Source organism: Brienomyrus brachyistius, chromosome 10, assembly GCF_023856365.1.
Source record: "Brienomyrus brachyistius isolate T26 chromosome 10, BBRACH_0.4, whole genome shotgun sequence".
NCBI lineage: Eukaryota > Metazoa > Chordata > Actinopteri > Osteoglossiformes > Mormyridae > Brienomyrus > Brienomyrus brachyistius.
Window position 1 is genome coordinate 11913902 of NC_064542.1, and position 144179 is coordinate 12058080.

General features: G+C 45.0%; 2 protein-coding genes and 1 long non-coding RNA gene across 4 annotated transcripts; 1 reads left to right on the forward strand and 2 right to left on the reverse strand.

The window, feature by feature from the left end:
* Window positions 1-11488: 11488 nt before the first annotated feature.
* On the reverse strand, window positions 11489-56047 carry cplx2 (complexin 2). Of its 2 annotated transcripts, none has more exons than XM_049029171.1 (4): window positions 55912-56047; window positions 36603-36744; window positions 23414-23589; window positions 11489-19555 (listed from the first exon to the last, which is right to left on the reverse strand). In XM_049029171.1, exons 2-4 carry the CDS (start codon window positions 36631-36633, stop codon window positions 19358-19360), a joined length of 405 nt encoding a protein of 134 aa, XP_048885128.1. In that variant the 5' UTR covers window positions 36634-36744; window positions 55912-56047; the 3' UTR covers window positions 11489-19357. The 2 variants fall into 2 exon arrangements, with proteins under 2 accessions (XP_048885128.1, XP_048885127.1); XM_049029170.1 differs by lacking the exon at window positions 55912-56047 and adding an exon at window positions 39978-40093.
* Window positions 56048-82800: 26753 nt separating this feature from the next.
* Window positions 82801-91744, reverse strand: slc25a48 (solute carrier family 25 member 48). The gene is given in 8 exon segments (XM_049029273.1): window positions 82801-84422; window positions 84425-84437; window positions 87252-87385; window positions 88614-88883; window positions 89374-89626; window positions 90000-90071; window positions 90296-90339; window positions 91421-91744. Coding segments are annotated over 8 exon segments (921 nt in total). The 5' UTR covers window positions 91467-91744; the 3' UTR covers window positions 82801-84333.
* Window positions 91745-95267: 3523 nt separating this feature from the next.
* Window positions 95268-106618, forward strand: LOC125751069 (uncharacterized). Its single transcript, XR_007400513.1, has 2 exons — window positions 95268-95397; window positions 105440-106618. It is a non-coding gene; the product is annotated as an uncharacterized LOC125751069 (long non-coding RNA).
* Window positions 106619-144179: the final 37561 nt, after the last annotated feature.

A 144179-nucleotide genomic window follows, 5' to 3' on the forward strand; every position in this document is an offset into this window, starting at 1 on the left:
TAAACAAAATCTCTGCAGTACAGCAGGCTTTACAGCGATTGGTGGGATGTCGACCATTCCTTACGCAAATCGCCCTCCCCAGGTTCTCACCCCACCTGTCTAGCTCCCTGATTTACAGATGACGGAACCAGAATGAGCTATTTTATTGGCCTTATTTTAATTTTATTAAGAACAAAATAAAATGTTCTTTTGGGTCCTTTGATCCATTCTTTGTCTCATGCCTCCGCAATTACAAGCCCCCTATTAAGTAATGAATTGACCTACCGTGGATTCTAAGTGGATTATTATAATTGTGGTGTAGCTGTGCATGATGAAAAGTTTAATTTATCAGTTAGGCCCTGACTCGTGGGGGACTTCAGCCCTTGGAAAGGGTGGAGACATCATTGGGGGCTTGACGTCCACGTTGCCTGGATGCCATTGTCTGGGGACGTGGCTCATATTTATATACCACTTCATCTTGTGATTTTGTGGTACCTTATCGTTATAAGGTACCAACTATAACCTCATAGTTGGCATTTTCTGCAAAAAGCTTAACAGAGACATTAAACAATAGAGAGAATTAGCAAGCATTCACACCAATGTGAAGCAGTAGCAATTCCAGAATTTTTTAATGGTGGGGGGCATAAATGGGTCATAATTCATACAAAGGGGCCAACCTAATCATTAGCCAATGATATGTTTAGGATCAATGAGTCACAGCGGACGGGGCACCATGGGGGCCAATCAGCTTTCAGGCAGGCAGGCAGGCAGGCAGGCAGGCAGAAAGGTGTCTTTTGTTTAATTAATAAAGAACTTTTCCTTCTGGACAGACCGAGCACCAGCATGATTCTAAGGAGCATTGACTCTTACAGGAACCTGCTCAGTTTCTCTCCCACTGTGGCATCAGCTTCAATCCTAAGCGGACAAAAATAGCCACCCAAAGTCCACCATAGCAGCCCATCAGGCTTGAATAATAGCAGAACGCCATGGCAACGCATTTGGAGATGTTCTCTTTGTACGGATCCATTAACCCTGGGGCTAGAGTGTAACACCAGAGGATCTGGCAGCTGTCCACCTTCTACTGCACACCTTATGGAAACATCTGGCATCATGAGCACCCAAAGACCATTGGGGGAAGGATGGTGGGACAATAGGAGTCCTGTAAGTTCTTATGAAAGTCCTGTACACTGAGGGATCGGTCATGAGGCAGAGGACAAAGTCATACAAGCAAATTTAAGTTTTAATCTCCACACCCCCTACAATATCAAGTCAGTATTTTGAGAAGTTAATTTACTGTTATGTGGCACCATAGAGTGCAAAAGATTAGTTTGGTAGAACTTCCAAGTCTTTGGAATTTCTTTTGAGATATGTGACTCACTGACATCTTCCGGATCTTTGCTCAGTGGTTGAATCTCATATTATTGACAGCAGCATACCCCCAATCAGGGATCAGCCATCGCTGTATTTGGCAGGAATCAGCCAATAATCCGAATATAATTAGATTCAATCACACTCTGTCCCTCCCTAATCTGTAAAGTGATGGCTGTAATCTCTTTAGGAAGTGTCTTCTCTGACTGATTAAATGGTAATGGCCTGCCATTGAGCCTTACTGAAATACTGCTTCTTGGACTGGCATCCCATCCAGTGATTACCCCAACCTTGTGCCCTGTACCGCCTGGGACTGGCTTCTAGCTCTTGTGTGACCCTGTACTGGGCAAGAAGTCCGAAGATGGATAGATCTGTGGATGGATGGATGTATTAAATTCAGTCAATGCATTTCTCAGTAAAATCTATTTTGAAGGGATCAGGCCAGGTTACAGCAAAGGACTCATAATTTCTTTTACCCTGGATGCCAAACAGAAACATAATTTTTACTAAAGAGACTTCACTTCATTCATTTTTTTTTTTGCATTTTTGTATTTATTTAGAACAATTCAGATTTCAATATGTCTCCCAAAAATCTATATTAATAACACTGGACATTTTTCAACATACTGTATATTTTTAGACAAGCCTCAAAGTACAGATGAGTAAATGTCTACACCCCCATTACCACCTCCTCACTGGGGAATTCTGGTCGCTTTCCATTGTTCTCAGATAAATACGCCCCCAGGGAAGTATCTACTAAACACACTTCAGTTTTGTCTTGTTTGATGTATTCAAAAAGATGAATACTAATTAGCTTCTTTCCCTACCGGGAACCTTGCAATAATTACAGTTACTAAAGGAAATCCTAGTTTTGTCTTTTTGGAGAAAATGCCGCAGAAGTACCCACCCTTCCCGCAGCTTGTCAGTTTCCTGTCAATTTCATACATTTCTTCTCAAAGCGTACTAAAGAGCCAAATTAAACTGGAACGCTTTCTTACACTCTCTGAATACAAAGGTTTTTAACTGAAATAGTTTTAAGAAAAGTTGTCTGTGTAAATGGGTAAAATGTCCATCCATCTATCCATTTTCAGAAACCGCTTAATCCCAACTGGGGTCGCAGGGGGGCCTGGAGCCTATCCTGGGAAGAATGGGCCAGGTGGGAACGTGGGTAAAATGTTTCACAAACCAATATTTTTGGTTATGTTGGTTTTTGGTTATGTTGGTGTCTTATGTGATATATATCAATAACACCCCTATTCTTCCTCGCACAAAACTCTTCCCTATTTGATGATATCTGTGTCTGTTTCCTTTGGTCTACTTCAACACGATGACGTTCCATTTCTTTGACATTCAACTTCAGGATAATAATTTTCTATCTAATTATTTCAAGTCAAACAATGATATAGTTCTCCCCTGTAAGAACGATCTTGCTGAGGATTCCTGATTACAAAAATCTCTTTCCCTGTCTCACTTTGGTTCCGTTCTCTAGAACCGGCCTTTTTTTGTTATAATACAGCCTTCTCTGTAGACCTGCTATTAAGCCAAAAGGACATTATGTTCCTATTGAAATGCACCAGTTGCTGAAAAGAAAAAATGTGCTTCTCCATTATTTCCAGTTACACCCACAAGTCAAGACAATGAAAGTGTAGCTTTTCAAATGCGCTCTCAAATCCCCCCTTGGGTTGGCCCTCAAAAGTTTCCAAATTAATTTATTCTCTGCTCCACATATCGTCTGGATTTATATTTTTGATAAAGAAGCTTTTACGGCATCTCAGGCTTTGAGGGCTGGAAGGTGTGTGCGCGTGTATCGACAGATGCGTGTCGGGAACAGTGTGTGTGTTTCTTTGTGTGAGCTGCAGAGCACTGAGTCCACACAAAGTCCATTAACACGCAAACATTTCTTTTATTGATAATAGAAACATTTGAAAATGAGTAAAATCTGTTTATGTCTCTCTTGGGTTGATAATACTTTTCATGCTTCAAAGTGTCAGTAAGCTTATCATTTGTTGTGGGGTCCTGTATATTATTTTGGGGTGTATATTACTTTGGGGTGTATATTATTTTGGGGTGTATATTACTTTGGGGTGTATATTATTTTGGGGTGTATATTATTTTGGGGTGTATATTACTTTGCCTGCAGGTCCTGTGCTTTCCTGATTATTTCCGTTACACAGATTCTGGTGCCCATGTGTGAAATGGTGAACGCAGCCTGCTTTGAAGACATACATAGGAGTCCGTAAGCAGATATGACCTCAATAAGAGGGGCTGACCTCCACTGGCTTACCGGTCCATAAATCATATAAATATTTAACTCACTCCTCTGCACCATCTACTGTCTGAAACTGAAGGATTTAGTTGATCTTAAAACAAATCTCAGGGACCCGACAGAATTCTTCCAGCAGCCTTAAAGAAGATGAGAGCTCTTATTTATGATCTGCTGGCTGTCCTACTCAGGAATGATGGGAGATGGGGCTGGGATTCGCAGATGAAGCTGAACAAGAGTTACTACGAAGTAATTCACTCAGGAAGCGTAACTGTGATGCAGAGGACTCAAGAAGCCTGGATTAAATGCTTAGAATTTAATCCCAAGGAAATGTAGAAGTTGGGTAACGTTAGCTAATGTGGCCCATTTGTCCATTTCTCAAAGGCATCATAGCACTATGATGATCTTAAGTTCTCCTGCAGCTGGGATGCTACTTTGAGAAGATGCCGACTAGGCTGATAATTTCAGAAGTATGACAGACAGCATCCCAGCAAGGGAAGGACTGTTTTCCAAGCTGTCTATCACGGTTCCGCTGCTTTGTAGTGGGGTTTTTTAAGGATGAAAATAGCCCTGAGTGACTTTGCTTTCAGTCAAATGAGGGTGTCCATCATCCCAGAGTTTCTTCCTAAGAAATAAGGTGATCTGCTGTGCTGTGAGCTCCTGCAAATGCAAATTCATGATTATTAAGTGAAGACTTTGAGAACTGGAAGAGCAGGCAGTTACTGCTCTCAAAGCCACCTCACAGGTGCAGTGAAGAGAGAAAGGAAGAGGAGGGAATTGAGAAGCCAACGAAAAACCTTCTCATTACACTACAAGATCAGACAATGATAACCAGAATTCCCTGCCCCAAAGGGACATGTTGCCAGTCAGAATCTGACTAGTGTTGGTCGTCATGGGTTTGTTTCGAGTTCCGTGCTCCAAACCGAATTGAACTCCTTCTCTCTAACGAAAGACCTTGGGCCATGGGCTACTGGGATGGTGTCTGTTAGATCGATACTAAAGGCTAACTTGGGTAGCATTGGACGTGTGGTCCGGCAGAGTTGAAACTCCATGGGGGGCTCAATGATGCCAAGTGGCCAAAGGCTTCAACAAATGGGCTGTTGAAGAATGTCTCTGTTCAGGAGGAAGTGAGTGGCTTTGATGTGATACAGCTGGGGGTTGGCAGGGGGGGGGGTCCCCTGTCACAGCTGCCAGTTCAAAGGTGGACGTGTGACAGACAGCCATACTGAAGTGACGGTCGTGAGCTGATGGAAGCCTCCCACCCTGAAGGTTGACCTCTGCTTCCGAAGTAACAGTTTGGTCTGAAACAGTCAGGCTCCAGAAAGCAGCACCACAACACGGTCAAAACTGGAGTTTTTTCGAGCCCTTCAACTAAAGAACAGATTCAGATCAGCTAACCTCTCCTCATAAGACATTCCTCTAATACCTGTGGCCTGTACTACGAAGCGGGGTTACTGGCTTATCGGGGTAATTCTTCGTATTTAAGGTACCACAGTTTAAATGGACTTCATATTCGTTCACTTACATTTTTCCCAGAGTACCTTAAATCCAACAAGTTACCCCAATAAGCCAGTAACCCCGCTTTGTAGTACAAGCCCCAGGAATCATTCTTGTAGCCCTACGTTGAACCCTTTCCAAGGCAGCAATGTCCTTTTTAAGGTAAGGCGATCAAACCTGCACACAATATGCACACAAAAGCGGGGTCTTACCAAAGAACTGTATAATCTTAGCATCACCTCACTTGACTTAAACTCCACATACCCAGAGAATCCAACATCCTATTGGCCTTTTTAATTGCTTCCCCACACTGGTGAGAGTAGAATATGGAACCATCAACATACACCGAGCTCTTTGTCATAGTCAGCTACTTTTATTTCAGTGGAAGCCATAAAATATCTGTACTTTATATTTCTGCTCCCTGCATGGATTACCTTACATTTGTCTACATTAAATTTCATCTGCCAGGTGTCAGCCAAGTTGCTAATTAAATCAAGATCCTGCTGTAGCCTCTGTGCTGCTAGTTCAGTATCTGCTACACCACCCACCTTGGTGTCGTCTGCAAAGTTAACCAGTTTACTGTATAAATTGGTGTCAATATTGTTAATGTAAATTAGGAACAATAGTGGTCCTAAAATTGAACCCTGCAGTACCCCACTAAGAAAGCAGGCCCACTGTGACATTGTGCCTCTGATAACTACCAACTGCTTCCTGTCTGGTAACCAGACAGATTCCTTAAACCTAAAATCCTTGCTGCTTTGATCTTAAACAGGAGCTGTTTGTGGGAGCTGTTAAGGCCTTCTCTAAATCTAAGTAGATCACATCATAGGCCTTTTTGAGAATAATTTCTCTTGTAGCTTCCACAAAGAACTCAAGTAGTTAAACAGGATCTGTCTCTACCAAATCCATGTTGGCTATCCCTCAGAATGTTATTTGAATCCAGGTAATCTACCACTTTTGCAGTTATGCAAGTCAAACTAATTAGCCTATAGTTTGCTGGATTACTTCGATCCCCTTTTTTGAATATGGGCGTTATATTAGCATGCTTCCAATCAGAAGGTACCACACCAGCAGATAAGGATTTCTGAAATGGTTCAGTCAGGTCAGTAAATAATCCCTCATCTCTTTTAAAACTATAGGTAAGATGCCATTGGGCTCTGCGATTTATTTATTTTGAGCCTAACCTCATAAGTGTAACACTGGTTTCCAACCCAGATTATTTCACTTTGCACTAATCACCAATCAGCAAAAATCTGTTGCCATAACAAATACTTGCCATTCAACAATAAAACATCCATCCATCTCTCCATCCATATTTTCCCTTTTTAGGGGAAAAACAGAATAAGGAGGTGAGTAACATAAACAAAATCTCCAGAAACTGGACTGATGGAAGTCGGGGCAGACATCTCTGGGTCAAACTGGGGGACAACTGGTAGAGATTATTGGTTTAGGGATTGCAATTGACAAAGTCGGCCTGAGGCGCATGCGAACTAAACATCTGCTGAGGGCCTTGGGGGAGAGGAACAATCAATCCGGCAGCACCCCAGTGAACCCCCCACCCACCAAACAAATTCAATCCACCACATTTCAGATTTTTCCTAGGGAACTGGAAAGGTTTGCTGCAGGCCTGGGTGTCAACCTGAGGGTTCTGGGTTACTGGAGTGAATGTGGCGTTGGAGTAGCCTATCAATGCCAATTAACCTTGTTATCCAACAAGAAGTAGCCCCCCCCCCATCTTGCTTTTCTTTAAATCATGCTATACAGTGGTCTCCCGTTATATGGAGGTTCTGAACAATCATAAAAAGGTTTTAATGTCAGAAAAAGCTATAACCTTTCTAACCCTAACCCTGGCTATAGCTGCCTAACCCTAATTTGGGTGACACAACAGACTGTTGGAAAGTATGGAAAATGCTGTTAAAGATGTTTAGTTTTTCCTGGACAGTAAAAGACTTGTGTCAGGCTTTATTTTCAAGGCACAGTTTGCTACATTTGCCTCTCGACTCAGCTGAGGCTCATTTTCAGGTTTCCTAAGGACCCTTTCGAACGACCTTCCCTTAGTCTGCTTGTTTGTCCCAGTGTGATTATCTGTTGCGATGAAAGATGACTCTGAACAATATGGAATACTTGCTGTTTTTTCTGCGGGGGGGATGAATGTGTATAATGTATAATTACAGTCTAGGAGCCTCAGCTAACACAAAAATTCTCATAGATCCCTGTGAAAGAACATAATGATTCCAATTATGAGCAGCAAAGGCAGATAAGCATCTCGCTCCAAAGGCAGGAGAGCAGCGTTTCCTTTGTGTCTCACAACTGGTGTTAGAAATGCAATTATAGAGCACAGGGGTGACAAGGACTGAAGAAGGTGTCAGGACTGGCGTTCACACCTGCTCTCTGATGTTTTTTGTTTCCTTTTCCTTGTAAGAGTAACGTGGGGGGGTCGGTGTTGAATTATTGGACTTCGGAATAAAGTCCTCAATGTTTTTCTCATCGTGTATACTCATTGTGAAACCCCCCCCCCCAAAAAATAAAAATAAATAAATCCAGTTGTTCCACTTTGAGAATTCACATTGTAACCTTAAAGTAATTCATCAGAAAAATTATATTCCAGCTATTCTCAGTGTGGTTTCCATTTACGGAGAGACGCTTCATGTGTTTTTTTCTTCCTTAAAACAATTTAGGAACCGTTTCATATGTTAATTGGCTAATCTTTAGAGACAAAGTTCTAGTTGATGAGAGGGCGTTCCATATCCTCTTCAGACATTCTAGGGTACAATTTTAGAGTTTGAACTAAAAAATGGTAATTACTGCAAACAGCTCTAAAGGAACAAGTGATTATTAAATATCATTCTGCACAGACTCGCTATACAAGTTGGATTTTTCCCGGCTTGTTTTCTTGTAGCAGTTTTAGTTGTTTATCAGCAGCGAGTCAATGGAGGCTTCATCTCCACCTGTACAACGGGTATTCTGTGGTGGCAATCATCAGTGTCAATCATTCAACAGCCGCTAATTTAATTTAATTTGGTTTTCCCCTCGATCTCGCCCTTCCCAGCACAGCTGCTGTGTTTAATAGAGCTGCAGCAGCACTGGCTTCATAGATGGACACACCTGCTATTTAAAGTCATTCGAAGGAGGAAAAGAACCGAGTCACAAGGCAATTATATATCCACCTGGCTTCTCGGCTCGCAACGGGCATGCTAACACGTACTAACACATGCTAACACATGCTAACACGTGCTAACACAAATGCTAACACACGCTAGCAAACCAGAAACTAGGGTGTATGTGTCATTGGAACTAAAGTTAGAGCTGTCGTGGTGGTTGTGTTCTGGCCTCTGTTAGGACAGTAAGCGATGATCTGCCTGCGCTGTCACAGAAAGTCTGTTCTTAGGCGAGGTGTCAAACGTTGAAACTCGAGCAATGTTTAGAGACACCTAGGTATAGATGAAATCATCGTACTGATACTAAATATGACGTGTACAGAGAAAGGGCAGTGTGGTGGCTTGGTAATTAGGACAGCCCCAGGTTTGTGGGTTCGATGCCTGTCCAAGGCTCTGTGTATGGGAATCGCATACATCCTCCTCCTATCACTCCTCACTCAGTCCAAAAACATAAAGTTGAATGACTCTCCACCTCAGACTTGCCCTTATTGTCCAGCTGCATGTGAGTACGTATTCTCCTCTGGACTGGTATCCCGTCCAGCTTTTGAATGCACTGTGTTTTCTGTGGTAGGCCCCCGCCATACCGAAAGTGAGGTAGATAACTTACTGATCGTTAGTGTAGACTGAGGGACAGTTTTTATGTTTGTGGAGTATGAAGAAGTCATGTTTGGTGAATGACATTTTAAGGTGAAAGCCCAAACAAAATTACACATAAAATCACTCCCTCTCTTTGCACACTGGTGTTTTCCGTGTTTTTGTGCCTGACATAGAGGTTTATTTGTGCATTTTTGAGACTTTCCGAGCTTTTTTAAATTTACAATCGGTGAGTGCAATGTACCTCTGGCATGTCTGTTGTTGAAAACAAGTACATCTTGACACCTGGAGCATGTCTGTTTTCATGACACATTGACAAAAAATCAGCAAAAGTAATTGTTGTGTTGAGTGACACAGAGAGTGTAAATCCCACCCCTTTCCAGCAGCCCTGGCAGCCACGCCCACCCAGACTACACCCCACCTAAGACTAAACACACCTATAGTACATCCCCTACTATAGTAAGGCAGTGTTTCTCAAGCCAGTCCTTGGGGACCCCCAGATGGTCCACGTTTTTTCTCCCTTCCAGCTCCCGGCCAGACAGCCCACATTTTTGCTCCTCTTAACTCCCAGTAGGGAGCAAAAACTTGACTGTCTGGGGGTCCCCAAGGATCGGGTTGAGAAACACCATAGTAATGATATAAAGGACCTCCCCCACTACTAAGCACATTCACTGCTGAATTGTTGAGTAGCAGAGCTCATAACTCACCTCTTCTCGTTTCTGAAGTTTCAGCCGTGCTTTGGGGCCTGCTGGCTGAATGCGATTTGGACTTTGTATACATAATACCAAGGATTGGTTTCTGGACTTGGCTTTGATTGTCGACACGATTCTTGGATTTCATTTCGGTCATATCACGTGAATTATCAAAATGTAACACAATTATGGGGCTGGAAATATTATCTTGTTAACACATAGCATTAATTTTAAAGTCATATTATGCATGTAGCATTTTCATGACGTTATACAGAATCCCAGAATTCATAGCTAATATCGATGTCTTGCGTGAAACTGATGTTACCAGGGGCCTGTATCACAAAGCCTGATTTCTTGCTTAGCTGGATAACGTGTGAGATTTAAGGTACCGCAGTTTAAATGGACTTCTTCTTCATCCATTTACAGTTAGCCCAGACTACCTTAAATCTGACAAGCACTATTGCCAACCCAAAAATCCAGCTTTGCTATACAGAGTTTATTTTGTTTTAAAACATTGGTGACATATACAGGATTTAAAAAAAAATGTAATTTGCTAAATTTCTTTTATTAAAGGCTTATGCCTTCAAATTTTAAGATCTTTCATGTTATTAAATGCATTTTCAGTCGTTGTCAGGTTTCTGATTTTAATGCTATTTGCCAAATAGCTTTTGGATCGATCATGCAGTTCGATTAAAAAGTGTGTTGATCTGCCTGTTGAGTACCTGCAACTATACATACATAATGTATATTAATCGCCAAAGTCTGCTATTGAAAAATAATTTAACATCCCTACTTACAATACAATACCCTGGCATGTTATTGCCATCTGTGCATCTAGCCTTTTTGAAAGCTTTAAAGTTTAGTTGGCTCTCGCTTGCAAGTATTATTTTTCTTGGAAATTAATAATCTGTACATCACAAGTTACGTTACACCAATGTGAAAATATGGGTCATTCTCACATTATCGTTTTTTTCAGAAAAAAATATTACAGTTAAATACACTGTTTTTCTTTTTTTTTGAGTGGAGCAATTGACATTACCTAAACTTTTTAGAGATATAAAAATGATGTCATTTGTTGTTTTTGTTTTTGGAGGGGGTGTGACCAAAAATTAAGGAACACAAAACTATAGGTAAAATGTTTTTAAAACTTTAAACTTTATTACATGTAACCCACGCAATTCCATCTCTGTAACACTTGCCCTGGATTTGAGGAAATACTTTTGCTTATTCAGAAACAACTGGTAATAAAACAAAACTGAGTACCTACCGAAGAAGCAAAATGGACAGTTTGAGTCTGTCTTCAATCAAATTTTAACAATGAGAGAAAACTGACGGTACTTACGGTAATGAGTTTGCGAGAATGACCCATATACTACCATATACTCTCAACTGTACATTAATTTAAGGACTGAATGTGTAAAAATTTACGATTGTAAGTTTTAGTGTTCCGTGTAATTAATAGCGATTAATCACAGAAAATAATGCAATTAATTAGTTGATATAAAAAAATTATAATTGCATAATTAGTTTCTAACATTATAACGTGAAATGTTCCATGGATGATAATCACTATAGGTTCCCAAACAGGTAGTGCGCAGTGAGGACAACCGCTGAAATGCAGCTTGACAACTTCGATATGCTGCACCGTGTCGACATGCAATATATACAGCCAAGCAAAATACATTTTATTAAGTACAGATTTTATCATAGGATGTTTTATTACCATGTAACGTCATCTATCCAGTTTGTGTGCCTTGGTGAGAGAATGACAGCTGAAATAAACAAGATTCATTTTGAAATCCTGTATAGTGTTAAATATTTATAGTCAAGATATATTCTGCGGATTTCTCCCAGATATACCATTATATGCATTACAGGTACCGTAAATTATATATTCATGACAAGTCAGCTTTACATTTATCAATGATAACCCAGAATATGTTTGTATGAAACCACTTTATTCATTTAATTATGCTTTTAATATCGAAAAAGTACAGTTAAGCTCCATAGATGAGACGATTCTACAGTGATTTGGTTCCACATACAATATATGACATGCAGTAAATGAAAAAAAAAAGAATTTTCATTTTATATTTTCCTCTCCCACTCACAAAATAAAACAAAAGTAATTACAAAAAAGCATCCCTCAGGCTGATTTAGGAAAAGCATTACATATTCACTTTATTTTCTTTTTATATTATGACCTCAAACCATCCTTTCAACTTTATCAGAGTCACAGTTAAAATGTCACAAACTCACTAATGCAAAAGAGTGCTTGCAAGAAAATCAAAGGGACCTTTGAGACATCAGAACCGATCGTTTTCTTCATTTTGGTCAAGAAAAGATCAAAGAGTTTAGTGCAAACCGAAAGATACTGGAATGTAGCACAGATCCCTGTTTATTGTCACCTTCTCGTGTGGGAACAGTTAGTCTTCTGCAGGTCAGTGTTGTTCTGTCACTATCTAGATAAGCCACAGAAGATATCACGAAGAAAATGTTTATTATTATTATTTTTTTTAATCAAATATTTGCTCCTTCTATGCGGGGAAGGAAGCACAGTGTTTGCATCAGACAGCAAGGTCAATTTGGCAGGACAGAAGCGTGGCTAGTCTGACGCTATGTTCCCGAAAATCTCGTTACGCAACGACAGAAAAGTAGTCTGTAAACTTGTACTTCAGCTTGTCGCGCGCAAAAAAAGCAACGGTTTTATAATAAATCTCAGACGCGGGCAGTTTTAGAGAACGATGATTTTGTGATGGAGTTTGAAGCTTCTAAAAATCTAAAGTCTATTAAGTCGAAAGTTTAGCGATATGCATGGTTTGGAATAGATCGATGGTATTTTCTGCGATGCGTCGATTGCATAAATACGGCGAATTAACGAAGCATGCACACCCGCCCGTTCATTCCGTAACGTAAAAGAAAAACGAAAGGAGCGACGTCGAGTATGACAATCCACCAGCATGCTCAGCAGAAGATGCACTGTAGAATTCCAACCCTTAATGCAGAAAGCCTAGTCCCGATGGATTTAAACTACAAGCGATTCGCAACGACCATTTCGTTTCCGACAGATGATAAAGTTGAAAGGTTTCGGATATTGGCAGGTGTTTTGGAATGTTCCTTCTTTCCCCGTTGACACGGCCTCGTTTCCTCACCCTCTATCAGAGCATGAAGAACGTTCTTCACGCTACGTATACAGCATTCCTGCATGCTGTTCCTACTCCTGCTTAGTTTGATAGTAACTTTAAAGTGCCTTTTTGCATGCTGTGTGTTAGGATAAAAAACATTTAAGTCCACGTTAGGAATTTACTGTTGGTAACAGGTGCGGATTTGAGCGTTATCTGAATGGTTAGATAACTTTCGAAGGAAAAATAGACAGTGAATAGGCCAGATTTTGCTTTTCAAACGCACAAAACCGTTATCTTACTGACCTTCTGATTACTTAAAATCGTTCAGGAATACTATTACCATTTTAGGCAAATATCAGAAAATGATTATAAAGTAATTATTAATCTCATTATTAATCATATTTTTAAAAATATTTTTAAGCAATATTAGCTTGAAATTGTTTTTTTTTTGCCTTTGCTGTATATGAGACTTTTAAAAACCTATTCAAATAATCATTCATGACTGCTTTATAAAAGCAAACATGAAATGTATCCTTTTAATCATGTCACATTAAGAATGGAAGTTTGATATTTGCCTTAATAGGTACAACAAAATTTCTTCACATAAAAACCTCTCAAAAATCCTGTTTAAATCTTTCTTGTCGTTTTGTATCTGAGCAGTTTTAAATCTGAAAAATGTCGGAGATGCTGAAAAGCATCTGCTCGGAGGAAATGAAGGTGCAATGTGAAGCACACCTTCCAAATGACAGCCCCTTCAAACTAATTACTGCGATGCGGCAGTACGGCAGGTGGTTTTACATTTGATTTGTACGTCGTCGAAGATGAACCTCTCTATATCACAGGAGTAATGAGTTTAAAACCGTGAATAAAATGGTTTCCTTTGAGAAGAGAAGATGCACATCTGTGTGGCACTCGGGAGGTAAGAAATGTGTGTCTTCATCACATTCTGACCCAGCGACCACAGACATGAAACAGAGGACGGTTACACTGACATGCTCGCCTACCCAGCACAGCCTGGGTGAACCGTGACCCAACCATCCATTGTGGCTGCGGTCACATGCTAGAACTTTCCGGCCTTCTGCACTGTCGCCCTGTGCTTTCTGGCTCATTTCCTTCACTCCCTGAGCAGAAACAGCACCTAATCTCGACATAACACAGTGTGACCACCTTTCCCATCTATATGGATGAGGTCTAGTTTGAGATGGACCACAACCTGCTTTGTAAAGATTTAAAAACATTGCCTTGCACATCTTGGAGGAAAAAAAACACATTGAAATGACCCCTAACCCCACCATTCCCATGTACATGGATGAGGATCAGTCTGAGATGTCCATGACCTGTCTTGGCGAGCTAAAACATGATTCATGTCAATGACAATGACAGTGACGGCGTTTGGAAAACATGACGGAAATAGCCCTTCTCAATTATATTCCGCTTAGTTTTATTCTGGACGTAGCGGGCAGAAGCACTGTGAGCCCACGGCTCAGCATCCTGTCAGAGGAAGCTTCACGGCAGCTAGGCCTGAAGGAGGAGCGAAGCTGTTTGGCTACCCATGGTTATCTGTGTAGGCCTTATTTAGGAGATCATTGTGTGTTAACTTAATCTGCATGTCCTATTATTACATTGCATTATTGTATTGATGTACTATCATTTTACTGTTTTCAACACTAATAATATTTTTATTTATTTTGATATTTTATAAAATATCATTTTTATATTCTATTTTATGGGCAAAGTTATTATTTTTCTTTTTTTTTTAAATGCATTGTTCATCCATCTCTTCTTCACGAGATCAGAGAAAAACTGGATATTGAAAAGAATCTAAATGAAAATCATCCAATATCTTGTCTTCCTCTGAGGCATGGTGATACTCCCCCCATTAGGTTGCCAAGATATATCCCTGTGGTTGACTTTTATTGTCTTGGCTCCCCAACATGGGCCTGGATTGTTGTCCTTCCCTTATAACGCAGAGAGAAACAAGCCCTTTTTGCCCGGAAGGACAACAGTTTCAGTTTGGGGAGATCAGTGAAGCAACTGGGATTAACAGCCATCTGTAGAAATATAAAATCGATTGTCGCGTCTGTTTGACGCACTGAATTTGGGGATGTTCCCCTACCCAAACAATCATGACTCACAGCAATAGCTCAAGGCAGTGGCAAGCGATCTGCTTAGCTACATGTTAGCGCCAGTATCCTTGAGACGACATGGACGTGGTGTTGACGTCGAAGAGGATCTGAGGGGAAAAACTCAAAGCTCAACAGTAGCCTGGTTTTTACCCGACCAAATCAGCCCTATTCCCCCAGGAGTGTACTACTGTGTTTTCATTTTTTAATGCGTTAATGATTTAGTGGTACCATGACTCGCACGGAGACATCTCCATTGCATACGCGTTCAATTATTATTCACACTCATGTTTTATTGATTAAAAAATGAGCGTAGTACACTCTGCATGGTTCAGAGAGATGAAGAAGGGTGAATATTTGTACTTGGTATGAAAAAAAGAACAACGATAGATGTATTGTTATGCTAATATCCAGCATGAGCGTGTAAACAGAAAACATGAGAGTGAAATGAACTTTAGTTAAATAGATGTATAGCAGGTGGTATCTGAAATAGTGCTGCTTGTCACTTTTGAAACACAACATTGCGATTTCCTACTGCACCTAATAGCTTATTTGTCAGACGAGGCCCAAACTAGCCTGCCTTTTTTTTCACTTGCCATTTTACCCAGTAATTAAAACATAAATCACTCGAATACAGCCACACTCTGAGCAATCAATTTCCTAACTGGCGCTTGATTGCCGACACCTGCTAGAGAATTTCATTTGAACAACCCTCAGCGGTTTCCGTATTAATTAATCACATTAATTATAAATGAGAAAACAACAACAGCTAAGCATGCAGAGGCTGGACCACTGCTTTACCTCACTCCTTTACATCATCGGTCGCTGAGAGTGTTAATCCTCCACCTTGGAGCAAGTGTGAGCAAGAGTGTCCATGAGCAGGCTAAGTCTAATCACCTCCATTAACTGAAACTGCATACTTACAATGGCTTGGGGGCCATTCATTATTAAGCACTGTCAAACAACCACTGGATCCTACTAATGCATTCATACTCTATTATTATTAGTAATAATAACAATAATAATAGCAGAACTCTTATGACTCTGGTTCCTAGAACCTAGACACTGAGCGCAGGCCGTGATTCATCACCTAAAAGTTCGCCCCTTGCATGTGACAGTGGTCGAGCACGTCAGGCAGATAAACGCATCACAGACACAACGGGGACGCAAACCGAACACACACCACGGACGGACACGCGGACACACACATGTACGGACGCCACACAACAGTACCGCTGTTCTTGTTAGAAACTATTTTTTTTTTTTTTTACAATTAATGTATTCGCACTGCATTTATGTTTATATACATACATAATAATATATAATAAAAGAGATTTAGATGGACAGGTAGATAGTAATAGAGGTTTTCCTTTTACAGAAAACAAGACCAAAAAACCCTCAACACTAATTTACCCTTTTTACCGTTTTAATAAATTATTGCAGTCTAAACGATATGGCTTTAGCTAGTGAGAAGTTCGACAAAGCAAAATGAAATTCAAAGTAACACATGTTTTACCTGGGTAATATGTCGTCATTCTTATCCAGCTGCTCTTCCAGACAGAAAGTGCCAGTTTAGCACTGGTTAGCGTGGGTCTAGACCTCTGCCACGTCTTCCCTCGCTCCAGCTCTTGCCATTTTTGCTCCAACACATCCGTGACTGACAATGTTTTGCCTAACTGTACAATTTAAGAAAAACCAGATACGTAAACAAATGGAACCAATGTTGCGACGCAAGCAAGAGAGTGGAACTGGTTTTACCATTAATAGGACTCTTATAGACCCTCTGGGGGCCGTCAACTTCTTAACAGACTGACACTGTCATAGCTAACAAACACATAATGACACAACGTTATATAATAATCTTCAGGCCTGGGCAACGGGGCCACGATTTTCATGTTTCGGTCATCGCATTCAGCATGGACCAATGCGAAAGCAGTGATTGCATTATGAGAAGAAGATGTTCGGGGGCCGTTTCTTTTGTTACCAATGTCTAACGGAAAGCTGTGTACCAATTGAACCCGCTCAGGCGAACCAGGACCTGAGATTTCGTAAACGTGAACGTCGTGTCTCAGCAAAAACCAAACCCGAGGTTGACCCTGTGATGGATGGAGAGGACCTCGAGGTCTCTTTCTCTTTGGTCTGGATGTTTGTGAATTCAAACCTCAAAGCATTTTCAGCAGGTGTTACAGACTATGACAGAAGCACACCCCCATTAGATGACGCAGCTGACCACGAGCTGTGAATAATTAGTCTATATTAAATTTTTAAATGTTCAAATGCCTGTTTCTGCAGTTAATCTGAAAAAAGCTCAATGTATGATGATTTTTAAGTCACTGGGTAAAGGCATTGTTTGATATTTAATAAAAGTTACAATAATACATAACATATAAAGAAAAATGAATTTATTTCATAAACAAAAATGAAACTAATACTTATAAATATTTTAAACCCATGACAACAGCACATGGCAGAAAAGATGGAACTATCGGCTGTGATGTTTTGTAAACGTGTTTATGCATGTTCGTTTTGTCTTAGGTAATCATGTAATGTCACGTATGGTTTCATTGTGTAGAAAAGGTAAATGATCGTGTGTAAACATTCAGGTAGGGTGTCTGCGGCGGCGTGAGTGTTTCCGTGGTAACCGCGCTGACATCACTCCTTCCCGGGCACATCTTGGCCTTGGTCTACCGAACACTAAAGAATTGGTCCCCATTAAAGTCCATCGAATGTGGCGTTTGCCATCTGCAGGAACGTTTCTCATCATCATCTCACCATTTTGACAGTCCTCACATTTCAAAGAGCTCAACTAAATTCGCCACAGGCTTCAAAACAATCAAGTGAGAGAATAAAAACGGATAACAATCGTTATGACAACATCGCTCTAAGGCAAAAAGTAGCCAATAAACATATAGCTAGCAAAGTCTTGTTTACCTATTGTTTTAAAAATATTGGTCCACCAAACTTAGTACTTATTTTTTTCTTGGTCAGTGGTTCACTCCAGCATGCAATTTTCCCTGGATATGTCTACAACAACCTACCAATTAAAACGTTATTAATATTAGGGATACAGACACAGAAGCGACAAGGTGAATGAGACATGGTATTGGCACCAGCTCCTTCCTAAGACGGGCTGGTGCTGTTTGATTGTCTTCCTGACTATGCTAATGACATACAGACAGATCACTTACAGAGGGCACAGGAGATACCGTTTGTGTCAATGCCAATCCCATCATGCATCAGTTACTGAACATATTCATATTGTACTTCTACTAATATGCAAATATTGCAGTTATTCTTTTTTCCTCTACAAAACTATGAAACGGCATTTTTTGGGCATTTTTATAAGTGAAAGTGATGCTCTGGGAAAACTCTTGACTTGGCATTCGTCATCACCTGTTTTCTTTTGGGCTGTTGTTATATGAAGGCAAATGAGAAAAGTCACGGTGTAGAGCTCATCTGTTGATGTTTCTACTCCAAAGCCAGCATGCTATAGACTGTACTTTTCGAAGGATGGCTAAATGATGACGATATGTGGCAGACAAAAGTTCAGGCAACAAAAATAAGTGGTTAGTAATACGGAATAATTTGAAACAACAGGTTTAGCCGAAAGGTAAAAAAAAAAAAAAACAAAAAAAAACAAAACTGCTAGCTAATATTTTCTTAAAATCGCCGTGGCTGAGTGTAAATGCTGTCCTTGACCTCTTTGTTCACAGCAGTGCCCCCTTGCTGTCAGATTAAACAGCCCAGCTGAACTTTGGTGGCTTCCCAGCCGTCTCTGAGGCGAGAGATCACAGAACCAGTGAGGCTCCCAGACAAAAGTCCTGCTCAGATTCCTTCTAGAAAAAAAGGAATCTCTTCGTCTTCTACACGCAACTTCTGTCCTATGACTCCATTGCACACGGGCAAATAGAAACAACAAAAGCAGTTTGTCTAACCTGGTGCTTTTACGTGTGAAAAAACAGTCCCTCCGTGGGGGAAAATACAAGAAGGCACGGATCGGGCGAAAGCAAATTTCATGTCGTAGCGATCCGTTGAACTGAACAACAGGATGTGAACTCGGTCTTAAAGTGGTTTGGCGGTAAAGATTTGGTGCCTTTCAGTAGAATGGTGGCTGGAGGTGCAAGCGCTCACCCTCCCCCCTGACCTGGATGCCTTCACTACGGTTCAGGTGAGCACTGCCTTCCCCAAGTGTCCGGACCTCCATGCGAATGTGTTGCTTTTTCCGATTCACTGGTACGTCTCGGCAGTGGGAATCCTGGATGCCCCTCCCAGTGGTGTCGATTTTTGAAAAATTGGATGATTTAAAAAAAAATAAAAATTAATTAAGAAGAAGCATAATCTGAACTGGCTACCAAGCAAGAAAATATGGTGTAGTTTGAGATTATGTACTGTCATATCTTTTTCTTTTCCTGGCAGTATAAAATAATGACAAAGAGCCCGTTCAGGCTGTGGATGGCCATATTCGGCGGTAGCCTATCCCAGTCCCACTCCTCCCCTTAAGCCCCACCCCCCAGTCCCAGGCTCCACCTCCAGTTGCCCCGCCCACACTCCAAACCCATTACTTCTTGAACATGTCTTGCAGTGGCCCCGGGAGGAACTTGAGAACGGTGTCCAGGATGCTCTCATCTTCCTCCTCATCCTCATCTCCGCAGCCGGCCGGGATTGCCTTCTTGGGGCGGGTCAGGGAACCCTCACAAGCCTGCTCCATGGCAGCCTTCTCCTCAGCCTCCCTCTCTTCCTTCTTCTTCAGTCCGTACTGCAGAGAGAGACAGCAGGCCAAGGACGTTAGATGCACCATTTCCCTGTGAAGGGCCCTGGATTCAGGCTTACTTAACAGGGAGCAAAAGGCTGGAGAACTCAGTGCTGTGGGGGACTCAGCAACAGACCAAACGCTGAGGGGTGATCAAAGACCCCACAGAACTAGAAAGCGCCTGAAATATTTGCGTGACTTGTTTATGTAATTGGTAGAAATTTGACGCAGTGCAGCATTTCAGTCACTAAAGTACAGGCGTGGCTAAGAAATGTCTCCTGATTAGGTGTTTCTCAGGGAGAGGTTCTCCTGGTCAGACCCTGCGGTTGCTGGGGAAACCACCGCTGTAACTGGTGGTTGAGGCCTTGAGTCTATTTTGACAAAACTTTGGCGAGTGGGCTGATGAGGGTTAACGGTGCTCAAGGCGTCTTCCATACTTCAGAGGGAGAGACATACTTCAAAGATCCATTCTATTCCTACAGCACTTAATACACACCCCTCAGTCCCGCGGAATAATACACACACAAACACGTACGGCATGCAGTCTGGCACGGCCATGCCTACCCATACCATACTTAGAACACACACACGTATAATGAGGAAAAATGTAAAAAAAAAAAATGCAAACTAGTACATCAGAGACGATGGAAACCCGATGTCCTCAGAGGCAAATTTAGGGAGACTTTGAAATGAATGTTGTTTTATAACGAAACATCAAAACCGAAAATATTTTTATAATTTTATTAAATAATTTGATTATCTTAAAATGACCATAATCGTATACATTTCCTTAGGTTTTCAATCTTTGCGCTTAAAAGTTAGCAAAATGCTTCCTCACACACACACACACACACACACACACACACACACACACAAACAGGTTTGCAATTATATCTTTGTAGGTACTCTCCATTCATTTCTATGGGGGAAGACTCTAATGCCAACGTGATGACCTTAACCCCTACCCAGCCCTAACCTTAACCAAACAAAATACAAGACGTTTGGCATTTTTAGTTTTTGATTGCAGTAACAAACTCTTATAAAACTTAGTTTCCCCCTGTGGGGACCAAAAAGCTGCTCCCCACAAAGTCAAAATAACAAGTTTTTAATCACATCGTGGGCACATTTGGTCCCCACGATGTAATACATACATAACCCCCCCCCACACACACACACACACAGAGCTTATGGTATTGTTTCCTGGTAAAGCTCACGCATTGTGTCTGAGAAGCTGAGGTCTCACTGACATTTGTCACATTTTGCCTGACTGACCTTTGCAACATTAAATGATGAAGCTGATGTCAGTGACAGGATTATCGCGTCACCGTGGACACCCAGACTGGGCAGACACTTGTCTAGATACAAATCAAGTGAAGAACAAGGGCTTTCTGGTGATTTCTTACAGCTTAGTATATATTCACTTGCGATGGATGCCATACAACTTTGCAACAGCTGTGAATTTTCCAGGCAAGTCACTCAGTGCTTAATGATCAACTTATGATGGTCTTGTTCCGTGGGCCTCCTTCAGTGTACTGTCACTCAGGAGATAACTTCCTGATCAAACATTATTAAGCAATTACGTATGACATTTCCAAGAAGGGTGACAGGCTAAAGAAACATAATAAGCATATAAGCATAAAGTATATATTCAATAAGGGAAAGTGTGAAGTATGGCCTGCATGTTTGGCTGTGGGCCCAATGTGATTAATCTGCAGCCCTTCCTCTATTCTGCAGACATTTTATCCCTAATTAATAGACAGCAGAAGGTACAGGGCGAGGGTGAATTAATGTCTCAATGGAGTGCTGCATGCACACAAAGGACAGCGACGCTAGAGTGGATGCATGGCCTCCCATCCTCCGCATTTGCAGCCCCTCATTCAGCTGTCAATCTTAAAGGGAACCTCCCGCTGTATTATCTGCTTGGTGATTCACTCGAAATCCTCACTCAGAAAATGGCAACCAGATCATCTTCCTAACTACCAAAACATTTCAAAAATGTTCAAATGAAACTGTCTTACACACAGTTTGAACTTCTTGTCGCATTTTCCGGGCTACGATCTGCACTCGAAGTGTACAAACAGTTGAACTTTTCGGAAGATTGTCCAGTCATGAGTTTCCCATGAATCGTTGGTGCTTTGAGAAAGCAAACATCCGTCAAGGTCAGTGTTTACCAACCCAGTCCTTGGGGATCCCCAGACATATTTTTGCTCCCTCCCAGCTTCCAGCCAATCAAGAACAACGAATACCTGGTATGGGCGTGTCGGGAGCTGGGAGGGAGCAAAAATGTGGGGGTCCCCAAGGACTGAGTTGGTAAACTGTGGTCTGGATGACAAGCAAACAACAAAGTAATCTGACAAAGTAATTTGGCCTTTTAATTGTATTTCAGGGCCTTCACAGCCTTTACAACCTACCATCATGTGCAGCATGATAATCCCATTCCCACCTAAAAAAACTAAAGTTTTTGCAGAGGTGGCTGTTTCTCAAATTATTAATTTCAAATAATCGTCTTGCCTGACACATCTGCTCCTAATAATTGACAGTGTGGGGTTGTTTAGATGTTTAGCGCTTTTTAAATGCATTTCTGCAATTCTGAATCAATTCTGAGATATATGTGGAAACGATCTTTAATATGTTTTGTATGCAGGTGGCGGGTGACCATGATATTCATAACGGTGGGGAATTCTGCATTACTTTTGAAACACGGTGTAACGAAAGCTTCTCTTCAAGCTGTATTCCATCAATCGGCGACATAGTCTCACATTTGAGAGTACAGTGCTGTCTGTGTCGGAAGTAAAGCGAGACAGCCAATCTTGGCAATGACACCACGATACAATGATGTGATAATTTGCAATTAAGACCACACCATGATTCACAAAACGGGGCTGGATCCAGTCCAAGGCAAGTGTATGATTAGTCCTTCCCTCTTTTATGACTTCAGAATAACTGACAACTGCAGGAATCTCCCCAGTTCATGAAAACAATATCATTACAAGCATGTCCTATAAAAAAACACCATCATCCACAAACTAATGCAATTCCCATCCAATCGGCGATCAAAAACCTTCTGCTCTCCTCCCTCCCTATCCCCTCTGCTCCCCCCCCCCCCCCAACAACCCTGAGGGTCACAGATAACAACAACAGCAATAATAATAACAATAAAATTCAACTACGCACAAAAAGTCATTTTCTATATCCTCCTATTCCAAATCCAAAATAAGAAATGTCTATATTACTCCTAGATCACATGCTACGTGCATACAGCATGTTATTGTTCATTGTTTAATAAAGTGTGCACAAAAATTAGCTTTTGCAAAATTCCCCCCTCCAACCATCACCTTTGTCCAAGCCTGCCTTCCCTGGAGAAGCCTCCCACATGACCATGGAGTCGTGTGTGCAAGGGAAGGGTCACTAATTCACTGTGGCAGCCCCACCCTCCCCAGGCATAAGGGTAACCACACACCTTCTTAGCTGAGGGTTCGAATCCCATCTCCTTTGCGTGTGTGGACTTTGCATGTCCTCCCCATGTCACGTGTACTCCTCCTGTAGTCCAAAGACTTCCGGATCAGCTACTTCACATCTCTAAACTGTCCATAATGCGTGAGCGCCCTGTCAAAGACTGGCACCCAGTACAGGGTGTGCCCCAAGCTTGTGCCCTGTGCTGCCCGGGATAGGCTCCCGCTCCCCACAGCACTCTGATCAGGGCATGCAGGCAGATGGACGGCAGACTTGGGAATAAATCGACCCCTTGGTGAATTCAAAGAATAAGAAAGACGAAAAGCTCACTGTCGTTTGAGGAGAATTCGCATATTGGGGAGACTGCCCTGCCCCCCCCCGCCCCCCGCCCCGCGGTGCATGATGGCTGACCTTGTCTCGGATCGTCTGCCGCACTTTCTCCCTCTCTGCCTCCATGCGGGCATGCTTGGCCTTCCTCTCTTCCTCTTGCTGCCTCAGAGCCTCCTGCCGCTCCTCTTCCTTCTTCTGGGCATCCGGATCCTTCTCTTCCTCCCCACCCAGCATCTTCCCCATGTCTTTGGTGGCCCCTGGGAGACAAGCAACTCATTAGAAAGACAAGTTTTATCGCAGAAAGGCAGATTAGAGCACGGTGGCTCTGGTCATTTGGGAACTGTTGGCCAATCAGCAAGACGGATCTAGTTTCTGGAAGATAGCAGCCAATCAGGGACCCATGCAGCTCTAGGCTCTGGAATACAACCAGCCATTCAGCAGGAGAGAGAGTTTTGGTCCAAATGACCATGGGCATAAACAGCCAATCAAGATGATCTGCTGTTTTGATCCATGGGACACTGTTAGCCAATTAGAGAAGGTATACCTTTGATGCCTAGGGAACAATTAGCCAATCAGAGGGAGATACTGCTGTAGTCCCTCTGAAACCCATATTTGATTGAATAAGGCATATTTATAGTTACCAAAAACACGACGAATAACCTGGTGATTTTTTTCACACATTTCACCAGCTTCCACTGCTTCACATATACAGACCCTTAGGGCATCAGTGCACCTTACTGATTTATAAACTCATACTATTACTCAACCCTGAGGCACTGGGAAATAAAAGTATTAGGGACTTTTTAAATAAAACGAACAGCAAGTCACATCCTGCATGTGAATTAATGAGCACAGTTATCGAGCGCCTCCACCTGACATCTGCTGAACTGCAGAAGAGAAGCCAATTAGCAATTAACCGCGAAACCAACACCATTCAACACACACGCTAGGACACGATGGCTGTATATTTGAAGGTAAATCCTTCCCTCACCATCGCCATTTCCAATTTTGTGCCCTGTGTATCTTTTACACCAGACACTGTCCCCACTGTCATAATGAAAATTCTCCCCTGACCACTGGAACGCTTGAGTATGAAGATTAAAAAATTAAAGAGCATTAACCTTTCTCCCAGAGCAGATTGGGTTTACTGGCACTCTCTACTCCTTTTTTCTCTACTCCTTCCTAAAATAATGAGCACAAGTTAAGCGTATCTGATTTAATCATTATTCACTTCGTTATATCTATGAATCATATTTTTATAGAAGTAAAATTGAGTAAAGTTCATCAAATTAGAATTATAACGCACTTCAGGGTCGTTTTGTTTAATCGCGTAGTGAAAAGATGTCGGTCCCTTTACAATGACTATCCTTTCATCCATAAAAAATGCGGCGTTATTTGCGCGCACAGGCTGCGGACGCGGACCACAAAGCTGGAGCGCGTCCCGACGCAGCGGGCGAAACAGACTTCGCGTTTCTTCTACCCCGGTGTAAGTCCACGGAGGCGAGCTTGACACACACTGATATCCGTCTGCTGGCATCCCTGCAGAGAAAATTATGCTCCGATTGTGTTTTAAGCGCCTGACTTTTATCTAGCCTCTTACTTTTGCTTAGTTTGTATTTGTTTTCTTTGATTCATGATTTTTAAATTTAGAAACATCGCAATTGTTGTTCAGTGTCATAGATGCTGTTACAATTTCTTTTGTTCCATCCTTATTCTTACACATCCTGCTTATACGTTTACCCTCCTTGTTTATGTTGCTTCCCACCTGTTTGTCGTGTCGAATGTTATTTTATTGTCTTCTCTTCCTGACATTCATCTTTCTTATATCTTTCTGTTCTTGCCTTATTGTTATTGCTGAATCTGTCATCATGGTGAAACGCTGTATCACTGGTCTTGAAAGGACATTCCCTCTGGAAATCGTATCTCTTCATATCGTCTCTCCTGCCGCACCTGTAACTTTGAGAGACGCTGCAGGAAATGCGAATGTGGTTTGTCATTCAAGCACTTGCCAAGGAGAATCTCTCATCTAATCCTTAAACTGGTGCTTAGTGGATCCGCAAAGCTTCACGCTGGATCGCAGTTGGACAACGAAAAGTTTTGTTTAGCAAGTGGAGGAATAACTACTTTTATTTTTGATGTGAACGATTCCCCAGATGCTGGTCTGCGTTTCATGGTCCAAGGGAAGAAAATCACATGCGTGCAGCTTCTTGCAGTCCTGCTGCATGTTCTGCATACTAAGATGAGTTTTAATGCCCTGGTCTCATTTGTAAGGCTGTTAGCATTCATGGCTATGCTACTGGAATTTTTTCCATCTTTCCTGATGAAAGGTTCTTTTGATAGTGAGTAGAAATCCCAGACCTTGTGGAGTTTCTCCAGCCCTGCTTCCTGCAGAATACGCGCATGCGATCTCTGCTGTAGGTCCCCTTGGCTTGTGGCTTGAGGTATGAGCGTGACCGGCTGTGCTTGGGGGCCCCAATGAGACTTTGATGCTAGATTGTCCTTGGAAATGGCTTGTTCAGATGAGAAGGCCACACGCTGAGGCTTATGGGATGACAAAAACTCAAGGTCAAGTCTGAACAGGGACTGACAGGCCATGTTCTCCTGGGAGCGCTATCAAAGTGAGGACCAGACGACTGTAAAACGTCAAACTTTATTATTCAACTGATTAGCACTTCTACCCAACAAGTTAAAACGGCTTCAATAGTTAAAATTGTTTGCTGGGTTTAGTGTCCAAGGTGAAGAGAACAATAGGAGGGACCATCCCAGTGTGTGAAAAAGTTTGGCATACAAGACACTGACTGCCTACTGAAGGGAAAAGTGAAGTGAAGTGAGCAAGAGAGATGGAAGTGAAGTAAATAGGAGAGACTGAAGTTAAGAGAGCCACTCAGTCAGACTAAAGTGATTAACTGGAACCAAGCAGAAGAAAGTGAAGTGACAAGGGGAGACTGAAGTGAAGCGAGCAGGAGAGACACAAGTGAAGCGAGCAGGAGAAAGTGAGCAGGAGAGACTGAAGTGAAGCGAGCAGGAGAGACACAAGTGAAGCGAGCAGGAGAAAGTGAGCAGGAGAGACTGAAGTGAAGCGAGCAGGAAAAGCTGAAGTGAAGTATGCAGGAGAAACTGAAATTGAAAGTAAGCATGAGAGACTGAAGTGAGCGTGAATGACAGAAGTGAAGCAAGCAAGAGAAAGTCAAGTGAAGCAAGCAGAAGAAACTGAAGTGAAGCCACTCGGGCTAAAATGATGCACTGGACTCTGCGGATAAAGACGGAGCTGGCGGGACGAAGTTGGTTGATGGTTTAGAAAAGGCAGCAGTCTCCACAGCAGGCAGACCGGCATCTGAACCTTAGACACCGGTGTGGGTGTCGTCACTTTCAGTGAGCAGGAATCCCGTTACAGGTCGCGCCTAGGGTGTCTAACGATGCGCTGAGCTGGAGGAGCTCCCGAGCTCCCGAGGCCGAGGAAGCGCGTGACGTAGATGTGGTGCGGCCTGCTTGAGGGAGCCGCGGCCGTCCGGAACGAGCGGCGGTTTCCCCCCACGTGCCTCCATCTGCTCCACCAGCAGGAAGCACTGCCAGGCTCGGGCCGCGTCCAGCACCGGTCACAAGGGAGCAGCGTGACCTTCCCGGGCGCTACTACAGGTCACATGGGGATCTCACGAGCGGTGGGACAGGGGCACCCTGAGGCTGCCCCTTCAGCCAGGCTGATCCCCTGCTCAAACAGCAGCCCCTTCGAGGCTCTATAGGCAGTGGTCTGACCTTCTCGGAGAGCATGCCCCACCGGTACACTGACAAGATGCATGTCCCTGCTGTATGTCACGCAAACTGGAACGAAGGACCGGAGACAGATGAATCGCTTCACAGTGAAGATTCCCCCGGCGGGATGGGAACGTGTGCAAAACGTGCAATTTATGTAAACATGTAGCAGGTGGCATGATGGCCGTGGAGCTGAATGCTGTTGGTTCGCAGCCCAAGAAGTAAACTGATGTAGCCTTAAGGAAAAGTGCTCAACCTGAACAGCTTCAGTCAAACCAAACAGCTGTTTACAGTTAAGAATTTAAATATCTCATACTTATAATGCTCATGCCAAGTAACATTGCAGGCTTGTGGGTTTTATCCCCACTCTGTTCTGCATGCGTTTAGATAGATTTCCTCTGTGTTCTCTTTGGATTCCGCCCCTGGTTGCTTGAATTGGTGTCCTTTGGTGGACTGGCATCCCGTCCTCGGTCCCAGGCAGCTTCATGTCCTATGCTACTGGGCAGAAGCTTCGGGGTGACTGGCTAAAGTCAGGATAATTTAAAATACAGCATACACAGAAATGTTTCTAAAGAGAACATTGATAATGAAGAAAATAAAGATTAACATAGTGTTTGTGAACATTTATTGATATGGGGACTTTTTTGTTTTTATATTATAGTCTGTAAATAGTGAGTGTGAGCTGGCTGTCAAGATATTTCCAAAAAAAAAAAGCAAAATAACTTAGCGGAAATAACTTAAGAAATCAGACATGCAAGTGCTGGTTGTAACACGTTGGAAAATGCTGGTGCGCCACTGAGAAAGCTGGAAGAAGAAGGTGTGGTGCGGTGCTCGGCTAGTTCTGTCTGCCAGGCGAGTAGGCGATCCATGTCCATGTCGCAGCACTTTTGTTTGTGAGCACAAGACAACAATAGCGATCTCGCTTTACCCCCCCCCACACCATCCCACCCCCTTCCACTCCACATCCCTGCTAAGAAGGGCACTCGCCTACGTGATCACTTCTACAGTGTGCCTGGGGGGGGGGGGGGGGCGCACTGAGATGGAGCTGAAAAGAATGGTCTGGAAAAATGGAGGCGTTATCGAAATCTTCCTCCAGCAGATGTCCCCTGACCCCAAGGAGACATCAGGTTAGCGTTAGCAGTTTGGCATAATCTACTGTTTTCTTGCCTGTGTGAACAGCCACTTGAACTGTGTTTACTTCTTTTCCTGTTTGTTTCTCATTTAAAGCAGCCACACTGATGCTTTCACGCTGTTTCTCAGTTAATTATGAGGCACAGAAGCGATCGTAAGTGAAACATTCTTGTTGGAGAACAGATTAAGTACGATTTTCCGGGGTCTGTGAGATGTTTGGTTTATCTGCCTCCCAGCCCTGCCCAGATCATGGTGCCCGTGCTTGTCTCCTGTCACAAATATTCGATTTTCCCAGTGCCCATGATCCACTTACATCTTTATTTATTAATTCGTCTATTTTTCTCGATAAAACAATTCCTATTGATTTCCATGCCCCATTTTCCTGTATTGTGCTGACCCAGCTTCTGCCCCGTGCCCGTAACCCTGAAAAGGGACCCCCCCCCACCGATGAACAGCTTACCCTACTCCACCTCCCTTTCTCGTGCATAACTTCACTGCTCTAACTGTAGAGATTCTCCCAGAGTAGTAAGACACACATCACGCTGAAAATCCACACCAGGTAGCATTTGGCCGTTTGCAGAGCATCGCTGTCTTTGGCTGAAAGTGCCGTCAGACAGGAGGAGCTCGGGAATAAGGAGGAGATGCTGGGGATGAGAGGGGGACAGGCCTTTGATGCAGAGGGGAGTTGCAGTCCTGTACACCTGGAGAGGAAAAGTCCCACATAAAAACTGACAAATACTGCCGACATCATCGCTCATTATGGCATCACAGTCAAAGCCAGCTCCTTCACAATAATGACTCAGCCCTCAATATCCAGGACTCAGTGAAGCATCATGATAACAAAACACTATGGCACAGAGACAATATGCTCGGTGCTGAATGACTGCCCCATTGTATACCTCTTACCTAGACCATTAAACGGTAAACAGCCAAAGAGGCAGAACGCAGACCTCTTCACACCTGCAGCCTGCAGCTCAAGGAGTTTGCCCAGGGGCACACAGACGGAAATATTAATACTAATACCAATAATAACAACAACCAGATGTGGAGATTTCAGGTCCAGAGAGTACAAATCCAGACCAAGATTTCGTTTCAACCAACCAGCTGAGTACTCTGTCACTGCGACTCTTTATACTCAACTAGTTGGTGTTGCTGTTGTCACGTACATCTAGGAATTCCCAGGAAAACCAATGGATTCCCCTAAAATCGATTCAGGGCTCTGATGCATGCACGCACGTGCGAGAACGTGAGGTACGGCAAGTCTAGCATTCCATATGCCCAACGCGTCATAAACATCAACAAACTCATGCCAAAATCCAGACAGAACATCCTTAACTGAGTTTAATCCCTGCTTGTCTGTGAAAGTACAAATAACAGGAGAGAGACGAGGAACGGCTCCCCACAGTCCTGCAGCTCCCGGGGCTCGGCCTGATCCGTCATCTTTGAATTTTGCGCCACGTGCCACTTCCCAGGTGAGATTCGCCATTTTCCCGTTATATTGATTGTGTTGTTGTTACCGGAGCTCGGTCGATCGTAAATAGAGGGCCGCCTGAGTGAGTATGAATTATATATTTTCCAGCTAAGAGAGAACTTCATCTGGCTATCGATCCACCTCACGGGAGCAGGTCTGGGTTGGAAGCTGGCCAAGGCTCCGGCACGCGGCACGAAGCGCTTTTTTGTACCTGCCAAATGAAAAAGGAACACAGCTCAGAAAATAATCCCCTGTGTCCTGCACACGAGCCAGGACAGCGACCTTTACTGAGCAACCGCAAACTTGGTGTCTTATAGCTTGTGATGTAAACAAAATAAATAGGTTGCTTGCAGCAATGCAATGCTCAGACCACTTCTTCTCACACTAACACTAGCACCATCTAGGGTGTCAATGGGGGATGTAAAGGAGCATCCCAGTCACCAGGGGGCGCTAGCCAAACTATGCTTTCATCTTGCCACTTCATTGTACAATAGAAGTATATAATGAATGTAATCTACTCCATTACCCTAGATTCACTTATCCAGTCCAGAGAGCATACCCAAGGAAGCACAAGGCCGAGTACAATCTGTGCAGGGAACCATTGCATTACAAGGAACAGACGCACATAACAAAGACGAAGTGAAACCACCTGGTCACCAAAACCAAATGCCTCTGCACTTGGGAAAATAGCAACTAGAGAGCCTATAGGAAACCACAGAAACACAGGATTGTGGGAAGTCCGTGTATGGAATTCATGGAAACTCCACACATGGGAAGCTGGGGCAGGACTCGGGGCATGTGAGGTCACAGCATTACCCACCGAGCCACTCGAATGTGAACCAAAAGCACCAGGCTTGTTCGAGCGACGTGATTTGATTTAGATCATTAATATTCTCCACGGAGCATGGATTACCTGTCAAAGCTTTCCTGACTCGTCACTGCTGGAAATTCGGAGAGCCAATTTAAAAATGCCACCCCATCGTCGCGTCTTCTCCCACCATACAAGATACCGTTTTCAAAGAGATAATTGACTCTGGGGTGTCGTTAGAATTAAAGGCGGCTGACATAATTTGACGACTTCCAGCGGCCTACAGCAGGCCTGCCCATCTTCCTCTCATTCTCTCACTCCCTCCTGTCTCTGAGCAGCAGATGTTGCATGGGGGGGTCATTAGCAGGCGTGACGTTCGTTAGCTGTGTCCCATGCTCCCGCGGTCGCTCCTCGGCCGCCTCCCAACGCATCAACATTGACCTCTTGTACCCTTTCCGTACGCCCCTCAAACTAATTCCTCTGCTTCTAGAAAACAAACGAAAATCGAATTGCGGCCCGTTGAATTCTGCTGGGAGGTGAAAGGAGTCTGGAACGTGAACTCTCTGTGCTCCCAGCCAACATGTGACAACATCTGTTCTGGGAGGAAAACTTAGAAGAAGTTAAATATCCTGGCAACGATTCTTGACCTCTTCTCTCTCCAGACGTGAGGTGTCACCTGACCAAGAGCCAAGGAGTTAATCCCTCATGATTCCAGAGGAGCCCCTTCTTGGCCTCTGAGTGGGACCGGAGCAGGTCATCGCTGCTGGACCCATGTGTGGTCAAGTCGACGTGGCATCATGGAAGCTACTTGAATGTTCTAAGACACCAGAAGCAGCTTCGTAGCCTAAGTCCTTAAGGGAATGACCGCCAGATTTACCTGTACAGCAGCAATTGACAGAACGTCTGAATGTTTGGAGATAAGCAGATGCTTTAAGGGATTTTCTCCAGGCAATCAAGGATTAAGTGGAAGCTTTGGGTCAGGTAGCTAGAGGTAGACGGCTGTGTGGACACTTACAGTTACTTCACACAGAGAAACGTCTTTTTGTCTTCTATGGAGCAAGACAAAAGATGTGGTGCAAGCAGAAGAAAAGTTTGTTGACCTTGAATTTCAGCAGATATGCTTCTGGTTCCTATTGTTGCAGCACTTTTAAGACGCATTTCATTCTTGGGCAAATTGCCACCTTCCCCTGTGGCAGCCTCTGATTGGTCAATTAGTGCTTTAGAAATGTACCAGAGAATGACTGTCTGGTGCCTAAGTGCTTAAATTGCCTTTGGATGACAAAGGCGAATGGGAAAATCATAAACCTTGAATCAGGCCTAATCTCCTGGACTGTCTGGTTTGCGCAAATTTCCTAAAGGGATGCCCCTCAATCTCTGCTTATTTATTACTTTTATTATTAGAGAAGAAATCTCCATTATTATTTATTACGTGAGGTTACATTTACAGGCTAAAGTCACATATGATCAAATGCACTTGTGTGTATATATAGTACTATATGCTGCAAAAACTTTAAACAAAAATGCGAGCTTGTTTATTTTCTCAACAGTACACGGAACCCACAGAACCCACGGAACCCACGGAACCCACGGAACCGTGGATGCTGCGGCTGATCCATTGACTGAAAAGCACCAAAACCTGACCAGAATTATGGGAACATGCTTCCCCTAAGTCTTCTGGCTTCATTTGCCACAGGCAGCTGATTGATGCCCAAGTACAGAGGAAGAGGGAGAGAGAGAGGAGGGATGCTGTCTTGGGGTTTGGGGTCTGGGTCGGCCGAGCAGCCAAACATCTGATTATTCCTCATTAACTAATCATACTGTTTGCCTTGTCATGACCCCTGCTGCCATCATTGGCAACTGATCCATTCCCCATCATCCTGTAGTATGTCCAATCTCAAGGATGTAGCGGAAGATACGACATATGCATAAGGACAACACAAGGATGGGAGGAATGGAGCAGAAATGAGAGGCGAGAACAAAACAAGCTGGCATTCTGGCCTTGGTGTGGGGGGGTAAGATAATACAGAAAAAAACAAACCGGGCCTGGAGTCAGAGCAGGGCAGGAACGGCGGGCTGAGCCGGCTTCAGGGTCGGGGGGAGTTATTGGGAGGGGAGGGGGAGGTTGGGAGAGAAGGGAAATCTTTGGACAAGAATCAAGTAAGGTGGATGACTTTTGTCTGTCTTACGACGTTCATGAACGCTGCAGCAGGTTGATAAGCAGGTTCCTGCTATTGGTTCACTGGACAGCTCCCATGGCTCCGGGGAACCACGCGGCCCTCCCCACAGGGCAACGGCGTTCAGTCTGCAGGCCCTTTCTCCGAGTCGATAAGAAACGCTCCATCCAACTGAGTGTCGGGGTGCTGCAGGTTAGCTAACTCCCAGTGCCGTCCGAGTGGCTCACTGGAGAACACCAGGGGATGGGTGGGGGGTGCGGGGGGTGACGACCGGATTTTAAGCTTCCCTCATAATTTAGGTATAAGGAAGAGGCCCAAAGAAGGTTTGTTGGTGAGATACAACTGCTGGCTGCTGGAATGTGGCATAACATGCCGGAATGAACCGAATCACATGACGGAATGAACCGAATCACATGACGGAATGAACCGAATAACATGACGGAATGAACCGAATCACATGACGGAATGAACCGAATCACATGACGGAATGAACCAAATCACATGACGGAATGAACCGAATCACATGACGGAATGAACCGAATAACATGACGGAATGAACCGAATCACATGACGGAATGAACCGAATCACATGACGGAATGAACCTAATCACATGACGGAATGAACCGAATCACATGACGGAATGAACCGAATAACATGACGGAATGAACCGAATCACATGACGGAATGAACCGAATCACATGACGGAATGAACCAAATCACATGACGGAATGAACCGAATAACATGACGGAATGAACCAAATCACATGACGGAATGAACCGAATCACATGACGGAATGAACCAAATCACATGACGGAATGAACCGAATCACATGACGGAATGAACCGAATCACATAACAGATACCCAGTCCCAGACAAAACATTGAATTATCAAAATTTCGGCACTAATGGATGTAATTTATAACAACTAGCTATTTTATGCCAAAACACAGCCTTAAAGCTTAACCCGATATAATCACAATGAATTGCAGGTGCAAACACAGCTTCATAAATGCCAGAACTTATACTGCAGCTTCATACAAATCTGGACCAACTTTTGAAGGTCACCAGCAGATGAATTTAACATGGCAGAAATCAGACTGTCAAACTTCTGAGCCGACGAGAGCGTGACAACTGAAAAGATGAAAGGAGCAGACAGCGGATGGCGGGCGTGATATTTCCCAAACTCTTTTGGGCTGCCCATCTCTCCCCACGGGCTGCAGATGGGAACAGTTGTTACCACTAAGCTCCTGCACCTGTACTGGCACGGAGCGTGATCTGCGAGCGACAGGCGGGGAGGTGAAGCAGGTCCTTTCCGGGACAGCTGGTGCGAGGTAAGCGGGGGCCTGGAGGGGCCCGGGCGTGCCACAGAGGGTCGCCAGCGGAAACGCAGCCTCGTTTGGAACCGGAACCATGTGCCGGGCCGCGTGTGCAGTCGAGCAGCTAATGATCCTCACCTTTCCTTCCGTGTAGCTCGTGAATCAGTCCAGCTAACCTCCTTTGCTAAACCAGCCCCCCCTCAGCGCCTACTTATGGTCACTCATGGCTACTCTCTTCTGGCCGTCCTCACAGTAAGTACCATCCCCGGCAAGGTGATTTATCCCGCTCAAGGAAACATCTGGCAGCGCACGGCAGCCGACGAAGGCGTGGGTAAAATACAACTGCTCTGCGTTAATTTTTTTGTTTGATTTGTGTGTATTCGAAACAGAATCTGCGTGCCACTGTGCATCTGTGTGTTGGGACCGCAGAGTGATCCACACAGACATGGGGCAGGGAGGGCGAGTTTATAAACGTGTGTGACATCAAGCTGGCTGGGCTGAGCGAGCTTCTTAGACGGCCTCGTCGACACTAACGAAAGACGAGTGGACAGGAAGCCTCAGAGAGCCAGAATGTACCCCCCCCTCCCCAGGGACTGCTGTATACCCTTAACATGTCAGACAACGATCGATTACCAGTGCATTTCACAGTCCTCCAACCTCTCCCCTCCCCCCGGGGCATCCACCCTCTCCCCACCTGCACTTGCATCATCATCATCATCATCATCATCATCATCATCATCCTTCCTCCTCACTGACAGACAGCAGCTGCTGGTGCTCTACTGCCGCGGAGATGATTGGAGTCCATGCCACGCTCACTGTTTCTCAGAGCTCTGCAGTGAGTAGGGCCCCCTCCCCAGAGAACTCCCCTCCCCCGCTCACTATCAATCCTCCTCAGCCTCAGAGCTCCCACTGGATCTGCCAGTGATGGGGAGGGGTGAAATAAGGTGGGGCCATTTCCGGGAAAGGGGCATTCACCTGCGGCGGCAGCGCCGCCTGTCTGCGCAGACATATGCGTGGCTGCGCCGCCTGTCTGCGCAGACAGCTGCGCGGCTCAGAGGCTTGCACCACTACAGCCTCCTCCAAGGCCTCACGGGGGTGTTGATGTCACATAGGGGGCACGATCGCTTCTGGTAATCTCCTCTTAGCACGTACTGTCATGACAAATTCACAGTGGACTTTATGTTGACGTGGGGGGAATTGAGATGGAGTTGGACAAGGGAATGGGAATTACCTCCGGGACCCATTGCAGGGGATGGAGCCCCGGACTCATCCGGCAATTACAAATTACTTCCAGAGATTTAGCCCAATTGGCTGGGTTAGCATTTAGGACAGGATTTGGGATGCTGGAGGAACATGCGATTTCTAACACGATTTTACTCTCATCGACTCTTTAATGTCAGAGTTGTTTGTAAACTGTCGTTTTTCCATCAGACTGAATATAAAATGAACGTGTGGCTTTTGATGTCGCCAATGCGTTACTCAGATCCTGTGATTTGTCTTCCTACGCCTTCAGACAACGACGCCTCTTTTGTTGAGAGGTGTTTCTCGGTCCATTTTGAGGGAAAAAAAAACCCAAACATCCACGGATCAGCCTTCTCTCAAAAAAGGCACGTTCTGGAAAAACAAATTGAGCCTGAGCTCAATGACATTAAAATCTGTGCTTCGGTTAGATGAAACAGATTAAAGTTTATTAAACAGCCATCGATTTCCCTGAGAAATTCATTATGCAGTTAGGTAGAACTGAAAAAAAAACATATAAATCTTGTTTTATTGCTTATAAGTAATTAGTGCAATTAATCCCAAAGGTAGAAATTGATTTCAAGCCACAGCAACCTCAAGGCAAAGTGGCTTTCTAACCGCAATGCTTATCACATAAGAGAAATTCTGTCCCCATGCTATTGAAATCTGATCTCATCTAATGAGTCTTTAGGTGTAAGCTGAGACCTAGTGAATTCACCAGGTTGAACAGCCAATTAAATGCAAGCTCTGATTTCAGTGTCTGTTTGCTCAGTGTCTGTTGCTCAGGCACAGGCAGTTGTTTTTAGATCACTACTTAAGCAGCCAATCAAGTCTTGTCAGTTTATGACATCATAAAGATGCCAATAAACTTTACAGGCTCAAGCAAGCTGCTCCAAAAACTGGTCCCCCATCAGAGTGAGACCTCCAACCTATCCCCCCGCCTTCATTTGTTTGCACAGCGCCCCCTGCCATCCAGCTCTAATAAATCGATATCTGTGCAACACACCTCTCTTAAATGTTTCATCTGCACATAATTGCGGCTAATTAGCTTGGCTGGGGCTCTTGTCCAGAGTCATGGCATGACCCGGCCAGGCATAAGCCCCCCCCCCCCTCCACCTCTGTGTGAGACCATCACCTCCGGTCCTGTTGGTGTGAATCCTGGCTCTGAGAACATGCGCTTGGCAAAGGGGCACCAAGGCCAGGGAAAGACATCTCACCGCCAACTCCGATCAAGATTCCATCATTTTAGGTCATTTGTAACTTGCTCAGAAAACACACACGGGTTCTTAAAAGCGATTAACTGTCGGTATGGCGCACAAAAAAGACGTCCATGGCCAGGTGACCCCCCCCCCCCCCCCCCCGTGCTGTGAGACACTTACCACCCAAAGCTTGCTTCATTACAAAATCCATGTTGCACTCTGGTTCTCACTTCGTCTCGCAGTTGAAGACAAATGTGTGTGTATCCACCCGTCCTGATGCCTTTTGCCCTCTCCTAATGCGTTTTTTTCCCTAAATAAAAGCCTGAGAGAGGAAAGACAGACAGCAGAGAGCATGTTAGATGGGGGAGGCTGACTCGAGCACGATGCAGAAGGATGGACACACACACACACACACACACACACACACACACACGATGCTAAAACCCTAGACTGGCACGCTCTCAGCATTCTGCCAAAAAGTCCCACTTATCTTTCCAAAAAAGCTTTCAAAATCCTTTTGTTGTCAGACTACCAGTCAAGCAGCTCCTTAAATCTGCGGCAAGCGGTGGCAGATCGGTCGTCACCGCAAACATGGGGTTACGGTTTATTGCGACTTCCTCGAGGAGGCCTAGAGGTACGAGGGCGTCGACCGGTGTGGATTTCAAGGCCATGATTTTTGGTGTTTGTCAGGCCGAAATGGCAGACTGGACCAGGCGCCTATCTTCTACCAAGGGGTCTGGCTTTTCATTTGACATAATGTAATGAGCAGAGTCTGGCAAAGAGCCAGGCGCCATGACCACATCCCAGGACAAAGGTGCAAACGGCTGTCCTAATTTCAAAATTTAAAAAAAAACTGCTTTTGAAGCAACCTTCAGAAATATTAAATTGTCTTGAAAAACAAGCTGGAGATTTATCTTAATTGACCCTTCAAAGTAAGAGACCTTAGAGATAATCAGGCAGCTGAGTGGGGGAACAGGGCCACCGTATAGGTCCCTCAGTGTACAAGGTGCTGGCAGATTGCTCTTAATTCCCATGAGGCTGAAGGCTGTCTTTAACAATGCATGCCTGTTGCTAATTGTCCTTTTTTCCCTCTCAAAGGCTAGCTAGCCTTGAATTTCACATTAGGTGTCACACAGCTGCATTTTTTCCGGGGGGGGGGGGGGGGGGGGGGAGGGGTACACAGGAACTGAGGCGGATTTAAGGTTCCCAGCCCCTCTAGTCCAGTGATTGACCGGCATCTGCTATGAGTACAAAACAGGTTTTTGAAACTGTGTACCCGTCACTAAAAGGTTTTGTGCAGAATTAATTAGGTTTCACCATAGAATAAAGCAACAAAGTCTTTGGAAAAGAAAAAAATTGAACTGCAGTACATTACATGCAGTGCTTCAAACAGATTATTATGAAAACAGGCTGAGATGTTTCCTCATAATTGTTTGTTTGCTTACTTATTTATCACTCAACCGTGACAACTGAGTCAGAAATGTAATTCTATAAGACTAGTTCATATAACGCTGTTTACCCATTTTGTGGACCATGTCAGAGAGTACTACAGGGTTAATCGAGGAAGTTGTGTATTTTTTCATGTTCAGGGGGATCAGGAACTACTAAAATGAATTATTTTGTACATCGTAACTTGCAGGATAGAAGACGCTCGTTATTAATCGGAGAAAAGTGCCCGAAATTGCGGCAAAGGGAAACTAGGTGGAAAAATGTAGATAGCAAAAGCTAAAATTTTATGTGGCGGGTTCTCATCGAACATCGTCTGGAAACGGTATGTTATCGTTATTTTGAGGATTTGTCTGAAGACTCGGCTTAAATTTCAAAACAAATTATTAAAATGTGTAATGTCCTTAACTGTTTTGCGTATTTAGGAGTACACCTCCGTTGGGAATATCAAGCAATCTGGTCTTTTTGGACAAAAGAACATGAACTAAAAGCCACTATCTCTCAGTAAAAATGATTGTGTGCAACCAGAAACTATGTCTCTTTGACTGTAGTGGGAAAATCTGATGAACCTTTAATGGCCTGATAGCCACAGGTGATTATCTGTTTTCTGATTATTTAGCTCGGCTGTATCTTTCAAATAGTTTATTTCAAATCGAACACATTCCAAAAAATTACTAATCGCTACTCAAGTGTTATGGTAGGATACACTGTGTACTCGTAGCCTATTAAATGTTAGGCTATACACGGGTTATAAGACATGTAGAAAACAATTCCTCTGTAGCACATTTTATTTTTAACCCATACAGGAGCATCCATACATTGGCAGAAAACTTTTATTGAAGGGTAAATAAGAAATTCTGAGCTTTTAGAGGAAATTCGTACTGGAATTGAGTATGGTTTACGGGTATTAAAATAAGCAATTGTGAGCGACAAGAACAAGGCACATCTATTCGGGTGTTACAGAGCTTTTATAGAATAAATGTCTGCAAAGCGCGCATTTAAAAGTGCGGTATCAGCTAAACTGTACTTACACATACAGTAGGTCAGCTCCGTGCAACCCATGGATAAAAATGACGAGTGGGCACTTTCTGGCTCGTTTAAAATCAGGGCTACCTTGGTATTTCTTTACATGCGGTATAGAACCATAATAACCAAATAAGCAGATGTCAAATCTAAGAAAACAGCACATTTACCGATGCATCGAAAATAAACTGAAAGGTGTAAAAGCGGCAGGCTGCGTCTCCGGAGAGTTACTCACTTTCTCCTCTGCCGATAGCGTCCACAAAAAAAACACACACAACAATGCTCCATCGGGACTAAATGTTAAATTTGCATCATGCCACCACTACAGCCCCCCTGGTTTTGGTGTTTAAGTTCGGAACATAAACGATCTGTTACTTCATATGGGGGAATAAACGCGCTTCAGCACCACGGCTAGCGCCCGGCACTCGTCGAAACCATTTATTTAGGCAAAATGAAATAAAATGACACACATCGCGGCGATCATCTGCACCTAAATCGTGAACTCCCACTGTATACGGGCGCAGTGCCATTTAATTCCTCTGAAAGACCGCAGATACTCGCAGATAGAGTCACGTCCGAAGCGCATCTCCAACTTGCGGGTAAATGAGGAAGCTGCCGCGGCGCCTTTACCAAGTTCGCCGTGAAAAGCTTCATGCTTTATGAAGACGCCACACTGCTGGATCATTAAGCTCGTTTCCTGATTGCGACCGAGGTTTGTACTATTACCCAAACTTATCTCTTTTTTTGACATTCACCGCCAACCTATTATCGTGTAGCATTGCCCTTTATTCAGGAATATCGAAAATATACTCTAACACAGTGCATGGCACATGTCACTAAATCTTAAAGCACATCGTAAACATTCGCTACCATCCTGAGTCAAACCCGAGCATTTACTAACCGTTAACGTAAATGCAACTGTTGAAGCTGCAACGAAACCACAAAATGCCCCAGACGCAATAAACTCTATAAAACACGCACATCTCCGCATTCGGAAAGCAGAGAAGCAAACTGAAGGCTCTGAAAAAAATACACGGACTCACTTAAGACCTACACACTGAAAAGCGTATTTTACTAAATACACACCTTTATACACTTCTTTCCAACCTTCTTTGCTTTTCACCATTCAAGTTTTCTCCGATTTGAAAGCGCCTCTTCAAACTGTAACCACCTTATACAGCCCAGCCAAACACGCCCTCCCTCCCTCCCCTTCCCCCATCTCTCTCTCTCTCTCTCTCTCTCTCTCTCTCTATCCCCCCTCTTTTTCTCTCAACCTTCAAATCTGACCTTTCTCCAGTATGCAAGACAAGGATAGTCCGTTTTTATTTTCTCAATTGATAAGACAACGTTGTGTCCGATTTCCATCCATCCTCACTAATCAGGCGCCTCCGTGTGTTTCGTTTTGCACATCCCATCTCACCGCAAAACACAGCAGAAACGTCTCTTTCAACAGTTTTCATTTCAGCTCTACATATAAATCAGTGATTAATAACACAGAAACTACATACAGATGTTTGTCTTTTCTGTTCTTTGGGCTTTGGAAAATATGTTTATGGTTAGAAGTGGTTAAGTGCATGCATCTAGATAAATAAAATCACACTTCCACATAAATCATAACCCCACTGTCAGCAATTTCAGTCGCGGTACAGTTTTATTCCGATCTGCTGTCTGCGGATGACCTTGGGGGTTCCCGATGTGCGGGATAATTGCTGTATTATTTTGCTACAGCGGACTAAAAGAAAAATACGCCAGCACAAGTTAAGGATAGGAAGCGAGTATATTCATTGGATCTCCGATTTACGGGGTATGAAAGCACAATACACTTAATTCCAGTTTATCTGAACAATCGACATTGCCTGATCGGACTCTTAAAAGACACACCACTCGATTATTTATTGAACAGTGTAGAACCGTTACATTTTGTATCCCAAACAGCCTCAGAATCCACATTTGCACACGCCATAAATTTTGGATCAGTCCAAGGCGACACCCTAGAACAAAGATTCTCAGATGAGTGATGTTACTGAAACAGGAATACAGCAAAATACAGCTTTTGATAAATTTACTTTGCTGTAATTTATGAACTGGGTTGATGTCAGGAATACAGATTGCTAACCAGCTGTCAGAATTCATCCCTCTAATTAGACCTAAACACGAAATCCACGCCTCTCTTACTAATCACATTTATTTCCATAAATACAAATCACAGACTTTGGCAAAGCTATGCGTAAAAGCAGGATGTTGCTACTTTAAAATCCCTTTGAAATACGCCGGCTTTACGAACAAACAAATGAAGGGTCTTAAAATACATATTCGAATGAGGAATTTATTGCCGCAAGTTGAATCTTGACTCCTGTGGTCCGTGCTATACTGAGTAGTAATGGCGAGCTATTGGGGAGGGGAGAGTCCCGATCCGGTTTATAGATGTGGTGCTGTTATAACCCCGGGGATCATCCCGGTGAGGCACGTTAATTGGGTTTGGAGCAAAGGGAAAGGGGGGGCGTGGGGGGGGGTCATACCGCGCGCCCCCCGGGACACGCCCCCCGCCTCCACCCCCTTTAACGAGCATGAATGCCACGCATGCGCAAAGGACACAAAGGAAGGACATTTCGTCGCTCGCATGGTCTGCGGGGCTCCGTTTTCGCAGCTGTTTCGATTTCATGCAGCAGACCAGATATCCTCAGAGGCTATTGATAAGGACACCGGAAGGCATGGATGCTGCTCGATTTGCTCCTGTGCCAAAATGACACCTGAGGCGGCCGATGATCACCTGATTGGATGCACTGCCTTTGCTAAAAGGCATACAATTAAGTAGCCGGATCGCAGACAGACACAAAATGCACCGCACCAGACCGTCCCCGTCGTTCGGCATGTCCACGTTTGATGAGGAATCTGACAAAATGTGCAGCACGTGAGATTTGTGCTGGTGATGGATCCTCGATCCATAGATGCACTTAAAGTGACCTTCAGGCCAGAAAAGGGGGGGGGGACGGGTGGGGTTGGCTGTAGTTATGAAGCCATGTGGCAGCACCCTAAGTCACTGTCTACTCTACCCTGGTAACACCACCTGGCCCAACCTCAGGAACAGGGCGGACTTGCAACGTAAAGGTTGCATTGTCGGTTATTTGCAAGCAGCCCCCCCCATTAGTAGTACAAGAGCTCGACCCCAAACCTCGTATTTCGGATGCCTCCATAGCCTCTGTTCCGATAGTTTTCCTCATGAGTGTCTGATTAACGAACAGAGAGGGAGAAGCACTCACCATATTAACTCCGACTCTGACACAGTGTCAGTGTGATACCTACTTTGCTACCTACTTTGCATGTATAATCTATAAATGTGCTGTTTTCCACAGCAGCTTTTTAGGATGATTAACCAGCCGGATTAGTTGCTATGACATCCTTTTTACGTGGATGCAAGTGTTTTATTCACCCAATTTAACAAATTTATTTATCGGGGTAGTTAAGTAACATTAGGGATGGGAGGTTACAGTCAGTAGTTTCGTACAAATCGACAGGGATCGTTTCGGGCGGCTCATCTGACTGGTGACTGTAGGGTTGCCAGGTTGGGTGCATTAATGCTGAACAACCAGGAAATCGCAAGTGAGTGCAGTGCCCACTTGAGGCTAGGGGAGGAAGTGCAGGAGCGCATTGGTGCTCTAGTAAGGTTTACTGGTTCCTTGCTCAGGAACTAGTGGAGAGGTTATGTGTGCCGCACCTGCAGAAGGGCCAGCTGCCCCCCCCCCGCCAGGATGTGCGCAGTACGGTCGGCTGCCTGTGTTTTGATCGCGCAGTCAGTGCTGTTCAGCTCAGCGGGGAGAACCTGCCGGGCCTAGACATGGAGACCGTCTGCCTCAGCCTGCCAGCTGCTAACGTCCTTCCGCAACCTTGGAGGCTACCCCCACCCCGCTACCCCCCAATCCCTCCGCCCCCCCTCGACAGGAGCCTAGGAAAGCAAGGTGCACACGCAGAAGCCACATCTCCTCCACATCAGTGAGCTTCTGCTCGTCAACTGTGTGGCCATATGGGGGGGGGTGGGCGAGGGACAAGAAAGCCAAAAAAAAATGGCAGCACATGTTAAATTGACCTGCTGCCGCGTACACACTCCCCACACTGTTTCAGCCGCTGATCAATAAATCTATACATACACTGCTGTGACACAACTTCACGAAGGAGGACAACCACATAGCAGTTGGGCCTTTCTTTTTTTTTGGAGCTTATATCCGTACGATTGCCGAACACCCCCCCCCTCCCACGACGCCAAAACAAGGACCAAACGCTTGCCAGACAATCAGTTAGAAAGACGGGAAGCGACGACGTTTTTAATCATGGGGACAAACTGTGTACAAAAACTGGCACAAAATGTTGCGAAAACGCGAACGGAGCGTTCTCCCGACGATTCCCTGATTCTCGGACGGAGGAGGCATTTTTCCGCTTCCTCCGCTGAACGATTCCGCCGCAGTAGGATCCGTGCGCCTGGCGGCCGAACGCTGCTCCAACGGAAACACGCTAATTAGGAACGATGAAGGGAGATCAGCTGCTGCAGTGGGTGAGGCTTCACTGACAGGCTCCTAACATCACCTAAAGGGCGTCTGAGGTCACACAGCCCAGCATTTCCAAGTATGCACTACAGTATTCAAGATACTTTTATCTGTGTGAAGACTTGTCTCTGTTTTTCTGTTATTATACACAAAACCAAATGGCGTGTAGGACAGCAAGTGGCAGGGTTGCAGGTTCAAGTCTGGTAGTGACGTAACACATGGTTTGCCTCTGACAGCAGGTTATGGTAAGAATCCCTCCACCACTCTGACTACAGAGGGCTGGATAACTTCCCTTCGAGGTTCCTTCCACTGTGATTCACGCAGCACTATTTCTTCTGTGTTTATTCACGGTATTTATAAACTTGCGTTAGTTACAGTGCTACCATTTAAGTCACGGTTATGGAGGACATCTGCCAAAAAGCGGCACCGAAATGCACGACTCATATTCAAAGGAGCTGATAAATTGCTGTGCCACAGCACACAAAATCTTTCAAAGGTAACGTAACATAACTAGTGGCAATATCGCAGGCTCGAGTCCTGGGAGAGATCCCCCCCCCCCCCCCCGTCATTCTGTGGAAGAGCGCAACCGAGTCACTGTGCTACGCCACCGGCTGTATAAACAGAGGTAGCGGAATTATAAGCTATGCAAGCTGCTCGGGGCAAGACTGTGGCTGACAGTGAAAGAAAAATGAACCAGAACCCATAGTGAAACGTGCCGAGAATAAACGGCGACCTTCTTAGCAACTGGTGTCTTAACAACCGCTGAGTAAGAACTCTGGCCGGCTTCCAGTTGAGGTGTCCGGGGACAGAGACTTGAGTCAGCAACCGGGTGGCTCCAGACATCGGAAACGCGACTCCACCAGCGCCTTGCCGACGGGAAAGCCAGCCGCCAGGCATGAGAGACGCGGGTCCATGTGCTGGGAGAGAGACGTTCTGCCTTTCCTGCCATTTCCACCCGCATTTATCATCATCCCAGGATTTAAAGCAACACAGCATTTACAGAGTAAATAATGGGTAAATAAAGTGTCTGGGGGCAGGGGGGGGAGAAGATGAAATATTATGTTTAATGTCCAGCATTCACACGCTGTCCTGCACTGGGACAGCAACACCACAGTGCCCATTTATTCTGTGCAAATGTCCCATCATCCCAATCAGGCTGTACACCCCAGCCCCGTGCCCAGTCACCTACAGGCCTCCTCCATGACCCTGACCAAGCAGGTAGAAGTATCATAAACTAATTAAACCCTAAACATCGCCTTCTGATACAAACACAGAGAAACATTCACCGAGCAGAAACAGTACAGGCACGTCTAGAGGGAAGATCCGTCCCTGTCGTCACTTATAAGTAGCACAGCTGTCTCTCCTGGCAAAGACCTGCTGAAAAATGAAACTTTAAGTCTTAGCGTCAAACGTGTCTGAATACTGTCGAAGATGCTAACACATAACACAAGGTTTGCCTCCGACAGCAGACGGTTGAAGAAATAATCCCCCACTGTGGCCCACGAGGTGCAGTTTTTGCCGAGTTTATTTACATTATTTATAATCTTTACCATGCCATAAAGAGAGCCTGAGCAGGGAGTCCTTTTTTATACAGGCAGTTCACTGGGCAGCTAACTACCATTTTAGCTATGATTTTGAAGGACGTCTGCCAAATGCTCGACTCATGTTCAAAAAGGGAGCCCACAAAGCTGACAAACAGGACGAATCGCCTTGCCACAGTACATAGTGGAATTCTGGGCCTTTTGTGTGCAATCTCTGGCATCAGGAGAGCAGCCTCCACACAGCATAATGCGAACTGCAGGACCAAATTAGCAGTGTGTATGAATGCCTGGGGAGGACGGTTGGATGATTTCAGCCCCGTCTCTGGCTGGATTTCTCCTACAGGCATCAGAATGAAGGGGATGCTGAGAATATTGTAGCGCTCTCAGTCACTGGCACTGTGGCCTCAAACCTCCGTGGGATGGGGGTTCGATTCCAGCTGCTGCTTTATGGACTTCGCATGTTATCTCTGTCTAACACAGTAGGTTATGGATCTGTGCCCATTATCAGAAAGGTTGTGGGGTCGAATCCCATCTGGCAGCAGGGTAATCATATCACTGGGCCCTTCAGGATACTAGCTGCTCCTTGCTCTCCGACCTCAAAGTTTCTTCACTTCTACTGGACTTTGGAGAAAAGTGTCGGCTAAATCATTAATTAAGACTTTCAGCCAACGGGTAGGTCAACCTGTGGGACACAGTGGTTTAACACTGCTCTTCAAAATGGTGGCCAGCTCTAATATCCCACTCATTCAGGTGCTGGTTAACCGTATTATAAACCCTATAACTAAATCTTACTGCTGCTCTGTGCCGGGGGACCTGAAAACAGACTACACCGTCAGAGCCCTCTAATGGCTGGGCTCACTGACGCCGACTCGCAGAGCCGCAGGATGACTTCCTGTTCCTGGTGCTAATCCCGCCGCTGCTTACTAGCCAGACTCTAATGTGTGCCATTTTGGGGGCTCATCGCCGCCCCCACATGTGGCCCCCATGCAAATAAACAAAGACAAATAGGGGCTGTGAACTAATGAAGCAGCTTTGCAGTGCAGATATAATCCATCTCCCACAAGCGCTGATGCGGGACGGCATCACAGTGAGCCCAAAGCCTACCGCAGGAAGCACAGGGCACGAGACAGGGAAGCCAGGCCACCACAGGACCTAGCCAGGGGCATATACAGGGGCGGGGCCAAAGGAACGCCGGCCCCAGCAGAAAGTTGATTGGCCCCCATAGTGCCCCGTCCCCTGTCACTCTCTGATTTGAAATATATCATTGGCTATTGATCAGGTTGATCTCCGCAGTTTGGAAAATGGATGGATCTGTTAGTTCATTAGACTGATTTCCACACCTGCTAACAAAACAAACGCACACAGTCTGAAGCGTAGACTTTTCAGGCTTCAAGCAGGAGTATCAGGGGCAAATCCGGGATTTTTTAAATTGTGGGCATAACAGGGGCCATAATTCATAGAGAGGGGTCAACCTTATCATCAGCCAATGAAATGTTTGGAGTCGGTGAGTGACAGGGGAGGGGTCACGGTGGCGGCCAGTCAGCTTTCAGCCCCACTCCTGTGGTGTACCATGTGATCAGGGGGTGTGTTGTGTGATTTAGTCCCCTGGAAATCAGACCAGAGAAACGTGGCCCAGATTAGAACAGAGCTGCTAGGATCGACACAGATCGTCAACGCTCTGGTGGTCCTGAAGCTGGCAGGGTGCAGCCCTTGCAGTGACACTACAAATTAGGTCCAACTGGGGGGGGGGGGTGTGGGGGAGTGTAAGTATGCCAAACAATATCACTGGGCATCGAGAGGCCCAAGAGATAAAAGGTGACATTTGCAGTAAGTGGAGTCTTCGCAGGCAGTAGCATAATCAAGGGGGAGGGGGGGGCGGCAGGGTATTTATGAGGGTCGACATGAACTGTTGCTTTGAGACGTGCTGAAGGGCCAGACCAGCATTGACATTAAAGGCAGCCTGTGCTGTAACCTCAGCGGGTGTCGGGGGACCCCCAGATATGCATGTGAGGGGGTCGATCCTGCAGGTGACCCTCTCGCCCCACCTGACTATGCCCTGACAATTTCTGGACCTCCGTGTTAAACAAACTCACATTTCAACATCATTTTCACATTTTCTCACCCCGAGTCCCTCGTCGCTGCGCGGCAGCTGGAGCGCAGAGCGGCAGGTATCGGGTTCTGGCCACGAAAGCCCCCCAAGTCAAAACAAGAACCGGCCGAGGAGCCAGAAAGGGCCTCTATTCTCCTGCCCATTCCCGCTGAAACAGCTCGTCTGAATCGATGCCCATCCTGCTTTTTTTCTTTCTTTCTTTCCTCCAAGCGCTACCAGCTTTTAATAAAAACCATGGAACCAAAGACAGCTGCCTTTGTAGCTGCATGTAACAGGAACCGCAGATGTAAACCAACTTTTACATTTCCAGGGAAGGATCAGATAAGCACTTTCACCCAAAGTAGCGACCAATAAAGTTGCTGCTATTATATATATATAATGTGCATGGTCTTCACAATCTGGACTTTCTATTAGAGATGCACCGATTGTATCAGCCAGCTACCGGTATCGGCCAATACAGCAACAGTCGGCCATCAGCCGATGGTTAAAAATGAGCCGGCATTTACTGCTGATAATTCCCTTTAAAATGGCGACCCATATTGCTTTGCACACCCCAAACACTTACAAAACATGTCTGCTGTGTAGAATTATTTAAACCTCGTTAGGAATATATATAAACAATTCCGCACAACAAATCCGATTGCTCCCCTTAAGGCGAGACAGGGGCGAGTATGAGGAATTCCAGAAAAATAAATCCGTTCCAACGAAGAAGGCTGCAGTGCTGCTAAATAACTGCAGCCAGGCAGTAAGGCAAGCATTTAATAACAAAGGAAAATACAGTGCAGATAGTGCAAAATCAAAAGATATTACTCAGAAAAATATGGAGTTTATCACACTTGATGATCAGCCGTTCTCTGTTATAAATACATATCGAAAAAATAAATATATTGTTATAATTTTTAAGAATGTGCCTGAAACCTATTTAAGCAGAACCTCCCAAAGAATTGGTACTGGTATCGGTGTTGGTTTTGGAAATAATTGGCTATCGGTATCGGTCAGAAAGTTCCTTACCGATCAGTACTTTCTATCCAGAACCACTAGAGAAACATTGTTTGGTTCCGTGACACTTTATCTCTGTTTCCCTGTCTGGATCCAGAGACCATGTAATGAGCACGTCAGCAAAAGGATGAAAAGTTAACACTGACAGGAAGTTTGTGTGTGTGTGTGTGTATGTGTGTGTGGGGGGGGTGTCTGACACATCAACAGGGGACGGTCGTGGGCAAGTGCTAATGGCAGGATTGGAGAGGCAGGGATGCTGTAGGGAGGGAGTGTAATTAAGCCACGATCGATACGACCCTCCCCTGTTTACTAAGTGGGTCTGACAGTGAACACAAGCCCCTAATGGATATTTAGATTAAGAGAATGTAGCTCTGCTCAGAACCCCATGTGTGCTGAAGACATAAGACGAGTAAGTCAGAGCAGGAGACAGGAGAAACAAGCAATGAGTAAAGTAAATCAGAGGAGAGGAAGAGCGGGAATGAGCAAGAAGAAGGTAAATCAGAGGAAAGGCAAAGTAAGAGCGGACAGGAGTAAAGTAAATCAGACGAAAGGCAAAGTAAGAGTGGACAGGAGTAAAGTAAATCAGATGAGAGGACTAAGAATGGACATTAGTAAAGTAAATCAGAGGAAAGGCAAAGTAAGAGCGGACAGGAGTAAAGTAAATCAGAGGAAAGGCAAAGTAAGAGCGGACAGGAGTAAAGTAAATCAGAGGAAAGGCAAAGTAAGAGCGGACATTAGTAAAGTAAATCAGAGGAAAGGCAAAGTAAGAGCGGACAGGAGTAAAGTAAATCAGAGGAAAGGCAAAGTAAGAGCGGACATTAGTAAAGTAAATCAGAGGAAAGGCAAAGTAAGAGAGGACAGGAGTAAAGTAAATCAGATGAGAGGAGTAAGAATGGACATTAGTAAAGTAAATCAGAGGAAAGGCAAAGTAAGAGCGGACAGGAGTAAAGTAAATCAGAGGAAAGGCAAAGTAAGAGCGGACATGAGTAAAGTAAATCAGAGGAAAGGCAAAGTAAGAGCGGACAGGAGTAAAGTAAATCAGAGGAAAGGCAAAGTAAGAGCGGACAGGAGTAAAGTAAATCAGAGGAAAGGCAAAGTAAGAGCGGACATTAGTAAAGTAAATCAGAGGAAAGGCAAAGTAAGAGAGGACAGGAGTAAAGTAAATCAGATGAGAGGAGTAAGAATGGACATTAGTAAAGTAAATCAGAGGAAAGGCAAAGTAAGAGCGGACAGGAGTAAAGTAAATCAGAGGAAAGGCAAAGTAAGAGCGGACATGAGTAAAGTAAATCAGAGGAAAGGCAAAGTAAGAGCGGACAGGAGTAAAGTAAATCAGAGGAAAGGAGACATAAAACGCATTATAAGCAAAGTAAATTAGCAGAGACTAGGTTTACAGTGAATGTTCTGACAGCTGAAAGAGTCTCCAGCAGAACGGTACTGTCCGCAGTTCAAAGTCTATAAGGGGAAGTGTGAGCAAGTCGAGTGTCCATGACTTACTACATATTCCCTGGATGGTCAGTGAGCTGCTGCACCCTACATAAAAAAACCACAATCCAAAGAAACCCCATTGCAAAGAAGATTCCGGAGGCTGATTCAGCCACCTTTGGTCCCATGTCTGTGTAACATTACGCTGCATATGGGAAGAGATCGGATCAGCTGATGGTACGCTGATGGAGCGACACTCTATGGTGCATCCAATCTCTGGCTGATTACCCCCCGCCCCGCGCTGGACTCAGACCTTCGCAATCAGTGCCCAGATACCGCTGCTGTCCTGACCCCCATGGTGTCTTCATTTGGGCCAGACCACCGGAAAGTGACTGGCGGGGGGTTGTTGATGTGAGAACCCTGAGTGGCCCGTAGGATGCAGAAGCAGCTACTAAATCATACTATTAGGCACCGGCAGGTAAGAACTGAAAATTGGCCCAGGTTAGATTCAGTGCATTAGAATGATTAATTAGAATGATTAATTAAAAAGACAAAAATATTTTCAAATTATTATCTATAATGGCTTTTGAGACTATTGGGGTATCCCCTGACCCCAAGAGAGGGGACCTCACTTTCATTTGTGTTCATAATGGGACTTTGCCACAAATCTCATGAAGAACGTAATGCCTCCAGCTTTGATTTGGTGCCTAGTTTTGTCGGGTGTTTTATAGCCTCCAGTTAGAAAACTGAGGATGGATCTGACCAATATTTTTGGTCTAACCGTTGAAAAATCATTGCATTTCAATATATAATTTCAATAAGGTTCTTTAAAGAAATAATGACAAGCCATAGGTTGGCAAAAACAGTAAGAAGTATCCTTTATTTTCATGAAAAAATGATTAAATATGGCATTTCTGGACAGAGAAATCATAAGTTGAATCTGAAGCGCTTTTGGTCAATTTCTCCACTTCCCTCCAGTCAATTTGCTTGCCTGCCGGTACCTACTAGTCTATGGACATTTTGGGTTCTTATTAAACCTATAGATGTTTATCACACAATGCATCAGTAATTGGATTCCATATGTTTACATAGAGCTCGTATTCATACACACACCAACATAATCGCAAGTTCGGCGCAGACACACATTCAGAGTATATGCAAACAAGGCTGCTATGCTCAGTGGCCAGTGGCAAAACAAACAGCACGGAAGCATATCCTAGCGAATCACAGGCCTGGGCCCCATATACATCCAGCAACTGCGGGCTTTCGAAGGTGTGAGCATGGGAGATGAAGACTTGACTGGCTGACAGATGAGTGGGTGGGGAAAGTAAGTCAATTTAAATTTATCTTTCTCTCTTGCTCACACACAGAAATGTCTTACTTTGGGTATAGGTCCAAGTCCTCAGACATTACAGTTAAGCCTCAGAGCCTAGTAATACTGAGAAATTAAATTTTTAGACTGACTGAATTTGTACCGAGTGGCTTTGGGCCTATAGGGAATTCACGTACCAACAAAGACGTGCTTTTCTGGGTTATTGGAGAGCTGCCAGCCCAGAGCAGAGTTGTGCCGACGGCTCACATCCCAAGCCCTGTGCAATAAGAATGTTTTGAGCCCGACTGGCCTTGTGTCATTATCCTGTGCTACTTCGCTGTGGTACTCTGTTAATCATCCTGCGCTAAGCTCCTGCGACCAGGCGCTAAGTGTTATTGGCTCTGCTCTTAGTTGTGCTAGCCCCCCCCCCCCGTGCTAATTCACTCATGGTCCTCCGCTCCAGATTTGCGCGTGTGAAAGTGCGTGTTGCTACATATATGATGCCTCATCCGGCCAGTGTACACCTCGCCGACGGCTGACAATACGCGCCTGGCACTTTAAGAGGACGCCTGACTTCCCGGCTTCCGGCAGATCGGGCGGCCTATCCAATTACAAACAGCCGCGATGACAACACACTGCTTCTGGACTGGCAACTTGTGGTCAGTGAGAAAGCAAAAGCATGAGACCACGAGATACATCTGAGCTGGGCCAACCAGCGTGAGCCAAACGGGACTGCTGCCCCTGATGTATCTGGCTGATCAAATTAGAAAGATATATAAAACATCCATCAATACTTTCAGGCTTAGTCATTACTGCCAGGCCAGGGATACCATTAGCTGCTATTTTATCTTTGATTACACTGAAAATAATATGCAGGAATGACGTCACTCTTTTGGTCCAATCAGTGAAATGGCACATTGGTTAAATGACGAAAGAACTCAAATGGTTAAACACCCACCCCCACCACCTCCATTTGGGACGACGGTGACATCAGCTGGAGTACAACAGCCGCCCAAAACAACCCGCCTCTTTTTCCATCGCCACCCCGCACCACCTGCCTCGCTGATACCTGGGATCTCTCCGGGTGCCCAAGGTAGCAGCAGCTGCTACCGCCCACACCGGCAATTTGGAGATAATTATCGGGGAGTGAGAACGGCCTTTTTTTCTGTTGCGCGCGTGTAAAAAAAGCGGCAAAGAGCAGAAAAGCAGCAGATGCACGGTGCGAGACAACTTTCTGTTTTCTCTCTGACACAATATGGGTGCTTTCAGCTTTTCAGTAGCTAATAAATCCCGCACAGCACAGCAGCATGTGGCTCTGTGCCTGTGATGAGAAGGTTGCTGGTTCAAATCCCACGCTTGGCAGAACAGTCACATCTACAGTTTCCTTTTGGATAAGTATCTCTTTGCAGCGATCTGGCCAGTTCGCTGCACCTTTTCCGCGGCACATCCAGGGCAGCCTTGCGTGTATTAATCAGTCCAGGCTAATAGCCCCTGGGTCCTGGAGTGAGACAGACCGGATCATATCACCTCCATCAAGGGCCCCTCCCCTGCTGGTGCTCAGCGCACTGCTACACGGCTGATTTCATGCACAGCTCATCCTCTTCGTGGTCAGAACTGACCATGGGCTCAACCACGTGTGACGCCACTAGCCACCTGACCAGGCAGGCAGACGAAAACTCGAAGCAATGCAGAGCGAAGCAACAAAGCGAAATCAACATCAAAATTAGACGGGTGCTTCAAGGTGTCTCTGTGTTGGTGCTGAAATCTGAGCCCCAGAGAAACAGGGCAGCGCAGAACCATACATCACAAACTACCCAGAAAACACACCAAGAACCACTAAAGACACAGAGACGAGCCGCTACTGAGGATTACTGCTCCCTTGTGTGAGAATCATGAGTATAAGATATCTCATCACATCGCAAGGGGAAAGCGTCTCAATTTTATACTTCATAACTTATTTTCTGTCCCTATGCTTCTTCAGCTCTGCCACGTGTGAAGGGCTGAGCTTTTCCACAACAGTCTGCTCTCTTTTTGGAAACGGTTTTCTGCCTCTGAGCTCAGGAAAAGAAGGAACTTGAGGAAAAGGGAAAAGGAAACAGGACAGAGGACAGTGTTCGACGATCGCTCATCCTTCCACACCCACAGGCAGCGGTTCATGTTCAGTTTTCGGCAGAGACTCTGCTACTTTTTTTCCAGCCAATCACAGCCCTGTTTCCCAGAGCTTCCTGGGAGAAAAAAAATAACCCAACCTCATACTGAATCACTTATTACGTGTCTAACTGCCACAGATTCAGTTCATGCATGAAAAAACGTGTTAATTATCGCAGTCCCCCCGATGACTGAAAAATCCGCACGCTGTAAGTTATATAAAAAAACGCTGTTCCTGTCCTAATGGCGTCAGTGAAAAATGGCCACGGCTTATTCACGCTGCACATTTATGCCGCGGGAATGCAAATTCGAGGATATTCTTAACTGGGCTAAACTGTCAAAACTGTATTATGCATCCACACTCAGTTACATCACGCTCTACATTAAAATAACATTTCGGAACCCTCCGAGTTAGAGTTCGTGACTTTCTGAGTAACACTGTGGCTTCTACAAATCCAGGGTTTATGCGTATGGAGTTTGCATGTCCTCCCTGTGTTTGCAGGGTCTCTTGCCAATTCTCCAGCCTGGTGTTGCAGTGCAAAGATGTGCAATTCGGCAAATTAGTATGTCTAAAATGTGCATAGCCTGTGCCCATTGAATAGTATCCCATCCAGAGGGTTCCCTGCCCAGTGCATCCTAGGATAGGCTCCAGGCTCACTGTGACGCTGCTCTGGACAAGTTAAGGAAGATGAAAGGGATGTATAGTTGGCTATAATTTTTTGTCTGTGTCAATTAAATAAAGCTGCCAGTCGATTTTTACACCACTCCTATCTTTTAAAAACTCAACGGACAAATCAGCAACATTTTCCAGCCTCTTTTCCCATCCAGACAAGTAAATATGATCAAAGATTATGACAAATAACAGGAAGAACCCTAATTACATCATCAGTATGGGACGCTCAGCTAATCTGACATACAGCAGAAACAAGTTTACGATCCTCATGCCCCCTCCTGCCACAAAAAGCAAAGCATCAAAACATAGCCAAGTGAGCCAAAAAATAATTTGACAGCCCATGGTCCTTACAGTTACATAATAACAGTTAGAGATGCATGCTGACTGTCAGAGAAACCCCCACTTAAGACCTTGAAACATGAGACCCATGTTGTAATTTGACATTGTAATATTAGTTATCTGCGTTTGTCCTGACAGGAACTGTGGACTAGAATGAAGTTTAAATATTCAGGTGGATCAAGTTTCTGTCCATCCAATGAACATCTCAATTATACTAACAGCTGGAGACTGAATTTTCATACAGCTGCAATTAAACGTTCAACCAAAAATATCATCATAAATATCATATGCAATATAGTCATGAATTGAATAATGTTATGCAGCATAAAGCATTTATTGATGCAATGACTGCAATCGCCACGTACGGTATAACAGCTTGAAGTGGACAACCACAATATTTCCTAGAGTTCTAAGACGTATAAAGTTAAATTCACGCCAAATTGTTTCATTTTGCTGAAACACTGTGTGACAGCAAAACTATACCTAATATTCATATAACACATCTCATGCCAAACAGTGAGATCAAGACTAAATAAATATGGTGTTTACATCCATGACGTATTCATGATACATCTCTTGATGTATCAGATCTTTGTTTTCCAGGGGAACATCTGCAAGTTCCACAGCCATCCATGATACATCTGCTACCTGTGGAGATTCCAGCTCCCATTAAATACTGTACGTACCACAATACCACCAAACTGTAACAGCTGCTTCATAACCTTTATGAAAACTGAAAATCTGTTACTAATAAATATTCTTTTGTGCTGTTACGAAATAATCCAATAGCGCGCATGTTGCACTTTAAAACACCCCAAAAAAATTATCACAGCTAAATAGTGTCTTTTTAACTAACTACAGTGTGAATCGGATAACCCCAATTACAGAACTGGCACACTTAATAATGAACTTAATGATCATTTAAAGGAACATAGCTGACAACGTAATAATTTTCCAGAAAGAAATATATTTAAATATCATAATGAAAACTTTCGGATTCATAGCTTGCAGTGCCAGAGCGGGGGTAATTTCACTCTATTACCCTGGCAGATAATTACAAGCAGGCCTCTGCCTAGGAAATATTCTGGGAAATTGATAAGAGTAAAAAATCTTATTAATCAGAATAACGCGAATATCACAGGACGGGTAGTAGGGGCTCTGTGAAATAGATTTGGACTTACACACACGGCAGTAAGGAAAATGATGATTTTATATTGCTGGATCACACATTAACACGCTGTCCATCTGTTATGGTAAAGAGATTCGGGGGTGGGAAATGCGTGGACAGCGGACAGCCGATCTCTGTCAAAGCGTCCAGCCTCATGAAAGCGACGTATTTTCAGGTGCAGCTTTTGCACGTCGTGCTGCCATTGGACATTTCCACCGAGGAAATGTTTCGAGCGAAGGCATCGATATGACCGTGAGACGCCAGCCCGCGACCGGCGATCCAGCAGCTCCCACCGCCGCCGCGCCGAATCAAGCCGGGGCAGCGTGTGCGCCGCCGCGGAGCCGCTTTTAGACGGCAGCGAGGGTGGAAAATTAATATCATATGCACATTTTTAAATGAGACAGAGTAAATGTGGGGGCCGGCCGATCTCCACGAAGCCCACTTCCATCTACCTGAGCACAGAGACACAGGCTGGGCTGGAGCACGCTGTGAGTCGAGCCCTCGCTTTCCTGGAGACGTGGTGCTAGAGCAAGGAACTCTTTATTTTTTTATTACATATATATATTCTAAGCATGAATAAACGTGCTTCTCCTCTTTCACCGAGTTTGCACATGAGCTGCCCGGCTCCATATCACGAAGCCCCGAAGAGATATATGCTTTCAATCGCGGATCTCAAATGCAGCGCACATACACACGCAAGCACACACACTACTCCAGTCATATTTCCGGGAAAACGAAACATGCACTGATTATGCTTTTTCTCCACAAACCTTAACGAAACGCCCCGGGAAAATGGGGGGGGGGGAGGACGTGGTTCCGTGGCCGTCTTTTGTGCTTGGAGTTCTGGTTGTCATCCAGTTCTCGCGAATCGCCCTCCCTCCTCTTTCTACTCCTCCTCCTCACTCCCTCCCCTCCTCAACATCACCACTCCGACACTTCAAAAGTCTGCGTAAAAATCTGCTAAAAATAACGCAAAAAGCGAAATTGCTGCACGTGTATGTGAGGGGTTGACTGGCGCGCGGAACTTGCGGTACCTGCATTATAGACGGGGTCCCAAAATCAGATAGATTAAAACAAAATCCTAATTTAACAGGCACATTAATAATATCAAACCTGATTGCAAGCATCTTAGTGTATCATCTTTTAGTTCCTTGTTTTTATTTCTCCAAAGTCATATACTAGTGACGTTACAGGTCATATTAACTGCACACCTGAGACGTTGCGTGTAGCAGCCGTGCTAGGCTATGAGTGATGCACATCGAACTGAATTTGTTGAAGTAAAATATTTTCTGAACTACTGGTAAGTTCATGAAAATCACCATTAAACTGCTTCCCAGGAAATACGTTGTTTAATGTATTTAATGCCTCAGCTGAAACAATTATTACATAGTAGACACAATAAACTACATAACATACATTCTTGGTCGGCGTGGTGAGGCTATTTAGGTCCTAACACAGATATACTGTCTTTGGCTGGATGCTATGCACTATCCAGATGCGATTATTAATCCTTCATACGGGTGTCATTAATGAATTAGAGGTGAGGAGGACCTGCCACTAAGGTTCCTCACATGTCGCCACTAAGGCTTCTGGGAACGTTTTGTGCCCTTAGTATGAATATAAGAGTGACCTGAATTGATTGGTTGCATGGAGACAATCTAAGCCTCCCCATCTGAATAGGTTTCACTTTCAATTTTCCAGCTGTCTGCCTGAAAGATGAAAACCAGAAAAGAGAATGAATACCTCCTTTAAAAGAAAGAGTTGTTGCTGTCTTTCAGTCTCTGCTTCGCAGTCATCAACCCAGAGGTAACTCTGCAACCTATAATACCATTTTTTTTTTAAAATATGATCTGTATTTTGTGTAAAGTTGTAGTGTCACACTCCATTTGTTCTGTGTTTCATATGCAGGCCGAATCGAAATTACAAAACGGATGGCTGAGCGACGAAATTGTTAGGTGTCATCATTTCAAGATGTTTGTAGAAAAAATATGAAAATACATATTACTGCTTATTTCTTGTTTATAGGTTCATGAGGGATTGCTGCTTCACACAATCCATGCATAACTGATGCTATGAATAGTTTTTATAGTAAATTTATATTATACATCTAACAACAGCAATAATAATATGAGTAGCTCAGTGGGTAACCAGCTTGGCCTCTCATGTCCAGGACTGTAGCTCTGATCCCTGCCCCAGATCTACATGGGCTTCTATTAGGTACGTTCATTTTTTCCCTCAGCCCAGAGACATGCACCTTAGCCGAACTGTTATCCCCCTGTAACAGCGGTAACAGCCAAACTCCAGACTCATTCCGACCCTTTCCTGAAAAAGTGGATTTTAAACAAAATGCTTTGTGCAGTTCACTTATTCACTTATTACTCAGTAACAAGAGGAAACACAACGACTCGTCTGAGATACATTTAACCTGATAGCACCAGTATTTTTGGTCCCGATAGAACATGGGTTGCAGGCTACGACGTGTGAAGGATTCAAGTGCAGAGTGTCGAAGGGTGTCACCAAGCAAGGGGTCATGCAACTGAAATTGTCGAGATTCAAGACCCAAGAGACATAACCTGAACCAGTCGAACAAATCCAGCTCACAGAACCAAACAACTGGAGAAGCAGAAGCCAATCAGAATGTCAGACTGAGAGAACAAAACACCAAGCAGAATGAGATTAGGTCCACTGATTGCAGGTGTAGGTGACTGGACACTGGGGCTGCCTGGAGGTGGGTGTGGCTTTCGCGAATGACAGCTCCTATGGCTGGTGACTGGTTGGCTGTATTCTGCATTGGGTGTGATGAGATACTTCCTCTGCTGCCTGTGTTCCGCCATCCTTGACTGGTGAGACCTCAGCGTCAAACCCTATTTACTGAAAAATCCAGGCAGAAACAGGAGGTAAATTTGTCACATTTACTATATCTGGCTCCTGTTCACAGCACTCAAACTACATATGTGTTGATTGGTCAACCATAGAAGCTAATGTTTACAATAATGCATAAACATTATGTGGGCAGACATTAGCTTTTTCATTCTCTGCTACCAAAATGGAAAATACATTAAATCGTAATATTAAAATTGCGCATATGATTTTCATTCACAGATACTAAAGAGGGGAAAAGGCCAGATGTATCACTGGGGCTATAATTATATTGTCATTTTAAACAGGCATTTTTAATTATTCTCCTTTCCAAACAGTGAATAGGTTGGGCAGTTCAGTCCTCTGTTTGTATGATAAGGCTTCTTTTTATGGAAGCCTTTCAATGGCTTTAGAGAGGCCTTTGTCATTGAAATATAATAGAATTGTTATTCCCCAGGGCCCCTTTGTTACGGCCTATTGGTGGATACAACATTTGGAGACTGAACAGGAACTGCCCTGCCTTAAAAGCCAAATTAGATCACGGACAATAAACGGGGAAGTTGGAAATTGCTAACTGCTGTTGTAAACAAATGAGTATGCAATTTTTTCACCTTATCCAGTCACATAAAACAATATCGTTTAATCTCTTGTCTCTTGTACCTGTTTGAGCACATACAGTTAACACAGTGTCATGTGGTCCAACTCAACACCCTACACTTAGCGGACCTCTTAGGCATCTTAATCCAAAGCATTCAACTCAACCAGTCAACACTTAGCCTCCTTAGACTGTACAACCCCTGAGCTCTTGATCTTCCCGTAACTGAAAACCACATTACAGAAATGTCATTTGATAAGATGTTTTTCCGCATTACCTAATGGTCAAAATCCCTTTTAGTCAATAGATTTTAGGAAAACCTTTTCCCCTCTGCCTGTTATGAAATGCCCCCCGGTTGGTCGCTCCTCCTCCTCTCCAGCACCGAGAAGATCGGAAGATTAGGATCCGATAGATGCACAGACCTCTAGGGACCATCTTGCTGGGTGACCTCATCACTTTCAGTGAAAGCAATGTAAATGGGATCCACTGTGATCAATACAGGACATTCTAATTCTGAAAAGCTCAAACCCTAAGGAAAATTATTTACATATAAAACGTTTTGTTGTTGTAGTATATGCATGCCTGATTTGCACAAACCATTGTATTTATACATACTTTCTCTTTACACCAAAACATGCATTTTGTGTCTTGTGTTTATTCTCTGCTTGCAGTTGATAATTGTCTATTGTCATCTCCCTGACAGTAGTAAGCTGTAGCAAATAAAATCTCCACCAGCCTTGATCGTGTGGCAATAAAGATTCTGATCTGAAGTCATTATACTCGATGTCCGGCTTTGTAAGTAAACAGGCCCAGCTGCCGTGTTTTATACTAATGCAAGGTAATGGGGCTTAAACGGGAGACGAGCTGCCAATGCGAAACTCTGAAATGTGATATTCTACATGGGTTCATGGGAGGCTGAGCGCTTGCTGTGAGCAGAGGTAAAAAAAATAATTCTAAATCTCTTGCAATCTGAATTCGAGGGAGAAGATCGAGAAATCAAAGCCACAAAAATCCCATCCCTCTGGCCTCATCTCCCCCCCCCCCATCAAAAAAGAGGAGGAAAAAAAGAAAGAAAATCCTTATTATGGACTGCATGGCACTGCAATCATTCCACAGGCCAGGGTCCATTTCAAGGTCACAGGATCCAATATTTGTATCCAGTATCCCACTTTTACCCTTCAGCTGCGATTTCGTTCTCAACGCCGAAATGAGCGACGCATACAGATGGCATGAAGATTTGAGACAACTCTTCCTCCACATGCCTGATTTTCTGACAGGGACTTAAATATCCGCTGGTATCAAATTAAATTTGCATCTGCGCGATAATTAGCGGCTCAGGGAGCCCAGATTCTGTAGGCGGCAGAGGTCAAATAAACGATGACCCACTGGTTTTGCTGGTTAGTGGACACATAGGTAATGGCAGTAAAAAGGCACATTCATTATATGCAGTCTAATGTATACCTGTTAATGACAGTTCAATATTATTACATTTTGACAAAGAAATCAATTGCACTGGTTTGTTATAGTTAATTTAGCAATTTTAGTTCTGATCTAGCAAGCCAGACTGTTTTCTCTTCAGTCAGTGTATATCCATCCCTCCGTTTTTATAATCATTTATGCAATCAGGGTCACAGCAGAGGCAGGGTCACAGGGGCACTGGCCCCCGGAGTACCCCCTCCCTTGCCATTTACCAACTCAAAACAAATTATTGTTAAAGATGAGGTTGGCCCCTCTATAGGAATTACAGCATCATTTATAGCCCTTTTGAATGAGTTAAGCATAATCCACACCCTTACCCATCAAGCACCTGCTTCTCCATAACAATGTGCAGGGCACTGGCACTAAAAGATGAAACAAAGCACTGGCGGAGGTGACCAGAGGGAAATAATGGCTTGCAGCGCTCAGAGCTGGAACCTCATTTGTCCCCACAACCCAGGATCCGCTGAGGGTCCTTACCCTCCATATGTATGTCTGAGTTCAGAGAATTCTCAATCTTAAAGGCAAGAGTAACTATATTCTTAAATGTCCTTTTTTGCCTCTATTATGCATCTATCTACTATCCTGCTTTCCAAATGCGTGGTATTAGGCAGGTTGCAGGGCTGAGATCAATCTCGTGGCCCAACGTGGAGGCGAAACCTGGAGTCTGTCCGACGTCGTGTCGTCGTTTCATTCATTTAATTACGAGCGGTGATCCCTGAAATGGCCGGCAATGAAGAATAAGTGAGGGATGTTCAATAAACTCACAGGACGAACGTGGTGGGAATGTCTATAAAAATAGGTCTTGGAAGAACCTGGGGAATTTGGCAGGGTATATATTTTCATCAGTCCGGGACGGGACATATTTGGAAATGACAGCGGCTATCCATCAACGTTAGCTCAGGCGAAGTGGAGGCTGCAAGGGCCAGAGACTAGCTGGAGTACCTGGGGAACGGAGAAGTGGTGATGCTGCAGGTCTAGGATGGCCCACTGCAGACTAACGGGAATAAGCCGCTTACCTGGCGCCAGTATTGAGGTGGCACTTGCTAATTGACTTGACAGATGCTGCAACCCAATGTCCTCACCATCTTCTCGTTTCTCCACCACATCTGAACCTTGTGGGCACCAAGTTGAGGTTGGCGGTTTTTATTCTGAAGATTAATAAAGCGGCGTGCCTCTCTGTTCCACGTTAATGAGGTGCCAGTTCGTGTTCGATAAGTTTTGTTTTTTTCTTTTTTGAGGGCTATTTGATAACCTAAGTAAAATTAAACACGGCAATTAAATCAACACATTTGACTCGTAATGTGTCAGCACAGTGGTAATGAAAGCATGACAGAAAAAGACCACGCTGGTTATGCTAAATGCTGCTACACCGTTAGCCTCAGTTTGAGGGGGCAGGGAATGATATCTGAAACAACTTGGTACAGTCCCTGGCGGGAACATGTTAATTAAAAGCACAATACATGCCAGGTTTATTAATAGAACATATACCATCTAAAAATATACTCTACAACCAATGGTGACATAGAGCTAAAGAGCACATTCTGCCTGACATTCAGCTACACAAGACAGGATAAGTTATGCTTAGCTTAAGAACACAAGCTACACTATGTGGTACTTAATAGAAGCCGAAGGATCGATGCTGCGTTATGTTCAGGCTGTGCTACGTGGAGCAAATGAACACAGTCTGGTGTGTCTCAAGCTAATAAAATACAGACTAAGATATGCAGAGCTAAAAGACATGAAATACGCCATCTGGAGCTAAAGTCCACCGGCTACACTGTGTGTAGCTGCAGAAATTCAGGCTACATTGTGTATCGCTAAAGATCCCAGGCTACATTGTGTACCGCTAAAGACCCCAGGTTACATTGTGTACCGCTAAAGACCCCAGGCTACATTGTGTACCGCTAAAGACCCCAGGCTACATTGTGTACCGCTAAAGACTCCAGGCTACATTGTGTACCGCTAAAGACCCCAGGCTACATTGTGTACCGCTAAAGACCCCAGGCTACATTGTGTACCGCTAAAGACCCCAGGATACGTTGTGTACAGCTAAAGACCCCAGGCTACATTGTGTACCGCTAAAGACCCCAGGCTACATTGTGTACCGCTAAAGACCCCAGGCTACATTGTGTACCGCTAAAGACCCCAGGCTACATTGTGTACCGCTAAAGACCTCAGGATACATTGTGTACAGCTAAAGACCCCAGGCTACATTGTGTACCGCTAAAGACCCCAGGCTACATTGTGTACCGCTAAAGACCCCAGGATACATTGTGTACAGCTAAAGACCCCAGGCTACATTGTGTACCGCTAAAGACCTCAGGCTACATTGTGTACCGCAAAAGACCCCAGGATACATTGTGTACAGCTAAAGACCCCAGGCTATATTGTGTACCGCTAAAGACTCTAGGCTATATTGTGTACAGCTAAAGACCCCATGCTACACTGTTTAACTAAATACCCCAGTCTAAACATTGTATAGCTAAAGACCCCAGGCTACATTGTTTAGCTAAACACACCAGTCTAAACAATGTACAGCTAACCACCACAATCTAAACAGTGTATAGCTAAAAAACAGGCTACACTGTATAGAGCTAATGAATACAGGTTAAACAGTGTATAGCTAAAGACCACAGGCTACACACTAAATAGCTAAAGACCACAGGCTACACACTGCATACTAAAGACCGCAGGCTACATTGTGTAGCTAAACACCCCAGTCTAAACAGTGTATAGCTAAAGACCTCAAGCTACACACTGTATAGCTAAAGACCACAGGCTACACACTGCATACTAAAGACCGCAGGCTACATTGTGTAGCTAAACACACCCAGTCTAAACAGTGTATAGCTAAAGACCTCAAGCTACACACTGTATAGCTAAAGACCACAGGCTACACACTGCATACTAAAGACCACAGTCTATACTATACAACTACCTTGTATAGAGCTGCATAGAGTCAGTGTGCAGAGCTACAAATATGCCCTGTCTACGCCCTATAAGTCTATAGCACTGTACTAAGAACCAAAGCTTGCAAGCCGCTGAAATCGCCCAGAACAAAAAAAATTGCAAATGTACTAAATCTCAGACCGGAGAATCCTTTGAAGCCTGACACAGGTGTGTCTTTGAAGTTTGACACTCATTGTCCTCCATGCATCGATTTTGTCTCTGAAAAGCCCACCTGTCATTTTCAAAAACAGGGAGAACTTTAAACGAAGCATTTATTAAATCCAGGATGTCAGGCCTCTAGATGAAGTCCTGATCTCCTCAATGCGATAACAGGTATCAAGGCAGAGATGTGTCCAGTGTCAAAATAGGAAAGGTTCAAACCTGACGACAGGGACTGATGTTATAAAAATACTGCAGTCGACAGTGACGAAATGATTCAGTACCAGTATACGTTTGAAAGCTGTGTACCTCATGTTGGATAAGCACATCACTAAACTCACGGAATTATGAAAAAAAAGGTCAATCCAATTCATTCTGCTGAATATGCAATTATTTTGAAGGATGAATGGAAATGTGTGGAGAACGACATATATCATATCAATATCATACCTGTCCATCTCTGCATCCTGGGTGGCTGATTGTTGCCTTGTGGTGTAAGTTGAACCCCAGGGCCTCTGCTTGGTCTAATGTGTTGAGGAACTTCCGAGCTTCTTATCTCTATCTCAGGTCACAGTATCATTCACCTGGTACCTCTACCCCTCAGGTGATGTCTCCATAGCCCATGTTGGCCAGGACGGCCGGGATCGATGCAGAATCAGCAACACCCCCACCTCGTGACTGCAGTACTCACCTCCCACAAAGTCAGCCAAGAACTCCAAAGCCTCCTCTTACATACATGTCCAGCTCAGATGAAGGACAGAAATCCTGGTTGAGGTCTGATGTCATCCTGCATGCACCTCTCAACAGAAAGAAACACGTATACATTATCCTTATATTCATATATTAAGTTTCTTTAGGACAGTGGTCACCAACCCTGCTTCTGAAGATCTACCATCCTGCACAGCTTAGGTACAACCCTCATTTAACACAAGGGAGCAGCTTGGGATCAGAGAGCAGGGTAGGCCTCCATCACAGACTTGGGGTTAAGGGCTTTGTTAAAGGGCAAACAGTGATACGATTACTCTGCTGATCACAGGACTTGAACCCATGACTTTCTGGATATTAGCACACAGCCTGCAGAGCTAGACTCCACCCCATAATTATATACATGCCTTTTTATGCGTATAGTGAAATCATTCAGCTGGCCCTGTGATCTGAATGTGCGACTCTCCTATCACAAGCACAGCATCCAAACACGACAATGACATTGTTGCTATAGATTTACTTCTTTCGGGAGAAATCGGGAAGGACTTGGGGGCGATGCGGTGGGCTGTGACACTGAGCATGTCAGACACCTCCATCTGCTCTGCTGTGATTTCTGCTTGTTCCCTCGCTGGGCTGCGGGTTCAGTCCCGGTGGGTGTGTTACATACGTTTGCTGTGCTCTGTCACTGCGTAGCAGGTACCGGCAGCAGTATCCGCCTCACCTGCTCATTTCAATTCGTCTGCTGTTTCGCTCCATTGCCAGAACATTCTAACCCCAGCTATCTGTGTGCTTCCGGAACAATCCGCTTAGGTCATGGAGAGCTGAATTATGTTTGTTCAGCTAATTAGAACGAAAGAAGAGGGTTAATATACATGAGAAAGAGAGTCATGCATTCATTCCCATTGAAGGGTTCAAACTGGGTAAAGGAAAAATACAAGTTAAAAGAAAAATGCAATTTTTTTGGTTCAGGATGTTATGTTACAGTCATTCAGGAAGCCCAGCAAAACTGAGGGTTTGCTCTTATCTGAAGAGAACCGTCCTCAAAGCTTTATTTCATTTTTTTCCCAACATCTCCAAAGGAGCAGGATATTCACAAGGCCTATCCAGGCTGTTGTGGATGCCTCTGTTTGCTACACCCCCCCCACCTGAAGTCTCAGTGGTCTCTGGAGCGGCAGTAGCTGTCGTGGAGGGTTAGCTTATGTTAGCGTGACACTGTATCGTATCGCTTCCCGCCGAGGGGCACTTTCTGTGCTTAAGCCCATCGAGTCCGCCTACCTGTTATGTAACCGCAGCTGCATTGCAGTTCTGCCGGCGCTCGCTCGATGCCGGGCCGAGGTACATCGCCACGGTGCAGCGTTCCTTCTTTAATAAGCTTAGCTGGCGGCCCCTTCAAAGCGAATTGAATGCTTCTCTTACAGGCCTGTCTCTGAACGGGCTGGATGGCTCCATTTATCCAATCTAATTAACATGCACTTGCCCTATTTCTTGTTCATTCTTGTTTGTAGGATGCATCACTTGTCCTCTTGTAGTTGGGCTAGAAGTCACATAAATCACATGACCTTCACATGAGCTTCACCATCCTTTGGTTTGCATTCCCTTTGTTTTGATGGAGGAAAGGGTTTGGATTGCGTGGGGAAAGTCAGGTGACCAGTCCCGGGGCTATTCTAGGTTTTTATTTAATTAAGGTGCGAGGCATAAGAGAGCCAATAATTCATATACAGAGCCCGACCTTTTCATTAGCGAATGCTATGATTGGAATCAGTGAGTGACTGGGGAAGGAGCTCTCCAGTGGCCAATGAGGTTTTAGCTCGGGCCAGTACCGCCATGACCCCGCCCCCCTGTATACGCCCTCTAGACCAGCCTCTCTCACTTGCGATCAATCATACCCCATAATAAACTCCAGATGGGGCACTGTGCACACACCGGTGTGACGCTCGCTTCGGTTGGGGCAGCGGACAGACACGCGCCCACGAGCGGGGGGTTCTGTCTGGGCTAACACTTCCATGGTTCCAGCATAACCTCATTCTCCCCACGTCGCATATTGATAACCGTCAGCGGGAGAGCTAATGATGCAATCTCTGGCTGCTAAAGTACCCCGCTGCTCCAGTCGTTAAATTAGCTCGGCTCGTCATGCAAACGGATCTGCGGCAGTTTTAACAATTCATTTTCACTTCATTAATTAGATTCCCGGTGCCATTTGCCCATATTCATTAGATCTTATTGGCTCCTGATTCAACCTCTAAAATTCACTATGTATAATATTTACAAATAAAATCAGAACAATGAATCTGTATAGATTTTAAAATACCGAGACAGGGTTCTCTCAGAGACACTGCCACACATATACGATTCCCAAAACTTCACATCCGTTGCAGGTCTGCGATGAGCCCGGAGCCAGTCCCAGACGTCCTGCATGGAATGCCACTCCATTGGGGGGGGGGCACACTCACACACCCAAAACACCACAATATAAAGACACTGATTCGCTTAAAGTCCATATTTTTACATTGAGGGAGGGTACATGAATACACAGCCAAAGCGGGAATTGAACCCACAACCCTGGTATGACTCCACATTGCGACAGTCCCCTCGTTCCCTCTCTTCATCTTCTGACTGCAAATCTAATTCAAGTTCAGGGATCCATATTAGCTGTAATGTAAAAACATACTGCGATACTGTGAAGGATTTTCTCCACAGCAGTGATTTGTTGTTTTCCTCACGTTTACAAAATCAAAAAAAGAGTAAAATGCAGCAAACAACAGTATAAAGAAGGTTTGATGTTTTTTCATCCGGAGAGGGACGTTCTATAATGATATCCAGTGGAGGCCACCCATTGGCTGAGAGTCTGAGCGGAGGCCACCCATTGGTTGAGAGTCTGAGCGGAGGTCACCCATTGGCCATGAGTCTGGGCAGATAAAGAGCAGCGGCCGTCTCTTTATTTGGTATGTTTGTTCACATTGGAAATGTCAGGACTGCATGAGTGACGTACCGTCTGCAGCAGCTGGGCCTGTGTGCCGCTGCGCGTCATTAACGGGGGCGATAAACTGCGTGTCTCTTCAACAGTACATCCAAATAAGAGGTCTTCCATCTTTTGACTTGATATTTAAAACTGAAGGTATAAAAGAAGCTAGTTTGAAGCTGATTCTCATTTAGTGCTTCAGGGAGCAGAGTCGTCAACCATCAATGGAAACTGGTGATGGTCATCAGACTGTAATATATTTGCATTCACATTCACTTTTCTTCAGCAGACACATCTGTCCAAAAGCAACAAATAAATTAAACAAATAGGTCATTACAAACATACAGCTCTCAAGGAGTCAACTAGGCATAAGTGCAGCTAGGCTGAGCTTCCAGTGAAGACCCAGGTATAAGGTAGAAGCAGTATAGGAACAAGAGCAAACGCAACATCTTCCAACAAAGCAACAACCTAACAAGACAATTCAGCAGAAATCAGCAAAAAGTGCAACGTTGCATGGGGTGGAATCAGGCCAGTAACGGTATTCCTGGAACGGGTGGGTTTTGAGGTGTTTCATGAAGGTGGAATCTGATGGCCAGATGTGGTTCAGTAGCTCATTCCACCATCGGGGAACCACATTTGGGGAGCAGTAACTGGTAATGTTTCTAGTTATTCAAAAAAATCAGGGGCTATGTCAGTGGTTCTCAAAGTCGGTCCTCGGGCCCCACTGCCCTGCTTGTTTTCCAGCTATCCCTGCCCCACACACAAGTCCCAGCTGTCTTTCAGCTTCTGATTGACCAAACACACCTGATCCAGGTAATCAGCAGTGTGTAGGGCAGGGATAGCTGGAAAACAAGCAGGGCAATGGGGCTTGAGGACCGAGTTTGAGAACCACTGGGCTAAGTCAAGTTTGATGTTTGGCTTGACTTATTCTTTTTTTTTTAAGGAAGATTAACATCTTGGCTAAAATACTGGGGGTTATAGCCCCCAGTGATTGGAGCTAATGACGCCCAGGGTCTGGAGTGAGACTTCACTGGTGGAAGGAGATGGGGCTCCATCCGGCTTTGATATACTTATTGGAGAGAGTGAGATTGCACATTGGTCTTAGGAGCCTCTTCTTGGAGACTAGTATAGGTGTCCTGTGGAGGGGTGAAGTCAGTCCTATTCATTCATTAATTCCTTCATTCGTGCTGTGATAGTAGATATGTAAAACTATACTCCTCTTCTTTTCTCCCAGCACCCAGAACACACATCTAGACAGTGTCCATATTCGGGCTTATTCGGATTTGGCAAGTAGTGACAAAACTGACCATAAATGGCCTCATAACTAGACACGCCTACACGGTGGTCAGAATTCTCCAGCTCTGAATTTGGGTCTATGATGTAACACCCTGGGTTTTGACAGCGAAGTGAAGTTTATCTACTGTACATCTGTGTCGTCACGAGGCATATAAAGCAGAAGACACAAAGACATCCCATAAATTCCCGAGTCTGCTGACTTTAGGCCACCTCACCTTTTCCACCCATGTTCCAGGGCTCAAACATACACGGTAGAGCATCGCAGGTCCAAGCCTGCTAACAAAGCAGTTGTAAGCCTATTTCAGGCACATTCTCAGACGCCCTTGGGGTCCTGGCAGCCCCCTCACAAGGTCAGGCAGAGGTTCCTGACTGTGAGGTGCAGGACTGACTGTCTTTGAGGACGCGAGCAGCTGTGCTGTTTTGATGCCCATTTCCCCTGCTTTAGTTCTGCTCCAGATGGAGCTGGGCGCTTTCGATTCCAAAGCTAAAAACATACTAATAAAAATAAATTTGGCACCAGTTTGGCACAGTAAATCTGTATCCTTCAACAGGACAGGTCCTGGAGCGAGTGAAAGTAATATTTAACTACGCAGACTGGCCAGTTTAAGTGTCTTAGAGGAGGATATTTCTGTTGGACCCTGGAGAAAGGTGTTCAGTAAGAGTCGCATTACATAACTGGCTTCAGATCAAATCTGAAAGTCTGCTAAGTGGTACAAGTTTACAACATTAAAATGTGGGGAATCTGGTTTAATATACAATGAGATCATGTCCTACAGTGAAGACCTGGGTTTGAGCCTGTCAGGGGTGACATAGCCATCCAACAGCAGAATTTGGGTTGAGCTGGTTTCCCCTCTTTTTTGTTTATTTAACAGACACTAACTAAGGGGTCCCTAGACCCTTACCATGCTGTTTTTGGGGGGAGGGCTTAGGCGGGGGGGGGGGGGGGGGGAGTTAAGAACCTCAGACACTGGTTGACTTTGGGATATGAACCTTCTAATAATCACAGCTACAAGTGTTCTAACTCCCCGAGCCAGAAATCTGTCTCCTCCAACCCCTTGCTCTGCATCCTCATATCAGGTGGGCCCTCACAGAACTGCCCTCTCTGTCTGGCTTGCTGAAGCCCGCCGCATGCGGAGCAGAATCAAGCGGGTGGCCAGCAGGGGGCAGACCAGGGAGGATGAGCGCTCTGGCTGTGGTGGATGAAGAAGCCGAACAAAAAATGGATGATTGGCCAAGAAGTCAATGGGTTAATGTACAGGCAGCTCCCGACTTGCATCAGTCTAGACTTACACAAAACACATCCAAGACACATAGAGTTTACACGAGCACTAATGCAAAAAGGCGAAGTGTAAGTAAATTCACACTTTATCTTTTCACTTACGGAGCTGCGAGGGAGCAAGAATGTGGACTGTCTGGGGATCTCTGAGGACAGGATTGAGAAATACTACTCTAGAAGGTATTACTAATATTTAATTCCTTATATGTTGTTTTTTTTACTATATGGTGTCTTGAATGGCATGGGAAGGTAAATCCAAGTCACGTAAAATTTGACTTACATAAATGTTTGTGGAACACACTACTTACATCAGTTGAGAGCTGCCTGTAGAGTGATACACTTATTTTAGATAATGCCGTATTAAAGCTGGAAAGAGTTACTAACGGTACCAGATACAGAGAGACACCCTCAAAAGGATTTAACAGCACAGTGTAGTATTTAGTGCTTTACAGCAATTTGCAGTGATTTTCCCGAGAAAAACAAAAAATTTGAATGCCGGTACTGAATGAAATGATTTCTCAAAAGAAGGTGATTAAGTAGAACTTACATGAAAACCCATGACCAACATAGATGCAGATGCTGGTGAGAGTTCATGAGCGGGTAACTGGGCGAGAACCATACGGCAGAAGACCATGTTGGTGTCGGTACACTGGAAATCGGCATCACAACGCTCCCTCCTCAGAGGGATCCAGAAGCCATCGCCTCAGTCGACCCATACTCCATAATATTAAAACCACTGCAAAAAAGAAATAACAAAACAGGCAAGAATACAACACAGGACAAATTTATATGTGTTATGTAATCATCCTTTTATCCATCTTTTATCCATAACCGCTGATGCCGTACAGGGTCAAGTATGCATTTTGAAATTGAAAACATGTTCCTTACATTGCTTATAGACTACATGTGCATGACAGGTAAGTATAAGCACACAGAAACCCCACTAGAAATAACCAAATCCTTTTATCCATCTTCAGTATCCAGAGTGTAGCCGTCCAGGACCTCCCAGTTAGCACTGGGTGTAAGACTAATTGAACAGGATGCAGGTTCCTTCACAAACGCGCACATTCACTCATTAAGGAAAGGTCTGGCCCAGCCACACGTTTTCAGACCCCCTGAGGTGAACTTGTTTGGAGGACGTCCATGTGAATGTGGACCTGTTTCTGGGTTACTCATCTTCAGACCTATGTTTCATCCTGCTGGGTCCGCTTCGCCAGCCCGAGACTGAACAGCGAGGGGCTCAGCTGATGCTGGCCTCATAATTCGTGACCAACACACTAAGACCGAGGAACCAGACCATGACCTGACCCACCTACTGTGGCTTTAGTTAAATTATGCTAATTCCAGTCCCTTCCAGCTTGGCATAATCTCATGGGCAAGGTTATTGGGGAGGGGGGGGTTGAGCCCTGAGCCACCATGCAGGTGAGGGTGGCTCATTTTTCAGCCAGGAAATGAAGCTGCTGAGAATGAATCCATCCTGATTAAAGTTTAATGCAAGCCTTGGAAGGATGGGGGTTATTAGCATGCCGTCGAACGAGATCCGTCAAAGTCGGCCCTAAACGGGTGCTAGACGGTGACGGAGTGGGTGACGCAGGTCTCGCTTTTGCAGTTAGCAGAACCAGCCTACAATGGCTAGCTAGCCATGAGCATATGGCTACGTAGCCTTGAACATAATGCTTGTTAGACATCTACTTAATGATAGGTGTGCTAAAGGCTAATGTGTTTAATTTTACATACTGCGTGTCCTACTTAGGGTTACAGGGGGACCAGCAGCCTTTAGCTGTTAGATATCTATGTGCTAAAAGCTAAACAACTAAATACTTAAAATGTTATATGTCTTAGTCCTAAATGCCACAGTTAGTTATATGCTTAGTATCACTTATGTCACCAAATTCCCATAGTAGCAGAAGAATAATTTCCTACATAAGAATTCATAATTAAAAAATAATTGTGGTATATGCAAAATATTCGCAATCAGTCAAAACCTCCTTTCTAATATGTGTTGGTGCCCCTCGTGCTACCAAAACAGTTCTGACCCATTGAGGCATGGACTGCACAGGAGGACCTCCTCTGAAGGTGTCGTGCGTTTTCTGGGACTAGGACGTTAGCAGCAGATCCGTTACGTCCTATAAGCTGTGAGATGGGGCCTCCATGGATCAGACTTGATTGTCCTGCACATCCCATAGATGCTCGGTTGGACTGAGATCTGAGGAATTTGGAAGCCAACTGAACACCTTCTGAACATCATGTTCCTCAAACCATTCCTGAGCAGTTCTTGCAGTGGGGCAGGGTGCATTATCCTGCTAAAAGAGGCCACTGCCGATGGAGAACCCCATTGCCATGAAGGGGTGTGCTTGGTCTGCAACGATGTTTAGGGCAGGTGGTATGTGTCAAAGTAACATCCACATGAAAACCAGTAGAACATCGCCCAGACCATCACACTGTATACCAGGAACACCACACATGACCTGCCATTTTGGAGAAGTTCTGACCCAGTCGTCTAGCCATCACAATGTGGACCTTGTCAGAGTTGCTCAGATTCTTACACTTGCCCAGTTTTCCTGCTTCCAGCAGATCAACTTCAAAAACTGACTGTTCCCTTGTAAAATATATAATGGTACCCTTGACAGGTGCCATTGTAACAAGATAATAAATGTTATTCACTTCACCTGTCAGTGGTTTTAATGTTATGGCTGATCAGTGTATACACTGATAATTATTGGATACTGATTACCTGATTTATACCTTATTAATGGTACCTTCCTCTACTTCCCAATTACATTTTCTATTCCAATTCTATTTATAGCACCTGAGTGATTTTAGCACATGCTACACTCTGCTAATACCATAATGTATTATTAACCTGTAATATTAACATTCTGTATTATTAGAGCCATGAGTAAAGCCACTTTAAAAATAAAGTTGAGCAGTCGCTTACATCCGAATGGGATCGAGAGATCTGTGTGAAAATTCTTCCACACTCAAGTTTATAATATGGCTGGAAGGTTTAATAGCTTTTGTTTGAAAAGGGTTAAGGGTTTATTACTCATACTGTGGGGTTAGAGGGTTGGCGGGGAGCTGTTCTTGTGTTCCTGGTCAAAAAGCCAAAGGTTCATTTAGAGGTCAGCTCACGAGCATCAACAATTTACTATTTCATTACCTGATGAAAGCTATCAGAGGATGTTCTGGGTATGTCTAGAACATTAAAATGTCTGAATGCAAATCCTCATATTTAAGCACCAACTTGACTGTGTGGCAATATCTTGAGTCTTGAAATAATTTAACGTATACCTTAAAAAAGGTATAATTTTGTCAGAGATAATAGGACACAAGTCATTAACTGAGAGCTGCACCATAATCAGGTGCCAGAGGTCAAAATTTGCAGAATGCAGGGGGCGGTGCTTGGCTCAGCGGCTTAGAACACTGTGCTTGTCATCAGAAGGTTGCCAGTTCAGACCTCATTGTCAGCAAAGCAATTGCACTGTTGGGCCCTTGAGCGTGGCCCTTAACCCCAATTGCTCAGTCTAACACAGTCTAACCCTGTGTATTTCAAATGTATATCGCTTTAGATAAAAGCATCTGCTAAGTAAGGAAACATAAATGAAGAAAGATAAGTGCTTAAATTAAGGAATAGCCTGGTGATATAAATCTGTTTGGCTCTACGGGATAAAAATCAGACTCAATACGGCTGAAGCAGGGGACTTTCAGACCAGCGTTGTTCTAGAACATTCCTGCTGTCCTATGATGTCCTATGCATCCCACACTGCCGTTAGCTGTTTCTGCTGTGAGAGTTTGCTTGCATTTGTCGTGGCCCCCACAACACTTTTCCCGCCTGTTATTCCCCTCAGAAGCAGCCCATAGATGCTCCGGTTATGGAAGTCTCCTGCCATTTACCTTGTCCCGCTAGATTCACACGGGTCGCGAGAGGCGAATCGTGCTGATGACGGTGCCGGGTTATTTTCCCTGGGCAAGGGCAGCGTGAGCCGCGAGATACGACACGCATCTCAGCCCGAAGCAGGAGAACCAGAAGGAGAAGAGTAAGAAGGGAAGCCTAAAAAAACGCTCAAGTCCAGAATGATATATGTTGCAGTTAGATGCATTTGCTTAGGAGGAACGTGCTGGGAAGGTGATGGCAAAGTGACTTTGTGTGTAGCTTGGTTGTGTGGGGTTCTGCCCGTCCATCTTCTGTACCCACTTGTACTATGCAGGGGGTCCATAGAGAATAACCCAACATGGGGCCCTAACCCATCAGGCCTCACGTACATCACACACACACACACATATTCACACCTTCGGGCAATTTGATGCATCCAGTTCATCTTAGCGTGTTTTTCGACTGGGGTGGGAAACTGGAGAACCCAGAGAAAACCCTGCAATGACACGCATGTAGATCCTGGCTGGAGATTCAAAGCCTAGATTCCAAAGGTGTGCAGCACCCATGCTGGCTTCTCTCAGTCCGAAGACTTGCCAAAGGCTATGCTGACTGGCATCCCTAAATTGGCCATAGACTCTGTGTGTACGCAGAGAGAGTAATGGATTGGCACCAGGGGCGATTCTAGGAAGGTGGGAGCCTTAAGAGGGCCCATAATTCATATAGAGGGGCAACCTTATCATTAGCCAATGATGTGCTTTGAATCGGTGATTGACAGGGGAGGGGGCCAGTGTCCCTGCAGCCTCGCCCCTGTACAAGCCCCCGACTGGCATCCTATCCAGAATGTACTCCTGTTTTGTGCTGTTTGCGATAGTCTAGGTTAGACTTAATCTTGCATTAAAAAGTGCCACTGGATCAGATAATAGGATGGTAATGACAATCAAAGATGTATTTATTTTTTTAATCTTCCAGTACTTTAGGGGTAACACTGGCCTAGTCAGAGGTCAGGTTGATGAAACGGGGGCTTTATTAAGCCGGATCTATAAAATTAGCAATAATATTTTAAGCACAGCAAGAGCTCTGGGATCCACCGGTATCACAATAAATCATTAACAGGTGAAGTGTTGTAGCAAGATGGGGTTGTAGCTTGTCTCACAGCCTGCACAGCTGGGGCTGTGTCAAACAAATATTGGATTTCTGCAGACGTCCTGCTCTTCGTGCTTATTCTGTTTGCACGGCCAAAAACACTTTTGGCCTCCGCAGAATAACCAGACATCTGACATCGTTACCATCCAGCCTGCCTCGCCTTGCCAGACCAGGGTGAGGAGATCCAGCGAGTTTCTGTGCCAACTCTGGCCCTCCAAACCAAATCAGTGCACTTCTGCTCCTCAGCAAGGCCATAGTCAGACCGGACGGGACCTGGGAACGGAGGTCACGCGAAATTGAAGTTGCCAATGACATCCTTGGGGCTTGCATTTGTTTTTTCACAAATACCCACAGGTATTGTAACCTGCACTCTAGTGGAAGATGGCTATTTCTCTCACTCTGCATGACTGTGGAGCACAGTGGGGTATAGGGGGGTGAGGCCACAGATGACCCCTGATGAAAGCTGATTGGCCCCCGGAGTGCCCTGTCCCCGGGCACTCACTGATTGAAAACATATCATTGGCTAATGATAAGTTTGGACCTTTTGTATGAATTATAGACCCACTTATGCTCCCCACCTTAAAAAATCCCAGGATCGCCCCCCGACGGAGCACCGTCCGAGTTCAGCGACCGCTCAGAATTTTTCAAATTCTCCCCATTAATGGTTTTACGTCCGAAAAACAGATGCCAATCTTTTAAGAAAGCAGTCGCGGCTGAAACAGACGGTGTTGCCAGCCCTCTCTCAGGCTTTATTGCTCTGCGAGCTCATTACCAGGCGGCCTTTGTGGGAGAGACAAACGAGATCCATCATCTCGGGGAAACGCCGCGCAGAAACAGTCGTATGGAAGTTTGAATAGTTTATGGAGAGCTGCTGAAACAGGACCTCCGCCACGGAGGCTGTCAGCAGGCCCGTCTGGTTGACAGATTATCCCCCCACCCTTCACAGGAGCTAATTTTACTCCAACCCAGGGTCGGGGGAAGGGATGGACTCTGTAGGGAATTTGTCAGTGTGGGAGTCGATGACACACAGATGGGATAAGATCATTCTTCCTCTTTGGTGGCTCACACCTGGCACTTCCTGTTTCAAAACGGAACCAAACGGAGCACTCCGAGGGAGGCTAAGCTAATACAATTAGCGTGGCGTCGTACGGTACATGGTAGAGTGACAGTTTGCTCGAAGCTGTTATGAATAGGAAGCACACATGAATTTAGTACGCTGCATTATCTGGAAGGATAATTTTTTCTTGTTGTTTCATCAATAAATAGATGCTGAAAAGTGGGTTGTATATTTTCTCCCCTGCTTGTAAGAATTTATGATAAAAGCAGCCAATAAATCCACTCCACAAAGTGCTGAAATATGCTTGTCTTCCTAAAATACAACTTTCTGCACTCACATGTGAAATTTGCTTAATTCTTCTTCTGCAATGGGGCAGTCAAATTACATTTTATTCCTGAGATGGTTTGATCTGTTTAGTCGACAAACTACACTGCAAAAACAGAGTATGGGAGAAGTAGATTTGATGGCCGCTTTGCGTCTGGCTTGAAAGTGTTGAGATGCTGATGGCTGGATTTGTTTTCAGTGACACTGCAAACCCCCGCCTCTTGGGAGCAGACATGCTGCAGCTGCACTGGTGGGAGTTGTGAGTCTGCTTTCTTAAGAAGTCTTGTTTTTTTTACGATAAAGTCCTTCCTCCCTTCGGCCCACTTTTGTACTTGAAACAGGAGTTGGGGAGAGAAGTATTTTGGCTGTGAAAAAAATCCTCACAGAAAGACGATTATGAAATGAGCTAAACGAAAGCTGTGAAGGCAAGAAAGCAATTTGTTTTATTTCTTGTTGTTAATTTTTTTTTCTTTTTTTTGTTCCCCTTCTGGACCAGCAGAATTGCTCCAAGAACTCACCATAAATGAGGAAGCAACACCCCCCCAGGTGAAAACCCGACCGAGAGACCAGTTGATTGGCCACCTGTCTATGAACCGCCCAAACCAATCGACCGGCTGGGCTTCCTGGGGCTGCCTTAACTTCCGCCTGAACAAATTTCACCCACGTTCCCGCTACTATTTTGACATGGACTGTGGGTGGAGATGAATTAATCATTACCTCTTCCAGGCACATTTCCAGGAAGGGAAAATATAAAATTAGGCTCGTTTGCAAAACGAGTAGCTATTAGGAGAGAGAACCACAGCGTTTGATCGAGCTTCCAAGCCGACGCAAGTTTGGACCGTGAAGCCAGGTGTGGGGTTTATTCAGACAGCTGTGCATCCGGCTCGGACACGTGAAGTGATTTTCACACCTCGGTGCCCATTGTTCTCACTCGCAATCAGCTTCCCTCAATGTGTCCTTTACTAGGGAGACGTAAGTGTCAATTTCAGGGGGATTAGCTGCCTGTCTTAAGTGAAACAGGCATCAGTCTTTCCTGTAGAGATAATGCCCTGAAGGTCACTGTCTTGAAGTGGTATATACAGGCGTGGGGCCACTAGAAAGCTGATTGGCTACCACGATGCCCCTCCCCCATCACTCACCAATTCAAAACATATCACTGGCCAATAAAAGGTTTGCACCTCTGCATGAATTATGTCCCCTCTTATGCTCCCCAGCCAGGGCCGTAGCAGCTATGAGGTCACTGAGGTCTGGACCTCAGTAATTTTTTAAGAGCTAAAAATAGAATTTGAAGTTAAATATTCGCCTGAATGAAAAATTAGGCTAATTAAAATTTCACATAACTAATTCGCAAAAAATAAAAAAATAAATAAACAGCTTATGAAGGGGGACGGTATCAATAATGTGATTGATGAGTACCCACCCCCTCACCCAGGTCGCACACCTCACTGTGTTTCAAACCATGCCAGTGACCCCACCCCAGCCAGGTCATTATCTGCGCCCCCAGCGCCCTCAGTTTCTTTCCAAGCATTGCGAACATGGGCAATGTGTGGCTCACTTGTTTTACACTCCGCATCCCTGTTCTGCAGCTCTCTGGTTCAAACCTCGTTTGGCAGACTGATGTCACTCTTGGGCCCTTGCGTAAGGCCCTTAACCCCTGATTGCTCCAGGGACTGACTGAGCCATCTCTCCGATACTTAGTTCTACGTCACTCTGGATAAAAATGTCCGGCTAACAATTTAAACTAATACAGAAAACCCTCCAAATGGCAGCTTCAGGACTCCAGTACCCAGAGGCCCTTGCGGTTCTCCATTCGGGAAAGACGCCCTTTGTAGAGCAGCGTTATGATCGGGGTGGTTGTTGTCATGCTACTCTATCCGTCAGATACTACTCTCCACACCCTGCCAGGAGCATCTTACTCTTCTAGCCTAATCCATATGTTTCCTACACTCATACACTTATGAGTGCTGCTTAATTTAACATCAGAACAGAATGACTTGGCCCCCGTTACGCCTCTGACATGTCTGCTCCTGTAACCCATTCAATACATTCCCAGTAATGCCTGCCTCCTAAACACATTTGCATTTAACCAGACAGTGATTGATGGTTTGATTCTTTACATTATTGCATTTTAGCATTGTGAATAAAATATAAAGTGAGCAGGTTTTAATCACGACTAAAAATGATCAGAATCAAAAATCTTGTGATTGTTGTTTCTCTGATGTGCAAGTTACTTTCGCGATAAATGTTCACCAGATAAATAAAAGCAAATGCTATCTGTACCTCATTTTTGCAACATGTTGAGGGCCGGCTTTGTTGTTTCTCGGGTTCTACTCAAAAAGTCACTTTGCCCCCTACCCAGACGTTTCAAAAACAACATAAATAGCTAGTGAGTAGACGAACAGAGCCAAAACGTCGTAGCTAGCTAATTGGTTAGCTACTTGTGCTTGTGGCCAATAGGAGATGCCATGCAAACGATTGTTTTGAGTGGTGGTAAACACTGCCACTGAAAACAATATGGCTGCATCCGGTACTGCAGCCCAGAACTGGCAATGCTGGGAATACAGGCACAAAACCTACACCCTGGGGACACACTACGTGGATGGGTAGGCAACAGTCTTTCATCCCTGAAGAGAAATGGGACGACCCGAGGATCGGGAATGTGGCGGTGTGGCCTGCAAAGCCGGGCAAGGACACATGGCCTACCTCCAGACCAGGCCTGGCTACAGACGTCATCTCCCACTGGGCTGCCATTGGTGCCTATCCACAGGGACAGACCCCTCCCCTGCCCAAGGCTGATTCATAAAGCCCTCTCAGCAGCGTATGCTTAGCACCCTCCCCCCCCCAACCCCACCACCTACCATTGGGAGGAAGAGAACGAGAACTCAACGCTGTTTCCTTGATAAACGGAAAGGAGGACGTCACAGTCTCAGGGGCCAGGTTTGTTACGGCCCGGTGGCCTGGCTGAGCTGGCCAGGGTGGGGCTGGTGGCCTGGAAGGACTGGACTCCACCAACCGTAGCAATGAACCAAGAACCGGCTATGATCAAGACTGAGATTCACGCTGACTCAAAGGATCTGTGATCCCGCTAAGCCCATGTGGTGGACTGGTGTCCTGTCCAGGGTTTCCCGTGCCAGGTGAGCTATGGTTCCAGGAATAAAGTCAGGGTTCCCAGTATGAGGGGAGTGGCTTGTGATTCAGTGGGTTAGTCTGCTGCGGCAGCTATGTCACCAGTTGAAATCCCAGAGCGTGCAGGGTGATTCTACCTCCGGCCCATAAGCCCCAACTACCGCAGCCGGCGTCTCACCCTGCCTTCTCAAAATGTATGTGGCGTTGGGTAAAAATGCCAGTTACATAAATAAAAGGTGAAATGTAATAAGTGGTCACAGAAGACGGATGGTGGACAAATCTAATCGTAAAAAAGGACCAAACACAGAAATATACAGCACGTCCTCCTGCTTCAGTCCCACAATCATTTATTTACTACAGAAAAGGATTTTGGCGATATTCTGAGCTTCGCATTTCGCTGACATTTTTTGTAAAGACATCACTCCTGGTTTTATTGACGCTAACGCTGTCATGGATACACATGTCTGAAATGCCATTTTTACTAAATGCCTCGTCTGAAAGGTCACTTTGAAGATCGCTCGCCCTCTAGAGCACTCCCATCCTCGACGCTTAAGGAAGGACCATCGATTTGACGAGCTTAACCCCTCCTCCCCCGAGGTCACGTAACGGTTAAAGCCCCTAAACCCCCTCTCCTATAAATCTGCCATCCAGTTAGGATATGAAGGGGGGGGGGAATTTCACTTCCGTCCAGTTCGATAAGCAATTTATTGTCAGGGATTTGAGATAACGGACTGGGGAAGTTCACCTGCTCCTGAGTCATCTTCTTCCCTCATATCAGCCCGCCATTGTTCTGCACATGGGACATTCAGCATGCGACGCCCTCTCCAGGTCTGGCAGAGCAGCTAAGCCTGACACTGCACTCGCTTGTTAAACCAGGTGCAGTAACGGGCATTAACTGAGCAAACACATGAGTCCTTGCCTCAGCCAATCCGGCGAGCTGAATTCGGGTGTAATAATGACTCCGGCACCGATGAGGGTGGGGTGGGGGGTAGAAGCGCTGATGTGAGAGCCTCAGATTCACACGTGATCTCGCTGGGGGGGGGGGGGGGGGGGGAGGAGAAGGGCAGCAAACAATCCATAAAAGAAAGAGTCAATTCAGGAACAGGCCACTGATTTTATGGTGGTCCAAAGGACACAGCACAGCGGCCCAGTGTCAGTACCCAGGATTCTTGTTGTCATGTTGTTTAACCACAGAAAAAAAATGACTTCGTATGAAGATTAAGTTGGTAAAATAGGGACAGAGCCCACAGACACCTGGGTAAGTGTCCATGCCAGCTCCATATCCCATATTGCTTGTCAAGCATCTGCAAAGCATGCATTCATTATACACCCCTGCTACGACACGGCAGATCTTCTGGAAGATGCTACCAAGCTCAGCTGAAGCTTTGGCAGAGGTGTTAATTTATGAATCCAGCCACCGTTTAAATGGATCCACCGAGGCATGTAATGGTGTGTACCTTAGGGCGTCACGGTCACGCGCTTTCAGGCGAAAGGCAAAGGTCGAACTCAGCATTGCGGTCTGAAATGATGATGATTACCCACAATGCAACACGGGAAGGTGCAGATCAAGGCCGAATCTTCAGAATATTTGGTCACATGGGGTTAATGCATCCAGAGATTAAATGAATTCTGTGCCACAGTGGACTTGAGTCGGGGTTGATTGAGCAGAGTGATGAGAAAAATATGACACCAATGTGTTTGCACTGCCACCTGCAGGCAGGAATAGTGCATTGCACAAATTCAGAAGAGCACCGCGGATGTCGTAGTAAACATCTAATTATCTCCTCTTCTGTTTGCCTTTCACCCCTCCAGACTGACCAGGCCACACTCCCAGCACTTGTTACCACATCTGAACATGTGCTGCTCATTCTCCCTGCCAGCTTCCCCTACGACGAGGCTGCATCACCCATTGTCTTAAAAAGACCCCTTTTATTCTTCCATGACCCTCCCATGTGAATGTATTCACCATCCCATCCCTGGACTGTCTTGCACAAACAAAAAACCTGAAATTTGAGTCCTTCTGCCAATCAATCCGAATATTTTTCGCTTCTCAAATTCCAGTGCGAACATTCTGATGCAATAACCTAATATGTGCAATATCGATATTTATATGTATTTAAACCACTTGATAAACTCTGTGAAATTGTTAACCCACCAACTTACCAGCACCTTATTGTGTGTAATTATTTTATTCTCTGATTCTATTGTATGCCTCGGATTCTATTTAATTGTAAGATTAATATGCATCTGCTGGCGTGTTCTGAACTAAATTTCATTGTACTTACAATGACAATAAAGCATCTTTTAACTTTAGGATCTCAACAGTCATTACTTCCCAAAAGGATATTTTCCATTCTGTAAAAAACTGTGGAGCCCCCATTCTCCTGCTCCAACACGCTCCCTGCTGACAATAAACGTCAATCAGTCACTCCCAGACACTGTAAACTTATCAAAATATCAGACATATAAGGAATGGGTGACTCAGTAGGTAGCTGACATCCCAGACCAGCTCTGTGTGGGGGGAGCTTATATGTTCACCCAGATTTGTGTTTAGTTATTGGTGTCTATAAATGCACCCTTGTGTGTGTGCCTGAGCTCCCATGCAGCATGGGACAGGTTCGAAGCTCACCATCACCCTCGGGACCCTGTTTTGTACTAATTCTATCATTTTGTACCATCTTCAAGAGTGTTGGAGTTTGATATCGAGGGCGACACAATAATTTAAATCCTGTGGTTAATTTCACAAGGACACGCACAAGACAGCCACCTTTGTCGCACGCTGCTCTTTTATTAACTCTGCAAAGACAAGGCAGCCTATATATATCCCAGCATTCCCTAGTCGAGCTCCACAACTACGGCAAGACCAAGGTTCCAATAACAAAACTCAAATGGTAAATATATCACAAATCTAAAGGTATATTTATTGGAGGAGAGGGTGATGAAGCCAAATTAAATATTGGGGGTACACAGCCCCCTGATTCCGAGGTCCCAGACCGGCTTGTATTTCGCACTGCCTGTTGTGTTTTGTATTATTTGCATCGTTTTGTTTTGTAACCGAGTCTGAAACAGTGAGTCTGCTGCACATGACCAATAAATATTCTTGAATCCAGGATAAGTGGTAAACGGAATGAAATTACTAATCTTGAGAAACCCTGACATCTAGCGGACGACTTGTAACCCACACGTCAATATTCAGAACATTTAAAATTACTGCGGTATTATCGTTCAAACCATGCAATCCGTGGGTTTACAGTACATATTCGTAGGAAATTCACTTTATGATAAGGAATTTGATTTTATTTTATGTTGGTAGACTGGTGGATGCAGCAATTTCATATAAACAATAAATTATAAAACATGTTTAACTGCCTGTGATTTTATTAGATATTATAGAATTGTTCAACCTTTTGAAGTATGTCGCGAAAGAGAAATAAAATTATATATTAAAAGAAATAGAAAGATATAAGGTCACTAAGTACCTTGGAAAATTAGAAATGCATGCATACAATTGACCTACCGCAGAATTGCGCCATGGCGGTCTGCGTGCTACGGACGCGCGCTGAATTGCGCTCCCCTTATCTATCTCATGCAGCCAAATCATCTTATCTTGTCCCCAGAACACGGGTGGCCCCAAAGACACCAGGCCTGTACGTGAAAACACATCGCTCTCCTGACTTGGGAGGACCGCGTCCCTGCAAGCGTCTTGCGGCAAGGCCACAAAGCACAATGCGTCCTTTTTGTCGCGTAGCAGATTACATGGTATAAAACAGTGATACTGGTGCAATATATACATAAAATGAATTTTCGATTATAAAGTGGCTGTTCAGGTGTGATAGCATGACACGGAAGATGCCGGAATTTTCTGAAATCGCATTTATTTCCAGATAAATTAAGACATTTTCAACCATCAATCACGTTAAATCACGTTAAACAGTCGAATTATGGCTGAAATTAAGGTTTGTTACACCAGCTGCGTGAATTAAACTGGCATACGTAATCACTGACCAATTAGATTGTAAAGAATAGTTTTATTATATTTGCAGCTGACGTTTAATTGGCTGTATTTACAGTCAGGCAGTTACAACATACACAATATGTATAGTATTACCTGGAGAATATAAAAACATACTTAAAACCACAGTGGCCAGTTAATTAGGTACACCGGTCTGTTAACGCAAACAGCCTTTCCCACCCAACAGTGGATGATGTGGCTGAAACTGAATACATGAAACATGCAGACCTGGTCAAGAGGTTCAGTTACTATCAACTAAGCATTTGAGCAGTTATGACACATGATATAAGTGATAATGACCTTGGTGTGATTGTTAGCACAAACGCTGAGATATTTGGTAAAATGTGGGACTATCGTCTTATGCGTGCAGGATGAATAAATAAAAATCGCTTTCTTGCATACTGGATAAATCTGTATCATCATGCTTGAAACGACTCCAAATAAATCATGAAATAAGGGCATTAATGATAAACTCCATTGTGCTGTGTGATTGCACTTTCCTTCCTATGTTATCTTCAACACAAAAAAAGTTGCACGACGATGACGAAAGCATGGTTTGGCCCAGAACATTACACGCAATGTGAGTGCAAATCAGTGGGGATGGGAGGCCGGGCAATCGTGCTCAGGCACGGTACAAGGCAAGCGGGACCAATGTGCAGAGGTGTTAAATCCGGGTCCAGAGAGTACAAATCCAGACCAGGGTTTTGTTTCAACCAAGCAGCTGAGTGACTGAGTCTTTATACTCAACTGGTTGATTTAAATTAAAACATGGGTCTGTATTTGTACTTTGTGGACATGAATCTTTCACCTCAGAAACACCCTCTTGACATTATCATACGCTACTCTGTCTAGAATTTACAGAGACGAATTTGATAAACAAAGAACAATGGCATGTGTGTTGCTGATGCAGGAACTGATCAGGGGCAGATCTCTTGTTAATGCGGGATCGGAGAAGAAAGGCCGAACTCATGAAAGCTAATGGGAAGAGCCCAAGTGTGAAAATATCAGCCCATTATGACAGTAGTGTACAGAAAGACTCGCCTACCTTTAAAGTGGCCCTGGAGACCAATAGGGGGTGGGACCTGGTATTACTCAGGTGGACTTACTAAAGCAGCCACTCTGAATATGTTTAGAGGAAAATCTGTTTTCCTGCATTTTTTTCTTAAACATTGTAACACTGTAGAACTGTAAACATTATACATGAATAACATTTTACCTTATTTTCATACCCTTTCTTAACATAAGAAGGTAGTTGCTGTACGGATAACAACAGGCCCCATGAGTTTGTCCTGTTATTTGTGTCAGGACAACATCAGCGAACCCCCCCCCCCCCCACGACCAATGTGGAACCCTGGGGCTGGAGGAGAGCACCTGAGCAGCTACAGGCTCCGGATGAATTTCAGCGAGAGCTCATAGCCCAGGAACATGGTGGCACTCATGGGGAAGCCGCGAATGGCGTTCACGGTGGCCCGCGGAAGAAGACCTGCGTGGAGGGAAAGACGGGGGTGAAAAACCACAGCAATCTCATTCCATAATATTCCACTTGGGCTCAGAAAGTGAGGTGGCACTGTTGCCTTACACCTTGGTAAATAGATTGGACTTATATAGTGCTTTTCTACTCCTACGAGCACTCAAAGCACTTTACAATTCATGCCTTTGATGGGGTCAGGAGGAACCAGGGCTCGAACCTGCAACCCTCTGGTTGCTAAACAATACCACTACCTCCTGCACCACCATCATCCTACCCAAACACATGGGGCCTTCAAAGATGGGGGGGTTTCAATTCCGCCCCCATGCTGTATGTGTGGATTTTCCATGTCGTCCATGATCCAGGTTTCCTCTACGGCAGGGCCCTTCCAATCTGGCCCGCTATTCCAAATCCAGGCCTCGTTTTCAGTCCTCCCAGGTAGTTAGTTTAATGATTGGCTGATTCTGATTGGCTGGAGGCTTCACGTCTGGCTCACATGTAAAGGAAGGCTGGAAAATCAGCATTGCTTGAACCTTGAGGACCATGGTTTGAATACCCTGCTCTAGGTAAGCCTAAATGTGGAATCGCTAAATAGCCCAAAGTGGGTCATTGTGTATGTGTGCCCTGTGATAGACTGATACCCCATTCAGGTTGTCCCCTGCATTGTGCCCAATGCATTGTGGAATAGGCTACAAACTCACCATTAAAGTGTTAAAGATAAGTAGTAAATATAAACTTATACAGATTCATTCAGGCTTGACACCCTTCTTCAGGGTGGTAAGTAGGTTCTAATTAGTAGTAGCAGAGTATGTGATGGCATTTTCCAAGCAACTAACGTAGAGTATATGCCTTCAAAATTCTGACCTTAGACTTCCTGTGTTCTGCCCAATCTACGGGACTCAGGTGATGTGCAGAGGTGCAGTGACAGGACAGGCAGGGCAGGCAATGGCCTGGGGCCCCCGAGGGCGGCCGATCACATGGTCCATTGCAACGACAAATCTGATTTATTTGTGTATTCTGTTTTTCACAAGAGTGAAAATAAAGGTCTTGCGTTTAATGAATTCTCTTTGTTGATATTATTAATTTACACTTCACAGTAAAATAAAGGTGCAGGAGGAGTTGGAGGCCCCATGGAGTTTTTTGCTGAGGGTCCCCACTGTCCCTAGAATTGCCTCTGAATGAGGTCATATGATAACATCAGCACTTATGCAGGACACATGCGACAGTATAAATAAAACCTAGAGTATAATTGCTCAAGTGCTGTTTTGGAGAATCAAGACCTGCTATAAGGTCTTATAAGTCTCGCTGAGGCAATTAGAACATTTACAATCGATTTTAACCACAGAAACAGGTCTTCTCATGCACAAACACCAAACACGGGGTCAAAGGCCTCGGGAAGACTGGGAAGGTGACCCTGTGAATGAGTCTTATGATTCGCGCTCTGCCAGCTCCCCTTGGTTGAACCTCTGGCTTTGTACATCTTGTTCCTGAAAGTACTGCAGGTCAACTTTGACCCGGACACCATGTCAGAACACTGCAATCTGTTACAGTTAAATGGACACACACCAAATGGGCAGATGGGCCTTCAATGGTAAGCTGGATGCACTGGAGGAACACGGCTAGGTGACCAGGTAGGAGTCGAGGGCTTGAACTGCCTTAAACGCAAAAAGGGACTGGTACTTTGGAACTACACATTTATATAAATACAGTTAATATACAGCTCTGGGAAAAATTAACAGACCACAGCAAAATTTTCAGTTTCACTTATCAGTTTTTCCATTTCTCAGTTTATGGATATATTTGTGGATAATATATATTTTTTGCAAACTGAAGCCTGGTTCTTCCCTGTTCCTTACTGATGAAGGGCTTCTTCCTTGCTTAATGGGCCTTCAATCCTGCTTCTAGGAGCCCGTTACAAGCTGTCCTAGCACTTCACACCTGCCCTTAATGTCTCCCATTCCTTTTGAGGGTCACTTACAGTAATGTCATCTTCCGATTCATGAGAAACTGTCGGATAAGTTAACGGTTATCAGACAGTCGCTTCTGCCCTCTACTTGGCTGGTTTTCGCTTGATCCCAGTGTCTCCTGTTCTTGTGTCCTGCTGTCTTAGAAATTTCAGACCTGGGAACAACCTGCTGCTCAGTGTAACCTTCTGCCAGCAGAACCAGCATTAATCTGGATTCAAAAATGCTCATTTTTTTAAAAACTGGCAGTGGTCTTTTAATTTTTTTTACAGAGTTGTAGGTTCCTTGTTGTAGGTTACTTGTTGAATTTACAACAAAAATTTGGTTCTGACAATGTTTTTGAATGGTTTTCTGAATATGGATGCTCAGATATCAAATATAACATAAAACTTGACTATCTGAGGTAATCCCTGGGCATCATTCAAATCTAAAATTGCCCACTGTGGCCCTTTCAAATCTGCCCTCCTAATCATCCCCTGTATCTAATTAGTGAATCCTCTCCTGCCCAGTTACCACCTTAGCTACTGTCTGGAGAGCTTACTGGTGCAGAATGGCTGCTGTTGCACCACCCAGATGGGGGCTACACAGTGCTCGTGGCTGAAGTGGCTCCCCATTGCTGTATAGCGCTTTGGGTACCTTGAAAAGTGCTATATAAAAGTAACATCAATCATCCCTACATGGGGGGCCAAGTTCATCAGAGACCATGCACACAATGAGCAAGTCCACAGATTCCAGTTCACCTAACCACATGGTTTTGGACTGCAGGAGGAAACTGGAGAACCTGTAAGAGCCCTGCACTAACGTCCACAGGCCACGATTCAAACCCCCAACCCTGAAGGTATGAAGAAAGAGAGGCTGTGCTTACGTGTAGCCCCTCTGTTTTGTAGCTGTGGTTGATGCAGTGAAGAATCCCTTCATATTTCCGCTGGTGAAGGACGTCGGCCTGCAGTCGGCTTTTAATCACATCAGTGGGCGTGGCTGTAACCCAGGATACAGAGCCTGCGTGGAGGGAGGGGACAGGTCAGGAAAGGTCGAGAGAAGCGGCCCAGGCCAGTGGCATCATGGCCAGTGGCATCCCTACCAGACAAGGTCAGCTTACGGTAAACCAGCCATATTGCTTCTTACAGAAATGTAACACGCAACAGTGATTTGTGAAGAGAAACCTATGTGTTGGACAGGAGTGAAGGTCACCAGTTTATCACTAGGTGATTCAGCAGTCATCCTTGCTGAATACTTTCATTTTCAGACAGATTTATGGCCATAAAGACTTTAATGCCACATAAAGGCCGTAGACCAAGAGTGAGGCTCTCACTACACAAGAGCCCAAGCTGCCACATGAGTAAGCAGCCAGCTGTCTCTCGCTTGTTACTCTCAGGTTTCTGAAGCCTGTATGGAGCACATAGAGATAGTCAGTGCCTCCTAGATCTAGTCATTCCACAAGTGTCCCCAGTGCATGTGATAACAAGGCCTGTCCGTGCACCCAATCGGACCCTTGGTTCACATAAGTAAATACCCATCATTAACAACACAGAAGGTGTTTGAAGTCGATCTGAACTCCAGGGGATTCCTGGCTAAAGCATAGAACAAAATGTGCTGTTTTTTGTTCAAAGCATCCAGCAGGGAAATGAAGTTTCTAACAATTTCCAGATGACAATGGATATAGAAAACTAGGCATGTAGGAGCGTTTTACAAGCCTAGGTATATGTTAAGAGGAGCGGACCTGAGAGACTTGCTTGAGGACAAGAGGACAAACTTTTAAGGCTCTCTGATGTTTGACCCGACAGAAGGAGAGTAATGGCCCAATGAGAGGGTTTGGAGAGCTCTTGTTGGCTGTCATGATGAGCGAGCATCAGTCCCGGGGCTACAGAAAATGAGCTCTAATGAAATGTCGCTGACACCCGTTAGCCTTGGTCTGTCAAGAGGGTTATTTAGAGGGTCTGCTGAGTGGCTGAGAAATGAGTGATGGTGAGAGGGTGTGATGATGAGAAGAGCTGATATCTTAGCTGGCTGGCATTGTTTGGTGTTTCTGGGATTCCTTTGTTAATCGTTGGGTGTCTTTAGATGTACCCATCTTGCCCATCCTCTGCCTTGTCCCTGTTTCCCTTTCATCTTCTTGTCCCCTTCTGTGCTGAAGGTTCATCCAACTCTGTGCCAGTCCTCTGGCCCAGTAACCCACCAAAGGTATCAACATCAAAGCAGACAGGGCACTCCAGTTCAGTTCCGTTACCTGCCAATCCTCCGGCGAGCCAAATGAAACAAGGGTGAGGGGAGGTTCTGCCTTCGGGGGTCAACCAATCACAGAGCAGGATGTAGGGGATGAAGTAGAGGGTGTATCCAGGGATGTCACGCAGGATCATGGCCCCAGCCCCCCGGTACAGCCCCAGCACACCCTCTGTCTGCAGAATGCTGCCAATGCAGTGCAGGGGGCCCCGGTACAGCCGTGTCCCCTGTAGCTCCACCCCACGGACTGAGACGTTTCCTGCCAAGTTGAGGCTCTCTAAGGATACAGGGTGAAACGTGAGCTGGGTCAACCTCGGATCTCGGATCAGAGGCCAGCTTAGCCTGGATGCGGTTACATGTCGCCCTCAGTTACTATTCTGGAGAACTTCTTCTCTATTGGACAACATGGGGGGAAACACACGACATACTATCTTATTATGGGGAAAGAGCTGTATGCATTTACATACCGTACAGGGGCCCAATAGATCCAGCTTCTAACATTCTACAACCAAATGTAGCTTATAATTTTGCCTTATTTTTTGATGGAAATTTCCACAATGCCGTCTGCAAAGCGAATCATAATGCTGAGCAAAGTATAGGTTCCATCACTTCAATTTGATTGGTTAAGTCCAGGAAGGGCTTGAATTAACCCTCTGGAAAGAGGTCCACATATTTCTGTCTAAAGTTGGGGCATGTGGACTTGGCTCCCAACTCCATGCCACAGCCTCCTCCCTGAATCCTGACCCCCTGAAGGTCAGATGGGTTACCTGCCAGGAGCGGCTGGGACTGCATCTGCAACCGGATCTTGACGAGGTCCACGGGGGCCCCCACGCCCACGGAAACCAGACCCGTCATCATGCTGGCAAGCGCCAGGTCCAGCATGCCACAGGGCCGCCTGGCGTCGCCATGGCGAAGCTGGCTGAGGAGACGCTGTGCGTTGCTGAAGAAGCCGAACACCATCGAGTTGTAGAGCGTGATGCTGGCCAGGGGGAAGGAGAGTCCTTTGAAGAAGCCATAAATCTGTCAAATGGCGGGAGAGTAAAGGAGACGGCTGGCGGTTAGCGGCAGTGCTGGCCACGGGATGATTTCTGAAATAACTGGAAGTCAGTAGAATGGAGTCTCTTCGCACCTCCCCAACACCATGAATGAACCAGGACTCAGGGGAGGGGTACATTTTTACACTGAGCTCAGGTGTTTTGTTGATTCGACCCACTTGGTCTTTAAAGCATCGCCTCAGCTTTCCGTGCCTTTGAATCAGATCTGCTCTGCCCCTTCGCCTTTGCTGTGATCGGCATGGTGCCACTTACGCCCAATCAGCAGATAAGCATAGCTGGGTACCTGAGAATTACCTCAGCCTTGGCAGGGGGTTGGGGTGGGGGAGGGAGACACTTACGCTTTCCTTCTGGTAGATTGTGAGAATACAGTGGACTGTATTCTTGTAACCCTTTCCAGCTTGCAAACGCGTCTGTGGAGCACAACATTGAAATATTTAATGCAGGGGCATGTTAGAAGTTAGTTGTCTTTGCAGGCAAGTCCAACTTTTCAACTGATTGAAAGATTCCAAGAACTCATCAAAAAGGGTTATTAAGACTTACAGTTGTAGCTGCGTTTTAAGGTGCACAAACAGACATCAGCTTTAAGGGTGATTAAACCCTAAATGGTTTTCTTCAGCAGGGTGAGCACAGTTACCTTTACTGTGTCAAGTGGATGTCCCACAATAACGCTAGATGCACCTAGAAAGAGGAGTGAGGGGGGGGGGGGGGGCAGCTGTAAATTAAGACTTTCAAGAGTTAAACCTTTTTGAATAAAATGAAAGTAAAATCAGTTTAACCACGGATTTCCTTCAATGCCATTTAATTGTCTTGTTTCCTTAAAGCTGCATGCATCCTAAACCTGCAGCATATTAACCAGGGACAACCCTAAAGACTATTATAATTATATAGAATCATTTAGGTTTTCAGCTTATAAACGGGCAAGTGCTCCTCAATTAAAGCACATTTAATGGTGTTGAGGTATGAACCTGGTTTTTCTGCACGTCGATTCATCACGCAGTGAACTTTCATAGCACAAAGCACAGTTTACTGCTTTTGATAAAACGACCCCGAGGCATCTCAGAAACCAGTAAACGTGGTGGTTTTATAAACAGCATGCACTTAAGTAACTGTAAAACCGCAACACGTGACGCATAGGACTTTTTATCATATATTGCGCTGCATTGATTGAATATCACGTAGGTTTAAAGTTTTTCGTTTCTCTTCTGCTTGTATATTTTCGGTTCATTTAAATGCTCGCGATTTGACCACGGAAAGAAATTTAAAACGGTTCACTGAAACCTCTAACTGCTTCAGTATGATGGTTTACATAACTCTGGAGAAAGAAACGCCAAAAAGAGTAAGTCTGTCAACTGAAGCTACAAAAAAAAGATTCAGCTACAGGCTCGTACAGAAAAACAGCGAACGTAGCAGGTCAAAACACGTCTGCAACAACGCCCCTAATGGAAATTTCTGTTTTGGCACGCGGAGTACTTCCATACCGTTAAGATCTAATCTGCATGCATAAAACATCAAATGCCTTTAAATATAAAACTTAACACGTGCTTCACATTTTTTGGCAAAATATTATATAAAACGGTTTTAAAAGCATTAAGTACCAATGTATGAAAACACAACTATATTAAAAAAAAGGTTTAGGAATATTAAACTTGCCTGCACGAAAAAGCTATTTTTAAGGGATGCCAGTACTGGTTCTAAATATACATTACGCCCGAAGCAGCATAATGAATAATATAAAAATGCCCGAGATGCTGACACTCACCACCTATCCACCCTGCTATAAAATCATCTACATGAAAGCTACTCATTTCTGGGCGCAAACGCCGCCAGCTCCTGGAGACACCATGCGAAGAGACACCGGTGGACCAGGCGGCCAGCGCCACATGTATAACAGCCGAAGTGCGACGGCAAAAACTCGGCCCAGCTGAACTGTCACCACAAACAACTCCTTGGGCTCAAAACACCGGCCGCTTAAAGCGCAGACGCCCGCCCCCCTGATCCCATCCATCCAACTCCACCCCGTTGAAAAGTAGGCAAAGCGGGGGCTGTTCCCCGCTTCGGCCAATGAAGGGCAAGCTGAAACTGACAGCCCCATGTGCTCCCATCGCCTACGGGGGCAGCTTTTGCGAAATGCAATTCCTATAAAGAAAAACACGAATCTCTGATTTTAAATGACTTAAATCATGAACGCCGCCTACAAGTCACTATAGCCTCGTTATTATTACCCATATTATTACCCAATTTCCTTTAGCTGGTCCTGTTATTATGTGTTTTATCTTTACTCTCACAGATCTGGCGTGACACTCACGCTTTCACACGCACGCAACAAATCTATATTATTCCATTATAAACCTCAAGTTAGCTACATCAAAGGCGTTGGGGTAGTTTGCAAACGCTGCAGACTATTAACAAGGTAATGAAACTGTCGCATACATGTAAATGCGTGTGCAGACTTGTCTAGAATTAAAAATGTCGTGCCAGTCAGCTGACCAAAGTTTTTATACCCGCTTCTCCTGTACAGGAATTTCTCAAATTTTGATACAGACAGCAATTTACACAGCTTATTATATGGAAGACCCCCCAACCTCTAAATTCTATGACAAGGTTCAGTTTACTTGAAGAACGTAAACCACCCAAACAGAAACCAAACAGCAACTCAACGATCATTAACGATAATTATAGGGGAAATACTAGGCAGATGCTAACAGGGAATTTTACAGATCATATAATAATATGCATTATCGTTGATCTCATCAAAACTTAAATAGGCCTATTTTAAATCATACTCATATTACTTTAATTTGCGTATCCTAAGTAAATGTAGTTGTACAGGAACCCACAAACACAGATATTCCCAGAAAATGTACTATCTCCACGTAGACACGTTTCTGTGCTCACGGCGTATCTTCCACGCAAAGTAAATTTCCGTAAATCAGATAGCGGTAACTGGACAGAGAGAAATTATAAAATGAAACGCTGCTTTTTTTTGAAGGTTTTTAAAGCAGAGATACCCCACACACCACAAAGACACTCGTCATGTAACTTAAACACTTAATGGAAAATTACCAGCAGGGCGTAAGCAGCGCGCTCTCCTTTGCCTTATCAGAATCAGATACACTAAAATGGAAACTAAGCTCGACAAAATGGGTATTTGCCCTTTATTTGGGCAAACGTGTCCCTGGGATATTATTAAAAAAAACATATTTCGTCTATGCAGTTGTTCATCGGTATATTAATATAATGTTATGAAACATCTGATACAGTATGTGTAAGAAACGGGGACCGCTTTTGGATTCAGGCATTAAAGTAAAACAAGCAAACTTCAATATGGAATGGGAATATGCTCTGATCATCCAGACCGACCTTACCAATCCCTGTATCCTACAACAAAACGTTTTATTCTACAGTCAAACGCTATGGGTCCACATTCAAACATTTGTAAATAATTCATTTTAGTTTATTACATATTGATTTATAGGCGTCTAAGTGGGAAGAAAACCAGACCACACAGTGAGGAAATTGAAACGGTTTGGTGGTTATAGGATAATAATAATAATAATAATAATAATAATAATAATAATAAACTTGGAGATCCAAATCTTCTGGCCATGCTAACACTGTAAGTGAGAAGTGTGTGTGTGCTGCATGAACCAAATCATAGCGATAGCCTTCTGTTTGGCCCACTGTTAGAAGATTTTCTGAAAGTTCAGCCTGTGATGTTGCTAAATCCATCATGCAGGTCAAGATGGGGTACATGGCTGTTATTTATCCCAAGTGCAACAATGTCTGGGTATGAGGAAAGGATAAAGGTATGTGGGCCCAGGGGTGATACGGAATGATATATACAGCAGGGAGGCCAACTTTGGTTAGCTGGCTGGCGTGAGATTTTCAATTCGAGACAAGTCAGTTACATATATGTGCCAGTTTTATTACCTTGTAAATAATCTCTAGGGTTTGCAATCTACACTGGTTTCTGAAAGTGCGAGTGTCACGCCAGCTGCGTATTTAAACGCATTAATTAGCTTGGTTAAATAAGCAGAAACCAAATCTTTCAATGTCATATAAGCAAAGGGCAGAAATTCATGTCTTTACTGAACTTAATGGGAAGGTGGGCAGGGGGCATTTGGACAATAAGACATTTTTATGCCATATTTCTCAGCTTTAGATTAGTAGATGAAACCAAACTATTAAGTCTTATTACTAATGACAATAATCACAGTAATAACTACAAGGAAGGATGCCATCCAGCTGAACACCTTCAAAATAATGATAATCTATAGAGATAATGACCAACACCGGTAACCAGCACCATCTGTCATTTCTGGCTTGAAAAAAAAAGCTCTCTTAATTGTGGCCAGGGAATATCTACTAGGGATCTTCTGATGACCGGTCTGAAGAAGTAGCAGGTGGGTTTAAATCTGTAGGTCTGTTAGATACCACTTCCATGGTTCTGCTTGCCAGCTAATAACAAGTTATCGCGAGCGGTGGGTCCACAGTATGTCCACTCTCTCGTTCGCACTTTGTCATGTGACCCTATGACCTTTGACCTTTTTTCATTTTTACTCTATAACAGACTCAGATTAGAAAAAACCAACGTACAATTCCTGAAATGATCAATACTTAAGGAAAAGTAGAAGTCCTGTTATTTAAAGACACCTTAAAAAAGCACTCTGCTACAGCAATAAGAGTAAGTTTACTCTGTTCCTTTCTGTCCCTGCACCTAACTATAAGTCTTCGAGTACCTGAAGGACATCTATTCAACATGCAAACTCTACTGTCCACCACCAAGCCACCCACCTTCACAAAAGCAGGTCAGATTTCCAGACCCAATGGCTCTTTATCATAAACGCTTGGTATAAAGGAGCCTCTGGGTGTGAAATACCGCATTTTCCATGTTGTACCTGTCACCGCTTTGCTTCACATATATACTGTAAGTTCTTTGAATGCACTACATGTGGAGACCTGCTTGCCCCGATTCTGCATTGAAGGACAGGGGTCCATGTCAAAAAATTTCACTTGGCTCAGCAAAAACATAAGTGGGGGCCTAGAGTTCAGGAAAAGCCTGATAGACCCAAACGTTTACCCTAGGAGAGGTTAAGCAATGGCCAGCATGTCCTCCATTTTCCTGAGACTGTCCCATATAGGACTCATTTCCACAGGCACCTGCTCCAAAGCTGAATCCCATCCAGAATGCTGTATGTGCGTTAATGTCCTTCACTATTTATAGTTTAGTTTCTAGCTTCCCGGGGCGTGCTGTATGCTGTCTGTAATATCCGAAGCCTGGTTTCCATCTGCTATATGTACATCACTCTGTGTTTCCGTTCAGCCACACCCAGCTCACCACCTCCCACCTTGCTTGATTATTAGCTCACTTGCAACTCATGAACTTGTTTACCTATTTGGGTCTGCTAACACCTTATTTTCAGTCGCTGTTTTAAGTAGTACTGCCTGTTACTCATACTCAGCCTTTGGTACTTTTTTGATCTCACGTATGACCTTTGTCTGATTCATTTGTTGTTTTTCATCGCCTTTGTCTTGGATTAGGTGTGTCCCTGCCGTATATGTCACTCTGTTATGGGAATTTCTGCCATTGTAATTGATGGAGTACAGGTGGGTTTGGAAACTGGCCTTGTGCATCTGCATTCGCATCTTTCCATCAGTTCATTGTCCATTATGCCGTGGAATCCATGTCAGCTGACCGTGAACTTGCGTCACATTGGCCAAGAAGAAAAATACGGGGTAAGAAATAACAGAAAAACTTTTCATGCCCGTTGCTATTATGTGGCTCAAGAAGTGGAAATACTGTAGATCCTTCATGTGGAATAAAAAAACATAATTTAAAGCGTTTCAAAGTATTTAATTATGGCGTTACCTTACCACACCACAGGATAGCTAGAGAACCAGTCACGATCCAACTTTATTGTTTACCAGGTGCTTGCAGAAATTCTGTCTTCTGTTTTGTTATTTTGTGTTGTGATCTTCATACGTGAGTCTGTGAGCAGGAATGTATCCTAACTGTTTTCGCAGATTAGTTCAAATGTTACGTAAGTCTACACAGTAAGTAAGTACACACAGTGTAATTATAGCTGTGCAGAGCATTTCTGGTTTCAGTGGAATGAAACTTGATGGGTGTTGATTTATAGAAGCGGTTTCCGTCTTTTGAGCCGTGTCATGCTTTTCAAAGATTGGTTCTCACATTTCCCAGTCGGCCTGATTTTTAGAGTTTGGGGATAAAAGAAAATACCTCGGCATGATTTAGTTAGCAGGAAAGATATCAGGGATTATGAAATCTTGGAGAATGTTGACTTATGATTTCATTGGATGTGTACTGGATCTACATTAGGGCGAAGACCTTAGACCAATAAACATGTGGACTTCAGCCTAGATGTCGATTTGAATAATTATACACGCATCATGTTGAGTATGCAATTTGTGCTTCAGACACATGGCTGCATGCATCTTATCCAATGATTACATGCAGTATATCAAGAAAATGTTAGTATGCTTAAAAATGTTGACAAGTACCTACTGAATAATTCAATGAGTGTGTTTGTAATGTCTTCATGTACTTAGCATTAAAGTTTTTAGAAAAACTTTTTTGCTTGAAGAGCACAGTACTGTGCAGAGGTTTCAGGCAGTAAAAGACTGTAAGAAAAAAAAAACATTAGACCACATGTAAATTAACATTAACACAATAAAAATAAACAAGAATTTCTTTTGTTCTCCAAAACATTACTGATATCTTGCAGGATGGCTAGATGAACGCCACTTTGGTTCCCAAACCTCTCCCCAGGGGCACCCCAGCCATTCCAAGCACTTGCTAAATTTCACCACCAGCTCAATTAATTGATTTGTCTAATTAGATAAATAACTCAACATGGCATTGAATAGCCAAACAAGGTGTGTTAGTAGTGAAGCCAAAAATAATACTCAGGTATATTGAAGCTGACACACTTTGAAAGTCATTGTATCATATTTTGACACTAAGATGAAGCTCATTTAATCATCAGGTGGCTGCCAAAGACTGTTCAAATACAGACCGTAAAGTTGTGGAGAAATAAACAGTCTTTCACCTTCTTCGTAAATAGACCAAACATAATAATAAAGAAACATAATGCCCCCCCCTCTATTAAAGACACAAGCTTTGATTATGAACTTTTATTTTCTAAACAGTCACTTTTATCAATTTAGAAATCGGGGTCAGCTAGTCCCCGGAGCAGTTGGGTTAAATTGTCCTGCTCATGGACTCAGGGGTGACATCACTCAGCTGGCCATGGGATTCGAACCTGGAATCTTCTGACGCAAAGGCCTTACCTACGGTGTCACAAATTATACATTAATTGCATATTAATTACAGCGACAAGTAATACGCAGACAGCTACAGGAATTACAAACACACGGGCAAAAGGCGGGATAATTCTTACTGCTCCTACCTGGGAAAGGAGAGATATTCTGCTTCTGAAATCCTTTTCTTACAATTAAATTGATCACATTATGCATCGGGCTATCCACCGTCCATAGCTGCTTATTTGTGAGACAGGTAGGTAAGCCTGGAAGCTCCGGACAGTGACCAGGGCACATCCTGGACAGGATGCCCATGACAAGGCCCTAAATACAGCAGGACATTAACGAGCTAGGGAGCGGGCTGCCCAAGCACAGCATTGACCCTCACTGTCCGCATTTACTGCCTTCCTCTTCTCAGTGAGCTCATATATAACCACAGCCAGAATAATGGCAATAAAATAATAAAGTAATCACACCTGGCGGCTTTACACTCACTGCCTGGCACTTTTACTTATAACCTTAAGCACAATGGGTACCTCTTAATTATCTGAGGAGACATATTGTACAGATGCGCCTGTGTTCACTATCCTTCATTTACTTAAGTGTTTCCTCTTTTTTTGGTGGTTCTCAGAACAGGTGATGATTGGATGCATTCTGTAATAAATAATGATAGGCAGCCAGATGAGCAAATCATAGTGAGTATCGCTCTGAGCAGGATGCCAAGTAAGGGAAAAGAATTTGCTGTTCAGAGTTTACAGGAGCTGTAAGGAGGTCGCCTATGCACCCCCCCCCCCCAAAACATTCACACACTTATTGGAGTAGAACGTGGTCATCATCTGTTCATTCTCTTTGTGTCTTTCTTTCTCCTTCTCTAGAACCAGCCTTTCCTGGGAAGCAAACAATCTTCCAAAGAGCTTTTGACAAATTTGACAGTTTAATTAATCAAGAAAATGGCATTTTCGACCACAGATGGTGTTAATGGTTGTGCTTTTTAATTTAAATGTCGAGCGGGTGATGAAAGTACGACTGGCCCACACGTTTTGGTTGTTTCATGTGGAATCATCATCAGGGAGCTTCACCAGAATGGCGTGGTGTCTTGGTCGTGCTTTGGGGAGGCATCCATGAAACGTGACCTCATTACCTTGAGGATGTCATTCACCTGAACCGAAGGCTAGTGGAGCAACACAGCAAACAGATTGAGAAACTGACAAGTTACTAAACCCAAACCTGGCGTAATATCTAAGTCGGTTAACCTTCTGGTACCTTGTTTTTCAGAACGATGTGATTCTACTTCCTATCTTTTATCTAGGTCAGGCTTTGCATGTTCAGCTAGATCCATCCACCTTATTACTGGTCACAACCTTCCCCTATCAAATTCAACTTTTCCAAGAATCACGGTCTTTTCAATGAGTTTCAATCTTCTCATAATATGCCCAAAACAAAATAAGCTTCTTTCTGGTCATTTGTGCTTCAAGTAAAAGTTCAGACTTGAATTTATTAAGCGGTGATTATGTTAATATATTAATGAAACTGATTCTTCTTTAGGGGGCGGCATGGTGGTGCAGTGATTAGCACTGTTACCTCACACCTCTGGGACCCGGGTTCGAATCTCCACCTGGGTTACATGTGTGTGGAGTTTGCAGGTTCTCCCCATGTCATCGTGGGGTTTCCTCCAGGTACTCCGGTTTCCCCCCACAGTCCAAAAACATGCTGAGGCTAATTGGAGTTGCTAAATTGCCCGTAGGAGTGGATGTGCGAGTGACTGGTGTGTGAGTGTGCCCTGCGATGGGCTGGCCCCCCATACTGGGTTGTTCCCTGCATCGTGCCCATTGCTTCCGGGATAGGCTCTGGACCCCCTGTGACCCAGTAGGATAAGTGGTTTGGAAAATGGATGGATGGATTCTTGTTTATGCTGAAGGCCATAGCACCTTGAATACGCCTGAGCTCATGCAATCTTGGAAGCCAAGCAAGGCTGGCCCTTGCTAGCACATGGATGGGAGGCCACCTTGGAACACCAGGTGTTATTTTGGGAGGGGGATGTTTGGCTCAGCAGGCTATGCCTCACTGCCTGTGATCAGAAGGTCGCCAGTTTGAGCTCTGGCCTTGGCAGACTTGACGAAAGTCAGATGTTTGCGGACCCTTGAGTAGGGCCCAGGACCAGCTCCCTGGGTGCCACAAAGTGGCTGTTCCCTTGCTGTGATCTCCAAGCTTGCCTTCACCTGAATGGGGAGGGAGATTTTCCCCATAGGGATTAATAAAGTGTTACTATTCAGATTCATAGTAAAATATGTCTCTACTAAGCACTGCATCTCAATTGAGCAGAAACGTATTATGGTAATCATTGGCTTGGAAACTGTTACTTCTGCCTCAGACGCAAAGTTTATGTATACAGAAAAGTAGTTTAGGTATAACTTATGCAAAAAGAGTGATTGTGACTGGTTGGTGGCTTCTAGAAAAGCATAACGTTCATGATAAGCAGACATGATAAGCAGGCAGTTTCGGGAGATTGATATTCACCGGATGCTGACACCATGGATTCGTACTCAATAGGTGTTTAGAAATTTGAGTTGAAAGCAGCTTTTTCTCAGTCTCATTTGACACTAAAAAATATTTGGCCTCCAGGGAAAATAATGGAAAATCTGGCTGATATGTCAAGAAATATTCAGCTTGGGCTGGGTCACGTTTCAAAGACGAAAACATCCGCCTTCGTACTGCAGTTTTAGTAAGTCAAACATAAAACCTGTTACAGTTCATTTCAGGCACTACTTAAACACTCCACCCATCCCATGGGAGTCGTGTAACCGAATAAAAAATTACTCATTGGATCTTCTATTGAAAATGAATATGCAAGGAATGTTGTAAAGATTGGAATTTTAATAAAAACCTTCAATAACAAAATCTTATTGATATTTGGCAAGATGAACTGATCCAGTAGAATCTGTTGAGTGTATCTTTGGTTTACGGTTGGCGGGGGGGGGGGGGGGGGGGGGGGGGGGCAGTTGTATTTATATTTTTATTACTTTTGATGGGAAAAACCTCTTTGCCGAGTTTCTGTGTGTAGGGATAGCTGCTAAGATATTGAGTCAAGTTTTGTGGGATTGTTTTAATGAATGAAGCGTGGTCAGTCCGATCAATAATGACGAGAACAGAGAGAGAATAACTCAAAACAGAATTACTCAGAATGGAAAAAATGAAATGAAAGGGACTGAAAGGACTGAGGAGCATGCATGGTGGGTGAGTTTGTCTGTGATACTTCAGAGATCAGACAGCAACTTGAGAATCTGTCGAGACCCATGCGATCTCAGTGAGAGAACCCGCCAATACCGACAGGTGGAGAGAAAGAGTTGTACCATTCTGATGTCTTGGAGTATAACAGGGACAGTGTGCAACACCTAAGAAGGATTCCAAAGCAAAGAGCAGTTGTGCCCACACAGTGTTACGGTATGTGGCATTGATGTATTCACCATTTACCAGCAGGAATATTTACTTCTAAAGGACAAATCGCTCAAAGGAGGATGGTTGAAAAAAAAAAATAACGTAGCAGGCACTGTTGCCATGAAACTGCAATTCCCAGCATGCTCAGTGAAACGGTTTGACTGAAAGAGGTGTACAGACACTCCTGCATATTCTTAGCATAATGGCAGTTTTCTTTATTCTTTCTTCAACTTACAGGAAATTCCCATGTCAAAACTGGCGTTTAACTATTCACTTGAGAACTTATTTTAAGACCTTCTGTCACGCTACGCGGTCGGGCAAAGCGGCGATCATGCGGGCAAGCAGGCAGGAACGGGCAGACAAGCCGTAATCAGGGCAAACACAGGGTTTATTCTGGGACGAGGGCACGAACATCGACTGTCATCAATGACAGATAAGGAAAACTGGGGAGACCAGGACTTAAATACACAAGACTGATTGAAAGCAAACGGACACAGCTGGGTACGATCCGGGAAACACACGTGGGTAAGCAGGGGGCGTGGTACACAGGAGGAGCGGACGAGCCGGGCATGACAGCTGCCACAGGCATTTCTTGATACATTTACTCGAAATCTAAATCACAGCGTCTCTGATCCAATCAATGACTTTTTATTTTTGGGAGCTTCCTAAACAGGATGTCAAACAACAGGTTTTCTGTAGTACAGTTAATACAACCATCAAAGTCACATAATAATAATAATAATAATAATAATAATAATAATAATAATAATACATTTTGGGTGGCATGGTGGTGCAGTGGTTAGCACTGCTGCCTCACACCTCTGGGACCCGGGTTCGAATCTCCACCTGGGTCACATGTGTGTGGAGTTTGCATGTTCTCCCCATGTCATCGTGGGGTTTCCTCCGGGTACTCCGGTTTCCCCCCACAGTCCAAAACCATGCTGAGGCTAATTGGACTTGCTAAGTTGCCTGTAGGAATGCATGTGAGAGTGACTGGTGTGTGAGTGTGCCCTGCGATGGGCTGGCCCCCCATCCTGGGTTGTTCCCAGCCTCGTGCCCATTGCTTCCGGGATAGGCTCCGGACCTGGATGGATGGATAATAATACATTTTATTTATTGCGCATTTTACATTTTCTGAGAAAATCTCTAAATGCTACAAAACCTCACCAATCTAAAAATGTAAAAAGCTATGAAGCTAAAAAAATGAGGTTGATACAATCTGCTGAAAAATAAGGTTTTTTTAAAAAAAACTGTAGTACGGTGATTGAGGTAGTAGATTGAAGTAGATTGAGGTGCCCTCAGAGTATTAGAAAGGGAATTTCCATAGGTGAGGCGCAACAGCACAGAAGGCCCTATTGCCCATCGTGCTGAGTTTAGTTCTGGGGGGATGGAGGCGATTTAATTTTGAATAGCGGACGGGTCGTGTTGTGGTTTGAGTTGTTACCAGTAAAGAGGAACATTTCCATAAATGCACTGGTGGGTGAGGAGAGAGATCATATTCCTGAACTCTCATCTGGATCCTACCAGCAGAGTTCTGGATGTACTGCAGGCTCAGAAGACTCTTACTAGGAATCCCAAAGAGGAGGAGTGTGTCGCTGAGATGAAGGCATGGACCAGCTTTTCTGCATCAGGGAGGATGAGGGTAGAGCGAAGCTTATCAATATTTTTGAGGTGGACAAACAAGGTCTTGCAGAGGTGCTTAATGTGGTCATCAAAAGTGAGAAGTATATCCAATCTTACACCATGATTGTTGACTGATGAGGAGAGGGGAATATTGTATCCAGAGAAGGCAATGCTGGTTGTGGATGATGACTGAATCTGATGGGGTGTTCCTACTAGGATTGCCTCGGTCTTGGAGCTGTTCAGCTGAAGGAAGTTTTGTTCCATCTCCTCCGGACAGTTGGTTAGTGCAGATGGTGAAGATGCAGAAATAATGCTGTTACTGAGGATCTCATGCTGAACATCCAGGATCATATGCTGTCCAGATGTGACCGGAAGGTTCTGATAAAAAAAAAAAACAAAAAAAAAAACATAGGAACAAAATAATAGCAAATCCGAAGATTTGGGAAATAAAACAGAATGTGTGTGACATCACAATTTACAGACAAAACTTCAAAAGCAACCCAGCAAAATGGAACAAGGCTGGATTAACCGGACCCCAGATGTCCAGAGTGCAAAATTGTGAAAGTTTACCAAGGAGTAGTTCCTCAGAATGGTTTTCATCTGAAATGACCATTTTATGTTTTTAATATTTGGTGAAAAGGCCTGTTAAAAAAACCTGTAATACCATCATGTTTTATTTTGTTTCATGTTTAAAGTCATTAGATCAAGTCAGTATGATTGTGAAACTGATTCATTTGTTCTGAGTTAAGATGCCTGTTTAAAAAAAATCATGGCATGAGATTAAGCCACCGGCTGGTGCACTGAGCCCTGTAATTAGTTTCCTGTAATTAGTTAGATCAATAAAGACGTTCACTGCAATTTTTCACTTTTCACAATGCAGTGACATGAAGTGAAGGGATTTAATTAATGTTCCAATTTGATGGAAAACAATTTCATGAAGCCCCCCCCCCCCCCCCACAGGCTCCCAAATTGCCAGGGACCCATTGTTCCTGGGCCTCTTGTGTATTTATGTCTTTCAAAATAAGAGTCCTTCTCAGGACTTTTATGTAATAATTGCACCAACAGGGGCTTCCTCTTTGCACTGAGGAATGTTTGTGAGTGGAGAAAGCAGAGCTGTGAGTGAAGGTGGTCCTGAAAGTGGCCGGCTAGCCATCTCTCGGCCACATACAGTCGAGTAAGAGAAGCCCATCTTGGCTGCAGGTCAGCGGAGCCCAGTGCCATCTGGACAACCATTTAATGGCCTGGCAGCTGGCTACTTCGTTATTCTTTATCCCCCCCCCCCCCCCCCCCGCAATGTCCTGAATTCTGCACGCGTGTCGGCAGATCTATTTCGGTCCAGAGGATTCCTGAAAGACAACAGTGATGCAGAAATGCAGCTTCTCGAGGTTTCTGTCCTACTTTTCCCCCATTAGGGTGAGTCATTACCGTGACAAACGCGTCGGGTGCTTGCCAGCGTGACAAAGCTCCGTGTATCTCAGCCGATTCGTCGCAGCACAGCCCGGAAACAACGTTCCCCTCAGCAGAGGGAAAAGAAACAGGCATCGTTCGGGGGGAAAAAAAAGAATGAAAAAAGAGTTTCCTCTGGCTACCTGATGGGGAATGAGAGACGGTCCGCTATTTTCGGGTCCGTGAGTAAGACGCATTGTTCCGTTCGCACTTTACCGGTGAAAATTCAAGTCATTCGGATGAGGGATGATGTGGGGAAAGAAACCGAAGAGCTTAAACTCCTGCAGGAAGAGCAGGAGTTTAGGCATCGAATGAAATTCTACCTGATTCTGTATGCTGCAAACCTCTGTATGCATAGCAAGCCAAAGTGAAAGAGAGTTCAAGAACACTAGCAGCTGAACACTACTGTATGAATTGCGTGAAATGTGCAGTACATTCGTATTCCATCACTGCTCATCCAGATGGGGGTCTCAGTACGTCTATTCCAGGACAAACGGGGCATAAGGATTGGGACACTGAGCGGGATGCCAGCCAGTCTTAGAGCTCGCACTCATGCACTATGAGTAGCTTAGAATTTCTTTAGACTGTGCAGGAAAAGTAGCACTTTTAGCAGTTTAATATGCCTACACAGTAACATTTTTATGCTTAATAAAATTCTGGACACAACCAATGGGATTAATCAATGTGATCCTGTCCTGTCAGTGGTGTTGGTTCAGTACAACAGACCTTACAGTAAAATCACAAGGCATGGGCATTTCTTAAGTCATCAATTGTTTCTGTAAGTGCATCAATTGTTCAGCCAGTCTGCAGACGGTCAGTCTACACCAGGGGCCAGGGGAGGTCCTCAATCTACACGTGGTCTCACAGGATAGACTCAACAGACAAACATCACTTCCTGTTTCTGTGGGCCACCCATAATTACCAGGAAATATGAAGCTGACTGGTCACAACCTAGAAGAGGTACAGCAATGAAAATGTTGAGTTGATGCTACACAACCTGCTTCCCCAGATCCGAATCCACCTGACTTTTTCTCAGAAGATATGTTTCCATTTGCTCCAGGTGTTTCATGGAGTGACCTACCCGCATGTCTCTCTGCTACCAGGTCATTAATGGCTATCCATCACATGAAACACACATGCTAACTTATTTGAAAGTCAAAGTCAAATTTTCTTTTAGACGTCTTCTGGCTATAAGCAAGTCTTTTGTCTTGACCATTTAATATTGTTAGAAATTAGCTCCTCTTTATTCCAACACCAACCATGCCGGACAGAAACCATCTAGCCATCAGGGCCAGTGTCCACTTGACCCTGTCTTGTGTCTCGTTCCTTTTTTGGCCAACAGGTGGTGCTGGTCATCCAGTTTCCCCCTGTCCTGTAGCCCTTCATCCCCTATTGTGTTTTGGTGGTCTCAGAGCTGCTGCCTAGCTCAATGAGTTGAACAAATAACTCAGAGACTGAACCTCTCCAGTCATGAAATCAAGGCTGGCCAGCCTCCCCTCTTATTTAATATTTATTAATTTCCTGTTTTCCTCACCTGTTATTGTTTTTGCTTTGTGTCCTTGTTTACCCTGATCACACCTTGTTTAATTTTGTTCTGCTTATGTTTATGTTCCAAGTATTTCCTGACATTGTTAACCCTTCGGGTTTGTTAAGGTTTCCTAGTTTCTGCCTTTGTTTAATTCTAATTCATTACACTTGTTTCTTATTGCCCTGTGTCTGTACTGATTGGTTGATTTTGTCATGGTCCACACCTACCCCTTGTTAGCCCTTGTTATCTCTGTTATCTGTGCCTGCAATCACTCTGTCCATCACTCATTTGTTGTTATTATTAGTTGTAGCTGTGTAGCTTTACATTTGTATGGTACATGTAATCTATTGCAGTTCAGTGATTTGTAGTAGTTCCTGTGTTTGTAGCTGCACTTTCCCTGTGTCCCTGCTTCTGTGCTCCCAGTGTTACGTTCTGTTTATTAATAATCCCTTTTTCATGGAGCAGCTCTCCGGATCGTTCTTCCCTGTGCCATGCCTCATCGCGACACCAGCAGGCGAAGCCAATAGAAATGCATCAGCATTAGTGTTGAACTTCTTGAAAAATCTTGGATCTTCAGCATGGGTGCCATGAACAACTTTCAACCAGAAGACATTGATGAGGAAAATCAAGTTAGACTTTCGTTTCAGTGAACTGAAATGGTTTTCCATAAATTGAGTTAACAAACCATGGTTTTAGACCAGCTTCTAAATTGCGGGTGCCCTCTGCCTTGTCTCCAAGCAATGTTTGATTGAGGTGCCTTCTCTGCTTTCCCCGTAGTTGCTTGCAGACCCGTGTATGCTGACTCCAATCTCCAGTCAGGCCTCACCTGCTACATGGAGCAATTTGACTTGAGGAGCATCATATAGGTAGCTACCAGGCTCCTGTCTACACGGCTGTAGCTGTCGATTTTAATCCACTTGTATCAGCCACAGACGCCCCTGACCCATGGATTTCCAGACGTCACTAGACACCACTACCAGTATTATGAAGCACTGTGCATATCCAGTCTCATGGCTTATTCTTACAGTCCGTGCTATAATGAGGATTATGGAAATTTCTAAACTCCTCCGTACTTTCAAGCCTGGGAAATGGACGTATGTGTGTAGGAGGAACATCGAGGGAAGGGACTAGTATATACACCTAACTGACAAGTTGAAATCTGCATATTGCTGATGCATAAAAATTCTTCCACTGCAATCACTTCTCTCAAATTGATTTCTTAGAATCTGTGTTGTTATCAAAATATAATGTCCACACAGAGGGTGGATAATTAACCAAACATGGATTGTTTTGCTGCACGTGTTTTGTGTGTCCGTGCTTAGCTGGGCTCGTTGACCTGGAAAAGGTTCATGTTGTCGAAGCTACACGCTTTAGAAACAGCTGTGTGTACGAGTTGGTTTTTATCGTATGTTTATTTTAATTTATTGCTGATCCGTCATATGGAACTTGGATGTGATGTGTAGGAAATAGCATATCAGGGCAAAAACTAATTAGAAAATAATCAATTGAAAAATAAAAACAGAGGAACCTGCACGGATTCAAGCAAGATCTTCAGTAAAATATCACAGAGGTGACCAAACGTGCTAGATCTTCTCAATTTTGCTAAGAAAATTTGTCATAGTGTTTCAAGTGGAAGTTTAGGGGCTGCGTGTTAAAGGGTCACCTAAATAGGCGAAACTTTGGGACTAAAGAACAATAACACAAAAATTATCATGCAATTATGTGCCAGAAAGATCTTGTCTAAAACATAGTAAAAACAGAGCAATACCTTGCGCAATGTGTTTCCTCATTTTCCACAGAAAATCAGTGCACTTTGAGTGTTTGCATATATAGGTTAACAAAACAGTTCCTCAAGGTCAGTAAACCAGGGAGACTAAAAGCTTGGGATGTGTGACGTCCACTAACAGAGGTCACTGTTGGACGTTTTAAAAAGGCACGAAGACAAGCATGACAAAACACGATGAGCTGGATGATCGCTTACTGTGAAGCAGCGACGGGTGCGTGTCACTGGTTTCTAATCACTCTGCAAAGGCTGTGTCTGTATAGCCCAGTGTTTCTCAAAGCAGTACTCGAGGACCCCCAGATCGTGCATGTTTTTGCTCCCTCCCTGAGAGTTGAGAGGGAGCAAAAATGTGGACCTTTTCACATGCAGCCCCAAAAGGACTGGTTTGAGAAACATCGGTATAGCCAACCAGTGACACGCTTTACTTGTATTTGTTCAGAGGACACATCACATGTTTGTCCAGCTGAGGGAGACAAAGGCCCTTTTTGGAATCAGAATGGATGTGTAAAGGTCACCTTATGCATCCATCCATTACACTACATTTTACATCTGTTTAGCACAGGGGGTGGAAAACCCAGATCCTGGATTGCTGGTATCCAGCAGGTTTTCCATTATACCTGGTCTCTGATAACCGCACCTGATCTCAGACAGATCATAACTCATCAGGTAGGATGGAAAACCTGGTGGCTACCAGCACTCCAGGAGCCGGGTTGTGTATCCCAGGTTTAGCAGATGCTTTTATCCAATATGATGTCAATTTCGGGCAGCAGGATCAGCCAGGGCCTGGGAGTTAAGGGCCTTGCTCAAGGGCCGCGTAGTGAAAACCCTTCTGCGAACACGGGATTTGAACCTGCGACCTTCTGATCACGACCATAGTTTTAACCTTCATCTGTTTTCCACAACCACATGCCCACTGTAAAGTTAGGGGTGACCATGGAGCTGATTTGAGGAAGGACATGTCACCAGACAGTTGGATCTCGGAATGGGACGTGAATCTGTTTGCAAGGCAGACACACACACACAAGGTGAAATTCAAACCCATAACCTTGAGGGTGTGAGGTAACTGTGACGCCCACCGAATATCACACCACCTCTAGATCATATTACATTTGAGCTAATAAAGTATCTCCTGTTTTTAATGAGGAAGATACATTTATGTGTTAATAGCATTTAGCCCATCTGGTGATGATCCATTATGTTGTATTATGAATAATAAAGCACTGCTTTTCTGTCCTGGGTGTACGGCCAGCTGGCCCTGCACATCCAAATCATTTCTCCATATTTTCACCACTGGATAATGCTCCCTGTTGTCAAGTCAATCTGCAACAGCACTATCATTAAATATTCCGATGCCGTGGGGCATGTATGTTGGGAGAAGCAGTACATAAAAATATATTTTAATAGTTTCAATGATAACTGTTCAGTGTTTAGTACTTGGTGATTTGCTTTGCCTTAGATTATCTGATGTTTTTAAATGATTGTTTGGACTAGGCCAAGGTCACTCCCAAGCATTTTCGCACTGTACTTCAGGTCGTCATCCTGACGCAAGGTGAATTTTTATCCCAGTATTAACTATTCAACAGCATACTACTGTATGATATTTTAACATAATTTTTTCTCTTGCTTTATATTTATGACCCATTAGTATAAAAATTAGTTAAAAAACACATATTAACTTTCTGTATTTCCCTTTGAATGTTTTTCAAACAAATCAGGAGTTTCCTACATTTTAATTAGTGACATATATAAATATCTCGGGTATCATTTAGAAACATTCATGTGGGATCTAATATATTGACCTGGTCAATAATGTGACTAGTTTTGAAGCTTAACAGCTTCTCTTAGCTGCAATCACCCTGGATGTCAGCCGAGAGCGCTGCAGCCATTCTGGCACTCCCCCTGCTGCTGTGGAGGAGGCACTGCAGGAAGGTTCACACCTTCACACCCTCCTGCAGTTCGCTGTGTGTAAACAGCCATTAAGCATCACAGGGCCAGCTCACCAGAAGCTTCCGGGCCCCGTTCCCTGATCCAGCAACTGGCATCATCCAGTCCTTCTCATTCCCAGGGTTCCCTGTCCTCCTTTTCACTGGGTCACTGGGGTCTCCTATTCATAGTCGGCTCACTATTTTCCTACCCCTGGAAGTAAATGGGAAGCAGTTACCCAGAATAAACAGTGGGGTGACATTGCAAACCCCACTAGCAGTTTCCTGGAGAATGTCATGGAAACCCTGTGGCCATTTGAATCATTGAGTTGGCAGTGAGTACACACCCACGAGGACTGTAGTAACACATGACTCTGAGTAACTTTACAGACGTACACCTCACTCTAAATGAGGCTTTAAAACTACATGGATAAACTTCTTAGCATTCATTATCAGATATTGTTGTGAATATTCATGACTTATGGAATGCGTTAGTTGACATATATTCCTACTGAGAATTAATTGGTTACAGCACACAGGGCATCAGTTGTGCTGTTCTCTTAAACTCTAAAGTCAATTTTAATATTCCTCACAAAATGAGCTTAATGTAGTGCTCTTTCAAACGTTAAATATGAATTTTCATCTGAAGTCTTGTGTTACTGTGTGTCCTGGTATGATTTGGAAGTGAATCGTACATTTTATCTTCCACATTATAAGCCTATCGTAAGTGAAATAGTTAAGTGTTATACATACTGTACTAGCTGGGTCAAATATATTTTTAGATGTCTGGGGGTGTAAGTCATACGCGACAGAAGGGTTAGGGTAAGACAATATGGATTACATATTGATCTACTCAGTGGTTGTTTTTGCACAACTTTTGGCATTAGAAATGTTTTGTTAAGCTTGTCTTTGTGCCTTTTAAAACAGTCCAACAGTGACCTGTTTTAATGGACAACAAAGGTTAATCTTGTTTGAAAGTACTTTACTGTGCTCTTAGCGTTGTAAACACAGCTGTTGTAATACCTATTTTGGACAGTAGGGGGCACTCTAGATTAATTTACGTATATCCCAGCCTGCGATTCTTGCTCTCTGCCTCGAGTCTGTCACCGGCTCTTGATTAATACAATGTCACCTCATGCTTAAAGTACTTCTCCATCCGCCTCTATTATTCAATAAAGTGGCGCAACAGGATAAGAGTATCAAAAATTCCTGAAACGGAGTCTAATCTCTGAGCGGCGAAGACACGCTCATCGCTCACTTCACAGCGCAGCTAGCTAGTGAGGGGGAATTTAATGCACTGTCGACTCGGATGGGTGACTAAAAAAAAAACGGGGCACGTCCCCTCCAGCCCATACAAACCCCGAATCCCCACTCCCCGTGCTCCCGTGCTGTCTGGTCCCAGCAGAACCGTCCGTGTTAATGAAAGTCCACGATAACGGGCGACGTATCGATTGCTCCTCTGATTTAGGATAATGATGCATTCGGGATGCCGCAAATGAGTTATGGATGCCAGAGGAGGTGGAGAAGAGCTCAGGTGAGTCTCTCCATCCTCACGACCATCGGTGTGCAGTAAACAGCACACAGACATTTCCTTACCTGTCAAGAAGGAGGGCCAAGCACGCAACTCTGCAAGGCAGAGGACAGATGTCAGCCGTGATGACTGTGCTCCTATACAACGTATTATTAACAAAACCACGCACGGGGCCGCTAACACCCATGCATGTCACTGTCACACTAACCAGGAGCGAGACCAGGGTTTTCTCAAGCCACCTGCAGGATCTGAATTGGAGGGGACATGAGTCAGCATGGAATCTGGGCTGTCTACATCTCACCCCGCTTGGTCGATTAACAGTCCTTCTTCTTTAACAGAACCGCCGCTACCTGACAAGGAACATGAGCCTGGCAATGAGATCCAGCTAGTGTAAGTCGCGGTGTGGAATGAGCCCTGGCCGAACAACAAACCGCTCTCCGATGTCAGAGATTCGGGGAGAGCGCCTCCTGGGACATGCTGGGACATCGACAGGGGGCTCCGAGCTCTGCGACACGCCATCTGATGTTAGGCTGGAGCTTATTGCCTTTCCTGGGACATCGATTTACGGGTCAATGCCGCCAGTGGAAGCACCAATACTGCAGCGCTCTCTGGGAAAACACGAGAGGCGTCGTTTCCCTGCGTCTTGCAGGGTGTTTGGCAGATGATGCCAAGGCGCGTTTTCATTACGGGTGGACAGTCAGCTGTTATCAAGAATGACAGGAGGTGAATATGGGTTGGAAATCTCTTGCTGTAATCAGAAGGTTGTCGGTTCAAATCCCATGGTTGGTTGAGTGATTTTGTCTTTGGATCTTTGAGCAAGGCCCTTAACCCCCCAATTGGTCCGGGGGCCATCTGACCCTGCTTTCTAAAAATGCACCTCACTTTAGATAAAAGCTTTTTCTAGAAAAAAAATGGTTTGAAATTAAATATATTTAACAGAGAGATGAAAGGATCCATGGAGGAATAGTGGATGCCCATATTGCCTAATGCATCCAAGGTTGGGGATTTGCACCCCCCCTCTGTTGTCGCCAGCCGTCCAAAGAGAGGAGAGTTGGTGTCTCTAAATTACCTATATTGTGAGTGTATGATAACTACGATTGGCTCCAGCCCTCCTTTATGACCTTATTGAACATAAGTGATTTGATGATGAATGGATGAGAAGAGGCATTTTTGTTACATTCCACACAGTGCAAATAATGATCAAATAAAAGGGTTCATTAAATGTATCTATATGTGACGTATATAGGTGTGGAATATAGGTCATATACATGCTTGTTGTGTTTGTGTTCTACCATAGTAATGATCTGTAAGGGATGTTGAGGGCTAAGCTCAATGGGAATACACATAACTGTGGGACAGATGCTGATTTTAAAAAGCAGAAGCAGAGAGTCTTAGATGTGATACAGAGGCTGCTGCAGGTCAGGTGTGGACTGTCACCTCTCTGCTGGGTAAGAATAAGCCCCCCCAACCCCCTTCCCCACAACCGATTCTCCCCCCTAAATGCTCTTCTGTCAGCTTCAACATTCAGTCCGGCTGTCATTTCTGTCTTTCCGCTGCCTGCAGCCGAGAAGCGGCAGAGACCAATTAGAATAATCCCCACATATGCATGTGCCCGACAGCTTGGCGGCTTGATGTCTCGATTCGGAGAGTCGCAAAGCTCGGCACGGAGACACAGAGACAAAAGCGAGGGCTCCAAGTCGCTGCTCCGACAGCAGCCTGAATAGGATCTCAGCTTTTGTTGGAGCATGGGAAGTCTTCGCTCTGTGCTCCCTGGAGGAGGAGATGGATAAACTAAATTATGTGTGGGCCAAGTCACTGAGGGGTGGGGCCAATAAGGGGGTGGGGCTGCCCATTTGCCCTGAGTGATGTCAATCATCAGATCATCTATCCATCCATCCATTTTCCAAACCGCTTATTCTACTGGGTCGTGGGGGGTCCAGAGTCTATCCCGGAAGCAATGGGCATGAGGCAGCGAACAACCCAGGATGGGGGACCAGCCCATCGCAGGGCACACTCACCCATACACTCCTACGGGCAATTTAGGAGGTCCAGTTAACCTCAGCATGTTTTTGGACTGTGGGGGAAGCCGGAGTACCCGGAGGAAACCCCACAATGACATGGGGAGAACATGCAAACTCCACACATATGTAACCCACGCGGAGATTCGAACCTGGGTCCCAGAGGTGTGAGGCAACAGTGCTAACCACTGCACCACCATGCCGCCCCTAATCCATACATAAGGTATGGAAATATGTTTTTTCAAAGTAATAGCCTTTGAGTTTTCTCTGGTTACTGTTACCTGCTGGTACTGTCTTTTTATTCTGGACATCGTCGGATAACTGGGATGAATGCCTGGAAGTGTTGGGATACTGATGGGAGATGGACACAAACAGGACAGATTTCTTCATGTTTTGCTCGCTATCTGTGCTGCGATTTCGCCATCGATATCCATTAAGGCAAGAGGAATGGAATGGGATTTCAACGGCATCATGGAATGGCGGAGAGGGACAGCAGCAAGCTGAAAACATTAATGCCTGTAGGAACGAGGCTGACGCACGGAAGATCAGCTAATCTGCAGGTTGTTTTCGATTGTGACATCATAAGAAGAGGAATTCCATTCCGAGCTTCACAGACACCGGTTTTTTGATTAATTGTCTATCAATGGTGTCTATAGTACTCTGCATTCAGGCAGTGGTGTCCATAAGAGGCTGCAGGGGGCGTGTCTTTTCTGAGCTTACTGAATGGCCCATTGTCGTTTGTCGAGGCTTCCCGCCATTGGCTGCCCTACAGGGTGTCCTCATTCCATTAGAGCGGGGAGAGCCGATTAACACAATGTACCTCCCACTTTTCCAAAGTCATTTAGTGTGACTTCCAGACCATTCTCTGGGGTTATTTAGTGGTGATGGTGAGGAGTATGGGGGTGTGTGTGTGGGGGAGGGGTGGAGTAGAGTTGACAAAGGAACAGCGACGGAAAAAGTCGATGGAACTTTATGGGGTGCGTCACACATCAGCACCTCAGCGAACCTGGGCCATACCTGGGGGGGTGGGGGGTGCCGACAAAGGTGGAGGCCTTGTGGGGACCTTGGGCAGCAGTCTGGACACAGAGAGAATAACAATCAGCATGAACAGCACAGGAGTCATTGAGGTATTGAGGTATGCTGGTGTAAGAGGCAGGAGTTAATAGAAAAGCTGGTGGAGTCGGGGGTGCAAGGGGGGGTGGGGGGGCACAGAAAGCAAGGCTCTTCTTTCTATTTCTCTGTAAGAAAAAAAGCCTTGGACACCATTACCCAATTCCCTACAGGCCTCTCATGGTGTGCTGGGTGATGGCAGTTTTACGACAGGCGTCCCTAAGTTTTGACAATACAGAGCTGGGGAGGGGGGGGGCAGCCATTTTGGAGAGTCAGGGGCTATTACTCACCTTCGTTCTGAAACTCCGAAGATATATTTGGAGAGGGGAGTTATTTAAAAAAATCTCATCCAGCTTTTCGATCCCCCAGTAAAACTAAGATTACTACGAGACGGAGATGGCACTTACTTTCTCGACACTACATTTCCAAAGATGGGAGGGATTTAAAAATATTCCTCTGTCGGACCCAGAGATATCACATCACCATTACTACAAATGCTTGTAGACTGCAAATGAGATCCAAAGACCCCCCCCCCCCCACCCCCAGTATCTCATCTTAGACTCTCAGTGACTTATAGTGTTTTCTAATTCTTCCAATGCTTAATCTTTTAATCTTTTAGTCTTTTCTTTTAAATGCAGTTTAATCCTACAATAGCAATTCTAGTAGTTTTTTTTTTCCTCCCAGGGGAAATTAAACAGAAAAACATTTTAAAGTTAATTGTTTCTTTAGTTATATTTGGAAATATTGAAATCAATGGGTTTGCTGTGAGATTTACTGAAATGATGCCCGGAGATTTAAAAAAAAAAAAAAAAACATATAAAAAGTAAATATATAACAGTCTCTCTTTAATACTGTAATACTGCAGGATATGGGCCCAAGCTTGATTACACCCCCCCCCAAGGTGTGGAGATCATATGTTCTCGTTCTCCGTGTTTGTATGTGTAGGTCTCCTGGTGTTTTACTTTCCCCTGAAGTGCAAGAGAAACAGATGTGTGTGAAGGTGTGCCCCCCCCCCCCCCCCCCCCCCCCGATGGCGGGGAATCCCCCTGCTCCCCCCTAGGCTGCCTGGAACAGGCCCTGGGCTCAACATGACTCCACACTGTATAAAAGGTCCTGGAAGATGGATGGATGGCTGAATGATTACAGAGACCTGTCAGATAAAGGCCACGCATGTCAGCAACATGAGAAATATGACACTGACACGTCGGCGACTTAATCAGGCGCAGTGAGCTTTAGTTGACAAAATATAATAGTTAAAGCAGAATGGGATGAACAGTTAAAGCACAAACACTGACATTTCAGATCCTAATATGTGCAGATTGGTGACACTTTATGTGAAACCCAGCGTCTTGCAGTGCCTGATGGAGCATGATTGGAGCAAATCTTCAGGGAAAACATCAATTTATTTTTTTCTTTGCTCCAGTGACTGGCAAAGTGTCCAACCTTTGCATCTTTTAGACATCCATCCATCCATCCATCCATCCATCCATCCATCCATCCATCCATCCATCCATCCATCCATCCATCCATCCATCCATCCATCTTCTATATATTATAATCAAGTGCTGAATCGTGATTAGCCTATAGTGCTTATCTCTCCATACACAAAATAGGAAACTCAGAGATGCCTGTTCACCCAATCTCGTGTCTTGGGAATGTGGGCGGTACTTAAGGGGACCTGCAGGAATACTTGGAGAGCATGTGAAGCATGTGGCCGTCGTTAGGTCCGATCACTTGGGGCAATAGCACACACATGCACAGATACACACACAGACACAGGCAGACATGCATGTACACATACACACAGACACAGGCAGACACGCATGTACATATACACACAGACACAGGCAGACATGCATGTACACATACACACAGACACAGGCAGACACGCATGTACATATACACACAGACACAGGCAGACAAGCATGTACATAAACACACACACACACAAATGCACATTGCACATCACTGAGCCAAACCTTTAACACACGTTTGCGCATATATTTTAATACAAGCTATTAGGAGCTACAGTAACAAGCACAGCTAAAATAGAGGAGCACATATTTATGCTGCCGATAGAACAACTGACAGAATTACCGTATTTCAGCCAGCTACAGTGATAACTCTGCACACCTCCAAGAGCGTCTCCCTGCTCCATAAATACAGCTTTCCGCTAATGAAAAAGGCACAGCCACAAGTCACCAAAGCAGGCAAACCGCAGCAGCTTACGTGGACAAGAAAGGGAGCCATCTTTCCATATTTTACGGAAATGGTGCTGTTTACTGCAAGCCCCAAGGAAGCCGCAGTTTGGTTCTGGGCCAATGTGTTTTGGCAGAGATGGTATCCTTTCCAGTTTGCACCAAAATTCGCATTTATGACAGAAACACGGTGGTTTGCGTGGCTGCTAAAGGATGAGAATATGGATAAATTAAGCAAAATAAACAAAGGTGAATCATTTTCTCTCTTTCTTGGTATTCTCTCCATTTCTTATTATAAAACGGTCAGATGCTGACAGAGGTGCAGCAGAGGTGTAAATATCCAAACAGATTCGGGCGGGATAAAGTCTCACCAGAGCCCTTGAAGACAATTATAGGGAAAATTATACATAAAACATTTGGTCACAGGGCCCAGAATTCCTAGCTACACCCTTGGGTACTGATGACTATATGCCTGTATATAACTGTGAGTACCTCACAGTCCAATTGCGTCAATGCGCTAATGAGTCCTCCAATCAGACTGAGTCACGAGGGAGTCTCTCGACTCTGATCTTGAGGAGCACATAAGCTTCAGACCAAGGGGGTGGTGTGCACCACGTTAGGGTCAGAGGGCAGCGAGTTACCACCCGACTCATGACCAAGAGAAGCTGCAGGTTCAAATTATAACACAGATCTGCTTCAATAAATAATCACCTTTTATAAAAACAAATTCCCCTGACACGGCATGCGACCGAGATGTGGCCTTCCACGGCCTAGGACTACAGGGTTACTGTAAATACACAGCTCTGTGTCTGTGTCCGAGAGCACATGCCAAACTGCAGTTATAATAGATAATGTATTTGTGTTAAATATGTAAACAACATTTATATTGTTTGTGCTGTAAACACCAGGAGTGACACTAAATTAAGAGGTTAGCACAGAGAGGGAGATCTTGCAGGAGGACAAATAAATTAAGCTTCAGAGTGTGTGACACCAATAACCTCCAGCCAGGCTGCTCTCGCCGGACGGTGACTGGGGGGTCACGCGTGATTACGCCCGTCTGGTCCTCTCGCCATCCTGGGCACCGCCACTCGGCTTCAGGGGGCTGTACGGCGGGATCTCAGCATCTTTGCTGTCTGGCGCTGCTCTTTAGTGATGTTGGCGAGGCTACAAAATGCTTTGACAACCAAACATGGTTCGTCACTCTGTCTGCCGTCGCCCACGGCAACGTTTCGAAGGTCAACGGGGGGCAGAACATTTTTACTACTTTTGCAGTTTCGATTGCGAGGTTTTGTTTTTTTCTGGAATGTGACGTAATGAGTGTCACACTACCAATCAATAATATAAAATCTAAAACGTAAACTGTGAACTGTTGTAAAATATTTGCAATATTTAATTGAGGGATATGCTAATCTCATCAAGGGAGGTGCATTCAGCTTCTACAGCAGGGGTGATTCTATGGGTGGAAGGAGCAAAACTCATACAGAGGGGAAAACCTTATCATTAGGCTAATAACCTGATTTGATTCACTGAATGACAGGAGATGGGCACCACACGGACCAATCAGCTTTCAGCTGGGGCAAGTGTCCCTGTGGCCCCACCCCTGTATATGCTCTCGATCTAACTGTAGGAATGTTTTTAATTAACAATCAAAATTTAAAAAATTGCTGATATTAAAACATTCCCTCGCAGTACATCCACAGGAAGGTATTTCCGGGAAGAAATTTAAATGTGAAACATAAGCAAATATCTTCATTTTCCAGGGGCTACACATGGTAGATTGGGAAATTAGCTCAACAGTTCATTGTGGGAGATAGTTTAAGGCTTGTAATGAGGGGGGCCTTGCAGCCGTTACACATTTCTGCTAGTAGATTATTTTGGGGGGGGGGGGGGGAGTGCTGCTGTATAGACGTTTGTAAGCAAATTCCCACAATCCCCTGGGAGCTCAGAGCTCAGATCCTCTAATTAGACTTTCCCATCAGCCAAGACTCCTCTTTATCCCCTTAATTACCAATGTAAACAAACTACATTACAGTAATACTGAGAGCGCAGATGCTGCATTAAAACAGCGAAAAAATGAACGCGTGCCGGCAGTTTTTTCCCTCAGATGTAAAATTCATTTTCAGACTCCAATTTTCTGCTTAATATCGTGGGAGCACAAGCCATCAGCAGGAAGCCTGCCCATCAAGGTCCTTGGAGTTTGTCTGGCCTGGGGGCAGTCAGGCCTGATCCAGGGATGGAAGACGCCGGCCACTGGGTACAGGGAGAGAAACAACCGGGTGACTTTGGGGTCTTAACAACAAGAGGGCACACTAACATTAACAGTGTATATGAGATTCTGAGTGATTAATAATAATAATAATAATAATAATAATAATAATAATAATAATAAGGAGGAGGGCATCAAAGAGACCAATAACCACACAAATACTTAGTAGTAACTAAGTATTTACTTTTGCAGTACAAATTATGAACAAATATAGTAGCTACTTACAGTAAAAGTACATAGTACAGCAGTACTTACTGTAAAAGGTGCATCATGATTCATTAATGATGAAGGAACATGAGATCAGTATTTCACTTCTTTTATTCATTACTTGTTCCTTAAGTTTAGTAGTTTCTTTGCTAGTTCACTAAGATGTACGACACAGCAACAAATGTAGTCAATGCTTGGAATGTATATAAAGCCAATATCAGCTTGCTGGCTGGATTTGCCCTCCCCAACATGGAAAACCCCTAAACCGGACTGTGGAAGGGCCGTGGCCAGCCGAGGGAATGTGAGGGATATACAGCACCGTCGTGAATGACAGACGTGACAAGAACAGGGCAGCAGATAGGATGGAGGCTGAGGACAAGTGCCTGCAAGCTGAAGACAGCTCGGCCAATTTCCCCCAGGTCCTAGAGCCGGACGCCTAGGCCGGGCCCAAAAGCGTAATCGCTCCCGTGAAGCATCCAGCTGTAAAACATCGGAAAGTTGCTTTAGATGAAGGCTAAGCAATTAGAGAACGCTGTGTCTGGTCATCCATCTCCCGTCTCCATGGCTCCCTGAAGCTGGATGATGCATTAGCAAAATACTAATTGTAGCAGAACATCACACATATCACACAAAGCCATGCAAGGATTAAGGTTTCCGCTGGCAGAGGAGCTGAGATGTCCGAATGAGGCGTGAGCTGTCCTGTCCTTTGATGGGGGGGGGGGGGGGGCGATCTGTCAGACATAACATCTTTAGTAATGAGATTATACCTCGTTATGAATTGAAACACAGCAAAAAAAAAAAAAAAAAGCTTCTTTCAGGCAATCCTCAGAAGCCTGAGCTCATCTGGGGGGGCTGGTAGTTTGGTGGATGAGTGTGGAAACTCGTGTTCAATTAAATTAAATTCAATTCAATTCAATTCAATTCAATTTCAATTAATTTTTATATAGCGCCTTTCACAACCGACATGCCCTAAGGCACTTTACATGACTGTGTTGTGATACATTATTAACATCATTAAGACAGAATAATACAAAAACAGGGGAAAGGAAAGACAAAGAAAAGAAAAAAAAGAAAGCTGGATAGTATGGAGAAAAGGAAACCTCTGGGGGTCCAAGGTCAACTGGCTGCCCAACCCCCCCCGGGCGTGCTAACATTATAGGAAAAGAAAGAGTGGGCTTGCTTGCTAAAAGTCAAGGTCAAAGCCAAAGTCCATCAATGAGAGAGTTCTTCACGACGGCCTGTGTAGGGTACAGATTGTATTCTGCAGCCATGATGTTACAGTGTGTCACGTCCATGATGTCACCCTTCTATGAGACTCCAGCTCAGATGGTGCCCAACCCGGACAGGTGAGAAGGAAAGCAGAGAGCATGGGTGGTCAGAACATGCACAGATACATTAATGGATGAGCGTAATACTGAAAATGACATGAACAGCAGCAGCAGCCATAGTTAGGCTGTGCTATGTGTTAGGTTGTAGGTACGCTAAAATGGTTCAGATTTAAAGACTGAGATAGATTCGGCATCCTGAACATAGGTTGGTAAACCATTCTATAATATAGGGACCCTGTATCAGAATGCTTTACTGACCACTATCACTTTATTTATATGTGTAACGACAAGGAAACCTGCATTCTGTGATCTGAGTGGACAATACAGCTTGTAAACCAAACTAGGTAGGCAGATGCTAGACCTAGTGCCTTACATCTTAGCAAGAGAACTGTGAAGTCAGTCCTGAACCTAACAGGAAGTCAATGCAGGGAACTAAGAGCTCCTGCTGTTGTACCTTTAAACATCTTAGCTTGAATGAAGTACCCATCCATCTTGTAAACTCTTATCCAGAGAAGGACCTGGGGCATGTTCCAGGCAGCAAATTCAGGGCTGTGGTGGGGCGGGGCCTAGCTCAGGGCTGGGCTGGGGTACAGCTTAGAAGGAATGCCCGTTAGCCTGCATCACCTCAGGGACATAACCAGCTGGATAAAATGAGGGGGGGGGGGGGTAGGCAAAGCTGAATCTGTGAGCGGCTTTGGACCTCTGGCAGCAGTAGGGAGATCACAGGGGGAAGCGGAGTGGCACAGGCTCATTAGTGAGCTGAGAATGGGGCTGAGGTGGAATGGAGAGTAGGCTGGGGGGGGGGGGGGGGGAGTGGGCAACATGGCTGACCTTCCATCACCGAGAGAGAGCAGATGCTATCAGAAAGAAAGAGAGGAAAGAAGGAGGAAACCCAGGGGAGCCAAAATGATGGATAAAAAACTAGAAGTGAGACCATTTTTCAGGTTAATGCTGGGCAGCTCGTCACATGGACCTCCTCGCGTGTGAAGGACGATCGGGGAGGGGGGGGGTTTGTAAACCTGCCTTCTATGGAGCTAGCTGGTGTGGGGGCGTGGGGGGAGGAGCAGAACTTAGCAGCCTGGGTTTATTCCTCAACGACGAAGCTGTTCGTCTGGGAAACAAACACCAACGCTCCCAGACAAAAGCTTATTTGAGAATGAGGATGTTTTATCTTCCATAGACAAAGTCTGCTGCTGCTCCAGACTCTCATCTGTAGCTGCGAGATGGTCTCCTCTGAGCACATCTGATGTGGGATCCTGTGCTCCTGTGGAAGAACAGATGTGGCTGATTGGACCCCTTTTACGGGCACTGCCATTTGCTCATCAGTGGGCTTCCTGACCAACACCTGGGACAGTGGCACCAGGGAGCAATAGTCACACCTGCCCTGGGAGCTGTGACAGCACTTGTCCAGTTACATAACTCATACTTGGGCAAAAGCAGACCTTGCCCACAGCTCCAGGGCATCTTACCTCCATCTTGCACCTGTAGGTACCATCTGACTTCAGACAAACAAACAAAGAAATATAGCTCATGCAATGTCAGGATCCTCATTTTCATAAAATAGATGCTTGATATCCAAAATCAAGGGGAAGGGTAAGTAGGAGATCAGAGTCGCAGAAATGGTGGATAACCCACAAACAATGTCTGGTGGTCTACAAAAAATGGCTGGTGATCTACAAATAATGCCTGGGGGATAACCCACAAACAATATCTGGTGGTCAACAAACAATGTCTGGTGGTCTACAAACAATGTCTGGGGGATAACCCACAAACAATATCTGGTGGTCTACAAACAATGGCTTGTGGTCTACAAACAATGTTTCTTATGCTCCTTATTAGCCTTCAGATGTCACAAAAAGTTCAAATACAGCTGAAGTCCAATTTATTCTCCCGAGAACCAAATCCAGCTTCCCCCGGCCACTTAACATAGACATCCTTTTATCCATGAATTATCCATGCTGTTTATGTTATGACTTTTGTAGACACAAATGGAATGAAAATTTTCAAATTTCCTGTCTTTAGGTCAATAGCATTCTCATAATAAATAACAACAAAAAATGGACTGAGGGAGTTTTAGAAATTTGATATTTAAATGGAAATTATTTCCTGATTTCCCGAATGCTAATAGTGACAAAATGTATGTTTTCATACAAAATTAATAAATAAATGAATCTGCATACCTAAGATGCAGAGGGCCTCATTGCATAATTAAAGGGGGTGTTCCTGCCAGAAAGTAAGCTTGAGCCTGGCAGTGTGCCACTGTGCCCTTGTCCCCACACCCCCCAACACAAAGAAATGACGTGCATACCTTGGCACAAACCGGTACACTCTCTGCGGACTGGGACGTTCACTCTGCTTGGAGGGGAAATGTGCCGAACAGAACGTGATGTGAGAACCTCCTAGTGTGCTGTGATCTCGCAGGGCCAGAGAGCAGGCCGTACCAACACGCAAGTTTAGATGGGGGGGGGGGGGCAGACAATCCATTTTAATGCAATCTGTACTAAATCCAAAATCGATCTATGTTTAAATGTTTAAATCTGCAGGAATTCTCTGTGGGGTGCAGTACAGCAGCGATGTGCGTAGACTTTTCAAGGGGCAGGGGGTGTGGCTGACCAGTCGTTTTTGCCGTGGGGGGGGACTTGATAAATTGTCAGGATTGGGGTTGGAAGATCTTTTGTGATTGCAGTTTATAAAAAATGGGCACTTAGAAATGGGGGGGGGGGGGGGGGGCGGGTGGACAGTTTCATTTATTCAGGTGAAATGGGCTGGTGCTGAGCCCCCCCCCCCTCCAGACACACACACACCTGGTGTAGAGGCTAATTGGGGAGCAACTTCCCCCCTCCCCCCCCCCAGAGCTGTGGGTTTGTTCCGCGCGTGGAGATCTTCGAGTCCCATAGACAATTGAGTGCCAACAACAATTACACATACTTCAGGTATCTCTAAGCCGTGTTTTGCATGTGTGAGCAGTTATGGAAAATAGATGTAGCTCTTTTTGCCGGAATGTTCTATTTCTGTAAGCACACAGTTGCCACATATGGTAGCCCTATGCTAATCCTCTGACATCGTCATGATGTCACATATCCTTGTGTATCAGTCTGTGGAAAACACCGTCCGTCGTTTCCCAAGCGCATGGTACGATTACGTACCATGAAATGGATTCATTACTGCATGAGTGGTATTGCAGTTTAAAACAAATTTTAATGGCCGTCAATAAACAAACGAGCAACTCAGCATCAGCAGCCGGCCTCCCGCCATCTGCGGAGCTTCACACAGGCCTTAAGCAGGTGTGAAATTAATTCTCTGCAAAACCAGTTCTCATCTGGTGCAGCCAGCAGAGTGCATTTATATCTTTTATTCTCATGAAAAAATGCTCCCTTTGTAGGTAGCTTACACTGCTGCTGGGTTTGAACCCCCTGCTCTGCGTGTGTTGAGTTTGCATATTATCTTTGTCCTGTGTGGCTTTTCTCCCATAAGTCCATAGACATGCCGACAGACAAACTGGTGTCTCTAAACTGCACACAGCAGGGCTGCCAACTCCGGCCAGCTGGCTGGCGTGAGATTTTCGAGACAAGTCTGCACACGTGTGTACGGGTATGTAACAGTTTTATTACCTTGCAAATAGTCTGAAGAGTTTGCAAACTACCACGACGCCTTCGATGTAGCCAATTTTGGGTTTAAAATGTAATAATGTACATTTCTTGCATGAGCGTGAGAGTCTGAAAGTGTGAAGGTCACACCAGATGTGTGAGAGCTGGCAACCCTGACATAGTGTATAATAGTACAATAGTGTCCTGTGATGGACCCCAGACTCATACCCTATGCTGTCTGGGATAGTCTCCAGATCTCCCATGATTGATGAATATCTTCTTTTTGTCTGACGTTCTAACTTCTTTTTTACCAATTTTAGCTTCATAAGCACAAAAAAGAAAATCCCTAACTTACCTGCCAAGTAAGTGTGTAGCTCCGCTTAGCTATTCAGCACGACACAGAAGCATTCATAACAGGTGTCATAAAAAAATGTTCTTTTTTCTTCCACTTCTTACAAAAGGTAATCGCTGCTTCAATGAACCAAGGTCCAGAGGTTCATAATGATGTTTAATAATGTGTCGTGCACCTGTTGTTTATTGTCTGTCGCGGCAAAGCTCAGAGGATGCCCACAATCCCTAAGCCCACTAATGTCGGTTTCACCTCATTACACAGACTCCATATTGCATAGCGGCGATTCTCTGAGCTTTCGTTTATTCAGAGAATGTCATCTCACAGTCAGACTTGTTTGGGAGAAGGTCAAGTAGACTTGACAAATCTTCACCTTCACACGTGACACGGTATGTCCAATAAGTTCCTCCTCCATCGTCTAAGGCCAAGAAGATGTTTGATGCTCTTCCAGACGAAGATACTGAGCAGTTGTTCTGAACCGGATCTCATAGAGGGAGCAGGTGGGATGGTGGCAAAAGTGGAAATCCAGGTCTGAACTCCGATCAGCCACTTCCCAAAATGCCAGCATCTTGGAGCACATCTCTCCGGGAAGGCATAGGTGTGTCCCGAAGCCTCGATCCTGCCTCTTTCTTTTCCTCAATTCACAGATATTATTAGGAAATTTGTGACTGTTCCATTTTCGAAGGTCAAAAGCTTTTTCCTTTATTTCTTTTGTCCTGCGTTTAATTTTAATCGTCTCCTTTATTTCCCCTAAACTCCGCCATGTCGTTATAACGGTGTAATAATTCACCAGTGCCGCAGTCGGCTTGGAACAGATGAGGATGTGTGCCTGACATCTCAATCCCTGAACCTCCGCTGCCTTTAAACTCTTTCTGGAACGTTCCCTCCTTGTAATGAGCAGAGCAGGTGGTGTAAACAGATTTGAACAATGAAAAATGTACAAGTCTGGGCCATGCTGTCCTCTTGCTTTATTGCGAGCAGATGGTAAGTACATGATAAGCGTGTTCAAAGGACAGCCAGTGGTTATGGAAATTAGATTTTTTTTCTTACTTTATTTGAGGTCTGAAGGTCTCCAGAATCATGTAGGAAAAAAAATACATTTTCTAAAAATGAGGCGAAGCACATGCTGAAATTTCTGAGGCACTCCTGGTAACTGCAACAAAATACACATAGAAGATGCATTCGGTACGTATCGGGTCCTTTTGTCAAAATAAACCAAAATCATTTCTGCCTTTTACCTTCCTGAGTAGAGAAAGGCTCACCACTGCTGAAATGTTGCCAATCTGCTACAGATTCAACACAAAAGCCTCACAAATTCTCCTCCAGTGAGAATCCAGTGTAGTTCACAATGTCAAACAGGGAGGTCGTCAAGCAACACAAATATGTCCAAGCTGGGTCAGCTGATTACCTGCCAATGTTAACTTCACTGTAAACAACCCATAACCACTGTTCAGACTCTTTATTGAGGCTAACATGACAGGAGAACATTCTAGAACCAACACTGAACATGCTTTGGACAAGAATAACCAGGGGATCTTTGCAATGCATTGAAGTATAAGAACTTATTAGGAATTTCAATATATTGTGTACGACAGAATTAATTTTGATGCTAATTATGATCTATATGAAAATACTTTGACACAAAGGCTGTCCCCAGTGATACTGCTACACCAGAGTATAGGTCGACTGGAAAGTGAGGCCTATAGAGGGGTGAATCTAGGATTTTTTAGGGTGGAGGGCATACGAGGGGCCTAAATTCATACAAAGGAGCGATACTATCATTAGCTAATGGCATGTGTTAGAACTGGTGATTGACAGGGGAGAGGGGACTGCGGGGGCCAATCAGCTTTCAGCTGGGGCCTGTACCCCTGTAGCCCCGCCCCTGCATGACCTTGAGCCAGTGGCTTTGTGGGTCTCCTGTAAGGTAGATAAATCATTTCCTTACCTTCTCGCCGCTTAGTTAAAAAAAGTCATCACCAGGTGTTCATGATTTTTTTAACGATCATAAAAGGGGGGAGGGGTTTATGAAAACCTCCATTGTTCCTTCATGGATGAAGCTGGGACCTGAATACAACAACAACAAATTTATTTTTGTATAGCGCAGTATCACAACATTACATCGTCTCAAAGCGCTTTACAGCATCCACACCCAAAGCCCCCAGTGAGTAAGCCAAAGGCGGCAGTGGCAAGGAAAAACTCCCAAGAAGGAAGAAAGGACCAGACTCAAAGGGGGAGCCCATCCTCCAGGGGCCGGCAGGGAGACAATACAAACCGATGTAGTCTTAGCTTGGAATTCCTAGGGAACTGAGATTGGCTGTTGAATTTGACAGCAAAGAAACGATGGATCTAAAGAGTGCCGATGGCAAGCTAGATGCTTATTCTAGAATTGAACAGAAACCTTTAATAAGCCAAGGCCAATTTGTGTTTGCAGCCAGTGTTGTGTTTAAGGACATGAAATGTCTATTGGGTGGAGATGGTTACGTATTAGCGGCAATGCTATCAGCCTCCAGGCTGCGGATCTCGGATGTCAGGCAGCTTCGGTACCCGCAACCAGCGTCCCTCGTTTCCTACAGATGTTCCCACGGAAACCCAGCTCCTCGGCAAAGAGCATGAGTGTGTGTGTCGATCGCCAGAAAGATGCACGAGCTTTGCTAACAAGCCCCCGGGATTCATACTAGGCATGAAGCCTCCCTGGCGAGGCCATGATCTGTGTGCGTTACTGCGAACATCTCCCTGCAGCTGCCTTCATACATCTTCATAAACTCCAAAGTCTGTCACGTGTGTCGCTGCTTTTGAAACATTGATTTAGTGTTTATTTAAGGAGCAAGCTGGTCTCCATAGTTGAAGACACTGGAAGAGTCAGTAACCGTGACCGAAAGTCAGGGCTGATGGCTCAGAGAGGAATGACAAGGAAGGATGAGGAGGGGGCCACACATCAGCTTTGGGGGGGGGGGGGGGGCAGCAATTACACTTGCCCTCAGAGCCCCATGGGTGAGGGGGTATGGAGACCACCCACACCCACTCCTCCCTGTCCGCTCTACAATGCTGTCGGTGGTGCGTCAATCCTTCAAATGACTCACCAGCAGGGCGGCGCTGGGGTGCTGGCAGGGGCTTGAGCATCTCGGTCACGGACGCACAGGGTCACGGCGCATAGCTGCCGTGGGTGAAAAATGAGGCAGCAAGAAAATGGAGAGGGAGAGGGGAGACGGTGGAGGAGGAGGAACAGCAGCAGCAAGACGTGAGAATCCACAGCCAGCTCCCTCCCATTAACCACCCACCCCCCCCCCCCCCCCCCCCCCCCCCCCACGCGACATTCCTGGCATCCAGCTCGCACCGACAGCACCGCACCAGCCAAGCATGTGAACAATACTGACCATTTACCAGATTGGCTCTGCGGTGACAGTTACTGTCTGCGTCTCCTGGGAGATCCGTTGCTGTAGGTCCCACACAGACTGGCATCCCTCATAAGTTTAAGCAGCCCTGTCCTCTGCTAATAAACATAAAACTCATTTTTTTGAGCTGCATTTCCATTTTATCCAAATCGATGGTCAAGTGAAAAAGTAGGATCATTCTTTGGGGCAACTGGGGTTAAGGATCTGGGGTTAAGGACGTCACTCTGCCGGCCGACGGAATTAAATCACTGACCAGATCTGGCAGCCATGCCCAGGGTAAATCAGTAAACAGACCGTACTGCATCCCAGTGTACACAGGAGATAAAGTGAATCCCAGTTTATTCGATCAAATCTGCAGTAATAACAGCTGCAGGACATGCTTTTACAATGGGCACTGAGTGACAGACAGAAAACAGGAAGTGCTTTTATTTACAAACATTCCCATCGAGCCAGACACATCGAATGCACTAATGGAGACATTTACCCATGTGATGCCAGATCCGGTGGTGCGGGGGGGTCATTAAGCTAACAGAGTCACACGCCATATAGGTGGAGGACACACAGGAATAGGGAACCGTGCTTTTGGTCATTATAAGCAGAAAAAGACACCATTTCATTTGACGTCTTCATCTGTTCCCTTCTTCTTTTCCTGTTTCACAGATAGGGGTGGTTCCCCCAAGACCCCCCCCCTCCCCCCGCCCACAAATTCCCTGGCAGTGATGTGTGGCTGCGAACTGGACGGGACAGAAATCTGATTAAAATTAGAACGTGTGTTTAAAAAAATGGGTCCCTTACGTTTATAAAAAGAATGCCGCTGTGAGAAATCTTTTCTAGCAAATCAGCAGAGCAGTACTGACATCATCACGCTGCGTGATAGTGGCCGGGGTCTATGATTGGAGGAGTCGAAAATGAGCAAGGAAACGCTATGACGACTTAAACCTCACGCCGTCTCACGTGTCACCCCCAAGAACCCCCCACCACCCCCCTTTTCCCGGGACACATCTGACCGGAGGAGATTTCCTGTCACAGCTCTCAAATTGCCCCCACCCCCCCGGTATAAAAAACAACGTCAAGGTCACGCCCAGGAGACTATTAACAGAGGTTAACGTCAAAATAGCGTGAAAATATTGCACATTCACTACTTGAATATTCTGGTGGAGGACAAATTTAATTTGCTAGAGTACCGAAGTGTCACGTGACATCCTGGACAGACGCGAGTGCTCAATCACGCCGCCGTAGCTGTCTGCACGACTCTCACAGCACGGCATGCTACGTCTAAAAGTGCCCCGACACCTCTGTCTGTCGTTGGCTTTCAGTGGCGGCTGACGACACTAAGGCTCTTGCACAGTGGTTGCCATGACAATGGTGCCCCAGGACAGTGAGTGCGCGCTGCGAGGCAAAACACCTGGATAACAGCAGCAGTCCATTATTTGAACATTTTGGATGTTTTGTAAAAAAAAAAAAACGCACATTCAAACAACAAACTAAAGTTACTACAGTTGTGTCTGCTAGTGGGTGTGAGGCTATAAGCTGCAGCTGGAGTTTTTGTCTGAGGGACCAGTAGGGGGCACTGTTCCCTGTTTTTCAGGGAATTACTGACAGCTCAACCGTGTTTTGGTGACAAAGTAATACAAAAGGCATCGCCTCTGTTATAGCCAGCATCACTGTGGTAATTAAAGCTTTTTTATGGCCTGTCTCCGTTTGTTCATGTCCAGTAGGGGGCAGTCTTCCCAGGTTTCCAGGGAATTTCTGACAGCTCGGTCTTGTTTTGGGGACACAGTTTTGTAAAATGCTTCTCCTCTGCTACACCGGCGAGGTAATTAAAGTTTTTTTTGTGCCTTGTCTCCCTTTGCTATGCAATTTGCCGTCTTGCCTAATTAGCTAATTAATTCCCCAGTCCCTCTCCGCATAGCTAGTTTGCTTCACCAGGTGAGCTTGCTTTACTGTTGGGGGGAGGTCACCTGAGGCTGGCCCATGTGTGGGAAAAGCATGTTGAGAAAAGCATTAATCCTAATCAAGATCGGAGGGAATCACAGTATATATATTTTTTCTTTCACGGAGATGTTTTAAGAATTCAGAAACATGGTACGCCCACTGTGCTCCAGGGTGCTAACTAGCCCATTAACTCCAGGAGCCCCCTCCCCCCCCCCCAACCGGGGATGGTGTGGGCCAGTTAATTACCCAAAACCCCCATCCTAAACTCCCAGCATAATCAGTCCTGGCTTGGTTGCGTCACCCCTCATAAAGAAGTTCTCAGACGGAACCTTAAGGTGGGGGGGGGATCTGGATTCTGGTGATGAGGCGCGATACATTGGGCCATTCTGGATATCCGGATGACGGAATAGAAATCTTCAGGATGGATTCTGCGCTTCCTTCTCAGCCACTTGAAGACGCAGCCTGGAAATGCTGCCGTACTCTGGCACGTGACATTCCTTATTTTGGTTTAATTAATTTGACAAATAAAGGGGTTTTCATTGCTATCGCTTCCTCCCATCCCTTTGGCTCGATTGCTGCTTCACTTGGAGCAAATATTACTATATATCCATCTATCCATCCATCTATCGTCTATAAGGGAACAGTCACTAGAAGGTGACAGAAAGTGTGGAGCTTATCACAAGCAGCCCAGGTCACCAGGCAGAGTCCCTTGATCATGGGTGTCAAACTCCAGTCCTGGGGGGGGCAGAGGCCTGTGCGGTTTAGTTCTGTCCCTGTTCCACCACAAATGATTCAGCTCAAGAGCTGTGTGGTAATTAGCACAAGGAGTTGAATCAGGTGTGTTAAATCAGTGTTTCTCAAACTATGGACCGCAGACCGGTGCCGGTCTGTGAGAGGGTTCCTGCCGGTCCGTGAGATGGTTCTTGCCGGTTCATGCGAGGGTTCCTGCCGGTCCGTGAGAGGGTTCCTGCCGGGCCACAGAGCCTCGTTTCTGCACCAATCAAAATTCAGTCAGATCAGGTCAGGTATAATAATAATGATAGTAATAATAAGAATAGCAATAATAATATTTGGTATACTATCTATCTATTTGTCTGTCTGTCTGTCTGTCTATCTATGTGGATACGCAGCCGCGGTGAGGGGGGGGGGGCTATTAAACGCCGGTCCCCCAGGACCGGAGTCTGACACCCCTGCCCTAGATGGTGGTGTCTTGCGGTGTTGGCTGATGCTGTTACAGTCATACAGTCGGTTTCCCCCAACGCACCATCTCTCAAGAGCTGCTCAGCATTTCCTTTCAGGAAGAACAGTTAAGGATGTGACTACAGTCTCATGTCTAGTCACACTGTTGATTAAGTTAATTGATCTCATTAATTGATAGTTAATTGATGCGGCGTGACGGCACATTCTGGATCGGGTGTGGCGAGCCATGTAAAGGATGCAGGTAAGCCATAGTTTTATAGCTCAGGCAGTCTCTGTGCCATCTTTGTTAATGAGGTCAGCTATGCGTTCACGTTTATCACTACAGATAATAGCTCCCGGCGGTGCTCTGATCTCCATAAATCCAGAACCTGCGAGTATGACTGAGGAAAATGTATGGGAAGAGCTTTCCAATCCAGAGGAAAGAGGAAGGGGCCAGTCAGGACTGAGCAGTGGCTTTGTGGTGTTCCCAGGCTGGGTTGTAGCTGGGAAGGTTTGGTGACTGAGACCTTAACTGGGTTGAATGGCAACATTCGAGGACCGGCACTAAATTCCCATTATTTTTGTGTGTAATGCCCTCGACTGAATTCTGAAATCTGAGGAATTTCCACAGCCTACCACATAGTCGGTCTTACCCCCCGGGTTTGCAATCCCAAGTGTTTTTGAAGCGGTTTCTCACTTTAATATTTTGCGGGTGGGCCATCGTTAGCTTAAGTCTTAAGGGAACCTAACGATCGCTTCTCCGCTTAGGAGAACATGTGAATTAATCCTGCTCATTAATTTGGGCCTTTCCCTTGGATGGTCGCCCTATTAGCTCATTGTCCAGGGATGAGATCATCTGTGGGTGTGATTCTGCAAACGCACACAGGAGAATTAGGGACTTTTTGGGTCAGTGCTAGTGAATGTTTGCTATTTGTCAAACGAAAGAAATCAGATATCTAGACTGAGGGGTGATACCCATTTTGCTTGTAGCTCAGAGAGAACATGTGCAAGCTGTCTGCAGACGAGCAGCGTTTCCGCTCTGGAGGAGAAAGACGAGCTTCAGAAACGTCTGCGTGACACCAGCCAAACAACAAAACGGAATCTGGGCAACACCGAGATGTGACTAAAACAAAAAGTAACAGACGAAAAGGGGGATTCATTAAGAGAGACAAAAGAATAGATGGAGTCCAAGATTAAAGGAGCTGGCAGGTAGTGTGAGCTGGTTAGATGAGTGGGGGCGGGGTGATGCAGAAGGTTGTTGGTTTGAATCCTAGGGATGGCCAAATGATTTCAACATTGAGCCCTTGATCAAAACCCATAACCCACAAGAACTCTGGGGAATGATGGAACCTGCTTTCTCAACTGTACATCGTCTTTGATCAAAGCATCTGACGTATAAATGTAACATGATGGTTATTCTCACGTAGGATTCTGTGGAGGATTTATTTGCAGTTTACTTCACCTGTTCACTGACCTACCCTGACTGGAATAAAGAATAGAGTACTGGGTGAAATGATTGACCCCATGTGAGAATCAAATCGAAACACAAATCCCATTTAATACATCAATTCATCTTAAAAACAGCACCTATTCGGCACCAGGTCTTGGGGAGTCTGGACCTATCCTAGGAAGGAGCTGGATGACATGTTGCCTGTCTGCCTATCTTGTTTACCTGAGTGATTCTCTTGACCGACGTCGTTCACTTTCATTCCCCTAAAAGTTCTTCTCACATCATCTCATCTCCATCCAAAACCCAAAGGAAGTCCAGCCTTCAGACCGGGTGTCATACGTCTCTACCACTGTTTGTCTGTTAGAAAGGTGATTCGTCAGTGATTCGTCATGTGGTCACAGCCAGGCCAGTGTGCCAGCCCACCCCACTCTGGCCCCAAATTCTGGGTTGTTCTATAATGTATCAATATAATGAGAGGCGGCAGAGAGGTACGATATCAACAGAAATATGCTGAAATGTACAATAATAGTCAGTAACATGCACATTCTTTAGAAGAGGGAGGTGCTCAGATTTAGGGTCGTGGCTGACTGGTACCTTTTGCTAAATTAAAAAAAAAATAATAATTTACAATATTTCAATTTTAGCAGTCGAGGAGGAGGGGGGTACCGCTTGAGAGATTTTGCATAACTTTGCAAGAACACCCAGATTACACAGAAAACTGAGCTTTACAAATAATATCATATACATTAAAAATACTTACTATGGAGTCGGATTTCAGTACATCCTATAAGATGACTAAACATATTACCCAGACCGGCAAAGCCACAAGCAGAGGTGGATAGTTCAGGTCCAGAAAGTAAAAATCCAGACCAAGATTTTGTTTCAACCAACCAGTTGGCATAATGAGTCACAGTCACAGAGGACTCAACTGGTTGGTTGAAAGAAAATATTGGACTGGATTTTTACTTTCAGAACCTGAACTATCCACCTGAAAGCATGAAAATATGCCAGAGGCCTGCCTAGTTAGCTTGTGAAACAACAGATTCCTCACTGGGTATTTCGCAATATGAACCAAATATTTTACTTAACGGAAGGCAAGAAGCAGACTACAACAAAGAAGTCGATTTATCTAAAAAGTTCACACCACAAAGACTACACATTTATTTATCTAAAAACTCTAAATCTGAATTTAGTCGACGTAAAGAAGCAGGGAAGATGGGCGCACTGTAGATTTACTGTATTTTCTGTGTGTTTTTCACCCTGTCCTGGGAAGGACACGATGATACCGTCTATCTGACAGACTGTACACTGTAAATGCCGGCCAAAATCAATGGCTTCATAACTTTCGGCCAAAAGAGCATATTAAACGGAGTGGGGTATTTTACAGCCACTGGGCCAGAAGTGCTGCAGTAAGCTTTTTTTTTTCTTTCCCAGAGGCAGCGTTCAGCCGGACCAATCAGGATGCAGCTGTGGGCCAAGCTATAAATTACCGGGCTGCTTGCTAGAGAGGAGCTGTATTGATTTGCAGCAGTGGTGGGGGCTTCGGGGGGCGGGGGGGGGGGGGTTCAAGGGGAGGGGGCGGAGCAGCTGCAGGGGCCGGCTCCTTCCAGTGCTTATTAACCACTCTGGAATCAGGGCATTCTGGGATTGGAGCACAACTGGGTCCAGCATCCCCGGGTGCGAGAATGACACTCCCTCACAGCACAGGTGTACTGAGCCCTTCCTGTAATTAATAAGAGTGCTGTTTCTGAGGTGCATTGAGGGGTGTGTCACATCACAGACGCAAACAAAGAACCAACCGGCACCAGAACAACGACCTGGCAGCTTTATCTCAGTAACCCTGGGATAAACCAAAAAATTTATGTTTTACATTAAGTCATAATGTAACAATCTAATGCTAATGAATATGCACAGACCCACACACATGTATTCAAAATTGTATGTTAAGTGTCACAAGTTTCAAAAATTCTATTTCTATTACTATGGAATATACTACTACATGATGTTTTGAAGTAGTGCTTTGTATTGTTATGTAATAAATAACATAAAATGATATGAATAAATATATTGTATATATAGTGTACTGTATAGTGTATAACTTGCCCCATATGTGTCTGTGCATGTACATACAGTACTGTATATACTGTACTGGTGCCATGAATTATATACAGTAACTGGAGTGAAAATACCTTTTAAGCTGAATGTTAAAAGATATTTGTAAAAAAATACATGAAGTACTGTATGTTAAAAAGTTTGGAGAAGCTGAACTTCTCCGACTTCAGGAAGCAGACCTTTTGTCAATAACCAATAATGTGAAAGATGATAAGTCGATTGTGGCACCTGCACATGACTCCGGTCAGGAGGCCCCCCCATCCATCAGGCGGGGTGATTCAGAGCATTTTCGGTTCATTATGGCACTATTAATCTAGCCGGGCCGCCGGGGGGGGCGGGTGGATGGGCCAGCCAGACGGCTGATTCCGCTGTTCATTCTGTGGTGACGTCCTTCCCTCCACAAGGACATGACTCTCCACAGTAGAATATTAACACCAGTGCTGGGGGGGGGTGACCTTTAGGGGGCGATGTTACGAGGGCCGATCCCTCCGGACAACCTTTAGGGGGCGATGTTACGAGGGCTGATCCCTCCTGACAACCTTTAAGGGGCGATGTTACGAGGGCCGATCCCTCCGGACAACCTTTAGGGGGCGATGTTACGAGGGCCGATCCCTCCGGACAACCTTTAGGGGGCGATGTTACGAGGGCCGATCCCTCCGGACAACCTTTAGGGGGCGATGTTACGAGGGCTGATCCCTCCGGACAACCTTTAGGGGGTGATGTTACGAGGGCTGACCCTCCGGACAACCTTTAGGGGGCGATGTTACAAGGGCCAATCTCTCCGGACAACCTTTAGGGGGCGATGTTACGAGGGCTGATCCCTCCTGACAACCTTTAGGGGGCGATGTTACGAGGGCCAATCTCTCCGGACAACCTTTAGGGGGCGATGCTACGAGGGCTGATCCCTCCGGACAACCTTTAAGGGGCGATGTTACGAGGGCCGATCCCTCCTGACAACCTTTAGGGGGCGATGTTACGAGGGCCGATCCCTCCGGACAACCTTTAGGGGGCGATGTTACGAGGGCTGATCCCTCCTGACAACCTTTAAGGGGCGATGTTACGAGGGCCGATCCCTCCGGACAACCTTTAGGGGGCGATGTTACGAGGGCCGATCCCTCCGGACAACCTTTAGGGGGCGATGTTACGAGGGCTGATCCCTCCGGACAACCTTTAGGGGGCGATGTTACGAGGGCCGATCCCTCCGGACAACCTTTAGGGGGCGATGTTACGAGGGCTGATCCCTCCAGACAACTTTTAGGGGGCGATGTAACGAGGGCCAATCTCTCCGGACAACCTTTAGGGGGCGATGTTACGAGGGCCGATCCCTCCGGACAACCTTTAGGGGGCGATGTTACAATGGCTGATCCTTATGGACAACCTTTAGGGGGCGATGTTACGAGGGCCGATCCCTCCAGACAACTTTTAGGGGGCGATGTTACGAGGGCCAATCTCTCCGGACAACCTTTAGGGGGCGATGTTACGAGGGCCGATCCCTCCGGACAACCTTTAGGGGGCGATGTTACAATGGCTGATCCTTATGGACAACCTTTAGGGGGTGATGTTACGAGGGCCGATCCCTCCGGACAACCTTTAGGGGGCGATGTTACGAGGGCTGATCCCTCCTGACAACCTTTAGGGGGTGATGTGGAGGACCAATGACCCAAAGATCCATTTTCATCTTGGTCTGAAGACAACCAGTGAAAAGTAATTTTGTTGTCATGCATATTTAACCTTTTCTTTCAAAACTCTGCTCAGAACAGCAGGGCACACAATCAACCAATTAAACACCCGGCGTGATATTTTTTTCAAAATGAATTATTAGTACGGATGGCAGTTTTAATCAGAAACATGAAAGTCAGTTTCCAAATACCATACCTTCCGTAGCTATGGCACAGTCTAATTGGGCGGGCATGGGGGGAGGTGTTTTAGGTCCTGGGGGGGGGGTTGGCAGCAGGACTCTGGTGGCCGGTGAGGGCCATGAGAGAGCCTCCTCCTCTTCCTCTCTCCTCCCCCATTCCTTAGCCGCCATGCCCCCCCCCCCCCCCCACGTTGAGCAGGACAGCCCGTCCCGCACCGGCGCCCGATGCCCGCATTGCAGGGGCTGTCAGCAAGCCTCCTGATTGGTTGCCGTTGAAACAACGGTGCTGTGCTCCTCCTCCTCCTCTGCCATCACATTTCGCTCCGTGTGGAGGCGATGGGGACGTGGAGGGGTGCGGTCAGGCAGGCCGGGGAGGTGGTGGGGGTGGCCAGAGGAAGAGAGGCGACATGGATCTGTGATCGCTTCACTTTCCTGCCTCGTCCCCCTGCAGATTCGGCGCCGGCGCGGCCCTGTCTCTCGCCCCGGTTGGAGGAGGCGGCCGGCAGAGACGCGGCGCTGCATGTTAATTGGTCGGCACATGCAGGGGGGGGGGGGGGGGCGTTTCCGCCTTATTACCCCCCTCTCGTTACGCCAGGCGTCAGGTTAAGTGATTGATTACTTTCCACAGCTGGCGGAGGAGCCGCTACATTCATTAGCAATGCGGCAGTGTGGTGCTGCTGCAGCTCCCTCCGGAGGCAGAGCTTCAGTCGCACACGTCCGTGGGGGAGGGGGTGGGGGGGGATGACAGGCCGGGATGATGTCCTCCCAGCGTCACCCATATGGACGTGACAGGGACTCTGAACACCAGGCGGCTGAGTCACAGAGTCTTAAACGCCTCATCAAGGCTAGTTGTCTGAGGGAGGGGGGGTGGGGGGTGCTGGATTTATAACCAAGAGGTTACAGGTTCCAGGTCTGAGAGAAAAAAAAAATCTCAGGATTACAGCTGACATAAAATATGATTAAACAGGGGAAAGAGATGGTGTTGCCAGGTTGCGGGAGGGCGGGGAATTCAGGCAGGTTATGAGCAGTAGGGAGCTTGTTAGGGGTGGGGGGAGGTTCCTGGGGGTTCTAATTGGGGGGGGGGGCTCCAGGGTGAAGTTTCACACTGTCAGAGACAAGGCCCCACTATCCATGTCCATTAGCAGACAGACAATAGGTTCTCTCTACGGACAGGGGAATGGTGGGGGGGAGCATCACTAATGGGGATACCTCCCTGTCCAATCCTTCCCACAGGATACCGCCACCCCCCGAAATGCCTGAAATGCCGGAAAGTGTTCTGATTTAAGCAGGAATCACCTCTGAGTGACTGGGCTGTTCTGACCCCATGCTGGTCCTATGATGGTACAGACTTACCCCACAAAGCTGAGATGTTACCCCGCAGTGAGCTACAGTAGCTCTGAGGTAAATATTGTACTCCATCTGTACTACAACTTAAACACATAACTTCACCACAGTGATCAAAGCAGACGCCACAGTGACCAAAGCCGATACTACAGTGACCAAAGCCGACACTACAGTGACCAAAGCCGACACTACAGTGATCAAAGCAGACGCCATAGTGACCAAAGCCGATACTACAGTGACCAAAGCCGACACCACAGTGACCAAAGCAGACACTACAGTGACCAAAGCAGACACTACAGTGATCAAAGCCGACGCCACAGTGACCAAAGCCGACACCACAGTGATCAAAGCCGATACTACAGTGATCAAAGCAGACGCCACAGTGACCAAAGCCGACACAACAGTGACCAAAGCCGATACTACAGTGATCAAAGCAGACGCCACAGTGACCAAAGCCGACACCACAGTGATCAAAGCCGACGCTACAGTGACCAAAGCAGACGCCACAGTGACCAAAGGCGACGCTACAGTGACCAAAGCAGACACTACAGTGACCAAAGCCGACACTACAGTGATCAAAGCAGACGCCACAGTGACCAAAGCCGACACTACAGTGATCAAAGCAGACGCCACAGTGACCAAAGCCAATACTACAGTGACCAAAGCAGACGCCACAGTGATCAAAGCCGACACCACAGTGATCAAAGCCTATGCCACAGTGACCAAAGCCGACGCGACAGTGACCAAAGCCAACACTACAGTGATCAAAGCCGACACCACAGTGATCAAAGCAGACGCCACAGTGACCAAAGCCGACGCCACAGTGACCAAAGCCGAAGCCACAGTGATCAAAGCCGACGCCACAGTGATCAAAGCAGACGCCACAGTGACCAAAGCTGACACTACAGTGACCAAAGCCAACACTACAGTGATCAAAGCAGACGCCACAGTGACCAAAGCTGACGCCACAGTGACCAAAGCCGACGCTACAGTGACCAAAGCAGACGCCACAGTGACCAAAGGCGACGCTACAGTGACCAAAGCAGACACTACAGTGACCAAAGCCGACACTACAGTGATCAAAGCAGACTCCACAGTGACCAAAGCAGACGCCACAGTGACCAAAGCAGACGCCACAGTGACCAAAGATAACGCTACAGTGACAAAAGCTGACGCCACAGTGACCAAAGCCGACACCACAGTGACCAAAGCCGATACTACAGTGATCAAAGCAGACGCCACAGTGACCAAAGCCGACACCACAGTGATCAAAGCAGACGCCACAGTGATCAAAGCCGACGCCACAGTGACCAAAGCCGACACCACAGTGACCAAAGCCGATACTACAGTGATCAAAGCAGACGCCACAGTGACCAAAGCCGACACCACAGTGATCAAAGCAGACGCCACAGTGACCAAAGCCGACACCACAGTGATCAAAGCCAATGCCACAGTGACCAAAGCTGATACTACAGTGACCAAAGCCGACACTACAGTGACCAAAGCAGACACTACAGTGACCAAAGCCGACACTACAGTGACCAAAGCCGACACTACAGTGATCAAAGCAGATGCCACAGTGACCAAAGCCGATACTACAGTGACCAAAGCAGATACTACAGTGACCAAAGCTGACACCACAGTGACCAAAGCTGATACTACAGTGACCAAAGCCGATACTACAGTGACCAAAGCCGACACTACAGTGATCAAAGCAGACGCCACAGTGACCAAAGCCGACACTACAGTGATCAAAGCAGACGCCACAGTGACCAAAGCCAATACTACAGTGACCAAAGCAAATGCCACAGTGATCAAAGCCGACACCACAGTGATCAAAGCCTATGCCACAGTGACCAAAGCCGACGCGACAGTGACCAAAGCCAACACTACAGTGATCAAAGCCGACACCACAGTGATCAAAGCAGACGCCACAGTGACCAAAGCCGACGCCACAGTGACCAAAGCCGACGCCACAGTGATCAAAGCAGACGCCACAGTGACCAAAGCCGACACTACAGTGACCAAAGCAGACACTACAGTGACCAAAGCCGACACTACAGTGATCAAAGCAGACTCCACAGTGACCAAAGCTGACGCCACAGTGACCAAAGCCGACGCTACAGTGACCAAAGCAGACACTACAGTGACCAAAGCAGACGCCACAGTGACCAAAGCTGACGCTACAGTGACCAAAGCTGACGCCACAGTGACCAAAGCCGATGCCACAGTGACCAAAGCTGACGCCACAGTGACCAAAGCCGACACTACAGTGACCAAAGCTGACGCCACAGTGACCAAAGCCGACACTACAGTGATCAAAGCAGACTCCACAGTGACCAAAGCTGACGCCACAGTGACCAAAGCCGACGCTACAGTGACCAAAGCAGACACTACAGTGACCAAAGCAGACGCCACAGTGACCAAAGCTGACGCTACAGTGACCAAAGCTGACGCCACAGTGACCAAAGCCGATGCCACAGTGACCAAAGCTGACGCCACAGTGACCAAAGCCGACACTACAGTGACCAAAGCTGACGCCACAGTGACCAAAGCCGATGCCACAGTGACCAAAGCTGACGCCACAGTGACCAAAGCCGACACTACAGTGACCAAAGCTGACGACACAGTGACCAAAGCTGACACTACAGTGACCAAAGCTGACCTCAGCAGTAAACAGTACCAGTTCCCCATTAAGCTGTGCCTGAGTAACTTATTTTCACACGCTAACAGGACACACGAAAGATGGACTCAAAAAAAAAACACACACTCCCTGCCAGATGATTGCAGATTCTGAGAGGGTGATCTATTTCAGCCGCTGGTAATGTGAAAATTAGCCTGTCCTCCTTTGCAAATGGCGCTGCCCGCCTGACATATATGTGAGGCGACCGACGCCAACCGCATCATATTTTACCTAAATGAGTTTTCTCTCCTTTCTGCTCAATTGAACATTTGAAAGCTGTATTCGTTCCGAATAGCAAGCCATGTGGACGCCGAGAGTCATAAAACACGGACGCAGGGAGGAATGTTCCAGAGCACAGTGTGCCACACTAAGATGTCTTTTTCAGCGTGACATCAACCGTCCATCTTCCCAAGCATTTATGGAAAGTGTGGGGTAAGAGAGCGACTTCAACGCAGGATAAACCACAAAAAGAGGAGCCTTTAGATCTAGTTTTTCTTTTTTACTTCATGGCTTTAGGCTTTCAGGATAGATGCATTTAAATACATGGCAGGGAGGAGGTCATGTGACAGGCCCATTCGATTGCTTGTGGGAGTTTTACTTACATAAAAATGGTCTGAGGGTGGAACAAAAAACGATTGGTTCAGCAAGATAACCTGATTGCTTGGACCCACCTCCTCTACAATCTGATCCAATCATTTTTCGTTTGGCCCTTAGAACAGTTTTGTGTAAGTAAGAGTCCCATGAGTGTGTACATTGCCCATTAACATGAATCTGACTGTGTTTTATCTCTTGCTGCCCTCAGTCCACATGCTCCACAGAGTCCTTGCTGCCTAACCCAAGTTGTAACCCTTCCTAATACAACTATGCTTCATGTATCCATTCGTATACCCATGTCTGCAATTTTTATCTGCCTTTTTCTTAAAGATGGACCCTATAACACTCTGGACAATTTAAATTCTTCATTCCATCCACTGATACCTGGGTCGCATTGTTCAGTTCATCTCACATTCCATTTTCCATCCTAATTGGGCGTTTTACAGAATTCATTAACACTGAAGGAAAAAACGTCTTCAAAAAAGTCCTTCATTAGGCAAAAAAGTCACAGACACCTCAATAAAAGAAATCTACAGTATTCAAACAAAGCAAACAAAGGGCTTCACATGTGCTTTCCCCCCCCAAAGCGGGACTTTTAAAGACAGATAAACAAAATGCAGATGGTACGGAGGACCCCAATTGCTTTTGAAGGATCCATGCTTTGGCGGGAGAGCAAACAAAAGAAAGATCAGCTAGATGATCGTCTGTTTGAACATCATACAAAATGCCCTGTTGCCTCGGAAGCGATCAGTTCTGCAGCGACCAGAGCGCCTTTGTCTGTATAAACAAAGGGACGGTGATTCATGACAGAAGGGAGGAGGAACAGCCTTCCCATCCAGGCTGACCCCAGCAGCAGGGATCACCGATTTCTGCTCCCGTTCCTCTCCCACCAGCTCACAAAATCTCTCCATAAATGCCAAAACACGGTGCCAAAGGGGCGGAGCTGAAAGCTGATTCGCCCCCAGAGTACCCCCTCCCCTGTCACTCAGAACATATCATTGGCTATCAATAAATTTGCCCTTTCTGTATGAATTATGCCCCCTCTTATCCCCCCACCTGAAAGTATCCTAGAATTATCCCTGCTATTAAAAGTTCTGCGGGATTTTATCCCTGCTCTCCCCCAAAGAAAACGGAACGAAGGAGACAGATTGCTGGAACATGTGTCATAGTCGAAAACATGAGTCACTGCAGCTTGAATGACTTGAGAAGGAGAAAATGGTTAAAACACATTATATATTTCACAGCTATTTTAGTTATTTCGTGGCAGAAGGAGTCATTCTTTGTCTTAAACCGGAAAGCCGTGGTTCACTCCTGAATGACGAAGACAGCTCCGCCCAACTGAAAACACTGCTCCAAAAATTCTTATTCCTATTACTTAATTTACCGCTTATTATTGTAACCAATCGCTCATCTTTGCCTTACAGTATGATTATTATTGCTCATGGTGTGTCAGACTTGTTCTGGACAGACCAGTGTAAAGAAGCCTGTGAAGTTTAGATAGGAAGCAGGAAGAGGGACTTAACTGGGGTGCAAGAGTGGAGAGGAGTGTAACAAAATGATGGAAAGGAACAAAACAGGGGACTGGAGTTGTGGCATCAGTACAAGGGAAACAACAATCATCCATCCATCCATTTTCTGCAACCGCTTGTCCTACACAGGGTCACGGGGGGTCTGGAGCCCATACTGTACTAGAGGCTATGGGTGCAAGGTGGGGAACAACCCCAGCCATGGTGGAGCCACGCATCCCGAAATACTGAACCGGCTTTATCTGGATGACATTGAAACGTTTCCATTCTTAGCTGCTAGCTGTGCGGACATCACACAGTCGCAGAAATGAAAGTCCATAACCCCCCTGCAGCACCTCATTTGTGCAGCTTCATCAAACGGCGCCCCAGACAGCAGTCAAACGGCTATGATTCCCCAGCTCCTGAAATTACACTTTATGTCTGAAATGCGCATTAAATTGATAAAACCAAGAAAAGGGATATTTAAAAAAAAAAATCTAACTGGAAAATATTAATATCCAGTATTAAACAAAATGAGTTCGAGGCATGAGAGTAGGAGATGGGAGGGGAGTCCGTGAATGTGCTTCCCGGCAAAAACACTGGATGGGCCGGGAGTTTCAGAGAAGATGACGAGGTTATGATGTCACATCTATCACATCATTTGACACTTAGTAGAGTGCAGGGGAGTAATATTGGAAAAATACAAGAAATAGTAAATAAACAACATAGTAATAACAAATAGTGTGCAAATGAAAAAAAATATGATGAATAGGAATACAGCCATAATTACTACTGTAGGATACAGAGAGAATTACACATACACTGTATAGTAACAGTGTATACATGTAGTGTCATATGATTATGAATAGAAATAGGACATGAATTCGGATGGCAGTAAATGGATTCATTGACTAGAGTTCAGAATTCTCTGGTCTGGTAGAAGAGACTGCCCCAGATATATGATATAGGTGCGGTATAAATGTCAGGGAGAGGTTACTGTCCATGCTCGTTATGTGTGTGTTGATGTTGAGTGCTGACATCATTAATCCCGACGCATTAGTGAGTGAGCGTCGCATTCAGCGCTTGACCTTGTGATGAGATCATTTCAGGCCCATTACGAATCCATGAAGGATTGTTGGCATAATCTCAACGCTGAAGGTCTCTTCCATGAAAGTTTATCAACAGCAACAGCATCTTTGCTAGTTATACAGTACTGTGCCAAAGTCTTAGGCAGTCCATCCATCCATACATCCATTTTCCAAACCGCTTGTCGTACTGGGTCACAGGGGGTACGGAGCCTATCCCGGAAGCAATGGGCACGAGGCAGGGAACAACCCAGGATGGGGGGCCAACCCATCACAGGGCACACTCACACACCAGTCACTCACACATCCACTCCTACGGGCAATTTAGCAACTCCTACTCCAATGTTTTTGGACTGTGGGGGTAGACCGGAGTACCTGGAGGAAACCCCACGACGACATGGGGAGAACATGCAAACTCCGCACACATGTAACCCAGGCGGAGACTCGAACCCAGGTCCCAGAGGTGGGAGGCAACAATGCTAACCACTGCACCACCATGCCGCCCCCTTAGGCAGTCAAGGAAAATGATTTTCATGTTGCTGTAAAACTATGATATTGTCTGGCAAAGTGTGTCAGCTTAGTCATTTCAAATCTCTCCTAAAATTATCACAGGATTTGCAGTGACCGTCCAATATGCCCGTGTATTTTTTTGACTCAACCACAATCCCACCTTGATACCCCATTAAGTTATTAATTAATTAATTAATTCAGCTGGTGGAGAAATTTAACGAATGTGTAGAATGGCTGAGGTGCCCCTGAGGAGAGGTTTGGGAACCAAAGAGGAGTTTATCCAGTTATCTTACAAAGATATCCCTTTTTTATGGAGAACAGACAAAACTATTGTTCATGTTTAATTGTATTAGTGTTAATTTGCATATGTTATAAGGTTAAATTGTGTTTTTTTTCTAAGCAGATATAGATTTATTGCCAAGATAAATAGCCATAAACATTTTCTTTGAGTGACTTGCAGCCCTGTATATACACATGCCTTTAGCAGTGAAAATAAACTGCTTCATTGCTATGATTAATTTCATGATGTGATGGTTTCCCTTAACGGCTCTGTTTTTCATTAAAAACATTGTTGTTTTTGAAGTACTGGAGCACCTAACTGTGAGCAACCTGCCTCTACCTGCTTCAGCTGGGACTTTGATTCATTCGAAGCCCAAACTGCTTCTCCGTAGGTCATTCCTTAGGACAGTGTTTCCCAACCCAGTCCTCAGGAACCCCGGACAGTTCATGATTTTGCTTCCTCTCAGCTCCTAGCGCACGTGTACCAGGTATTCGATGTTACTGATTGGCTGGGAGCTGGGAGGGAGCAAAAACACGGACTGTTCGGGGTCCCCGAGGACTGGACTGGGAAACACTGCCTTAGGACATCATCTGGAATTTTGAGAATCGTGGTCCTCCCACTATACCAATTTTTAACTAAACGAATGACAAGAGAGACTGATGTCTCATACGACCAATGGGTCATGAGGTCCATTGAGAACCATGGCATCCCATAATATGAAACTGCCAGCATCATGCTTGATGGAAGGCTTTTTGTTGTTGGCTGGTGATGTAGCCTGTTTGCTAAACATAGGTCTTTCTGATTGTAGCTAAAACAGTTGACTTATCTATGCTGACAGCTCTCTGCCAAATATCTACAATACAAATCAGGTAGCCCCTCGTGAAAACCTAAGAGCAAAGGAAAGTCTTCGCGTAGATCTTCCTCTAGGCCAGGGGTCACCAACATGATGGCCCCAAGGACCACATAAGTCGCCTGTGGA

What these genes read in the sequence shown, in the direction of transcription:
- cplx2 (XM_049029171.1), bottom strand. Translation starts at nt 36,633, where the DNA reads ATGGATTTTGTAATGAAGCAAGCTTTGGGTG. An exon ending in AATGAAGCAAGCTTTGGGTG is followed by an intron (nt 23,590 to 36,602) that starts GTAAGTGTCTCA and finishes CTTGTCTCCCAG; the next exon opens with GGGCCACCAAAGACATGGGG. An exon ending in GGCAGACGATCCGAGACAAG is followed by an intron (nt 19,556 to 23,413) that starts GTCAGCCATCAT and finishes CTCTCTCTGCAG; the next exon opens with TACGGACTGAAGAAGAAGGA.